At 35.5% G+C, this 144,179-nt stretch overlaps 2 protein-coding genes across 2 annotated transcripts; one reads left to right on the top strand and one right to left on the bottom strand.

Annotated features, from left to right (window-relative positions):
- Positions 1–34,823: 34,823 nt before the first annotated feature.
- Positions 34,824–75,015, bottom strand: LOC308352391 (uncharacterized protein). The gene is made up of 2 exons (XM_080818645.1): positions 74,976–75,015; positions 34,824–37,746 (listed from the first exon to the last, which is right to left on the bottom strand). Exon 2 carries the CDS (start codon positions 36,922–36,924, stop codon positions 36,472–36,474), a length of 453 nt encoding a protein of 150 aa, XP_080674771.1. The 5' UTR covers positions 36,925–37,746; positions 74,976–75,015; the 3' UTR covers positions 34,824–36,471.
- A 1,861-nt stretch (positions 75,016–76,876) lies between these two features.
- On the top strand, positions 76,877–140,478 carry MEOX2 (mesenchyme homeobox 2). Its single transcript, XM_080818301.1, has 3 exons — positions 76,877–77,601; positions 123,982–124,154; positions 138,945–140,478. Exons 1-3 carry the CDS (start codon positions 77,088–77,090, stop codon positions 139,167–139,169), a joined length of 912 nt encoding a protein of 303 aa, XP_080674427.1. The 5' UTR covers positions 76,877–77,087; the 3' UTR covers positions 139,170–140,478.
- Positions 140,479–144,179: the final 3,701 nt, after the last annotated feature.

Here is a 144,179-nt window from a genome sequence, read left to right as displayed (position 1 = left end):
AATGCAAAACCATAAATAAATTGGAGGAAATATGAAAACTCATTTTATAGTTTACTTCTGAAAAAACACTCTTTTTTAGAATCAGTTTCTGGTTCACAGCACAACTGAGCTACCCACACCATAGTTCAGCCTCTCCCACCCAGGTGGTGGCACATTTGTTACAATGGATAAACTTACCTGTTGACACATGAGCCAACGTCCAGACTTAAATTATGGTTTGCTCTTGCTGTTGTATATTCTGTGGGGTTTGACGAATGAATAAAGACATGTATCCCCCCACTATAGTATCACATAGAGTAGTTTCACTGCCCTAAAAATATTTTGTGCTCTGCCTATTCACTCCTCCTCTCCTCAACCCCTGGCAACCTTTGATCTTTTTACTGTCACCACAGTTTTGCCTTTTCTAGTATGTCATATAGTTGGAATCCTACAGTATGCCAACTTTTCAGATTGACTTCTTTCTTCTAATAATGTGCATTTAAGTTTCCTCCATGTTTTTTTTTTTTTCTTATGGCTTGATAGCTCATTTCTGTTTAGCACTGAATGGCATCCCACTATTTGGATATGACAGAGTTTATGTATACATTGACCAGTGAAGAACATCTTGGTTGCCTCCAAGTTTTGACAATTATGAATAGAAACACCCGTGTGCATGTTTGTACCTCATTTCTATGTAAATGAGCATGAATGCTGAATAATATGTTTAGTTTTATATGTTTAGTTTTGTTAAAAAAAAAAAGCTGCCAAACTATCTTCTGAATTGGCATTCCCAGCAGCAATGAAAGAGTTTCTGTTATGATTTTCCCTTATAATGTACAGCAATTATCTTATATATTCATTTGTATATTCTTATTCTGTCTTTCCTTACTAGAATGTCTTGTTTATTACTGTTTTCTTTGAGTACATAAAACAATGTCTTACATAAAACGATGGTTAAATTACGATAAGTTTTCTTAGTGAATATACATCAAATAAATAAATCATTCAGTGTTAACTATCCCAAGTGGAAACTGTAAAGAGAGCCCTGGTAAAACCAAATAGAAAAACAAAAACAACCTAAAGGATGCAAGTGGAGCATATTTTAAAAAGAAGTTAAAATAATATATAAATAGTCAATAAAGGTATGAAAAGAAGTTCAAATGTACTTTTAATAAGAGAAAGACAAATCAAATATATTATGCATAAAATTCAAAACAACTTAATAAATGATATTGTGTCTTGGTATAGTTATGAAATAAGTCATTCTTGGTTAAACTTTGAATTTGTGTTTTGTAGACTATTATAAAATGACCATTTGTAGAACAAAGAGAGGAATAAAAAATATAACTGTTTTTCCAAAAAAGCTACTACTGCTAATCTGTCTTATAAAACTGGTGGTCCAGTTATGTTAAATGTAGTGTGAATCTTTTATAAGACATATGTCTCAGTGAATCATTTCTGTAATTTAAAAAAAATTAAAAATTTAAATGGATAGTTAATTATTCCAATCTTGTATCTGAATGTGCATACCTTACCAAATGGCTCAGTAAGTGCCTTAATTCCAGGGGCTGGTTTAAAAAAAAAAAATTAAAAGACACTATTTTGCCATTGGAGATGTAAGAAACACAATATATATAATATATATAAACATGTATATAACACTATATAACATATATATTATACATATATTCTGTGTGTGTATGCGTGAATTGGAAAGTTCTTCATATTGAACTTTCTGGTATATTGTATAGTAATATATCATTTTACATTAAAAAGTTATCCCTGGATGATAAATTATTTTCTTAAAGAACATGGTCCCTGTGGAGATCAGTTATAGATTTTAAGTGTCTAAATCTTGTTCTTTTTAAGAATTATCTAATGTCATCTGATAAAAGACTTAATTAAGCATGAGAGCACATGCCCCCCCCCATTCTTTCTCTCACTTGTGTGAGGAAATAGGAAATGACAAAGATCACAAAGGGTTTCCCTATCATTCTTCCAAACCAAGTTTCCTTAACTTACCATGCCAGTGTATATTTTGGAAGTTCCTAGAAAGCCCTGTTTCACATATTCCTTTCCATCTCCAGAATGTGATGTATTTATTTCAAACACTGTGGGAAGTTATTCCCTAATGATAGCAATATAGATTTGTTAGTCTTTTTTATTAACAAAGACAATATTTGGGTTATACTGTTACAAAAGGATACAATATGTTTTTTTAATTCACAATTAAGTTATGTAACTGAGAGCAAAGCGGAAAAAGGTCTTAGCAGAAGTCTACAATTCAATTTCTGTTTCTTTTTTTCCAGTAGGTCTAATAAAAGAAAATAATCCAGGGGCTTAACAAAAATTCACATATTTAAATAATGAAATGGCATTGTTCTGAATATATGGTATCTTTACTAAGATAAAAGACAAGGTTATGTCTTTACAGCTATCCAAACAATTCACAAGTGCTCAGTTTTGTTATCCTGTGTTAGCTTCATAACTAAAATAATTTTTGAAATCTGCTTTCTGAGATTAGCAGTGCCCTCTCCCCTAATTTGAACAAAAATAATTGGAAAGGCACATGTACCAGCTTCCAGTTTATACAAGTTCATTTATTTGAAATCCCCTGAGCTCCTCCAATTAAAAAACAAGTTTTTGAGTTAATATCCTTCAATTGTTAAAAACTTGCGTCACTGTGAGAGCACAGTGAAACGTAAAGGTCCCAGCACACTGGCAGTTGATTGTGAGGGGATGTGATTGTTCCACATTTAGACTGGAAAGGGTTAGGAACTCTGCTTCCCAATGTGGTTAATGAATGAAAGGAAAATTGGACCCCTGAGCCAGAGTAAATGACCTAAGGGAGTGAAAAATGTTCACAGGTTAACAAGGGCAACTGTTCCTTGCCATAATTCCCAGAGGAGGCAAACGACAAAGGGGCCAATGAACTTCTGTCTTTGTATTATTTATTAATCCATTTTCTTCCTAGGAAAAATAACTCAGTGTAACTCTGGAAAGACACTGGCATTGAACATCTTAAACTCTATGCTTCTTTCTCCTTGCTCTGACTCACTTATTAATATATTTTGTCTTAATAATTTATTTTGACATATTCAATTCAAATGTACTAAGAGATTAGTCCATCATTCTACACAATTTTTAATATTGAGGATATGATATGCCTTAACATAATAGGCTACGTTGGAATCAAAGCTACTAACTTGATAGCAACATAGTAACAAATTATTTGTTATCTAATTGGTAAAGTGGCTGCGGAGATTTTTTTCCCCTAAAAGTGGGAATTACTTCAAAAAGTTTTTAAAAATATTGTTTTCACTGAACTGAAGGGAGTTTTCGTAACCATAGCCAAGCCACCACCCCTAGTCATGTTCACAGATACAAAACCCCTGATTGGCTGTTGATGAGTCATTCCTGGTGAGGAATCTTATCTTAACACCTGCCTTATCTTTAACATCCTTTTCAACTTCTTCTAGAAAAACAATAACCAAAAAGGAAAAAAATATTTGGGACCAGTCCAGTTTTGAAACACCTGCCTTAGAGATAAAGACTGCAATTTTAGGCATTTGTAATGTCTTTACTTTCGGCCTGGAATTTGTCCTGCCTGTGGGGTGCATCCGCTGACTTTCTCAAACATGTGCTTTGCCTGGGAATTACTTCAGTCTAGTAAATTATAAAATGACAAGATCATCGCTGTTACTATGGAAAATTTGCAGATCAGAAAATCTCTGAAGCTCTGGCTTCATAGTAAATGCATTTTACGAGTTGAAGAAACATTACAACACCAGCTCTAATGAATCAGCCAGTAATATTTTATGACATAATTCCAGTCTGATATTGATAATCTTTAACTTGCAGTTAAAAAGGATATCCCAGGTTTATGTGACCACTGTGAACCAAAATAGAACCATTTAAAAAAAAAATTACAGACAGGAACTACACAGCTGGAAACCAGAAGCACAGGTTTCACTTGAGCTGTTAAGAAAATTCACAGTTAACTAAATAAAAAATATTTATTCTACCTCATTTATTTTCCCCTTGGTATTCAGATGTGCCCCATATCGGTGCCTACGAAGAGGTTATTATAAGGGCATAAATTTGTTTTAAAACCATGAGTTAATTTGCTACATAAACAGCATGAATTACTGAGCAATTACATAATTTATGCTGTTATATTAATTAGTTATATTGATTTTTAAAGAATGTAGTTTTCTCCTCATGCATAAATGCTCTGACATTAGACAGTCCTTACCTAAGGCTCACTTAGCTAAATTCTCTGCAGCCAGAAACTATCTGGAAGGAAACAGTAAGGAGAGTGTCTCAGCCAAAATTAACCGGCTTCAGAGAGCTTGCCTTGCAAAACCAAGTTAACCAAGTGATGGCAAATGTCATAAAATTTTTTTTTAATAAATAAAAAACCCTAAATAACTTCACAAGGTTCCTTTTATATTTTGCTTTCAGGGAGTCAGCTGGCACTACCTTGATGAGAAGGAACGATAGAGAAAGGCAAACAAGTCAGAAAAGAGCAGAGGAAAGAATGTGAGAGGCTGTGGCTGGAACTACGATGGTGGCAAGTGTGCTCAAGAGTTCCTTTACAACGACAAACCTCAAGCACTAATGAGCATTGCTGAAGATGCGAGGAAATTGAATCCCTCATTCATCTCTAATGATCTAACATAGTTCAGCCATTTAAATTTTTATTTTATTATTATTTTTGTTGCTGCAGAAAGATTTACTGTTTCCACTTGGTCCACGGCTTGGAATAGGGCTCCAGGGTGGTTAAGATGCTGCCTTGTGGCTGAAGGGAGAAGCTGAAGCAGAAGCCCTACCACCAGAGGGAGACCAAGGGGACCCTCAAAGGCTGCTGGGCTCCAGAGGCTCCTAGTCATGCACGAAGGCAAGCTTTTCAAAGCAACACCCACCCAACCTGGGGGCTGCCAGCCTCCAGAGTTAGTCAGGTGGTTGCTATCTACCTGATGAGTTCCACCTGCCCATCTAGTTAGAAGTTCTCCAGGAAGTCGCAGAGATGGGCATCTGCGTGGGCAGAACCCAGGGCACGCAGATCCTCAAGGGCCCCAGTCGGATTCTTCCTCAGAACATGGTGACTTTCACGGCATCCCAGGTTTTACCCCATGCATCTTGGGATGGCTTCTGCACATCCTGGAAGAAGGCACAGCCATGGCTCTGGTTTTACAACTTTAAGAGATGCTTGGCTCTTTCTTGCTTTTCCTTAACTAACTTGGGAAGAAGTGACCCATGCCCTCCAGAGACACATGATCATGGTCAAACTAGAAGTCCAGAGAAAGGTAGGTGTAGATGCATGTTGACCAGGTGGTTGACAGTGACTTGCACCTCAGTGGAATAATTCTGATGAATCTGGGAGGTCATGTTAAATCCAAAATATGGTATTGGCTGGTCCCAGAGACAAAGAATGGCTGAGAAGATGGTTCTGACAAGACAGTTGTTGGAGGTTAGAAGAAGGAACATCTCCGGGTCTATTTCATCCCAACACGGTTAAAGCAAGAGACAGATCTCCAGGATCCGTCTAAATGCTAGTTTAGCCATTTTGGAAAAGACTCTGGCAGTTCCTCAAAGGTTTAAAGACAGAATTACCCGAAGACCCATCAATTTCCCCCCCAGGTATATACCTGTTATGAACTGAACAGAAATGAATTTACTGCCACCACAGGCCCAGAAGGGATAGTCCTGAGGAACAAGACTATGTCCTTCTCAGTTACAGAAAGTGAGGCCAACCTCCTTGGTTTCAGCAGGTTGGTTTGTTTCTGACCAAAGTTTTAAGGAGAGGGCCCTTGCCCATGGCTGAGAGGGCATGGTCACCACCTAGAACCAAAGGGATAGGTATGCTTTACTGTGGACTATGACAGTGTGGCCTCACTAGTGGGCCTAGAAGGAGTGACCACCACCCTGGCAGGCACACGGGACGGAACATCTAGCCAGAGAGGATTATTCTGGAGTCCTAACATCTAATGGAATTTGCCTTGTTAGGTTTTAGACTTGTTTGTGGCCTCTCACCTCTTTCAACTTTATAATTTCTCCCTTTTGGAATAGGAGTATCTAGCCTCTGCCTGTCCCTCCTCTGTATTTGGGAAGCATGTAACTTATCTGGTTTTATAGTTCACGGATGGAGAGGAATTTTGCCTCAGGATTATACCTTGATTTTACTTATACTCGAGTTAGATAATATTTAGGTGAGACTTTGGACTTGGCGTTGATGCTGGAGTAGGCTAAGACTTGGGGGGCTGAAGAAATGAGGTAAATGTATTTTGAAAGTAAAAAAGGTATGAATTTGGTGGGAGGCTGGCAGAAGCTGGAACGTTATAGACAGAATTGTGCCCCTTCCAACTACATATATTGAAGCCCTAACCCCCAGTGTGACTCTATTTGGAGACAAGGACTTTAATAAAGTAATTAGGATTAAATGAGTTCATAAAAATGAACCCCTAAACCAATTAAACTGGTGTTTTTATAAAAAGAGTAATAGACACCAGGAGTGTATGTGCACAAAAGGAAGGCCGTGTGAGGACGAGCGAAGAGACAGCTTTCTCCAAGCCAGGAGAGATGTCACTGGAAACCAACCCTGCCAGCCCCTTGATTTTACAATTCTTGCCTCTAGAAATGAGAAATTACGTTGCTGGTTGTTTAAGTGACCCAGTCTGTGGTGTTGTGGCATGGCAGCTTGAGCAGACTAAATACAGTACTCAGAGAGTGAAAAAGATATGTCCACACAAAAATTTGCACATGAATTCTATAGAAGCATAATTCATAGTAGTCAAAATGTGAAAACAACCAAAATCTCCATTGACTGCTAAATGGATAAACAAAATGTGGTGTATTCCTAAAATGGAATATTGCTTGGCAATAAAAAGAAATGATGCCTACTATGGTATAGATGAGCCTGGTAAACATTGAGCTAAACAAAAGTAACTAGTCACAAAACACCACATTTTGTATGGTCCCATTTATATGAAAATCTGGAAAAGGGAAATAAATTAGATTAGTTTAGGTGTAGATGTAGTTGCCTACATCTGGGTGATGAACAAAATGAGTGACTATTTAATGAGTACAGAGATTCTTTTTTAGGATGATGAAATTAATCTAAACTTGGATTGTTGTGATGGCCACACAAAGTCTGTGAGTGTACTGAACATTATCGACTTGTTCATTTAAAATTGGTGAAATTTAAAAAATAAAATAAAAATAAAATTGGTGAAATTTTATGTTACGTGAATTTTATCCAATACAGGGTTTTCTTTTATTTTTAATTGATAAATTAAAAATAAATTGATAAATTAAAAATTAGGGTCACACTAATTAAGGTTCTGATAGGTCTGGTTCACAGATAGTATATCTAATTCAGGTATGAATCACAGATAGTATATCTAATTCAGGTATGAATCTGTCTGAAATGGGAACAGCACCTCTGAGTCTTCCTTCTAGTCCTAAAATGTTATGGCAAAAGCTTCATTTTTTTTTTTTTGTTAGTTCCACTCTTCCCTCCTTCCTTTACCTTCTCTTTGCTTTACCTCTCTTATTGGATAATTTATTCTTAAAAGCATTGGGTGAGGCAGAACAAAGTGAGTATCTATGTCGTGGGAGACATGAGTCTCATAGAGGAGTGTCAGAGGCCAAGTGAACTAAGGAGCGTGCCTGCACAGCAGGGATGCGTTGGAAAGATTGTCTGATTTCTCCTTGGTTAGGAATTTTTCCACGGTCAGCCTTGTATGAGGTGTCAGAGTCTAAACAGGGTGAGTGGGCATCCCTGTAGAAGGGCAACCCCACACAGAATGTCAAAGACTGAGGAGGATGAGGAGGAATGCACACAGAACAACTTTTGATGTGAGGATTCAGAGAAAGAGCCAAGTAAAGAGTGTGTTCTTGAGGAAGACAGCCTGGTGTGAGATATCAGAGGCTGAGAAGGGCAAGAAGGATATCCAGGTAAGTGGGACATTCTGTTGTGGGCAATTAGAATCCAGAAGGTTAAAGAGGGTGTTTATGGAAAAGGACAGCCAAGCATGAGTTGTTGGAGCACAAGTAGATTAAACAGGGTCTATGCAAAAAGGTGGGTGGCCCCGACTGGAGAGTCAGAGCCTGAGCAAGCTAAGGAAGGTGTATAAATGGAAGGGCTCTGTAATGTGGGGTTTTGAAGCCTAAGAAAGTTGACAGGAACATCTACGTGGAGGATGGTGGTAGAGGCATTGGGAATCAAAAAATCAAAGGTGAGGAGGTGTCCCCAAGAATGATGGCAACGGGGATGAAACATTGTTTATATCCAAGGAAAATGATCAAATAAATATATACATTAAAGATAATGGGAGCCGTGTTCTTCAATGTATGAGAAAGGATTTACAAATACCAAAAGGGGAAAAACTAGTATAAACTCTGTTCTGTTACATAGGAATTGGAAGTTTGGGTGTGAACTTATGTTTTTATCTGTATATCATATGGGTATAATAAAGGGTATGCAAGCATATATACAGATTATTTTGCTTCTTAAATTTTAATGTGCTAAGAATCACCTGGCATGATTTTTAAAATGAGGTTCTCAAGCATCATTCCTGGAAATTCAGAGAACAGATCATAAGAAATAGATTTACCTCAGAAATGCAAGGTTGGTTTAACGTTTAAAAGTCAACTTATTTTCTACATAGAAATAAAGACAAAAAGACTGTGATTATCTTGGTAGACACATAACAAACATGGAACTGATAAAAATCAATTTCTTTCATAACTAAAAGCAAATAGAATAAAAAGCATCATCACTAATCTGAGTAATAATATTTATAATCCCCCTTCATTTAGCCTGGCCAAAACTTTCTTAGGATTGAACAGCAGCTTGATATTTTTCTTCAGAAATCATCCTTCCTTCCTCTTTTCCTTCAGAGTATCAGATTTGCGTTGCAGTCTGAAAGCTAGTCCACCTTCTCTGATTCTTCTCTTTCTTTAGTCACTTCCACCAATAAATCTTTTGCACACCTCATCTCATCTTTATATTTGGTTTTCAGAGGATTTTGATTAGGAGCATTTAATTCCACAAAAACACTGCTTATGAATGTTCATGACCACTGTATTCATGAAAGGCTTCTAATGAAAACAACCCTGATTCCTATTAATAGGAGGACTGATAAATTATGTTATATGTGATGGTAGGCAAGATTATTAGTAACCCTTATCCTGAGTTTCCTTATCTATCAAGTGGAGGTATGATAACAATGTTTCCTATGTCATAGGCTTTAAGAAAGATTACATGTGTTTACAAGTGTGAGGTGCTTAATGTAATTCTTAGATTGGTCATTCCAATATGGTCATACGAATTACCAGTTATCATTATGAGTATGATTATTCAGTATTTTTGGCTATTAAAATTTTTAAAATTAATTTTCCTTGAAAGACATATTCATAACTTTTCTTCATGCTTAAAAACTTAGATTGACTTCAGATTTTGATCATGTCAGATTTGAGCTCATTGTTCTTCTGTTACTGAGAATTTATTTGTAGTCAGAGAGCATATTTGTATGATTTTGATCCTTTTAAATTTGTTGAAAAATTGTAAGGGCCTAATATATTATCTATCCTGGAGAATGTTTCACATGCCCCAGAGAGCAATGTGTACCTTGCTGTTGTTAGTCTGTCAATAGGTACCTTTTAAGGTTAGTTGGCTTATATTGTTGTTCATCCTTTTTTTAAATATTCTTTGTAGTTATTCTACCCATTAATTAAAAGTAGGATATTGAAGTATCCAAATATTACTGTCAAATTATTTGTCTCTCCCTTTATTTCTGTTAGTTTTTGTTTCATTTATTTAGGGACTTTGTTTTTTTTTTAATTATTAAAGATTTTATTTTTTTATTTGACATACAGAGATCACAAGTAGGCAGAGAGAGAGGCAGAGAGAGAGGAGGAAACAGGCTCCCTGCTGAGCAGAGAGCACGATGTGGGGCTCAATCCCAGGACCCAGGGATCATGACCTGAGCCGAAAGCAGAGGCTTTAACCCACAGAGCCACCCAGGTGCCCCGGGACGTTGTTCTTAAGTGGATATATGTTCATAACTGTTTTACCATCTTGACGAATTGGCTCTTTTCTCAATATAAAATGTTCTTTGTCTTTTGCAACAATTTTTGTCTTAAAGTATGTTTTGTATAATTTTAGTACAACCACTCAAGCTGCCTATAGTTATTGTTTGAACAGTAAGTATTTTTCCATCATTCTACTTCCAACTACTTCTTTAAATTTAACATATGTATCTTTACACAGCATATAGTTTGATTTTTAAAATCCATTCTGCCAGGAACTGTTTTTTGATTGGAGAGTTTAGCCTATTTACATATAAGACAGGTACCAATAAATATATTTGCACCTGCCATTTTCTTATTTGTTTTCTACATATCTCATGTTGTTATTTATTTTTTGTTGCTGTTATATCTCTATTCCTCCATATGTGCTTTCTTTTGTGTTATGTGTTTTCTAATATACTATTTTAAAATTTTTATTATTATTATTTTACTATTTTTTATTTATTCTCTGAGTGACTGCCCTAGGGACTACAATTAACAACTAAAACAAACTACTTCAGATATATATCTATTTAATTTTAATATTACAAAAGCCTTACTCCAATACAGCTTCATACTCCCCCACACACACTTTGCACTACTATGATCCTTTAAATCACCTCTTTATACATTTTGATTCATCAACATAGACTTACACATTTGTCATTTATACTAAATTGAAGAAAAGATTTACAAACAAAATGATGTGTATATTGTAATTCTTTTAAATTTGTGAAATTATACCCATGTGTTTATTTCTTCATATTGAAGTAAGTTATGATCTAGTGCCCTTTCATTTCAGCCTGAAGGATTCTCCTTAATATTTCTTGTAGGGGAGGTTTGATAAAGTCTTAGTTTTAATATCTGAGAATGAATTAATTTCTTTTTCATTTTGGGAATGTTTTTGTAAGATATAGCATTCTTGGTTAAGTCTTTTTCAGCACTTTGAGAATGCCATCCCATTGCTTTCTGGTCTCCACGATTTCTGGTGAAAAGTCAGCCATTAATATTATTGAGATTTGCCAAGAGTTGTACTGAAGCTCAGGTTTGTGGTTTTTTCCCTTGGCACACAGATTCAGGCCAGGTTTCTGCACTTGCTCACTAGTCCTCTACCAAAACTCGCTCTTGCCACCATAAGGAGCATGCACGAGGATGTGCCACAGGCTGTATGGGTGAGGTGCACAGAACCCTGGAGGTACCTCTCAGTCACTTGGGGTGATCTGCAGGTGAGGCGTCCCCAGTGCTTCAAGGGAAGCTTCTCAATGAAGTCCACAATATGGTTATTAGGATCCACATCCCTTCCCACATACCCACATACCTTCCAAGAGTCCTATCTGCCACTTTCTCAGCCTCGTTGCCTCCCCAACAACCAAGACCAAGGTCTATGTGTCTGTTACTTGACGACAGGTGAGCAAAACTCTTCTCAGATTCCTTGGAATATGGTGCCAGATCCCACAGCTCCCACAGAGGTACTTATGTCTGTGGGTGGATGCCAAATTGTTGTTGTCAAGGTGGGGATACATTGAGTAACATCTTAATCAGACATTTTGCTGACGTCATCCCACATCATCCATTTTTCTCTTAAATAAATGCTCCTACTACTGTTGTATGACTTTGGTCAATTTCCAGAGATCTGAAAAAGTTGATTTAGACTATTTCTATTTTCGATGTTTCTAAGAAAGCAAGGATTTTCAGAAATCCTTCCCTCACTATTCCCAAAGTGCTTCTTCTGTTTTGTTTTTAATATCATTTATGGTCATCCATCATCTAGACTTCAAAATCTAAAACTTAAAATATTTTTTCAGAAGATCTATGCCAATAAGATAAATAAACTTTTAGAAATGTAAACTTGATATAGGTATCCCTTATTATTTAAGCTCTTCAAATTTTCAGGTCAGATCTTCTGAATAGAGAACAAAGATCTTATGACATCTAGCTCTAAATTCACTATTTTCACACCTCCATTGTACCATGTGCATTGCTTTTTAAACCACTATTTACATAGTATGTGATTATTGTTTGCCATCTTTTCCCCCACCACTTTGATGGCTGAGATTACAGAATTCTATGTTTCGAAAAATGCCTGCCACATAGCATGAACTACTTGAATACATACTTGATGAATACTTGGATGAGAGAGTTAAGAATCATAGACAAGGAAGTTTGGAGAAGGAAGATATTAATAGGGGGATCATGGTGCTAGCTGTTTTTAATCAGAGAAAAATATATTTGGATGATTTTCCTTTCTTCCTTCTCCAGCAAATGATAAATGGCTTTTTTTTTTTCCCCTTTTCTTCCTTGGTAAGGCAAATCCCCTTAGCTTAGTAATGTCTCCAAGCGCACTAAGAGTTAATGGTTCAGAGCTCAAAGGAAAAGTCTTGGCATGGGCAGGGATGGGAGGAGAATTATGCAGCCAAAATATTTCTCTTCATTTTTTCCTCCAACTCTGGGAAGGGAGAAAACATAAAACTGAATATTATATTAAGCATTAAACAAGCATAATATTCTCACTCTATGATTAAAAGATAGTGGTGGTATTGTGATGATGTCAATTATGATAAAATAAGTAAATTATGAGAAGTAATCCTGTTTGTAGGAAGTTATACTGGTTGACATGTCATATCTTTTCCATTTGTAGTTTCCCTACGTTTCTGATTTGTTTCCAACAAAAATCAGTGTTGGTAAAATGAATAAAAACCTAAGCATGGGAAGAAGTTGATGGATAGCTTTGTGTGGCGTGCATGGAAAAATCCTCTTCAGGAAAGAATCCAAATTACTAACTGGAAAAGGGTGGGAAGAATAACTCATGTCAGTAAAAAAAAAATTTATGAAAAATCAAAAGGTCAGAACTTTGGATATTTGTAAGTTAAGGTGTATTTTGACTTATCCTGGGGAGATTCAAAAATTACAACTGAGCTGAATTACTTCCAATGAAATTACTTGGCTCCAATAATTTCCTATTTCATTACCTTGCTTGCCATGAGGACAAGTGAAATAGACCAGTGCAACTTGTGAGCCAAATTACACAATATTTTTTGGGAGACCTTGAATCATTACAGTGTAAACTATATTGTGTCCATATTTCTCTTCATGTACAATTATTATAATCAACAATTAACTATTCAATGTAACCAAAACTTAAACTTTTTTATACTTTTTCTTTTATATTTAGAAATGTAGTATAATTTATCGTACAAAGAGAGACACTTATGTGTGACAGAGCAATTCATTAGTTTAAGATCCAGAATTTAAAAAAAAAAAATACAGATAATAAAAGCTGGCTTTTCTATCACTTTATTTGTAATACTTTTAATTGATTAAAAAAATTAATACTAATATAATACTTTGGGTAAGTTATTATCTATCAGTTAGCTTGTATTTAGGAAAACACATGTGTTAAAAACATAAATCTGAAACGTATTACATCCCTCTTTCTTTTGATATCCCAGTTATTATAAATATAATATATAATTATTATATATGATATGATACATTCTTTTTAGTTCAGTTTATTTACTTTGAATGTCATATACATACACATATATACATACATACCTTTTCAATTTGCAACTGTAATATATATTATTAAACATAAATGCTCAATGAAGAATGTATGAAGAAGCTGAAACATGGGGTAATTATTGGTAGCTCTTTTTTTTTTTTAAGATTTCATTTATTTATTTGACACAGAGAGAGAGTTCACAAGTAGGCAGAGAGGCAGGCAGAGAGAGGGGGAAGCAGGTTCCCTGCTGAGCAGAGATCCCGATGCGGGGCTCGATCCCAGGACCCTGGGATCATAACCTGAGCCGAAGGCAGAGGCTTTAACCCACTGAGCCACTCAGGCGCCCTTGGTAGCTCTTTAACAAAAATATGCTTTTATTCTTTTTCCTTTGTGTAGATTATCATGCCAAAATAATTTTATACAAACTTCTTATAACCTTTTATTAACTTAAAGTATTAATAACATTTTTCTAAGTCACTAAATTTTTTATATTACTTTTTTTGTATTTTAATAATTATACTATTTTTATATTATCCTTTTTTGTTCCAGTACTTAAAATATTCTACCTTGTCCCCAGAGGCAAAATTGCTAACCCTTCTCCATATATATGAGAAGTATTACTAGTCCCCCTTTATAGTGAGGAAAGTGAGTTACACAGCCCTTAATTTATTTCCAGGTTCACATAGCTAGCAAGAAGTTAAGCTGAAGTTAGAACACAAGAATGTTTGACTTCATGTTCAGCCTACCTCTTTACTTCCCCTTCCTACACATATTTTTGATCAGGGGTTTAACAATGAGAAGATCCCTTCCCACAAGAAAAGGAAATGACTGTCTCTCACCCCTTAGAGCTTAATGCCTATTGGTCTTCTAATCAAACAATGTACCATGGTTGACTGAAAATAGAGTTATATTTCTCATAACACTATAAAGAAACATAAAGACAAGGACTGTCAGAAAAGGAAATAGCTGTCTTAGGAAGAACTCTTGGCCTGGGGACAGGGCAGGGCATGACAGTTGTCAACTAAGTTATGGAGCAGAAGAACTCTCATAGAGAAAGTCTATGGATTTAAAATAAATAAGGAAATCATAATAGAAGGCAAGTAGTGGTGGAAACAGCAGTCAGCATCAGGACATTGTGGCCAGATGTAAGCTGGGAAATGAACTCAAAAGTAGATTTAGAAAGACAGTTTTTCTAGGACAGATTAATGTTTGGAATAGGTGGGAGTTTAAATCCTTAGGTTACAAGAAGTAGATTAAAAAGGTACTACTCCAGTTGGTTTTAGTTTTAGAAAGGGGAGCAATCAAAGAAAAGACATATTACTGCCCTAGATGGTGGCTACAGTAGTGGCTAAGTTTATAAAAACAACATTAAGACATAAGGGCACGTACCTAGGGTATTATTAGAATGCAAGCAGAGAGAAGCCCCAAGGTACAGCAGGACTGAGTTAACTTTTCTGGTTTATGTCTCCTTATATCATTACTGACCGACCTCAGGACTGGTTCTGTACCCAGGAAATGCCGGAACATACAGATGTCCCCTGAGTCAGCTATATGAAGGGAAGATTATGTATCCAAAAATCAGATAGATCACTACAATAAACAGGAACAACAGAAAAAAATAAAAAAGAAAATTAAGATTTTGAGAAACACCCATGGGGCCTTTCTTCCTTTCTTAAATTTCTGAATGACTAATTTGTCCCTGGCCACCACGAACATCAGTTACTCATTCCAAAACTGCCTAGAACATTTTTTTGAGTTTCTTAAAAACATTTTTCAATCATTAGTCCCAGTTTATATAAGCAGATTTTAGATATAGCTCCTCTGAGCTTTCTTATTTTATGATATACAGGATGCTACATTTTTGAATTGGGTAAATTTCCATTTGCTCTCTATTCAGGCCTCCCAGGATCTTGTTCTGTAATGTTGAAGAAAAGCAACCTGACTCCATAGAGGCTTCATGTACGTTATGGTAAGTTATGGCATTCTCATAAATGTTGACTTGGGCTACCCTAGACAAGAAGCAAAAAGAGATATTCCACAGAATGTCAGCAACTGCGGATATGAAATCTCCAGTTAGATCCAAGAGGGAGAATGTGGCATGTACTACAGCAAAGTGATTTCACTATAGCTGTCATAGTCTGTAGTATATTGTTGCGGCCAAGAGCATAGACTCTCAAAGGTAGGATAACCGGATTTCAACCTCTGCTCTGCTTTTACTAGCTGTGTGCGATCTAGTGAAGTTCCTTAGCTTCTCTGCATCTCTGCTTATTTATTAGAAAAATTAATATATAACTGAAGGACCTTTTTCAAAAGCTATAATGACACTTATAGGAATGAATATATGTAAAGTGCTTTGAACATAACATTGCAATAATTATTACTATAATTATACACTGTATTATATGTTATAAGTATTATGTTATTGTGTTATTATTATAATTGTATATTGTATATATATTGTATATATTATATATATATAATATATATATATAATAATTGTGTTATTATTGTGTTGTTACTTGTGGTTAGTGACATACTACACAGGTTTTGGCAATAAGTAATCCTAGCATGGCCAAACCAGAAGTGTGCCCATTTTCTGCTCCTGTAACTAGAATTTTACAGAAACTCAACTAACTGAGACTCCTTAAACTCACTGACTAGTTTGTACTGAAAATTACTTACAGGTAGAACTGACATTTTGATTAACCTAATACCAGTTTGATTAATACCAGTCTTGAACAGGAGGGCTCTTACTCTGCCTTCTATAATGTAAATGTTCTCCTAACATACCCTCCTTTGCCACATTATGCAAAGTACAGAGTACAGATCCAAAGATATCTCTCATCAAGTTTGATTTAATCAGGGTCAGAATTAGCTTTTGGCTCTTCTTCTCCAGAAATCATATATGACATCAGTTTTTCTCCTGGTTGCATCATCCTTCCACTCATATTGTTTGAATTTAGGATGAACCAAACCCCTATGTTACCTGACTATTTTGTAAGTTTTTGAGTTGATAGGCAAGATGAACACCACTTCTTTGCTTCTCTTACTTAGTGAACTACCTATTTTACTTGTATTGCTTCCAGTTAAAAAGTGACCTCATGCTTGCTGACACATGTTCAGTGATTGTACAAGAAATGTTGATATTTTGTCTTTCGTGCGTCGTCGGTTTCCTTTTCTCACTCTTTCCCACTTCCACCCTCCAATGTCTTTGAAGCCACTGTCCATTTGACATGAAAAATGTACTTACAGTCTTGTGGCTAATTATTTCAAGGAGAGGTGAAAAAAAATCTTGAATATGGCATGATGAACTCCATCTGCTTCAGCTAAAGCAATTGCACACTTGAGAACTTCTTTGCAATGACAACTTTTCAGCATTTTCTTTTGCTAAACATTGTATTCTCTTCCTCCAGTGCTGGACTGATATTTGTCCATCTCTTCAGAGAATTAACCCTATCCCACAGCACATTTTTAAAAATCATAAACTTTTCCTGTGAAATTTTATGGAACTGAAGGTCTTTGTTTGTTTTACCAAATTATTATTACCTCTCACATCATTACTCTGGTCCTTTGCTTACGGCTGTCTCACTCTCCTTCACAAAAGTGAATAATCGCGCAGTGGTTGACTGTCTCATTCAAGAGTTGAGGTGAAGAGCTATAGCTGGGGCTTGAGGCCAGACTGAGAAGAACTACTCATATCATTGGTATATATATGATTATCATCTCTGCTACCCTGCTTCATATCAGGAATGTTTCTCCTCTTGCCATCAGACAGGATTATTTCCAGTAAAACTCTTAAAGAGTTTTGCAACTAACCCCAAGGACTGGATCCTACATGTGCTACCTGGTATTTATATAATCTTAGATAAGTTATTTAGACTCCTTACCCTCAGATTTCTCATGTTAATGAGGATAATTAATATCAGATTATTCCTGGTACGGTTGTTATAAGGATTGATTAAGATAATTTAAAGTGTTCCATATAATGCCTGACACATAGAAATATCAATAAACAATAATTATTATTATTTTTTAAAATAAGCCCTCTTCAAAGGTCTTTGTGAGACTAGTAACTTAGATTAAATTTTCTTGTATTAGGATATTATGAAACATAAAAGAACTAGAATTAGTTGATGTCTAGAAGTAAATAGAAGTTTAAGAATAAATATATGACTTTCCAACCTTTTCTGCTTACACCCTAAAGTTAAAGCACCTGAGGGAAAAAAGACAAAATAGCAATAATATTATTTAATTTTTACTAGGTCTAAGAATTAAAAATATGACAACTGCCCAGGTCAGAATGCATTCACTTCTTGGTGATCTGTTCCACTACATTATCATTGCATTTTCTGAATTTTTATACATATCCTATACCTAATAAGTTAGTAGTAAAGTATTATACTCTTGAGTTTTTTAAATAATTGTTCCACATGTTATTTTTACCTGTGTTAGGTAATATAGCCCCAATGGGATCCTTTGGAAGACAGATGTGTATCTTAAGCTTTAAAACAAGACACCCACACCTCCTCATCTGGTTTGACTCTAGTGGGACCTAAACACCTATATGTGGAGATTATGTAAACTGTTATGGAATGACTCATTCTGGTCATTCTGTAGTCTGAGAATATTGATTACATGGTGGACCTGGATCTCTCTTCAGTGGAAGACTTGTTGCCAGTGTAACTGGGAATGCTGTTGGTGAACAGTGTTTAATTGTCAACCATTGCAGGGATGCTTCAAATACAGAGAATTGCCTTGCCCAAGGTCATGATCCTTGCTAGAGTGGCCTCCCTTCTCTTTGAGGCATCCCTGACCACCCTAACTAAAATTGCAACTTTTTTTTTCCTGTAGCACTAACCATGCTCTTCTGTTTATTTCTCTCTACAGCATTGCTACATGACATCCTTGATATTTTATTTATATGTTATTTGTCTTTCCCCTTTAGAATGGCAGCTCAAAGAATGCAACATTTATAGATTATTTTGTATCCCAAGTTCTCAGAAAAGTACTTGAAACATAATACGTGATCAATAATTGTTTATTAAATAGTTATGAACTGTAGAGTTAATACACTACCCTCTGTTGAGAGAGAAGGGTAAAATAGACAATATTCAATAAAATAAACAAAAGCTGTGCTTTTATTTTGAATTTTCTCCAAGTTCAGATTCAGTAATAAAAGATGCTTGCCTGTAATAATGAAGCTCTAATTTGTTTTCCCCTTGGTCCATGAATGTTTACTTAGTAAAAATCTAGGAGGAGAGAAAATATGTGTGGGAGTCACTATAGCTCCTTTTTTATATGGAGCTGTCCATATCAGCTATCTCTATCATTTAAAAAAATGTGTCTACTTTCTGCTTCCTAAATTAGGCTTCACATCTTTTTATGCATATTTAACTCTTCATCATCTCACAATGTGACTTCATACTCAGAACTCCCTTTTTAAATAAAGGCCAATTTTTTCAATAGGTTTTTCATTCAAAGTCTCCCAAGACACAGCTTTATAAATTCTCCTCTGACTATCAGGCATAGAAAATTATGAGCAAGTGAAACTCTGCCTCTCTGTGCAATCAGGCTTCTAGGTCATTGATCGCAGAATGTACCCAGCAAAGTGTTCCTTGACTTCTGGGAGTGGGAGTTAGTTTAAAATATTCTCGTAAAAAAAATTTATTGGGGTATATTTTACATATAAAATACATCCATTTCAAGTATATGGTATAATTATTACTAATTTACTGAGGGGTGTAACCTTCAACAAAAATCCATTTTAGATGGATTTATAGTCCTCCGGTAAGATCGCTTTTTCCCATTTGTGGTTAATCCCCATTCTTATTTCTAGCTTCAGGCAACCATTTCTGTAAACATTTCTCTAAAATATTTGTCTTTTTCTAGATACTTCCTGAAAATAGAATATACCATCTGTGGTGTCTTGTGCCTGGCTTCTTTCACTCAACATAATGTGTTAAAGTGCATCCATGACATCGTATATGTCAATAATTTCTATTACTGAATAGTATTTCATTGTATGTATATGCCACATTTTGTCTATCCATCTATTTTGTCTATCCAATGGACGGGCAGCTTTTCAACTTTCAGATATGATGAATAAGATAACTATGACCATGTCCTTTTTGGGATATATGTTCTCAGTTCTCTTGCGTAGATATTTAGGAGGGAATTGCTCAATCATATGATAGTTTTATGTTTAACTTCTTGAGAAACTGCCAGACACTGTCCAAAGTGTGCCAGTTCCATCTTCACAGCGTGCTTCTCCACATTCCCATCAACATTTGTTATTGTCTGTATTATTTATTGTAGTCATCCTTGTAGATGTGAAATGATACCTTACTGTGCGTTTAAATTGCATTGTTGTGGACAGGGAGATGAGAGTAAGCCAAGTTAAACATCAAAGACCCTGCTATTTTTACTGACGTTCAGTAGTTTTTTCTAGAATAATCACTTTTCAGGTTGTGAGAAGGCTTTGGTTAATTTCTAGAGTTCTTAAAGCATTGATTTTGCTGATACTGTGTTGCTTTTGTGGAGATTTACAAAGTTCTTACTCCACAATACCACAAGACCTGTCTCAAGTCTAAAATACTGTGATGAGTTTTGACCTTATAAAATCTATTCTTATTTAGAGATTTCTTATTTCTCCCCCATGCATTTTCTCTTTTATATTAAACTTCTCAAAATTTAAATTTCTCTTCATTAGAAATTTATTTTTTTAAGATTTTATTTATTTATTTGACAGACAGAGATCACAAGTAGGCAGAGAGGCAGGCAGAGAGAGAGGGGGAAGCAGGCTCCCTGCTGAGCAGAGAGCCTGATAAAGGGCTTAATCCCAGGACCCTGAGATCATAACCCACTGAGGCACTCAGGCACCCCTAGAAATTTATTTTGATAAAAGTGTTTCCTAGCCAATTGTCTAGCCACTATGTGTTAAATAAGTTCTCTTCTCCACATCCTTGCCATCACTTGTTACCAATATTTTTTATGATATAAATATTTTTCAAGGTTATATTTTTGTTAAAAATGGAGACAAACCATAAAAGACTCAATCTCAAAAAACAGACTGATGGTTGCTGTGGGGAGGGGGAACGGGAGAGGGTGGTGGGGATATGGTCATTGGGGAGGGTATGTGCTATGATGAGTGCTGTGAAATGTGTAAACCCGGCGATTCACAGACCTGTACCCCTGGGGATAAAAATACATTATATGTTTATTAAAATAAATAAATTAATTTTAAAAAATGACACATTTATTTAAACGTCTTTTTAAACAGTAAAGTTAGAAGAGCAAATAATAGCCTACTGAAATGTTGAAGTGCCACACAAGTACTATTATCTGCATACTGCATGACTTATCTATTTCCCTATTTGCTTGTGTTTCTAAAATTTCATTTGGATGTAATTTTTACATGATCCCACTGGCCAGTGAACACATAGACATTCAATAATCACATCAAACCTTTTCAACTTTCTTTATGGGGAAAATGCCATGATGATAATGATAATAGTACTAGAGATAGTAACAAAGACTTACATTGTTTCTATATGTAGCAGGTTCTGTCCTAAATATATATTGACTTATTTAATCTTTATATCCACTCTCTGAAGTAGGAACTACCATGATCTCCATTTTGTAGGCAAAGAAACTGAGGTACAGAAGGGTTAAATAACTTGTCTGTGTCACTTAACTAGAAAATACTGGAGCTGGAGTTTTAGCTCCAGAATCTTTATTGCTTAATGCTATTGATTCCTTGATTACATGAGTTAACTAGGACACAGAGGGGTTGAAAGAGTTGTTCAACCAGTTACTGGTAAAACTGAGAGTTTGGTTTACTCAGATTCTAGAGGTGACAGAGGGTAACTATTGGGCAACCCACATACCTGAGGGTTTAAGATGGTTTTTACTAGGAAGAGAGTTTGGGGAAGAAAAGATTCCTATTGTCCAGATTATCTGGACTAAAGCTATGTTCCAGAGTTTTTTTCCCTGCCTACTTGCCTATAGGGAGGGTGATAGACAGATCAGATATACCCAGCCAGAAGAACATTACTGTAGCAACAGGAGTTTCAATTCCGAGATGAGGTATTAAAACATCTCACCTCAGCCGCAATCTGCCTGTGGCAACATCCTAAGCATAGAGGCAGGACCACACCAAGCATACAGAGAGATGCTGGAAAAGTATCCCTATCAACTACATGCTTGGGCATCTGTGCCTTTCTGGATAAACTGGCAGTCCAGTGTGACTGGTATGATACCCTAGAGTTTAGATACATTGATGACTCTTACATCCTACTAGGTCTATGCATGATGGCAGCGTACACATTGATTATGTCTCTCACAACTATTGGCCAGTTCAGATATACAGACCTTTCTAGATTACCCTAAGTGACCACCCCAAACAAAACACCCCCTTTCACTCCTCAGAACTTAAGAAGTCTTCTGGCCATCCTACCCAGGCAGCACACAAAGCTGAAAGAGGCCCAGTTGAGATCTCTCTAAATTTTCTCTTTTATTAATATTCATCTGCATAAAACTTTTATGTCCATTTCCCTGTACTATGTCTGGCATAGATTTTATGTGATCACTCCAGCCAGTGAATGCTTTGACAGGTGGCAAATAGTGACAGTTTATAAGAATTGTTTATGTTTCTAAACATTTGTTTACTTTAACTATTGAATGTAAGCTTGGGACTTCCTCAACAGGTAATGTTAAACATATGTCACTGTTTTTTGAACTCAATGCAAGGTATTAAAGTATTTAGGAAAATCACATGAAACTCAGAGTATCACAGGAAAATACTTTGGAAGGATCTGCTTATGCCTTCTGTAATATGTACTTAATCAGATAACATTATATATTACTGTTTCAAGAGTTTTATCATTGAGTTTATTTAGTGATAATTACAGAATAAATGTTCTATTATATTTACCATAATATGCATGACTAAGCAAATTAGACATAATTGACACATGCTAGATAATATCACTATTAGAATGATATGTTTTATATATGAGCTAAGTTTGAGGTGACATAAGTTTTTGCCCAGTTATATTTCACTAGACTTCAGAATCTGGTAGCAAACTTTACTGGGGGACTTGGGACTTGGTAACAACAACAGAGTTAAGGAAATTGTTTCCCTTGGCTCATCACCCAAAGTATTCTGTAATATGGTACTAGCCTACACATCCATGTAGGTTCAGTGATGTGGCCATTCCTTCCACTACATTTGTCCGCAGTGACAATTCTTGACAGATCCTTCATGATGATTTGCATTTTGCCTTCTTGTTTATATAGGAGAGTCCAATAGAACATAGTTTCAAGTCTTCTGTTGTGATTCCCATCCAGTAACATAATCAAGTCAGATTTTTAGAAAGGATATAGGCAATGTTTTTCTTTATCTGTTGCAATAACATTAAATAGATCTTCCCAAATATGTCTTCTGTTTTCCAAAGATTATTATAATAAATCATTTTGAGATATTTAATTTCCTAAATCTACAAAAATATTATCTCCCCGTGTTACAGAATTGTTACCTTGTGTATTTGGATTTCCTCATCCATGACTGGGGAGATTCCTAGCCCAGAGTGAAGATTTACCAAAAGATAACTGAGAGAGAAAAAATGATGAATAAATGGGTATCTAGTTATAGGTGTTTGCTTTTGTGGTTGTTTTAATAGTAAAAGAAGTGGCAAATGACAATTCAATGTTAAAGAAGAAGATGTTATAAAAAAGGACAGAAACATTTAAAAATCATAGTGGTCTAAGTTCATTTAAAGCAATGTTTTTCCAAGTGTGGTCCTCAGAACAGCAGTACCATTCAAGGAATTGTTTCACTTCACCTAAGTTATCAAATTTGTGGGCATAGAATTATTTATAATATTCTTTTATTAGCCCTTTAATATCTGATGGAACTGGTAGTAATGGCCCCTGTTTCGTTTCTTATACTAGTAATTTGCATCTTCTGTCTGTCTCTCTCTCTCTCTTTTTGCGTGCGTGTGTGTGTGAGTGTGTGTGTGTGTGTGTGCGTGCCTGGCTAGGTCTATGTATTTTACTGATCTTTTAAAAGAACCAGTTTTTTGCTTCACTGGTTTTATCTAATTTTTTCTGCTTTTAATTTAATTTGTTTCTGCTCTTGTTTTTCTTAGTTCTTATTTTCTGTTTACTTGGATTTAATTTGCCCTTTTCTTCTAGTTTCCTAATGTGGAATCTCAGGTTTCTGAATTTAGAGCTTTCTTCTTTTTTGATACATGCATTCAATGCCATAAATTTCTTTGTGAACATTGTTGTCTCTGGATTGTACAAATTTTGATGTGCTGTATTTTTATTTTCACTTAGTTCAAAATATATTTTAATTTCTCGTGAGATTTCTTATTTGGGTAATGTATTATTTAGTAGTTGTCTAATCTTCAAATATTTGGGGAATTTCCAGCTGTCAGTCTGTTGTTTATCTTTACTTTCATTCTGTTGTGGACTAAGAGCATACTTTCTATGAATTCTCTTCCTTTAAATTTATTACGGTGTGTTACCTGGCCAAGAACATGATCTATATGAGTGAATATTGAGAGCGAATAATGAGCTTGAGAAGAATATGCATTCTGATGCTGTTGGATGAAATATCTTATAAGTGTCAATTAGATCCAATTGATTGGTAGTGCTGTTCAGTTCAACTATATGCTTGCTGATTTTCTGCCTGCTGGAGCGGTCAGTTGCCAATAGAGGGTTGTTGAAGTTTGTAACAAGTAGTAGATGTATCTATTTCTCCTTGATGTTCAATCAGTTTTTGTCTTGAGTATTTTGACATTCTGTTCTCAGGTGCATAAACATTAAAGATTGTAATGCCTTCCTGGAAAATTGATCCCTTTATGCTTACGTAATGTCTTCTTTATCCCTGATGATTTTCCTTGCTCTGAAGTATGCTTTATCTGGACTAAATATCATTACTCTTTCTTTTGCTTAGTACTAGCATGGCATATTTTTCAAAAGCCCCTTGTTTTTAACCTATTTAAGGCTTAAATTCTATGATATTTGTAACCATTTTCTTCCATGGGTCTTGTTCTGATTTTGTTTTGTTTTGTCCCTTACTGGTTTTTACCCCTTTTCTGGTTTAGTTCAGCATTTAATATGACTCCATTTTCTCATTTCTCTTAGCATATTGATTGTATTCCTTGAAAAAAAATTTTAGAGGATGTAGAATGTCAACACACATTTATAAGTAATCGAAGTCCATTTTTGCATAGTGCTATAATGTTTCATGGGTGGTGTAGTTTCCTTGTAACAGCACCACCAATTCATCCCTCTCATCTCTAGCAATATCACTGTCATTCATTTCACTTATCCATAAACTATAAACCACAAACATATTGTTGCTATTATTATTTTAAATAAACTGATGTGTGGTAAAGTAATTAAGAATAGTTAAAAATAAATAAAATGTATTCTGGGGGTGGCTGGGTGGCTCAAACGGTTAATTGCCTGACTCTCGATTTTGGCTCAGGTCATGATCTGAAGGTCATGAGATCGAGCTTAAGATTCTCTCCCTTTCTCCCTCTATCCCTCCAACTGCTTGTACTCATTTTCTCTATCTGAAAAAAAAAAAAAAAAGTGTGTGTGTACACACACACACACACACACACACACATATATATATATATATATATAAAATCTCCTTATTTTGTTCTCTCCTGCTTTTCTCTTTGTTTGGATCTGAGTTTCTGACGTATACTATTTGTTGTATCTCTGAAGAACTTTTAACATGTCTTACAAAATAGGTCTACTGGCAACAAATTCCCTCAATTTTTATTTGTCTCAGAAAGTCTTTATTTCTTCTTCACTTGTGAATGACAATATTGCCGGTGAAGTAGTTTTCTTTGAGGTCAGACCTTTCTTATAAGGGACAGAATACTATAAGCATATTTCCAGTTGGTTATTCCAACCTCCCCCTGCCCCCACAACACGTTTCGGCCAGAAACGTGACAGAATTTTTCTCTGATTTTCACCTTGAGAAACTTGTGGACTTCTGGAGATAAAACACAGAACGTATGGCAGCCCCATTCAGGCTGAGCTCAGGAGTTTTTAATTTCTCAAGGTCATTGAAGATCTATTCCTGGCCAGCGTTTTCTCATTTGGCGTAGTGTAGATTACAGAAGTCTGTGAACTGCTGTGACATTTTTTCCCCTTCCCTCTACTCAGAGTCAGAATAGCAAGAATGATACTTTATTCTTCCTTTTTTTTAAATTTAAATTTAATTAATTAACACATAACGTGTTACTGGTTTCAGAGGTAGAGGTCAGTGATTCATCGGTCTTATATAATACCCAGTGCTCATTGCATCACATCCCCTCCTTAATGCCCATCACCCAGTTACTCTGTCCCCCCACCCCCCTCCCTTCCAGCAACCCTCAGTTTGTTTCCTGTGATTAAGAGTCTCTTGTGGTTTGTCTCCCTCTCTGGTTTTGTCTTGTTTTATTTTTCCTCTCTTCCCCTATGATCCTCTTAACTGAAGTCACTCAGAATTTTAGTCTAACCATTTGGAGACCTTGATATATATGCTCTGAAGTGAGAGAAGAACATGCAAGTGCCTGAGGAATCTCTGAGAGAGAGAGAGAGAGAGATGACATGGCCATCACTATGTCCTGCAATAATAAGTGAATATGATCTGTAATCTACACTATGCCAAATGAAAAAGTGCTGGCCAGGAATAGATTTAAAAAGGACCACTTGCAGGTTTGGTATTACCCCAACCAAATGAGTACACTTTCAGAAATTCAAGGATGAAGGAGGAGCCCGAGTTGGGAGGGGGCAAAGGACAAACAGAAAATGCTATCACCAGAGTAACTGAAAGTACAATAGAACATTCCAAGAGAAAACAGTCAAATTTAAACATTTGCTAAGGCAAAATCATAACAGTACTAGGTAAGTAAAAACATTCCTTCCCCCTTCCTCCCTTTTCTTCCTAAAATTTTTACCCTGAATAGGATAGAAATGTGAGTTAGCAAACTGAGGGTGGGGAATAGACAAGAAAAGAAGCAATGGTTGGAAAATAGAGAAAATGAAGCCCATTCCCTTTTTCACTGCAGGCTCCATGCCTGAACAGGTGCAGCAAGGGAGAGGTAGAGAGAGTGCTGATTCTAAATGAAATTGGGCTTTGACAATTATATTGGTCTGGACATATTAAATACTGAAATAAGACTAGATAAAAACATGATAACTCCCTCTTCAAGTTACTACTATGAATAAAGCTGCTGTGAATATTTGTGTACAGTTTTTAATATGGACATCTGCTTTTTTCCTTTTGGATAAATGCCTAGTTGTTAAATGGCTGGATCATAACACAAGTGTGTGTTTAACATTCTAAGAAATTTCCACACAGTTTTTTCAAGTGGTTGTACAACTTTTGTATTCCTACCTGCTGTGCATGAGAGTCCTTCACTTTCTTACCAATATTTGTTGTTATCTGACCTTTTAATTTTACCCATTCTATAAGTATATAGAGGTATCTCAATGTAGTGTTTATTTCCTTAATGACTCACAGATATTGGGCATCTTTTCATGTGCTTATCTGCTATCAGTTAGAATTACAGGTAATAACCCAAAAAGAATATAGAATGGAATCATAAAAATACCAACCTGAGGGGCACCTGGATGGCTCAGCAGTTAAGCATCTGAGTTAGATCAGGTCATGATCTCAGGGTCCTGGGATCAAACCCTGCCTCAGGCTCCATACTCAGCAAGGAGTTTGCTTGTCCCTCTGCCCCTATCCCTAATTGTTCTCTCTCTCTCCCTCTCTCTCACTGTCTCTCTCTCTCAAATAAATAAATAAAATCATTTAAAAAAATACTAAACCTGAAAGAAGCAAAAAAAAAAAAAAAGGCAAAACAAATAGCAAGGAAGTCATTTAATTAATAATATCAATAATCACATTCAATATAAATGATCTAAACACTCAATTAAAAGACAGAGATTGTTAGGTTGGATAAATACCAATCATCATGACCTAAAAGAAACCCATTTTAAATATAAAGACATTAATGGGTAAAAATTAGTGAGATAGGAGAAGATACCACATTAACTTGGTGAAAAGAATGCTAAACTGGCTATAATAATTTCAGACATAATGGATTTCAAAACTAATAATATTAAAAGGGATAAAGATGGTCATTTCATAATGATAAAGGGAGCCATTTCATCCAGCCCTAGGATACTATATGTATATGTGCAAAGTAGCAGAGCTTCAAAAAACATGGATAATGAACTGATGGTACTACAAGAAAAAATACAGAGAAACCCATACATGTAGGGTCAGATTGCATCCTTCTCTCAATGACTGATAAAACAAATATGTTGTCCTTAAGGATACTAAAAACATGAACAAAGCTACTAATCAACATGAACTAACTGATAATTATGGAACTCTCCATTTAACGCATTCATTTCACGTACACATTTCTTTTTAATGATTGATTTATTTATTTATTTATTTAAAAGAGGGAGACAGAGAGTGTGTATGTGTGCACAGGAGTTTGGGGGAGCGGCAGAGGGAGAAAATCTTTAAGCAGACTCCCTGCTGAGCGTGGAGCCTGATGCAGGGTTCAATCCCACAACCCGTGAGATCATACCAAGAATTAATCACTCAACCAACTAAGCCACCCAAGTGCTCCTCAAGTACACATTTCAAGTATTTAAGAGCATTACTAAGAAAAGCTATATTCTGAGCCTTTTGGCTCAGAAGAAAAGAAGTCTTAAGTTAAAAGGTCTCAAATTAAACAAAGGGTGTTCTCTGACCAAAATGGAATTAAATTAGTAACCAATAACAATGAGATACTGGGAATATCCCTAAATATTTGGAAAATATAAGACAAATTTTTAAATAATCAATGTGTCAAAGAACACAGGAAAAATAAATTAGAAAGTATTCTGTACTGAATAAAAATGAAACACAACATATCAAATTTTTTAGGATATAGTTAAAACTGTACTTAGAAACAAAATTATAAAAAGAAGAAAATTATCAAATTAGTACTTTAATCTTCTATGTTAAGAAACACAAAGTCCTAGGAAATTAATCCCAAAAGAGACAGAAGAACTGACATAATAAATGTGAGAGGTAGAAATAAATGGAAACATAGAAAAACAATATGAAAAAATAAAAATGAAAGGTGTTTCCTTAAGGATACCAATAAAACTGATAAACTTCCAACCTGATTGATAAACAAAATAAGAGACAAAGTTAGGAATGTTATCACTCCAAACTTCATTCACATTCAAAGGGTTAAAAAGGGAGGGGCACCTGGATGGCTGGGTTAATCAAGTTTTCAACTCAAGTCACCATCTCAGGATCCTGAAATTGAGCCCTACATCAGGCTCTGGCCTGGGCATGGAGTCTGCTTAAAATTATCTCTTTCTGGGGTGCCTGGGAGGCTCAGTGGGTTAAGCCTCTGCCTTTGGCTCAGGTCATGATCCCAGGGTCCTGGGATCAAGCCCCGCATTGGGCTCTCTGCTCAGCAGGGAGCCTGCTTCCCCACTTTCTCTCTGCCTACCTCTCTGCCTAGTTGTGATCTCTGTCAAATAAATAAATAAGATCTCTCCCTCTACCTCCAACTCATCCTCTTTCTCTAAAAAAAAATTTTTTTAATTAAAAAATTTTAAAAAACACACCAAGGATAGTAAGGGAATACAATGAATTTTATGCCAATAAATTTGGCAATTCAGATGAAATGGAAAACTTCCTTAAAAGACACAAACCAACAAAATTCACTCAAAAAATAGATCATTTGAATAGCCCTACATCTAAAGAAGTTGAATTATTAGTTAAAGCCTTCCCCTAAAGAAAAATCCAAGATGAGATAGCTTCACTAGAAAATTCTACAGAACATTTAAGGAGAGAATAATACCAATTCTACCAAAAGTCTTCAAGAAAGTTGAGGAGAAAGGAAGTCCTCCCAACTCTAAGCTCATTATGATCCTAATGCCAAAACCAGATCAAAACATTATAAGAAAACTAAAGATAAATATCCTTTATGAACATAGATGTAAAAGTTCCTAACAAAATTTTAGCAAATCAAATCTGAAAATAAACCAAATAGGGCTTATCTTGGGGATGCCTGCTCAGTTTAAGATTTGAAAATTAACCAGTGTAATTCTCCTTATTCACAGCTCAAAAAGGCAAAACCACATGATCATCTAAATTAGTGCAGAAAAAATGTTTAGCAAAATACATCATCCATTTCTGATTAAAAAAAAAAAAGCTTTCAGCAATCTAAGAATAGAAGTGAACTTCAAATGAGATAATGAGTTGGTTTACTACTAGGGATACCTGAATGTCTGGTTTGTGACTTTCAGACCATATTAAGGCATCAGAGAATATTGCATGTTGTTTTTAAGGTCTGAAACTCTTCTGAAGACCTTAATGGTCAGTTGCTTTAGGGATGCTTGCAACTGGCATAACCACCTTGACAAGACTGCTCGACCAATTAAATGGCCAACAAAAGATTCCCAGGGAACTGTCCTGAAGCCAAAATTCCTTGCACGATCAGCTTGTTCAAGATGGAGACATAGGATGGTACATGTGTGGTATATGAATAATGGCCCTGGGGAACTCCCTTGTGGAATGTCCTTCAGACCCCTGCTGCTTGTCTGCAGTCTCTTTTTGCTCTTATACCTTATTCTTTGCCTCTAAGTAATAGTTTCACATCCATGTTCTCTGTGAAGTCTAGTTGAATGCTTTCAAATATCCAGAATGGGAAAAATCTTTGAAACCTGGCAAAGGACATTTATGAAAAACTAGTAGCTTATACTTAATAGTGAAAGACTGAATGCCTTACCTCTAAAATTAAGAACAAAGCAAGGTGGCACATTCTCATTATTTCCATCCAACATTAAACTGGATATTCTAGCCTCTGCACTCAGTAGAAAAAGAAATAAAAGGCAATCATCTTTGTAGGAAACCCTATAAAATCTACAAAGAAAGCTATCAGAACAAGTAAATGAATTTAACAAAAATGCAAGGATACAAGATCAATTTATAAAATTAACTATGTTTTTATTAGCGAACAATCAGAAATTACAATTATGAAAATAATGCCACTTATAATAATGTAAACTATATGAAATATTTAGGTAGAATTTTGACAGAATAGGTGTGAGTTCTATACACTGAAAATTATAAAACCACCTGGGATAAGATATCTGAGAAATGGAGAAATATCTTACATTCATAATTTGGATAACTCAGTATTGTTCAGACACTGATTCTCTGCAAAGTCTTATTCAGATTCAATGTAATCCCAATCCAAATCTCAGTAGACTTTATTTTTGAAATTAATAATTTATTTCTAAAATTTATTTAAAATTATAAAACATTTGATTTTCAAAAGGTACTTACAAAAACAAAATGCAAGAAAAGGACTGGGGAAAGTATTTGCAAGACCTATACCTGAAAAAGAACTTTTTTCTTGACATATAAACAATTAATCTAATTCAATAATTAGAAGCTAATGCAGTTTAAACAGGGGTAAAAGATTTTGACAGACTTTCTTGTTTGATTTTTATCTTTTAATGTGGATGAGCCCTGAGTAGCCTACATTTCTTCGAGCAACCAGCACCAATCTTAGTAAGATGTTTTACATATGTCTAAATCTATTGAGAACAATTTAAATGAAATCTGCTGCCGTAAAATTTGAATTTTTTTCTAGTCTTTATGAAAATTATCAATGGACTAAACTTATGTGAATATTCAGACTACTGAATAACAGCAGTTAAGAAATGTTGTAACATTCTTCCTGTTCAATTTTGGTGCCTTTTTTGTTTGATAGTCTAGACATAGCCTGTGTTTCTTAGACATGTTTATAAATGGATTGGAAAGGTGGTCTAAATAAAGGCATTACTGAAATACAAAGCGTATTTTTGTTATACATTGTTGTTATTAAGAAAAGATTCCAAAAGAGGGCTTCTGGCAATGAGTCATATATTCTGACAGATGTTTTCTACAGATGAGAGTTCAGCTCCACCTTTCCCAAAAATGTAAGTTTTAGGAGAGGTCTTTCTTACAGAGCCTTTGGGAAATAAGTTGTAGTGTAGACTGTGTTTCCTAAAACAACTCCTATCATGTTTGAAATCTAATGGCAAAGGTTTTTTTCTGGTAAATAAATGATTTTGAAACTTTAAAACTTTCAACATATTTTGCTCCTTGATTCTAAACTACAGCCTTAAAGAAAACTTAAAAATAAAGGAATGAGGGAACACTAAGAAAGCTAATTTTACCTTATGAATATGAAACTGAGTGTGAAGACAAAGATTCTTTGTGTCTTAAAACATGGAAGAGGCTTAAGAAATTTCCTGATTAAATCTCCTTTTTTTTCATAGGTAAGGAAACTGAAGCCTGGAGTGGGTAGGTATATGGACCTAGGAGTGGAAACCAAGCCATAATGCTACTTCTAGCTCAGTGTTCTTCCCATTATACTTTCTGGAATAACAGAAGGAAATAATCTCTGACAACATAATTAAGAGGTCAAATAAATTGCCCAAGGTTATAGAGCTAGTAAGTGGCAACGCTGGGATAAGAATCTAGCTATCTGAGAACCCAAAGCCCATTATTTATACTGTATAATTATATTCTTTATATATTGTTATAAAACCAATTGAAATGTGTTTTTGTTAAAATATATTTGAGTTTCATGAGAGAAACTTTCTGGTTTGGCTCATCATTGTATTTGGCATATTATACATGTTCAGTAAATATTGGATATTCATTCATCAATTCACATATATTGATTCTAATGTACATAATGTTTAACCTGATTGCATACAAACTATTCACTTAGAAGACAGTGGACGTTTGTGTTGGCTATAATTTTCTGACACCAAGAATTATCTCCTCTGAAACTCTCTTACAGATACCTTCTTTATGACCCAAAATTATGACTGGTGAAAGAAGTTATCTAGTTGATCTAATTTACACATAGAAAAAAAAAAAGAATGGTATAGTGTCCTATTAATATATGCAGAGAGACCTATTCAACTCTATTTATTGATTTCATTGTCCTAGAGGAATGAAGAGAGACTGGGCTGAAAGAAAGATGAGAAAATGAATGAAGGAAATTTTCCCTGCATAAACACATTTACCTTGATTCACTTAGTAATTCAGGATTTGATCCTTAAGCATCTGTCTCCAGCTATACTTCTCATTTCCTATTTAGTTCTTTAATTCCTCAGTTCTCATTTTTAACAACATGTTCACTGCAATCTGATTATTGCCTATAAACCTAGTCCTAAGCTCCGATTATAATAACTACTATATTTATAACCAATATAAAGTTCTGAAACAATATTTTGTAGGGAGAGAGCATAGTGGATATACTTGTTTATACATGTCTCCCATAAATATGCTAAAAATCAGCTGTGCCTTAAATATATAGCATGTGAAGAACTGTATGAAACAGTATGTCTGGCAAGTATAATCTCAATTTTTAAATTCTTTGTAAGTACTTCAGTTATGTCTGCTAAGTACTGTTAAAATTTCCTTTAACATACTGCAGTGATTAAGAGCAGACAGCAAGGCTGACATATTTTTACATGTTTTTAAAGTCTAGCATGTGTGTGTTGTGAGTTTGTTGTAATATGCACATTTGGATAAATGAAGTCTAATTCTCTACGTAGTCTTTGCTTAATTACAATTCAAAAAAGAAAATCAACTGTAGCTGCTTTAATATATTTTTAATCACTCCAAGAACAATTACTTAAGACATAACGTTTAAAATATATTCAAACAGAAGAATAAATTTAATCTTAATAAATTATACCAAAGTAAAGATGTCAGCAACTTACTAATAAAGAATAGCCCTTAAACATAATATTTAATAAAATCTGTGACATAAAACTTAGTAAATAATTTCCAAAATAATTTAGTACAATTAAGCAAATAAAATGACAAAGGAAATGAAGTTGAAAACTAATATAATAAATGTAAATAGCCATCAAAAATAAAAAGACCCTCATCTTCATTAATTTAACATAATTAAATTTTTTAAACAAGGCTATTTAATTACACTGAAAAGTTAGTAATGTTCAGTGCTGACCAGGGTGTGGTAAAGAGGGCACTGATAAATATTTGGTGTGAGTAGATGTGGGTTTTGAAGGGTAATCCAGGAATATGTATTGAATTTTTAAAGTAGCCTATTCTTTGCACCAATAATTCAACCCCTAAGAATCTATACTTCAGTTATACTCATGATAGCACACATACATACAAATACACACTCCCTTACACTCTCATGCTGAGCCATATTTGTTGCAAACATTACTTGCAGTTTCAGTGTCAGTAAACAATAAAATGAGGGGGAAAAATCATGGTACCTCCATTCAAAGTTTAGTAAAACTACCAAAGAGAATGAGGTATTGACCTTTAAGTCCACACATTATAATTTTTAAGTGGATAAAAACGTCCCAAACACATTTAGCAAAACACATTTAGCAAATTCAGTAGTGGCTACTTATGAGGTATGGATTTAACCAAGTCAAATATGAGAGTGACTTTCCTATGTAAATTAGTAAGAAAAATTGTGAGGTTATTGGTGATTTCCCTTTTTCTGAGTTCCAGTATAAAAAGTAAGAGAAAGGAAAGATGATGGTACACTGGCTATCAATGTACAGATTTATAGCAGTGAATTTCATCTGTTCTATTAAATAAAATCAAGGAATTCTGTATATGTGGGGGAACCAAAGAAAATAAGCAGTTGGACTACAGCCCAGGTAGAATTAGCCCTACTGGAAACTGCTAGTCTCTGGAAATTAGTTAGATATCTAATGATGATATTTCAACAAGACAGGTTATCAGGGTATAGCCTAGTATACTACCAGCTATTGAAATAAGAATAAGGGATGAGAAGACACAGTCCCAAAGAACAAGACCAAGGTAAAGTATAAATTTGATGTTGATATTCTGAGCTACATACTCAGAAGGCCTGCCTAGAACAGAGCAGGTAGATAATGCACTTGAATAAGATCTATCTTACATTTTTCCTCACAATTTGATTTTACCACCAATAAAATATGAATTATTTTCTGTCATCAAAAAATGGACACTTCCATTTTCCTATTGTTCCCACTGGCACCATAATTTTTTAGTCCACTAGTCTCAAAATTTAGAGTCGCCTATAACCTTTTTTCCTCTACCAACTTCTACAAATATTGAAACCATAACTGAAGTCCAATCTTTATTTCATTCTAATTACTAAAAGAGTCTTCTCATTTATCTTTTTTTTTTAAAGATTTTATTTATTTGACAGAGAGATCACAAGTAGGCAGAGAGGCAGGCAGAGAGAGAGAAGAGAAAGCAGGCTCCCCGCCAAGCAGAGAGCCCGATTCGAGACTCGATTCCAGGACCCTGAGATCATGATCTGAGCTGAAGGCAGAAGCTTAACCCACTGAGCCACCCAGGTGCCCTATCTTTTTTTTGGTCAACCTTCCACAGAAGTCAAGAACAATTTTTTCATATTAAATCTTTGTTACAGAGTCTCTATTAGGGTTCCCAAGAATACCAGCTGTGATGAAATGTTGTTTCTCAGAAAGCCACACTCCTTGACTTTCCTTTCTCAGATGGTTTGCATTGCCACAGTCTGAATAATTTTCTACTTCTTTAACTCCAGAAATTGAGACAAGTTTTCCTCTAAGTATAACAAAACAGAGTGGTTGACATCATAGACTCTAAAACAGGACTCAATGGTTTTGCAATTTGCATCTACCACATTTCAGCTATAAAACTAGACATGTGATTTAATCAAGTAAGCCTAAGTTTACTTATCCATATGATAAGCATGATGATATTTTATGAAATTTTTATAATTTGTTATCTTCCATATAATATTTGTTGTTATTGCTTTGGCACATAAATATTAACAATCCTCATTATCATAATTCCTTAAAATGACAACATTTCCTTTTTTTTTTTAACCAATGTATACATGAAGCCTTTTAAAAGTACACAGAATATTTTTGTTCATGGGAAGAATATTTTGATCTATACTATATAAAAAGAAATAACTGACACGAAGTATCAGTAACTTTTAAAATGCCTTCTGGTCTTTAAGTTCTTCTCACTTTTCCTGAATCACATATACCTGTGGTTCTTTCCACAGTCTGGTCTCTTGGGTGAAAATTCTACCTTGGGAACTTGTCCATCCAAGAGTACACCTCTTTTTTAACCAAAAGAAAATCAAAGGACATAGATATCTATCTACTTTCTGGAACTCTATTATTCTTCCTCATTAAGGACAGTGTTATTTTAGTGTTATTTTAGTGAACCCAAACTAGCTAAGTTAAAATGAATGTTTCAAATAGATATTGGGGACTCTCCCCAACTAATTCGAACGGAATTTAGCAAGGACTCCCGGGAACCTGAAAGTCACCAGGATCCTGCCCATGGGTTGCTCCTTCAACTCCAGGCCGTTGAGGCTGTGCTCATCCTACTGAACTCCTTCAAGTGCCAAGGGTTCAGGCGGGGGCTGCAGTGGGCAGCACCGCAGATGCCTCTGCTTGTTCCTAGGACCAAGATTTTCCAACAGTCTGGGACTGAAGGTTGTCCCGTCTCCTCAAGGGTGGCCCTCGCTTCTGCATAGAGTGGTTGGCGCAGGAAAAGTGGGCTTCAGCACATAGTGTGTCGGCTGGCTCACTTCACCTGTTCGGCGGCCTGCGAGCAACGGTAATACTTGTTGTGGGCGATGGAGGTGGACAGACCGCAGTCCTTGTGGTCCCCTTGTTGCGGGTCTGGACACCTTTGTCTGAATGGAAAGGGGGCGTCGTCAGCAAGGACAGCAGCAGGTTCGGACGCTGGTGAGATGCTGTGGGCTGAAGCGGTGGCGGCTGACGGGGGTAGTAGACAGCACGTGGGCTGCCCTCTGCCAGGCCCAGGGGCCACTCCTTCAGTGCTTTCCTTTGAGGCCGTCCCAGGGGCCGCCAAGCCCTGCCCATGAGGGTGAGCAGCCCAGGCCAGCTTCCGGCGGGGGGATTCTCCCCCCCTCCCCACCGCCGCCCCCGCCAACCCAGCAGGCAGCGCGCCAGGCGGAAGTGCCCCCTGAGGTCTCCCGGGACCGTGCCAATCCCGGGCTGTAGGAGCAGTCCACCCCAGCCAAGATGTGGGTGAAGGCGTGTCGAAGCTGCGGCGGGGAGGAGCGTGAGAACTTGCGGGGAGGAGCGTGAGAACTTCTTGTGCTCCAGGTAGGCCTATGGGCTGCTGGTGCGGTCCGTGGTCGTCGGCCAGGGCAAGCAGGCCGCGTGCGGTCACGGAAGCGAGGCAGGCGCCCCGCGGCGACCTGCTCCCACGGATTAGCCCGCTTCCGCCTCCCGGCCGCGGCGACCAGAATCACCCTGGTCATTTTCGCTTATCTCGTAGTCGCACATTCTAGCGTATGCTCATTAAGCCAAACACTTAGTACGTTTAATTTGCAACCAGATTTCTTTTAATTATCAGTTCACACGTTGCTGAAATTGGCCACCAGCCCTCAGAATACGTAGGTTTCAGTGTCCAGCACCCTCTGAATATCACTGGCACATTAGCAGCAATCTCTTTTCCCTTAATCCCCGCTAACCCCAAAATTAATGTCTCAAGCTTCACTAACAAGGCAGTCAGAAGGCACTAAAGTTCTGTCTCTGGTTATTATTAGTGAAATGCTATTATCTCTTCTATTGTTATGTGAAGTGTAGCTCCTTCTCTTTTGTTAATACTAGCAGTATCTTTTTAACATTTAGCATGGATGCAGGACCTATTTCAGATCAGAGAGTTTAGAGCAATGGGAATTTAGTAAGAACATACCAGGAATTAAAGAAAAATTAGGGGAATTGGTTAACTGTTCTATACTCATTTTCTTTGACCACGTGCCTCAGCCTCCTGGAGTGGAGGGAGAGTTTTTCAAAATCAGGGCTGAATAGGGTTCCAGTATATTCTTTTCAAGACGGAGTCACACATTGTTGGTAAAGTATACAATGATTTCTTCTCTTCCAGTTGGTCCTCATAACATAATTGACTAGCCGCATTCCCAAACTAAAACAGAAGGAAAGAATAGTATTTTCAAATGCATCTTTCTTCCCACATTTGACAAGTCAGTATGTATTGAGCATGCAGCATCCCCTGCCCTGGAAGTTGTGTGCGGAAAAGATGTGCAGATCAAATAAAAGGTCAGGCCATTCTGGTATTTCACCTGAAAAAATGAAAAGTAGAGATGGTCAGATCTAGCCACACATTAGAATCAGATGGGAGGTTTATAACCCTCTGTTGACCAAGATCCACCCCTGACCAATTTAATCAGAATCTTTGGTTATGGGTTCACACATTGGTTTTTTTTTTTTTTTAAGTTACCCTGGTGATTCTCGTGTGTAGCCAGGTTTGAGAAGCATAGGCTAGTCCTTAGGGAAATAAAAGTTATTAAGAACACATGGGAAGCGGATTCTAGCCAGCTGGCTATACTTCTCCAACCTTAAAAAAAAATTTTTTTTTCAGGAAAAACCAAGTATTTAAGAAATCATGGAAAAGAGGGCTAAGTGGGCAGCCTGGTTACTTCATAGGTAGGGCTGTCACTCTGTTGTAGTCCCCAGAGCTGTGTTCTTTACCTCAGGCATGGGGCAGAAGCTACTAAATTCAAACTTCACTGTTCTAGATTACACACTTTGTTTAGATAAAAAGAAAAAAAAAACAGAGCATTTTATTCTTACGAGGCTATTTTATGTAGTTAAGTTTTAGTCATAAACTAATGTTACTGAAAGTAAGAATTTTTAGGAACTGCTATCAAGATAAGAAGGGGAAGGAACATTGATAATTGTCATCTGAGTTATAATGCTGTTTTGCTTTGTTTTGTTTTCGAAGAGTGGACTTAGGTCTCTCAAACTACCTCTCAGTTTCCTTGTTTCTAAAGTTGCTGGGTTGATTTTTTTTTTAAATTCTATCATCCAATGAATTCACTTAGTGAACTTATTTTGATCAACAGTCTCTAGTTCAGTGCTAGGGTTGATAAATGGATCAGGTATGCATTCTGATAGAGGGGTTCGAGAGGTCAGGAAAGATTTCTCATAAGAGTGTCATTTTAGTATGTACTAAAAAATGAGTGAGGATGCTCTAAATCTATGAGTTTGGGGGATAGTGGTGTGTGGGGGAGAGAGCGAGAGAGCAAGGAGAGAGAGTGCAAGTGAGCTCAAGATCTTTAAAATACCTGTCATCTATTCAGTGTAGCTGAATTTCAGGTTTGAGGTAGAGAAGCAGGGATATGAAGTCTTGTCATGAGGGAGTATTGTTGAAGACCAGTGTGTATTTTTATGCAGTGGTGGAGAGGTAAACCCCTTAGAAAGATTAATCTGTTAACTGTGGGAAGGATGTATTAAAGAATAGTGAGACTGAGGTTAGGGAGATAGTTAGGGAGGGGAGCCTTACCCAGAGGATAAATTATGGTGGCCTGAATTAAGACCCTTGCTGGTAATAAAAGTCAAATTCTACGCTAGAGAATGAAAAAAATGAACATAGAACCTCCAAAAAATAATACCTACAAAGTGTTTTTTTAATGGCAAATTCAGAGTATAATTAATATATACATATATAAATATTTAGAAATTTGAAGCCAAATTTTCATTATCTTCTCTTAATTGGAGGTGGAAAAATTATATTAACTGGAAAGATTAATTAAGTGGAAAGATTATATTAATGTAAGAATGAATAGACTTAGAGGAAGGTTGACTAATAATACTGGGTTTGAAGATACCCACAAATTTTTAAACAGCTCTATACATCTTTACTTATCTCATCTTTAACATAGCCCTGGGGATTTTCAGAAAAATAGCATGTAATGTCAACTCTGTACTTAAACTGTAAGAATCAAACCCTTGGGAACTATCAAGTTATCAGTCTTTACTACTGAAAACATAACACGGTTTAAGTAGAGCTACTCTAAATGGTTCAGATTACATTTAGGTGATATTTTGAGTGAAATGAAGACAGAGAGATTTTCACCCAAACGACTAGTTTAAATTGCCTACATTTGTGTCCCAGATTGTTTTTTTGTGAAGTCAATCGAGGGTATAAAAAGCTTCCTTTCCCAAAAAGGAAAAGGCCTTTATGTTGCTGAGGTCCGCACAAGTACAAATTGAATACTCTTTCTTGCTAAAAGCAAAAAAAAAAAATTGGAGAATTATTTGTGGGCCTTTAAACTTCTTTATAAAGTTTTTAAAGAAGTAGTCAACCAAATAGAGCTTTAAGATCCAAGAAATATTCTTTTCATTCATTTCATTTGTAATACATAATGGAGATTATATATGAAGAAATACCTTGATTATATATAGGAATACCTTGATTATATATAGGAAGAAATACCTTGAGGCAAATTACAAATTACTAATGTGTACAACTTTTTGTTGTTTATGCTTATAAGGAGATTATCTTTTTTCAATCTTTAGAGTAGATGCAAGTGCCAAAGCTAATTTGATTACCCATGGGGAAGCATTTGTGTTTCATCTTGAAAACATGCTCACCCTTCAGCCTCACAGTTGGGAGTGGTTCTAGAGTTTGCATAGCCTCTTGTGTAGTTAAGAAAGAGACATGTTGGGCCCCAGAAGGACATTTATTTCAAAATGCCCAAATAATTTCTCTGCTTCTGTCAGAAGAGGAGGAGAAAAAGGAAAAAGACGACAAAGAGAGAAGAAAATGAGAATGGAGCCAACTGACTGTTACTTTTGGAAAGAGAAGGTTATATATACCACATACCCATGACAGATTTTAATGTCTTTTAACTGTAGCTAGGACTCCAACACAAAATGTAGCATAGTGTGCTTCCCATTTCACAGGCTCAAAACCAAATGACTGTATGAAAACATCTTGTGATAATGCTTTAATGATTTAGTAATGAGTTTCATTTCACTTATTTTCAAGTATCACAAGAGAAAAAATAAAGACTTCTAGGCCTTTAAAATGTTAAGCTCATATCTATACTAGCACAGAAGATACGATTTTTCTGGACCCTAGAGAAGGCCAATGATACATAAAATGTTCCCTGCATGATATACCATCAGAGTTAGAAAGACATGGACAGACTCTGAGCACACTAGATTGTCCTGGAGAAAATGTTGGTTGTGATGAAAAATAACTGAATTTTCAAATAGTAAATGATCTAGGAAGCTGTATTTTTGTGTGCCATGCAGATTTCTACATTTTCATAGATTATGTGACTATGTATTTTCAACTAATGGAAACCACCTACATTATTTATTATGAGGCCATAGAAAAAATATAAAATGGTGATTTCAAAATAAAATGTTTCATATTAGACACAAGTGCATATTACATTATTTAAGAAATTATTTTGGTTATAGTAAGAGGCCTTCAGAATCTCTTTTTCATTGCAGTTTAAACTGCAACTGATAGATGGCGCTGACAGGGTGTGATTCAGTGTCACAGATGAAAATCCTTCCGTTTTTTTCTCAGAATTTCAAAAGCCAGTTTCATATTAGCAGAATCTGTTAGAGGAATGTTCTTCGGTATTAAACATACTAAGAATCGATTTTCCAGGTAATTCTCAGAAATGTCATTGTATTTTGTGAAGTACTTTTGGTGGGCTGTTGTTCCTGGTAATTAGGATACCTAAATCTGGCATTCCTGACAGACTTTAACTTCTCCAACACTTAAGCATGTTTTCCAATTTTTCCTTTTTTAAGGTTTTTTTGTTTTGTATGTTTTCCTACATCTGGATTTCAGTGGTAGATCATATAGCTGTGGGAAGTAGTCTCTTTAGGAAACATGGCCTTTCTTGCCTGTAAGTCTATTTTGTTCCTAGTACAGCTCTTCCATTACAGAACATCTAAGCCTTTAAAATCATGCAGGGCTAAATATTAATAATAATAAACAACTCTGTGGTACAGCATTCTTTTTTTTATCTCGCCTTTCAGCCACATAACTGCTTAGGACTATCTTGTTCACTTGCTTGAGAGGTTAATAAATAATTTTAAAGTAGAGAATCTGAAGTTTGTGGCAAAAGCAGGTAATTCAGAGAGGGAAAAAAAAAGATGAGGAACAAAACAAGGAAATATATCTTTCAGGTTTAATTTCCTTAGTGGTAGAGTGGTAGAGTCAGTCATTTTTATGGTTCAGTCAACACAAGTTCAAAACATCTGGCCACTGGAAAAATAGGGATTTTCCACATCTGCATATTATGGGTCATTTCATAACAACAACAACAATAACAAAACACTTCTTAGAAGTTTTTTCCGGATATACTGTTAATATAAATTAAGATGTAATTATCTGCAGAAGTTATACCCTGTTGGTTTTTATTCTCTATTTAAAATATAAATTTTAAAATAATGTAAATGTATAATAATTAGTGAAATGTCTTCATTCAAAGGATTACAAAGTTAATAGGGCTCATCGGTCACCTAAGAATGACCATTTTCTAATAAGTATAGCTGAAAAATTTCACAGTCTATCTAAAATGTGTAGTTTTTAGAATGGCATTCTGTATTAAAACAAATAAGGAATATTCTTGAATATAATATCTCTAGCTTCTCTTTTTTTCTATAAATATTACATGGTATTTGATATAGGCTGTGTATAAATTGGGCACCCAAGAAGCATTCCAAATTTGAGGCATTAAAATCTATACCATTTGAATGTAAATTTTAGCATTTTTAATTTAAAAAGTAAGAGTTTAACATCTTGGCTTTTTAAATTTTAAAATTCAGTTCTGGTGGGGCACCTGGGTTGCTCAGTGGGTTAAGCCTCTGCCTTCAGCTTAGGTCATGATCTCAGGGTCTGGGATTGAGCCCCACATTAGGCTCTCTGCTCAGCAGGGAGCCTGCTTCCCCCTCTCTGCCTGCCTCTCTGCCTACCTGTGATCTCTCTCTCTGTCAAATAAATAAAATCTTTTTTTAAAAAATTCAGTTCTGGGAGATTTCTAAGTATTTATTTCTTGCCAAAAATATGAAAATAGAAAAAGGAGTGATGTTTAAAAAAAAGTATTTTAAATATCTAAATATGCCATTAGAATATTTTATTTGTCTCTATAGATTAGTTTAATTTCCAGCTGTAACCCTAACACTCTCAATGCATTGTATCGTGTGGAAGTGTGACACAGTTAAATATGTCCTCTTTAGCATCTGCTACATTGAAAGAAATATTATATGGTGTGAAATAATGGGTCATATTCACTACAGAGAACTGTATGGAAATTAAAATTCCCTTACAGAGGCAAGAATTTGAGAATCCACATATATATTTACATGTGTATTTAGAATATTTAGAGTTATAGAATACCAGATATGTAAATTATTCCAAGACTATTTGAAGATTTGTCATCCTGGTGATGGTATTTGTAAACCATGAACATTGAGAATATCCTGACTATGTCAGCCTCCATGTCACAAACCTGAATGTGCTTTGCTTGTACAATAATGCACATTTTATAAACTTGAGGATTGGGTCTTTTTAAGATAATTTGTCTTTCTAGAAATACTGTTTAAAACTGTAAATATTCTACTTATAGAAAAGAAAATTGGAAGTATCTGAATGAATGAAATTATATGGGAAAATGCAATTGTTTAGAAACTGGTTCTCAAAATAAATATCATTTTCAAGAAAAGAGCCTTACCTTACTTTATGAAAATAGTTAAGATTGGATGATAGTCAGATTATTACTTGGTAAACGATAGGCTGGTATCATATTGTTAAATATCTCCAATTTTGATGATTATTTTGTAGATACAAGTTGTCAAAATAAAAGCCTTTTATGCTCACCTAATGAGTTCAAGAAAATTATATTCTGTAGGACCAAGTGCAATATTACAGATATAAATGTTACATTTTTATTTTTCAATTTTTAAAGAAATTTTATTTATTTCAGAGAGAGAGAGCATGCACACATGCACTAGTGGGGGGAGTGGCAGAGGGAGAGGGAGAAGCAGACTCTCTGGTAAATACAGAACCCAATGTGGGACTTGATTCCAGGACCCTAGGATCATGACCAGAGCCGAAGGCAGACGCTTAACCGACTCAGCCACCACCCAGGTGCCCCTATATAAATGTTACATTTTTAAGGTGTTGTGAGAAATGCCAAACATTTTTAAGCCAAACTCAGTCATATTAAAATATTGTATTTTTGGATATATAAATTTAATGTCAAAACAATTAATTTGAATTTGACAAGAGGTCAGAAATTCAGGTTATTGCTTCCAACTGTGCACTGTGGTTCAACTCTATCATATTATTGTGCCTTAATTCATCCCTTTTCTCTTAAACTCAACCTTTATGAGTGTTTTCAATTAAAATATGCATTGACAAAAATTAAATCTTAGCAGTAGATAACATTAAATATTATAGCATTCTATTTCTGTGGTAGTTTAGAGATTTTGAAATATCATGTGGTATTTTTTATTGATGTGAAAATTAAATTTGTGTGATAGTGGTAAAATGTGTCAACATTTCCCTGTATCTGAAGCTGGACTCACATATAAATTTTTTGGTATAGTGTCATTTTCAAATACAGACTTGGTTTTCTTCAAATTAGGAAGGCATCTTATGAATTTAAAATAAATGTTATGAAAATTGTACAGGAAGAAAGTCCCTTTCAGATCCTGTCATTTTCTATTTATTATTCTTTTGGCAAAAATCTTTCGTACTCTCCAAGTTTATATTCTACTTTGAGGTGTAGGTGTGTTTACCTAAACACACATACTCCCTGTACCTTTATTAGTAAGGAGGTATGTGAGTGTGTCCCCTAATTCTTAAGAAAAATGAAAGGTTCTCCGACTCTATCTCTAAGAAGATATCTTTAGGTGTGAGATATAAGACATATATTAGATACAACATATGTATCAGTTGTAAGATGCAGATATCTATTTCTTTTCTATCTGTATAAGCATGTATCTGTAGAGAGAGCCCTATGTGTATACATAACTGTCTAGGTAGAGACAGAATATTTCATTTGTTTTAATAATTAAGATATAAATTATCTGTTTTGAAAGTAAGAAAACCTTACCCCAGTACATCTAGTTGGATAAGTCATAGTAAGTCAGTAGTGGTAATTAAAAGAATTAAAATTCATTCTTTGCCATTTTATGGGAAGCAAACATCTTATCTGAGTCGAAAAATGAATAACTCTGACATACACAATTTAATCCCACCCATATTCAGATAATCACCAATTTAAGAAACCTGTGGTCCTTTAAGGAACCTTCTATTCTCCTTTGCTTGCAAATTGCAATACATCCTTATAGTGCTTTAATGAATATCTATTGAGCAAATGAATAAAAACAATGTTGTCAGTGTTGGTTGTATTTCTATCCTGACCCACAATTTTTTTTTTTAAGCTCGGTATTGTGCATAAAAAATAACATTGCAAAAAAAATAAACAAAAGGAATATTCAGTCAAAATTTTATATTCAGTGGCCCTGGTAACATCCCAGCCCTGACACTACAATAAGAACAGCCTGCCTGGTTGCAGCATTTGGCGTTCATGAACTCTGAGCTACTGCTGGTGGCACTACATCTAAGGTAAGGGGTCTGGAGGGGCTGGGGAAGAAGTGGAAATGTGGATTGGGGATAAAGGCTCTATGAGGAACACACTTCTCTGTCCAGTGTCCTTTTTGCGTTCCTTCGAGGCATGAATTTGGCTGCATGATTACCCTCTGTTGGCTTTGCCTGTTCCCACCAGATGCTTTAGTTCTGTCTCCTTCCATGAACAGAGTGAAGTCAGCTGTGTCTTTTTTTTTTTCCTTTCTCTTGTTTTTGAAGAACACAGAAACCCACTGATGTTTTAAAAAAATCTTCATACTTACTAGTTAACAAATGGAGAGAAAGGGCTATGTGGGAAGGGCCCCATTTTTATCTTCTATTCTCCCCATTTTTTTCAATTGTCTTACTCATTAAGAATATAGAGATATACAAGCTCATGGAAATAATTATAAAGGGTGCAGAAACTTGGGATGAGGTTTCTGTGGAGGGTCTTGTGTTCTCAGAGGCACTCTGAATGGCAGTGAACCTGATCGCTTCTTTTTGTCTCTTGGAACATTACCTCTGGAGCAAGAATGATGGAATGAGATCCATATTCTCATGGGTATGCTTTTCTCACCTTTATTCTGCCCTTTGTCACTCTCAGTCCTGACATGGTAAATTCTGCCCTTACCCAGAATTAGGAGAAAAAAAATATGTGACCATCCAGAAATTAGATGAAGTGAGAAATGTTACTAGGCAAAAGGAAGCACAATGTAGATACAATAGTTAGTGTGTTTGTGTATAAGTGTATAGATATTCTAGGAAATATCAGAACTTGAGATAAGATAAAAAGCTGTCAAGTATAATAGGGAAGAAAGGTCTGGAAATCCCCTGGAATATTATTTTGGAAGGGGAAAATTTTTTCCAAATCCCTAGGCTGGAATACTGTTCTTTATGACATTTACCTTTGAAGGGACATATTTAAATAGGATTGATACAAATTGAGAATGTCTCCATTTTTAGTTGTGCACTGATTTCCTTTATCAAAATCACCTTTCTTTGTTTTCAGGCATATTAGATCCAAGTATGTTTACAGAAGGTTTCAAAAGTATGTGAACTCCCAAAATAACCCCAAAATTAGAACATAACATGTTATCATAAAACGGTCAATCTGTACATTGACAGAACCATGATATAAAAGGAGTCAAACATTCTGACTTGAAAAGTTAATGATTTTTCCCATGTGACAAATTTGAGTTTTATTTCTAAAAATACTTACTTTCATCTTCATTTCTCCATATGTTTAGCTCTACTCCTGCCACTAAATTCAAAGTGGCTTTAGTAAAAGAAATTTGTCATATAGTTAATCTCAGAAATACAGAATCCCTGTATGCATTGAAAGTGTGAGACTTTTCTTCCCCCTGAATTAAGTTCTGCGTTATAGTTTAAGGAACACACATCCTATATTACCAACTATCCAGTGCATATCAATGTATCTTATATCTAAGAAGTAACATCAGTCCCTTCTAATTTTAGAATGACTGCAGTCCATTTCATTCTCATTGTTACAATTATAATAAATATCATTTTAATGTTATTATTATGATACAATGTAGATGAAAGGAATATTAAGATAACATTATGTGACTTCCAAGTGAAAATTTTTCACAGATCGTCTAATTCTTACTAAAGTTTATACCATACATACACTGTGTGTGTATGTGTGTGTGTGTGTATGTGTAAAATAAAGGCTGGTTCTCCACCTCAGATTTCTCTCATAGTACAATGGCTCCCCTAAGAGGGTTATAATATTCCATTGACTGCTTTGTGGATTCATTTGCTGTGAGTTATTTCTGGCCAGTGGAAAGTACACATTAACTTTTGGGTATTATTCAAGCAGACACTCTACGATTTTACCAGAGATTGTTTCTGTAGGAATAAATCTGTATACTATTTGTCTAGTCAAAAACAGAGCATGCTGACCTGGAATCACTGGGGGACTGGAAAATGGATCAGGGGTGAAAGAGAAAGGGGGAAATCTGCTTATTTTAATAACATACCTAGGATAGAAAAAAGAAAATATGTTCATTTATGCCCACAAACAGGAAAGGTTATTGAAATAATGCATGTGCGTGGAGCTCCATCCACCAGAACTCTAATCAGTAACTTCTCCACATACATATTTAACTCTCTTTTCTATATCACATAAGTTTTTTGTCAGTGATTTTTTGTTCCTCTCATTTCTGGGTATATTTCATCATTTTAAATACTACCTTGTGCTTGATTTAGGAAGATATGTAAATATGCAGTTCTCCAAGTCCTGGAAAAAAATTCTCTACCTCCTCATCACTTACATGGAAAAAGAGCATGTGTATGCACATAGGCATGTATGCATCTGGGCACCCCTACACACACCACACGCACACATACTTTCATCACAGCTTTTGACTTTTCGTCCTAAGAACCCAAAGTGAAAAGCACGTTACTTGCTTATGGAGGAAAAGACATTTAATGTATCACGGTATCAGACGATGACTCTTAATCCTTCACACCACACATCTTTTTATGCTAAATGTGCATTTTTCACATTTAAAGGATAAATGTTTACCTTCTAAGAGAACCTCCTAGCCTTAGAATTTTTTTAGCAGTAATGCCTAAAGTGGTTATACAGAGATTGACATATAAATTATTACAATTAGAGGCTGAATGGGCATACTAGATATTTCTTTTCCATGCTTTTCCTTTCAGGATTTCTGTAAACCAGTGGCTTGGGGTTTTATGCCAACCTAGTTACAGACAACATTTAATTTGTTCAGGTATAGGTGTGATTTCATCTAATAATTACTGATACTACCCAAGTTAATAGTGAAATCACTAGTCACTATTTGTCCAGTAAGATACAATTTTTAAAATGTAATACAGAATGTTTCTTCTAGTTCCTATAAAAGTGTTCTCCTATATATTTGTCTCATGTCTCTATAAAGGACATTCTTTTCATGAACACTGTGGTTGTAATTCTTGATTACTTGGCCTTGATAGCTGTTGCTAATGTTAACTTTGCAATGCGTTTTTAAAAAATAAATGCAATGAAACTTTAAAAGTGTTTATCACAAAAGACAAAGGTCACAAACATTAAAACCTTAATACAATTGAACATCCACGTACAAAAAAATGAATCTAGATACAGACCTTATATACTTCACAAAAATTAACTCAAAGTGGATCACAGACCTAAATCTAAAATGCAAAATTGGATGATGAGCTTGGGTACGGGGTTGGCTTTTTAGCTACAACATTAAAGGCAAAATCCAGGAAAGGAAGGTTTGATAAGCTAGACCTCACAAAAATCAAAAAACAAAAAACTTCTGCTGTGTGAGCAAGTGTTATGAGTATGAGAGGACAAGCCACAGACAGGGAGAAAACATTTATAAAAGACAAATTTGGTCAAGGATCGTTGTCCAGAATATACAAAGAGTTCTTAAAACTCAACAATAAGAAAATAGACTAATGAAAAAATGAGCCAGAGACCTAAACAGATTCCTGACCAAAGAAGATGTAAAGATGGCAAATAAGCATAGGAAAAGATGAAAAGACACTCTTCATCATAAATCATTAGGGAATTAGAAAACCAGCAATGAGATCCCACTGCACACTTACTGGAGTGGCCAAAGTACCAAATGCTGGCAAGAATGCGAAGCAACAGAAACTCTCATTGATCACAAAATGATACAGCCACTTGGGAAGGCAGTTTGGCAGCCTCTTTCAAAACTAAGCATAGATTTACTATATGGTCCAGCAATCACACTTACTGTACTAAGATGAGAATTTATGTCCACACAGAATCTTGCACACAGATGTTTATAGCATTTTTATTCATAACTGCCCAAACTTGGAAGCAACCAAGATGTCCTTCAGAAAATGAACGGTTAAAGTGTGATACATCCAGACAATGGAGTATTATTTTATTCAGTGCTAAAAATAAAAGCGCTATCAAGCCATGGAAAGACATGGAGGGGGGTGCCTGGGTGGCTCAGTGGGTTAAATCCTCTGCTTTCAGCTCGGGTCATGATCCCAGGGTCCTGGGATTGAGCCCCACATCGGGCTCTCTGATCAGCGGGGAGCCTGCTTCCTCCTCTCTCTATCTCTGCCTGCCTCTCTGCCTACTTGTGATCTCTATCTGTCAAATAAATAAGTAAAATCTTAAAAAAAAAAAAAAGAAAAAGAAAAGAAAAGACATGGAGGAACTTTACGTATTACTGAGTCAAAGAAATTGAATCTTAGAAGATTGCATATGGTATAATTCCCCCTGTATGATATTCTATAGAGAAAAGGCAAAACTATGGAGACTGTAAAATCATCAGTGATTGCCAGGGGTTGTGGAGAGGGAGGAATGAACAGGCAGAGCATAGATGATTTTGAGGGCTGTGAAATTGTTCTGTATGATATCAGAATGGTGGATACATGCCACTGTACATTTGTCAAAACCCACAGAATATGCAACACCAAGAGAGGGCCCTAAGGTAAGCTATGGACTTTGGGTGATGACATGTTAATGTAGGTTCCTTATTGTACCAATCTGATGGAGGATGTTGACAGTGGGAGAGGCTGTGTGTATGGAGGTAGGGATTAAGTGGGAACGTTATACTTGCTGCTCAGTTTTCTATGAACCTAAAAAAGAGAGTCTATTTTAAAAAAAGAACAAAACAAAACCATAGTACTGTGTTTTATATAAGGAACCAAGTAAACCTAAATCATTTTTCAAAGGTGATAACCAAGATAGGGCAAATTCTGTTTGATTTGTAATGCTTTCTTTCCCTGTCCCTTCCTTTTCATTTTGGAAACTGCTAATCAACAAGGGAAAAAGGCATAAAGGAAAATAAGTGAGTTTGGAGTTTTCAAAATTAGGCAGTTGGCATTTGGCTGAAATTAGCACAAATTTAAAAGTTGAAAGTTTACAGGCCTCAAAACTGAGACTGAGATACAGGAAATGTATCTGATTTCTAAATGTGGTTGAAGTCCATTAATCTTTTCATAATGATTTTCCGTAACAGGTTTTGAATTTTAAAAATTCACCAGTTGATTTCTTTTGATTCTTTTCCTTTTTTTCTCTTTTTTCCTTTTCTTTCTTTCTCGCTCGCTCTCAGAGTAGAGACAACTATTTAACATATGAACTCTTCTGTATCAGGGAATATCTAATACTGCAACCCTAATCATTAATATCCATTCATAGACTTCCCAAACAGAGTTCAAAGTCCATGAGTAATATAAATGAAACTTGAACAGATGACTAGGCAAACCCCTTCCACCATGAGAAACAATAATGGCAAGTACTCAATACATTTCAGTTAAATTAATATGTGAATGTCCTAGAGGAATTATGAATGGATATTCCCAAAGGATTTCCATAAATTAACCTGAGAATCTTCATTTAACATATAGAGATTTTTAACCCATAAGATGAAAAAATAATGACATTTTATTATTATTAATGGTGAATTTTATGATGGTAAAATTTATATTAATAATACTCAGCATGCAATATTCTAGGAACGATTCCATTTGTAATTCTTTTAAAAATCCCGCTGCTGAATGAAATGGGAACTGTTATAACCACAGTTTTCCTGCAGCACTGCAGTATGAATGGTCTTTTTCTAAGTGGCATTTCCATCACATGGATTGAATTTTAAACTATTTTTTTCAGGGACCAATCAGACATTATAAAATAGTTATGCTACTGACTTGGTATGTGTTCAGCGTCAAGCCACTTTTTCCATTGACAGCTTGAGAAGATTGTAAAACCATTAAAAAAATTTAAACTTGTGGCTCAAAGGGACTTTCTACAGTTAGACTGCTTTTAATTTTCTCATTCTTTTTGGTGAACACCTGTCTTTCCTTGAATTCTGAACCAAAGTAAAACTTACTGGATTCTTCTAGCATTTTATTTTGGAGCTCAGATAAAATAGAAGCTCTTTTACATTTTAAATATTTGTATAAAGAAAAAAGGGAGAACTATTTACAGTTAGACTTTACATATTCATAAAAATAAACACATGAGACCCTATTAAAAATATGCATTCAGTTACTATTATTTAAGGAAGATATGACTTTCCCTAGTCATTGAGAATGTTGGAAGCTCTGGAAGAGTAATTTAAGATGCAGGAACCTGATGCTACTGTCAGTATGCTCACTTTTGAGTACTTCATCGGATAAAAATTCCTCTAAAGATGGACACTGTATTATTTACCTTTGTATACCAACACCTCCTATAGAGTTCAGCAGACAGTAGGCAATTAATAGCTATTGAATTGAAATAACCATCCTTTGAAATAGCCTTTTTCATCAACCAATTTTGAGTACTGACTTTGTATCACTCTTTTCAGGTGCTTAGCATTCAAAGGTGGAAAACAGTCTCACCATCAAAAACACGCGACTTAGTAGAAGAGAAAAATATATAGTAATAGATGTGGCAAGTGATATGCTAGAGGATCCTCAGCCCAGACTTCACATTGGAATCACGTGAGAAATTTAAAAAAGTTCCCTTCTCCAGACTTCATCCCAAACCAACTGAATCTGGATATTTGGGAGTGGTTTCAGGTCATTAGTATTTTGAAGTGCTCTACCAAGTAATCCAGTGTTCAGGAGGTTGAGAAGTACTGTGCTTGAAGTAAGCAAGGTCATAAGAAAGTGTTCCTAATTCAGCCTGGTAGAATCAGGAACATTTATTAAGAAAAGCTGGTGCTTAAGCTAACCTTTAAAGAATGCTATTAGTTAAATGGAGACATGGTGAAGGGTATTCTCGGAAAGGTGAAAATATGGCTAATGGAAAGAAAGAACATGACACATTTAGGAAACGAGGTTGTTTGTCATGATTAGCATTTAGAATATGTGTAGGCAAATCTGGGGCTATGACATGCAAAAATTAGATATGTTACATGAAGGGAATGTATATTAATTCTTCAATATTCATTATATTCTAGGTAGTTATTCCCCATCTATTGGTAAGCCTATAATAGTAGTTTCATTCCTTCTCTAATAATTGGTTCAGGTGTAAGTGGTTGTAAACAGGTCAAAATCAGTGAGAAACGTACTCTAGCTCCATGGGAAAGAAAAACAGTTTTTTTCCAACTGGATACATGGTGGGAATTACGTTCCACATTTACTGCCTGAAGTCTCATGCAACTGTGAAAGGAGCCAGATTGAGAATCATTAGCTGATACAAGGCAGAGTTAAAAACCTGAGAAGCAGAGCTGGAACCCTAGCCAGAGCCCACTGTGTCTCTAAACTGGTATGTGAAATTTAAAATGTTCTTCTTATCAAGTCACTTTGAGTCTGTTTTTTTGTGCCAAGTTCATCCAATTAATTCATCAAGGCCAATGATTTTCGGTTCAAAGACAAAAAGATAATATGCCAGTTTAGGAAGAGAATATTTTTTAAAGATTTTATTTATTTATTTGACAGAGATCACATATAGGTAGAGAGAGAGAGAGAGAGAGAGAGAGGAGGAAGCAGGCTCCTTGCTGAGCAGAGAGCCCCATGTGGGACTTGATCCCAGGACTCTGAGATCATGACCTGAACCGAAGGCAGAGGCTTAATCCACTGAGCCACCCAGGTGCCCTAAGAAGAGAATTTTTAAAGGGGAGGAAAACAACATTGTTTCACTTTAAAATGAAATGGTATTTTTCTGTATATGCCAGGCATTGTGTGTGTGCCTCACACATGCATAAAATTTTACAGATCTGGGTTTTATTCTTTTGACAACAGTACATAGATTGGACTTGATGAGGCATACACTAGAAACAAAAGAACCTAGAAGTTATTTTAGAAACTATGCAGTGTAGATGATTTTCAAGGGAAAGGGAGAGTCCAAACTATTTAGGAGATAGAATTGGTAAGATTTGGCAATTACTAGAACTTTGTGGCTGAGAAATGGAAAAATCTAGAATAAGCTATTTCCTGGGAATACGTGACTATGTCTAAGTGAGAATGGAGTGAACTGAATGTGCAACACTGTCGATTGGCCCTGGTTTTTATCATGAACTTAAGTTGGATAAGGCAAATGCTACAGGAATGAAGTTACTCAAATTTTCTCCTTACTCTGTTGCATAAAGTGAGGGTTAACAGTTATACATTGCAATTCAGAAGATTTCATTTAACAAAGAAAATGCATTTTATACAGACTTCATTGGAATTCCGGGAGACTAGACACGACAGTTTTCCTATTGAGCAGGTATTGTAAATAAAAGTGAAATGCCTAGTACCTATTTTACTTATGTGAACTCTGGTAGTCTTGTTATATCATGTATTACACTTAGAACTTTATTTCAGAGGGTGTAAAACTACTATGTATATTTTTCATTAACCCCAGTCCCTCAGATTTCATTTTTCTTGCACTTTTTGTTTCAATGGGAATTTTCCTTCCATAGGAATTTTTATTGCCTTCAGTTAATGAAGTACAAATAATGTACTTCATTGGTATGTATTGCTTCTTATATGTATGTTTCCATAGCTATAATTATATTCTATATGTTTACATTATACATATCATACATGGTTTAATACCGACTTATTTAGCATTAACAACACAGAGACATTATTTTTTATCAGTATTTTCTATTTAGAAATCTGTCGATATTACTGAATGGCATTTTCGAAATCCAGTCCAGGATCTTGCACCTATCATGTTACTACATTTTTAAAGTTAATACAATTTAAGTACCAGAGCTAAAACAGGTATATCTGAAAGAGTGTGCCTAAAAGCCAAATTATTTTTTGTAATATTTTATATGGATTTTCATCTCTTCAAAAGCCAGAAATCAAAGAGTCCTCAAATTCACTAAAGTAACATTTGGAATATACATTTTTCAATTTAAATTATTTTTCAAGTTAAATTATACTATGACAACACCAAGGCAGCTTTTAAATCAAATCAGGTATTTTAAAGAACTGTTAAAAATGAGAAATTATGGGGCGCCTGGGTGGCTCAGTGGGTTAAGCCTCTGCTTTTGGCCCAGGTCATGATCTCAGGGTCCTGGGATCAAGCCCCGAATCAGGCTCTCTGCTCAGCAGGGAGCCTGCTTCCCCCTCTCTCTCTGCCTGCCTCCCTGCCTATTTGTCATCTCTCTCTCTCAAAAAAAAAAAAAAAAAAGAAAGAAATTATGGGGTGCCTGGGTGGCTCAGTGTGTTGGGCCTCTGCCTTTGGCTCAGGTCATGGTCTTGGGGTCCTGGGATGGAGCCCCACATCAGGCTTTCTGCTTCCCCCTTTCTCTCTGCCTGCCTCTCTGCCTACTTGTGATCTCTCTCTGTCAAATAAATAAATAAATTCTTTTAAAAAAATGAGGAAGTATGCAAATGATGCTTATTGCTTACTTAATGCTTGAGGGTCTACAGGAGGTACAGAACAATGGTTAACAATTATTGAGCACTGACTCTCTGCCCAGTACTGTTCAATTTACCTGAAATTCATTAAATCCTCACTCCAATAATACTTCTCAGGTAATATTATTTTCACTTTGCAGGTGGGGACGTTGAAGTGTAAAGAGATGGAGTAGTTGCCCAAGTTAGAATGCAATAAAGCTGTGCTACAAGTTTAGACTCTTAAGTCCTGTGCTCCCAGATGTATTAATCTGCTGCTTCCCACGGGAATCTAGGGATATAAGACAAGCTTAACTGAAACAGTTAAGGTGAAACTGTTCCATAATATCAATAATAAATGCTGTAAATATATAGAAAAAGTAAAAATTAATGAAGGCTTTGCCGAAGGCATGGATTGCAGTTTGTAAATGTTGGGCGTTACTGTGGTCCTTGACTCCAAACGCTATGTAAACTTGTATGAACTATTAACATCTCATTGATGTGATGATTCAGAAATAACTACTCTATGTTAGAGTTTTCTTTTGTTTGTTTTTTTGAGAAGCAATAGATGAGATATGTAGAAGACTAAGTAATTAACATAAAATTTAGGTTTCTTGGCAAAAGTAAGTTATCAGAGGGGGCCGTTAAGGATTTTGAGAGAAAAAGAAAAAAAAAAAAAAAAGAGGGGGGGAAAGAGTGAAAAGGAATGGATATATTCCTGTATCACCAAGCTGTATCTATCTAGGATGATAGATGCACTCTTGTCTTTAAATGGGGTAAACACAGAAACGTTGCAGAAACTCCATTTATGCTGATTGAAGTATATTGTTAGATTTGTGATAAAAAAGGATATTTATTTTGTTTTTCTGTTGCAAAGCATGCCAGATATTATCTCCTTAAAGATTAAACTTGTTTCTGTGGTGTCAAAAGAAAAGGGGGGAAGGGTTTACTAGGTCAAATAAACATTTCTGAGGGAGCAAGTAAGAAACCGTTTGATTCAGCAGACTGTGCCTGAATAGTCACCATTTGTGCCTGAATATAAGGTCATTTTTGCTATAGAAATTTTTTTTTTTGCTATAGAAAAATACAAAATAAAGATTTTGGCCATTTTGGTTATATGGGCTTTAGGGAATATAGGTGGATAGTCTTATGTCTGTTTATATTATTTAATGTATCAATTTTCAAAAACATTAAATTATGTAGTATATGAAATAATATATGGTTTAGGAATGTTGCTTTTTTCAATTTCTATTTTTTTAAGATTTTATTTATTTATTTGACAGAGGGAGATCACAAGTAGGCAGAGAGGCAGGCAGAGAGAGAGGGGGAAGCAGGCTCCCTGCTGAGCAGAGAGCCCAATGCGGGGCTCGATCCCAGGACCCCAAGACCATGACCTGAGCTGAAGGCAGAGGCTTACCCCACTGAGCCACCCAGGTGCCCCTCCATTTTCTATTTTTATAGAATACTTTTCATTCACTACATTGGATTGGACAGAATTCATGTCTTCCTAGAACCTCAGAATGTGCCGTTATTTGGATATAAGGTATTTACAGATGTCAAAATAAGGTCATATTAGATTAGAGTGGGCTCTAAGTCCAATATAATTTATGTCCTTTTAAGAAAAAAAAAAGACACAGTGAGCAAGGCCAGGTAATGATGGAGGCAGGGATAATGTACCTATAACCAAAGAACTCCAGGGATTGCTGGCAACCACCAGAGGGGAGGGAGAAACAAAAAAGGATCCTTCCCTATAGTTTCACAAGGAGCATGCCTCTGCTATACCTTGATTTTGTACTCTTAGTCTCCAGAACCATGAGAGAATAAATACCTATTGTTTTAAACTGCTCAATTTGGGGCCCCTGGGTGGCTCAGTGGGTTAAAGCCTCTGCCTTTAGCTCAGGTCATGATCCCGGGGTCCTGGGATCGAGCCCCACATGGGGCTCTCTGCTCAGCAGGGAGCCTGCTTCTCCCTCTCTCTGTCTGCCTCTCTGCCTTCTTGTGATCTCTCTCTCTGTCAAATATATAAATAAAATCTTAAAAAAAAATGCTCAATTTGTGCTAATTTGTTATGGCAGTCCAGGAATACATTTGTACAAACACATATACGCTTCACCATTCATGCGCTCTTAGATACTAGAGTACTGTTTTGAGTTTTCCAAGACAGTTTTTAAGAGTACATAATCCAGATTACCTTCAACACTGTTTGAGACACAGAGCTTTTTAAAACTGTGTTAATTCTTTCATACAAAATTTTGTCTTGTTATGTACCATTTGCAAAATAACAAAAGTTTATTTTTCCTGTGTGTATGCTTAATCTCACAACTTAGTTAAATCTTTAAAAGACTTCTTAAAAAAATAAATAAAAGACTTCTTTACAATACCCTAAATTAATTAGACATCTAACACTGGTAATTCCGAGGTCATTTCCTAGGAAAAAAAATTAAAACCTGTGTTTAATTACTTTCCTCCTTTTTTTTTCTTTTTTAATACTGTATTATGGAGAAAATTGTATAAGCATTAACATTTATTATTGTTTGAAGTTCTTTCCGATTAATATGTCTTTCCAAATAGTGGTTTGTAGTTCAAAATAAAGTAATTGAGAGAGTGACCCATATGAGAGTATGCAGGGATTTAAGGATTCAAAATACGATTTCCTATTTCCTGTGGGATAATGTTAGGAATATGTGCTATCTTATATTTAAGCAAACATGAAAGTTGCTTGATGGAACTGGTCAATTTTCAATGAACTCATTCATGGAAAGATGAAGTATGATTTACAGTTGACAAAGCATATACAGAGGTATAGTTTTGTATGAAAGAAAGAATCTTAAAAATTAATAACCAGAGGATGTGAGGGCGTTCTGGCTGCGACATCTGTCACCTCATTGATCGCCAGGGTTGATTCAGCTGATCTGGCTGGCTAGGCAGGTGTCCCCTTCCTCCCTCACAGCTCCATGTGCATCCCTCCCAAAGCTGCGCACTCCATAGAAGAGGACAACTCCCTAGAAGAGGGGAGGACCGTTCCTCGGTCAAGGGTATACAAGTAGCTGTGCTCCCCTACGAGAACCTCCAAACAAGCTCCCAAGGTCCATTTGTAGGAGAACATAGGGTAGTCAAGCTTCGAAGACTCCAGACACATCCAAATGAGGTACTGTATGTGGCAGTTTGCCATTCTTTAAAAAAAAAAAAAAATTAATAACTTTCTTCAAAGCATCTAAAAGTTGCATGCTTGGTAACTTCCTGAGGTCTTTTTAAGTAAAAGATAGAGGGGGAAGGGACAGAGGGAGAGGAAGAGATAGAATCTTAAGCAAGCTCCATGCCCAGTGTAGAGCCCAATGTGGGGCTTGATCTTACAACACTGAGATCATGACTGAGCCAAAATCAAGAGTTAGATGCTTAACAGACTAAGCCACCTGAGTGCCCCAAATTCCTGAGGTGTTGATGAGAGTTACTTCACTGATTTTCTTTACCAAGTTCTTATAGGTCAGAATCTTGATGTCCCTATTTTGATTACACTATTACATCTTATAAAATTAGTAATTGTATTATTTATTATTTATTATAGTATTTATTGTAGACCTCATTGCAAATACTTAAGAAGAATGTTGTATATCAAACACAAGCATCCTAAAATGGTAAGGTTGAGAGGGAAATATACCTGGAAAAGAGAAACTAAGGCCTCTAAATAATATTCCTTATTATTAATAAATTCTTATTTTTCTTTAATACCAAAGTGATACTTTTTTAAAACTCTGCAGTCCCATCCCATTGTGTAGAAAAGATATGGTAACTTTTAATATATGTTTTATAAGTGGCACACTTCTCTTTCCTCATTTAAAGTGAACTCATCACCTAGTCACCTTCTCTGACTTCCAAAAATATTCTTGTTTCCATGATTTTTGCCTTTTCCAACTAATTCTCCATTATCCACTCAATAAATATATGTGCAAAGTGATGGCAACATAATCAGTTTTTCTCTTTAATTTCTTAGAAGTTTATTCTTTCTTGTGGTACATATACACAATGGAATATTATCCAGCCATCAGAAATGATGAATATTGACCATTTGCATTGGCATGGATGGAACTAGAGGAGATTATGTTAAGTAAGTCAGTCAGAGAAAGACAGTTATGTGGTTTCACTCATATGTGGAACATAAGCAATAGCACAAAGGACCATAGGGGAAGGGAGGGAAATCCAAAGAGGGAGAAATGAGACAGGGAGGCAAACCATGAGAGACCCCGAGAAACAATCTAGGGGTTTTAGAGAGGAGGAGGGTGGGGAGGGGTAACAGAGTGATGGCTACTGAGGAGGGCACGTGCTGTGATGAGCACTGGGTGTTATACTTAATTAAAGAGTCACTGAACACTACATCAAAAACTAATTATGTACTATACAGTGGCCAACTGAACATAATTTTAAAAAGTTGCTACTTTCTTAGGAAAAAGCAAACAAAAACACTTCCACTATCTTTGCTTCTCCTTTAGATAACTGCACTTTTTTTTTTTTCTGGCTCGTGTACATATTTTTGAAAAATACTGCATCCATTTCATCTTTTCTTATTGCATTCTAGATCCCCTGCTACTCTGATGAAGCCTCCTCTGTGCTGCTAACCATTATTGCCCTATCTTTCTCTTAGTCTTTTTTTTTTTTTTCAAATATTATCTTCCATAATAGCTCTATTCTGCTTGAAACTATTCATCACCCATTATGGAATTTTTCTCTTCTCTTGGTTTTCAGGATAATGTACTTGTTTGCCACTTGCTTCTCTGGTAATTAATCTGATAAGCCTTTCAAGCCTTCTTTATGGTTTTTAGTCCTTTTCTAAGAATGAGACTACCACAAGGCTGAACTATTATTTTTATATTGTTGCCTTTTATATTACCTTAGAAAGCTCATGCATAATCATAGTTTCAGTGATCACTTGGCAAGCAAGCCTGACTTTTATCCTTACATCTAATGGAAGCTCCAGTACATCTAATAAGGGGATCTTTTCAACAAGCAACCATTAGCTTTTGTTGCATGTATTTAATGTAAAACTTGCCACCTTCTCTAGATGGAATGCTTCTGATTCTGTCAATTTTGACATTCTCCTGGTCCCAAAAGGATGGACACCATACTATCAAATAACAACTTCTTTGATACTAAAATATAATCAGTTGAAAATTCCTGTTTGTCTAACTTGCCACCCCAAATAATGTATAGACATTCCCTCTAAATTTATGCTACTTCATTTTCTTACAAGGGGGCCTTTGCAAGCCTCCCTAATGCATAAAGCCTTTTTTCTTTACATTCACAAATTATAGGAGAATATATTTTTTTATATATCCTTATATTATTCCCTATCTGCTTCATCTGTATAAACCTCATCTTATTAAAAATACAGCATGTTTTCTCAGGACAGAAATCTTTCTATACTTTTTAAACATTACCTTTATGACTGAGCACATCTGTGGAGTTAGATGGAATTTTATTGTATCCTTCTTACTTAAATTATTTGAATCTTAATTTCCTAGCTAAACTCAAAAAGTATTTAGTAATTAAAACTGGAATATTTTGGTACAGAATGAACAATTGTTTATATTTATTTAAAATAAAAGAATAAGATCCAGTGGAAAAAGGTGAAGCTGAAGAATATATCAGTAACAATATTTTTTTTAAAAAACCTAGTTGGTTGTCGTTTTTTTCCAACAAAAGTTAATAACCAAATCTGGCAAATGTAAGAATCTGTGTGTCCTTAAGTGCCTATTGAAGCAAGTATTGATCCCTGTTTTGAAATGTATAGAAATATATTTTTATTTCAGGTTTATTTTTTCTTCTTTTTTAAAGTTATTATTTAAATTCTAGTTAACATTCAGTATAATTATAGGGATTCAGTACTTCTGTACAGTGTTGTCATTTTTTAACCTGAGTTTTTTACTATAGAATCAAATTATTATAATTAACTTGATGGTTTTCATTTGCACTAAACATGGTAATAGGATATATGTGCTTTATATGTACATTATCTCTCGGATGAACTAGTAGTACTTGTGTTCATAAATGTAAAAAATGGTTCTCATTTTATTTCAGTTAACAATTCCTGCTCAGTATTGACATTTGCATTAAAAGTGTAATTTGCTATTTTGGCACATAGTTTATATTGTTTTGCATATTATATAATTGTCAAAATCTGTGATGCTAAGAACACAATAATTGTGGACATTTGTAGTAAACATGTGCTCTTAAAATGAAAATATCACTATAGTTGAATCTGAAGTTCCTGAAATAGAAAAATTATTCTTAATAAGAAACACTTCTAAAATCTTGTACCAGGGGCACCTGGGTGGCTCAGTCAGTCAAATGTCCAGCTCCTAATTTCTGCTCAGGTCATGATGTCAGGGTTATAAGATGGAGCCCTCTGTTGGCCTCTGAGCTGGAGATTAAGGTTCTTCTTAAGATTATTAAGATTCTTTCTCTTCTCCCTTTGCCCATCCACCTCCCTACTTGCTCACTCACTCTGAAAAAAAATAAATAAAATCTTGTAGCAAATACTGTCCAGGTCTTTTATGTGCTCAATCTCATTTAATCCTAACTACAGTGGTTCTATTTACAGAAAAGAAACTAAGGTTCAAAGAAGTTAAGTTACTTCTCCAAGGTCATTTGATAGTAAAAAGTGGAGCAGAAACTCAGTCCTTGTTTTGTCTGATTCTACAGCCCACATAGAACACGTCACACTTGTTCAAATATTCAGTGAAGACCTACTGTCAACATAATGTTAATTTTTAAAAATAAGCAAGTGGATTATATTCATATCCTTGACACCTCCTTTAGAAATGCTGAGCTGATGGCAGATTTTAGTGTGCAAATATATTGCAGTCAACTTTGGACCCAGGCCACATCTGACCTATTAAAATTGAAATATATGGGCTATTTTAGAGCCAGATATTCCCATCATTGTGTCATGTGTATTAAAAACAAAACAAACAAGAACTATTACCATAGGGGTGCCTGGGTGGCTCAAGTGGATTAAGCCGCTGCCTTCGGCTCAGGTCATGATCTCAGGGTCCTGGGATTGAGCCCCGCATCAGGCTCTCTGCTCAGCAGGGAATCTGCTTTCCCCTCTCTCTCTGCCTGACTCTGCCTACTTGTGATCTCTCTCTCTGTCAAATAAATAAATAAAATCTTAAAAAAAAAAAAAACTATTATCATAGCTGTACTTTATCATATATAATAAATTTTTTGAATGGGAACTAAATAAGTCAAAATAAAAAGAGATAAACTACTGACATTTATCAGATAAATAAAATGATGTGTTTTTTTTCTCCATCTGGCACACAGTTTGTAGCTGTGGAATCTTGAACCTCTTCTACTTAAAGCCACAGTTTTTCCCACAAACCTTTCTATTTTGTCATTTTATAATAAATAAATTATATAGCCACAAGATATCATGGAAAAAACTCTTCTTAGTATACAGGTTAATGATGTTTATAAGAAAATTCTTCCTTATATATGATTTGTTTGAACATGAATTAAAACGTTATTTTAAAGTATTAGATGCTTTAATAGATTATAGGACTTTGAGGTAATAATTTATAGCCAATGGAAAATATTTGCTATTAACCTTTCTTAAGTATAAATCATAATAGTTCCTCACTAATATATATTTGCAAGGAGACTTTCATGGACAGATACTTTTAGTTAGCCCTGGTAATACAAAATAAAAGAATAATCTTTTAAAGATTTAAGGGGACAATAAAATGTTAACATTTCATACATATGTTTTGATATGAATTAGGGCAGTCCACTTTTCTCAATCTTCAGATTAGTTCTTTCAATATGTAAACATGTTAGGGGGTGCCTGGATGGTGTCCTCTTGAGGCGTCCTATTCTTGGTTTCTGCTCAAGTGATCTCAGAGTCATGAAGTCAGGCTCTGCAGTCAGCTTGAGTCAGCTTGACTTTCTCTCTCCCTCTCCCTATGCTGCTCCCCACCTGCTCTTTTTCTCTTTTTCTCTTTCTCTCTCTCAAATAAATAGATAAATCTTAAAAAAAAAAAAAAAAAGCTAAACATCTATTAACTGAGACCACTAGAAATTCTGAGTCAAATTATTAACAGCAGAATTAACTTTGTAATTGAATTATATATAAAATAAAATTTTCTTTAAAATTTTCAACTGGGAAAATTGCATTTAAAAATGAGCATTTTTTTCTTTTCTTTTAAAGATTTATTCATTCTAGAGAGAGAGAGGGCACACATAGGGAGAGGGGCAGAAGAAGAGGGAGAGAGAGAATCCTCAAATGGATCCCCCGCCAAGCACAGAGCCCGGTGCTGGCTCAATCCCAAGGCTCTGAGGTCATGACCAGAGCCAAAATTAAGAGTTGGAAGCTTAACTGACTGAGCCACCCAGGTGCCCCCCAAAAATGAGCATTTAAAAATTTTAAAAATGTGTGTGCAGTAAGAGCAGTGGGGTAGAAGACAGTCAATTTGGGGCATTTGTATCAATGCTAATCAAGTGATCTGTTGCAAGGGCTTCAGTAATTACACTTTCATTATTATTTTATTATAAAAATTCCTTTTATATACACATCAGATAGCTTTTGTGGTTTTATACATGCGCCCTTATTTATGAGCTTGATGATGGTGTCAGTAGTAAGTGATGTCACAGTTTGGGTCGGGGGTGTTGCAGAGCCACGTGAGAGTCCTCAGCAAAGGCAAGGAGTTATGTTGCTTTGACAGCCACTTGTGGCGTGGCTGGATACGGGCCTGATGGGATTTGGAGGAAAATTCATGATGAATAATGAACACTTCAGTTGGTAAATTTCTTGTGTTTCTATCTGTACAGTCAAGGCTGGAGAACTATAGTGGATCTGTTACCTTAAATTCCTAAAAAAAATTTTTCATCAAAATATAACCATGCCCACTTTCAAAAATACATGTTATACCTCAGTAGGGAATTTTGGAAAGTAAAGAACTGTGCTAATATTTTCAAGGGACATTCATCTAGATTTTGTGAATTCCTATATTTATGAATGTCATTTATATTCATAGTTCCTCCTTCCGCAGATAACAATATATGTAACTAGAAGTGAGAGAAACCTCTTTAGTTCCTTAATGACACTTAATGAGCTTGAAATGGATAATGAAATAATAGCAAACATCAGTGTTGCTTTGAAATATTTAAGATTTGCTAGCTATATGAGATTTAAATTTTCTAACAGCCCATTAACAAATTACTAATTTAATTTAGAACTTTATGGGTCATTCCTAAGTTGTCAATCATTCATAAGTTGTCAATAATAGTCTTTTTGTATCCTTCTTTAAACAAAGAGACTAGAACTAGATGAGCTCTAAAGTCTCTTCCAGCTTTAAGTTTTGTTTTTAATTTTATGTTTCAGTGCATTTCCACCATGGTTTAATCTTTGATAATGCCAAGGATATTTTGATTTTAAAGATACCAATAGTAGTATGTAAGTCATGTACTAGAGAGAGAGGAGGATAAGGAGGAAGGTGAGCAAGACAGAGAATGTTTCTTTACTGCCAGTAGATGTTAAACTGTGTTTTCTTGTTCGGCATGCTCAGTATCAAGGAAGGAAAGAAAACTTTGGTTATATGTTATAAATTTGAATGTGCTATTTTGCATTGTTAACATACTTCCCAAAATGATATTAACCAGGAGAAATGGTAACATTTTGAACTCTGAAAATCTTAAGACATTGAAACTCTGTAAACTTCTGCTTTAACACTGTAGCAACTCATGCTTCTTGAACTATAGAAAGTGTCATGTGATACCCTGAACTTTTTCTTGTCATACCTTAATATGAGAACACCTTCTGTTCTGACCTTCACTAAAGATTAAACCTTGCCATAACCCCCAGCACCACCACCCCCGCTGCCAAAAAAAGAAAAAAAAAAAAAATCCATCCACCCAATCTACTTTCACACATGGGAGAAGAATCAGTTTCAAATTTACTATAACTCAAACCATTAAGGTTTTTATTTGTCCAAGACAACACCTTAGTTTATACTCCAGATACTGCTAAGCCTCCAGCGGAAACTCTGAGCCTTAGCTGTAATGCACTCCATATGCTTCACCATACTGCATAGGCAGACAATTGGATCGTTCACATTTGAGTTGGTTCAGATAAGTTGCAAATTGGAGATAGCACAATAATAAAAGTTATAGAGCAATGGATGTTACTTACAGAAGAACAGTAGTTTCTAAGGCAGAGATATAGCAAAGATGATCTTTGCATTTGATATAAGCTACTAGCCAATCAATAATTATGGTATGATTATGTCTATACGTAGTGGAATTATTTAACATTTATATGGTTTATTCAAGCCACAAAGGCTTTTTCTACTTCATAGGACACATTTTAATTGTATAGAAATAAAAATGTCATTTTCTTGATTATAAAATTGATACACATTCATTACTCAAAATTACAACACAGCTTAAAGACCAACTGGAAATAACATTAAGCTGTTGTCATTCTGAGTGTATCTTGATGTCACATATGTGGATATCTATAATATACATAAGAAATATATGATATAGACATAACAAGATATATGATGTGATTATATTTGGATCATCTTTTACATATGTTTGCAATCTGTTTTCTTCTTGCATTGTATCATAACTGATTTTCTATACTTTTATTTTAGAACATGATTTTTAATGTATTTATCATAATTTTCCATAAAGAATTTAATCAGTTTTTATTATTTGATATATATTTTCTTTTTTTTAAAATATTTTTTATTTATTTGACAGAGATCACAAGTAGGCGGAGAGGCAGGCAGAGAGAGAGGGGGAAGCAGGCTCTCTGCTGAGCAGAGAGCCCGATGTGGGGCTCGATCCCAGGACCCTGAGACCATGACCTGAGCCGAAGGCAGAGGCTTAACCCACTGAGCCACCCAGGCGCCCCTGATATATATTTTCAATACAATAAATATTTGAGACTTGGTTATACACAAACTTTTTGATATATCTGATTATATATACAAATTTCGAATTAACTTTGAATACATTCATCTGGAAGTGTAGAATCAATAATTAGCCTTTTATGTATTGCTAGTTTCATCTTGGCTGTCTGTTTTAAGTATTCTCTCACCAGGAGTATATGAGGTGTATTATTTCTCTAAATTCTTGTCACCATAGCCAATTTGCTTTTTAAACTTTGTCATTTTGGTAGGTGGAAAATGCTGTCTTCTTTAATGTGTGTTTTCATTGTAAGCAAGCATTATATTTCTTGATCATACGTATTTCTTCCTTGATAATTCAGCAGTGTGTGTCCTTTCTCCTTTTCCTATCTGATAATCTGTTTTTCTAGCACTGAATTCTATAGGGATTAGATCCTTTTAATTTTATTTATTTGTTTGTTTGTTTAAAGTTTTTACCTGAATTCTAGTTAGTTAACATATGGTGTAATACTGGTTTCAGGAGTAGAATTTAGTGATTTATCACTTATATGTAACACCCAGTACTCATCACAAGATCCTTTTCAGATTCTGTTAAATAGCATTGCGCTGTTCAGACTTTATGGAGATGTTTCTCACAGCTATTTTTTTTCTAATTTGGATTCTTAATAAATACAGGATTATAACATTCAAGTATTCTACACTAAAAATATTTCTACACTTATAGTTTTTGGCAATCTAGTCTTACATTGTTTTTTTTTTTTAATTAGAAAAATCTGAAGGAATTGATAATTAGACACTGGAAGACTGAAATAAAAGAAAGTAACATGGCTCAAATATTTGCCCCAGGAATATGCCTCTCAAATGAATTAATTGACCAAGGAAACACAGGTATGGCATTTCAGGGGCCATTTTATTGGACTGATTGTATATATTAAAGATGAGTGGTTTTTCACTTTGTGTCCCTAGAATCCTTTATTTCTTTGTAGGTGCCACACACATACACCTGTGGTAGGTGAAGAGAAAACACCAGACAGGTGGTACCAGGTCTCCTTTACCTGCATTTGTTATAACCGCTGTGCTTTCACTTGTCACTTTACAGAGCTGTATTTCTGTAATGAGTTTCCTTTTTTTAAAAAAGAATTTATTTGATAATTAAGATTTACTGCTCTAGAAAGTTTTCATATCTTTATGTGAAATTATCTTGTTATATCATATAAATCACAAAATCTTTCAGGATCTAGGAAGAGATTCAGTTCTGAAAAAAATGGATTTGGGTCAACATAATAAGAGATAGCATTCATATATATCTACTATGGCTATCTCAGATTATTCAGGTATAGATGATATTGGTGATATAGCAGTATCTGGACGTTACCCATGTAACAACTAGCTTTTAGCATAATTTACATATACCAAATATTTGAATCAAGCATAAGTTAAGTACATAGATATTAAATTTTAAGTTCTAGGTGTTACTTTTTTGAGGGATATTGTTTCATTGCTATTATGTCTTATTGTTTGGAGGTGCGGAAATTATGTATTTTAACAGAATTTGGAGTAGGTTTAATTCAGTTGTTACTATACTACTAAAAATGTCTTATTAAAGAAGTGTTCATTACCTCTGAAACAAATGTTAGATCCAGTAAAGCCTAAAATAAAAGGTGCCAAATAAATTCATTCCAAGGTACTATAATTAAGCAGTGTCATGTAGCCTCTTTCTTATTAATAGTTCTTTTGGCCATAATGAAGAGTCTTTGTCACTCATTCCAGTATAAGTTTTATATGATGAAAAGGGTTTTTTAAAACCATATTTTGAAGGAAATAGAAAAATCAGGTGATAAATGCACAGCCTGAATATATGATCATTATTTACAAAATGTTGAGATAATTAAGGTGTAGTTATCATTAGCACATTTTTAATCTGACAAACACTTATGGAATTTTGTTCTAGGATAAGATGTCATGAGATACTATTAGAGTGTTAATTGGGGGGAAACGGAATGAATGGCTAGATAAAAGTAATACTTCCAAATTTTCTTACAGGGACTTCTTTTTAGTACAAGATCTTCAAGACTGATGATAATGAAAACTGTCACAATAGTATGTTTTTTATAGTTATACTTAATAGACTTAGGTTGATTTGCATGTTTATATCATTTGTCAGTGTGAAACTATAGAAATAAATATCTTTATTTAGAGACAAGGAAACCTAGGTACAAAAAAGTTAATCTTGCCATGATCAAAATGCTATTAAATGACAAAAACAAAACACAACCCAGGGTATCATCTTCAGAGTCTGTGCTGTGAACTATTACATAATGGACAGTATTGATTGAAAATAACAATATCTGATAGTGAATGAATTTCATTTACATAGAGATTTGTGTCACAATATGACTGTAGATATTTGAAGGCAAATCCCCCCGAAGAATTTGAACCATTCTCTTTACATATGGACATGAATGTTCTAATTCCAATGGAAATTAGGAATAGATTGCTGCTCTAGAGCAAAAATCAAAGCAAAAAATACAAAAAGCAAAACTGAAGTTGGGCTGAGCATTTATCAGTTAAATTTTCTTTGCAGTTATAGTACAGATACACTTTTCTGATAGCTTCATGGGTACTAAAGCCTAATGATAAAGTGAAACATGCAGACGTAAGTGCTCTGTTGAGTATAATTATTGAGTGTTTGTGCCAGATATTTTGCTGGAAAGCACCAACACAAGATGCCAAGAAGACTCCAGGAATATATTGTTTAGTGGTGTGAATTAGGCCTATTAGGAACAAATTGAAGTTTGCTGACTCCTGATGCGGAAGAAACATTTACTGCTCACAAAAATGGTCATGTGCTTTAGAATATGTAGCAGGCCCCTTATAAGTGTATCAGGCTTGGTTCTGTCCTACAGGCTATTGACATATATCACATCTCCATCACAGTATGTAAGACCATGGGTATAACCCTCCACATCTCTTTTCCCTTGCCGTGATATTTTGGAGAAACATGCTGAGATGACTAATTCACAAAATTACTTTCTAAATGGAGAGCCAACTGTCTTGTTTCAGAATTTGTAGGAATAAGAACTAAACTCTTGTTAAGGTTTAAGATAGAGAAGTTAACCCATTGTGACCCCATCATCTAGTCCATCATGGATAATACACATGGCTCTTCTTCCTTTGTAAAGATTATTGCTAAATTAACTCTTTCAAGCTTATCAACAGTTAGTTAATAATGATGCTCCTGATGCACAAAGGAATAGCTGAGGGTCTTCAAATAGGATGTTTTGCCACTTCAGGAATTTACTGTGTTTCCTTGAGATTTTGTTTGGGAGGTTTCTATGTGTGGTACCACATTGTGAAACTCCTAATCATGGAGTCAAGAGGATCAACTTACAGAGATATTTCAGATCCTACATCATTTTGATATATAGATATATAATTTGGTACCTATTTGCAAGGGATGAGAGAAAAATTTAAGTGGCATCTTCTAGATCGGTGTTATCCAAGAGAAATACAGTGCAAGCCACATATGTAATTTTAAATGTTCTAGTGGCTATATTTAAAAAGTAGAAAATTAACTTCAGTAACATATTTAGTCCAGTGTACCCAATAGTTAACTGCAATCAGTATAAAAGCCCATTAATTTCAATTCTTTGAAATCGTGTGAATTAATTTCACGTGAAGTCTTTTAAAGCATAACTTAATTTGGATAAGTTACATTTCAAATGCTCAACAGCCACATAATGATGTATTTAACACTGTAGCTCTAGATCATCTAAAATTTATTCCACGTTTTGTTAAGCATTTTGTTAGGTACACTCACAACATTATCATATTTGTTCATTTTAATATTCTTTTACATTAGTAAATAAATGAATGCAGTCATAGAGTTAGAAGATGACAGAGCCAAGGTTAAAACCAGTTCTCCCTCCTGTCTCTGGAACTAGAGCAGTGTGCAGGACAAGTAGGGTAACATGGGGAGTCCTGTGTAATCCAAGCAAGAAGGGTGAGGGCCGCAATTAAAGTAATAGTGTTGGTGATGGAGAGAAGGATGGGGTTAATGAAAATTCAAGTAGAATTGGGACTGTTCTACTTGATGATTGATTGCATATTGGGGAGGGGTAGAGAGGGAGGTACTTGTTGGGGATGGGTCCTTCTAACTTGAGCAACTGATTTGGCAGTGATGCTGTTTATACAGAGGCTGACATGAGCCTTCTAATCTGAAGTAGAATTTAGCAGTTTTTGATCACTGGAAATGCCTGTATACTGCAAGGATCCTTACCCACTTTTTTGTTTTAACCATATCTATATTACGTTTGGTCACAAATGCCAGATGATCATGGCATCTGCTAACTTTTTTTTTTTATGAGTCTAAATAGAGAACTACATATGGATTGCCAAGTCTTTAACATTACAGAAAGAGGAACACCATCATCTAGTTCAACAACCTCAGATATACAGAATGTAACATTTACTAGATTTTGTGTGCTTTTTTATGTCTTAAAAAGGATACTCATTCAGCTTTGTTACCACACATAAAACAGTGGAGATTTTTACAGTTTTCTAATTTTGTGTTTGTCTTTGGGCCTGAAAGAACAATTCCAAGTGTTGTCAGCTGGGCTTCTGCTTTGGCAAAATCTATCGGATGATGATATGCCACGTACTTTGGAAAATCTGATCTTAAAAATCCAAAGGGACTCAGGTTTTTATTCTGACCAAATCATATTTTCACTTGAACAGTATAGGAGACAAGATTTGCCTAAGAACAAAACTTGGAGGTATCCAGGCAATTTATAAACTATTGGCAGGTAATGATGATCCACAGATGAGAACTGCTATGGGAAAAAAATGTAACAATTATCCTGCAAACTCATAATTGTGCCATTTTTATTTCTCTGCATTTACTACATTAGGGAAATAGTAAAGTTGTTTTCAATAAGTAGAGGTGTGACTGTATTTGATTATGGGTGAAATTGATTTAAATTGACTTTGCTATGTCTCCACAGAAACATTAACCTCACTGTAACCAGCACACATCATCATCTGCTGCTGTAGATGACTACAGATGCTCTAAATTAGAGGAAAGAACTGTCAGGTGTCCCATTACTGTGTAGCCTACTTTCAAGATCAGTAGTAGGTTTTCCTGTATTTTATCATAAAGTGTTCCAAGATTGTTTTGACTTTTTTAGTCATAGCTCTGTTTCCCTATTCATTATTTATCCCTCTAGAATCCATCATTAGAAATATGGAGTTGGACCAAGGTAGTTCCTGCCTCTCTGAGATTATTAGGCAAGGGTAATGCAAAATGAATAGGCCAAGTAGGAGGGAAGAATCTTCTGCAGTCACTGTGTTGAAGAAGTTGCATCTAGTATTTTATACATTCTTACCTAATACAGAGAAAGCTTCACTTTGATCATAGGTCTCCTTAGTTGGTGGAAACTACTGTTAGCTGGTGGTATAAATAATTGCCTTATGCTGGGCCGTTGGGCTCAGAACTAATGTTCCTTCTGAGTTCTGGTTAGTGTTTGGTTCTGTTGGAATCCCTTGTACTTTGAAGTGCTCAAAAGATGCAGTTGGCACAATAGTTTTTTTTTTTTCTTTTTTCTCAGCCACTGAAACCTTTTAAAAACTAGTTTATTCTTTTCCCATATTCTGTTACACCAACTTTACAGAAATCATTCTCTGAAAATAAATAGAATTTAGAAAAACAATGGACTACAATGAGTTTCAGGTTACAGATTTGTAAGACAAGAAGGCAGTGATTCAGAATTTCAGACACTCAGCAGCTTGCTCATGTCCAGGCATTGACCCCACCTTACCTAACTTTCACATTATGCAATGTGATTACTTGAAACTATTTCTCAGAATAACAGTATTTTGCTAGTATTTCTTTTATCAAAAACATATATGGCATATATGTACATAAGTATATATATATTAAATATATATATATTTAAACATAAACCTACATGATTACTTTTTTAAAATTCTACTTAAACTAAAACTTGTACCTGGGATCTTTTTACCATTATCATAAGTGTATGTGGCTTGTGAATGACATATTTGTATTATCAAATACAGAATTATTTTTCACATATTTCAGCTTGTCTTATTTCTGTCTTTTCATCTACTAAACACCTTCTTCTGGTTTTTGATTGGCCTGTTTTGTGCTTCTGTCATTTTAATTCCTTAGTAAAGTGAGACATAAGCAGATAGTTGTCATTTAATCATTTTCAATGTCATTTTGATCCATTTTCATGTGGCCATTTCCTTATATAAAGATATTCTGTGTTCTCAAAATCCTTTATAAATCTGAGCTTATCAAGGTACTAATATTAAACCCTTAAAATATTTTATTATAAGAGAGCATGTGTTTTGTCTTAACTTTCTATTTTGTTTGGTACACAAATACACATTTTTCCTTTATTCCTACAAACAAAAGTGTTGATATCAAAGGCAGCTGGTGTTTCTTTGCTGAGTCAGAATCATATAAAACTAGAGTGTGCCATTAAATATTTTGGGAGAGCTATACCAACACAGCTAAAACACAGAGATTTTTTAGCGATTCAAATCATAAACCCAAGCTCAAAACGAAAGAACCACTTTAAGAATAAAATATGCTACAAATTGATGAAGCATGAAAAATAAAAACACATAAGAATAACCTACCATAGTGCCAGAATTACATTAGTCATGTTAAACTCTTCAAGTTGGAAAATTTAAAACAGAAGACTAAGGTTTTACCTATAAGTTTCAATTGAATTTTTTTCCCTCCGAGATTTATGAACTTGTTCTAAACTCGGTCCACTTAAAAGTATAATGTTGCTTTTTATGGCATAGGAGAAATAAATGGTTTATTTCCCTTAAATTGTGGATAGAAATATAATGCTTATGAATTTGATGGTATAGAATATATAATGTAATATATAGCATTTCATTATGGAACTGTCTTACATTAGGGTGCCTATGCTTCTTACAGGTAGATATGTCAGGGGGGCAGTTTGAGATGCATGCATTTATCAACAAAAAGGTGAATGCAAATGAAAATGTAGAAACTGAATGTAATTATTTCCCATGTGCATTATAAGGAAACTTGAAAATTCTGATTTTGAAACAGGTGGACAAAAGGGAGTTCATTTAGAAATTTTTGAAACTTGAGAAGGTAGTCATGTCATTGTCTCTTAATTTTAACACTCCCTACATACACACAAAAGGATAATTAGAATTTCATAAAATGTGTGTGTTAAGGAATTGGAGTAATGAAAGATTGCATGCATTTTGAACTGTTTGTTAAATTTTATAAATTTAATCAGTCAAAATCTGTATTTCATGCTAGATTTCTGAACATTATTTACTATGTGATACTTGAAGAAAATCACCAATTTCTGAAAGAAATCATAAAACTATATGTAGGAGGAGACAGAAGTTAGGAAAACAGTATATTGGGTATTACTTTATACTTTTTTGAAGTAATATGTAACTATTCATTTAGTAATGTAGAAACATAATTAAACTTTATTGTGAAAGCACCAATTAGTGTTATGTAAAAATAGCAACTTATTTTAAAAATCAGTAAAAGTATATAGAATCACCAAATAACATGCACTGGCCATAGCAAAATTGCGCTTGAATTATTACCATGCATAATTCCTGGAGAAAGTCAGTTCCTTAGTTTTAAAATATGGATTGCATCATAAATCACATAAATTACCATTGGCTATTTAGCATTTTTTAATAAATTTCCAAATTTTTTAATTTCAGAAGTATCAACTGAGGGACATAACTTATTTCTTGGAGAAATGTAGCAGAAAAATATTTTTTTGTACAACCTTTGAGAGACAAATCCCAATTTTGGCTTAAGTTTCCATACTTAAATTCGTATATCATGAGTATATGCTACCAAGATAAGTTTGTCTGACTGATAAAATACAAGACAAAGTTTATAATATCTTTAGCTTAAAGATCATATTTAATTTTAAATATTTTTCCCATCATACCTCATGTCACAAATGTACAGAGGAATAGCAGCTCTTGAAAGAAGCATCATGATTCTTAAAATTTAAAGAAATTCTTTAGGTTGCTTAAGTTAGTCCCTTTAAAATAAAATAATCTTAATTTTAAAAAATCTCTGCTTTTACTATTGAATATCATTTTGTTAAGCAAGAGGAATAATAGATGTACACATTTATCAAATTTAATGAGCCTAGCACATACTCAAAATAATTTTATGTTTTCTAGAAAAGACTAGCAGCTTACGTTATTCATATATTCAGGCTCTTGTTATAATGCACTGCTTAGTATCAAAACCCTGCATGAAATATTGGTATTAATGGAATGTTTTTCAGGAAAATAGAAGTATATTACAAATATAGGATAAACACCATTTATAGTTTAAAATGAAAGCTATTAAAAAGTCTGTAATTTTGTAATTTTTAGTATGTTTCATAATAAAATTAGCCATTAAATGTGAAAAGGCATCTCTCACATATTGGGATATTAGATGTGGACACTGGAGTAGCTATGATAGGGAATGTTAGGGCTTTTTCTTGTTAGGACATTTTAAATTCTTTTCCTGTGGCCTAGAAAATAAAATTCAGTATTTTTTTCTTATTTCAAATATCCTAGGAAATGAAAATTTTGAAAAAAAATTTTTGAAAAAAAACTATTATATTTTGAATAATATATATTTGGAAATTCAGAGAAAATGAAGTAATATTTAATTCTGGGATGCATCAAGACCATTTTTGTTTCTTCCTTGAATCGCACTTTTTCAGATAGTGTTTTTCATGTATTATGCATTCTATTAAAAATCTAGACTTCATCATTTTTACTGATACTGTGTATTTTGGGTCTTCAACTAAAAGACCTTTTCTGCTAGCTTTGTTTTAGTTGTGTACTTTTCAAAGAGATTCCTTCTTTTTCTAATCTTTTCTATCTTTTCTTTCCCTGTCTTTTAGCCTCATAGTTCTAGGAGGCTGACTGAGGCAGGTTGTAGAGAAATTTCTGGACATGTTGTTAACATCTGACACAGTAAGTGAGAAAAAACCAGCACAATCACTGGGCAGGTTCAAGGAGAACTGACAGCTCCTGGAGATGAAAAGTTTGTGTTTGCTAGTTGCTAGTTACCTGGTTAAATTCAAATCCATTCATTTCTCAGTTACTTGCTCCCTCTAAACCACTGTAATGCAAACCAAAAGGGAACCTTTATGGATGTTTTGTTGATCTGTGTAGATCGAGTGTATCTTTCGTTAGCCTTGTCTGACATTTTCCACAATGCTTTTAGTAGACAGCATTATATTATGTAAATATTTCTGGTTACTGTTTATGGAGATGGTTGCCTAAATTTCTCTTTGGATAAAGCCTTTAATGCATTCACCCATAATCCCTATAGAGGAGTTACTCAAGTTTGGGAAGTTTAGTGTTGCTCTTTGTACTTCAACTTTTAATATCAGAGCACATATTGAAACCATAAACACAATGAAAATTCAAAAAATATTCCGACCATATTAGAAGAATATACCCCCTCCTTTTTTTATCCTTAAAGAGCCAAGGGCGTGGGGAGTGGCAGGAAGAAACTTTCTTAAGATCTAAGCCCTGGACGCCATCCTGGGAGTGCTTAAAACCCTTAGAAACGTGCAACCTGAAAAACACCCCCTTTCGAAGTCTAAAACAATATTAGATTCCCAAAACGTATCGGCAAAGAAAGTCTTACCGTCAAACGCTTGCAGCAGGTTCCAGCTCAGACCCAGACTGAAAAGCTGAGCAGCTGGTGAACAAAAGTTTTAGCTTTTTTTTTTTTTTTAACGAAGTCTGCAAAACTAATTTCCCTCAAAATAGGGCTCAATTTCCGTTAAAGAAAGCAGCGCTTACAAATCTCAGAATTCCTGATCACCCCCACCCCATCCCACCTCAAAGCAATGGAAGACAATTCAAACTTTCACACGAATGTAAAGGTTTATTGAGAGGCCACTCTCCTGCAGTAGGACTTAACAGACAGGGGAGATAGGCTGAAACCTGAGGGACTGGTTGAGGCAAAGGTTCTGCCTTGGGGAACACTTCTCAAAGATTAATCAATACTTTTTCCTAATTCAAACCAGATGGCTGGCCCAGTTTGCTGTCCTCATTAATCCCATTAACAACTTCAAAGACCTGGTCCCCAACCTCTGGACTCGTGAGACAATGAAAATAACGGGGTTACACTGCTGGTGGCATGTTTGGGGTCCTGGGCAGCATAGGTGAGAGACCCTCTTGTGATACCACATGTCCCAGGCAAGACTTGACTGTTCCTGTAGTTCATTACATGCAGCTTGCTTGCCTTGTGTAAAGGACTCTGCCCCTAGCAGTGTCACCCCTCAAGCAAGTGGCAGTATTAAAACCCAGCCGCTGCTCATACTGATTCACCGGTGGCAAGTTTTCTAACTCATTTTGTATGATGCAAGAGTGTAACCAGGGGGATCTGAAGCAGCACCCATGTTTAGTGAACTTTGAGGGATATTGAAGTGTTAATATTTCCCAGTAAATGGAACCGTGGCGGTAGGTGGAGAGGCAGAAGAGGTGCCATTAGCTGATTTAATTTTGAGCTGAAGAGAGGGTGAATTTCTGAAGGGAGATGAGGGGACATGGGCTGGCTCCTGAGGTTTGGAAAGACTGGAAATGTGCTTGCAGTATACACATCACGTGTGACCAGAAGGATATTGCTTTGGGTTTTCCTGACCGAAAAGTTTTGGGTTGACAAATGGCTAGTTTGACGTGGACCAGGCGAGCAAGGGAAAGGACATTGTGCAAAGCAGGAAGGGCATATTCAGAAAGCCAGAGCAGGAGCCCACCTGACACCACAGGTGAGGATGCCAGTGTCTCTGGACATCTGCAACTGTCGCTGCCCCAGGCTTTTGTCCCACTCACCCCACCAGGTCTGTCCCTTTTGGGCGCAGAGAATGGCCCTTTCCTACCCGCGGGCACTTCCCAGAAACCTCGGATAACAGGTCTGAGCCCGTTAGCAGCCCACCCGGAGAAAACAGCTGCAAAAAGCTAGACGAGCCACTGAGCCCAGGGCACGAGTTGATGTGGAGTTTGAAAAACTTGTCTGAGCGCGCGACAAACTCTGATCTTTTTAACCTTAATCCTACTTCCCCTTTCGTGCACCTCAAAAGCTAGGCGAAACCTTAGCTTTCCTGCAGGTGACAGTGCCCAAGTGGCACTCACAAGACAACTTTCTTAAGAGAAGTGAGCGGGTCGGACACTGGGTGCGGTGTTGGGGCTGGCGTGCACCGAGGAGCACTTTGGCCGACGGGGCCCAGAGAGGAGAGTCGCTGTCCGCCCGGGTGCGGGTTTAGGCGCCAGGCGCGCCGCTTGCAGCCTCAGCTGCTGGCGAGGGCAGGCGGGCGTGGACGCCCTGCGAACGTCCAGCCCGAGATAGGAAGTGGAACTGGGAGCGCGTGGCGCAGACTGAGCGGGAGTTTTGGAGGGAGTTTGCATGTGGTCAGCTCCGGGCTGCTAAGCCAGCCCCCAGCTCACATTACACTCTATTTATAACCTCTCAGAGCCGTTTCCCCCTGAAAGCCGTTCTCTGGGACCACCTTCTTTTGGCTTTAACCTCTCCTACTCATGACATCTGAGTAGCTCGAAGGGAAGCTTCTCCAGGTCCGAGTGTTTATACGTAAAGGAGACTGGCCGCTAGGGCTCAGGACCGGGATTATCCGAGCTCTGCAGAACGGCGGCTATTTGGGAGGGGGAAAACACACGATTTCCAGTGAAAAGTGACAGAGGTTGGTAGCGTTTGGAACCACCGTGAAGTCTTCTGCCTGGAACCCGAGACTCGCATGCTATGGAACACCCGCTCTTTGGCTGCCTGCGCAGCCCTCACGCCACCGCGCAAGGCTTGCACCCGTTTTCCCAGTCCTCTCTCGCCCTCCATGGAAGATCTGACCATATGTCCTACCCTGAGCTCTCCACTTCTTCCTCGTCTTGCATAATCGCGGGATACCCCAACGAGGAGGGCATGTTTGCCAGCCAGCATCACAGGGGGCACCACCATCACCACCATCATCACCACCACCACCACCAGCAGCAGCAGCACCAAGCTCTGCAAACCAACTGGCACCTTCCGCAGATGTCCTCCCCCCCGAGTGCGGCTCGTCACAGCCTCTGCCTCCAGCCGGATTCGGGAGGGCCCCCGGAGCTGGGGAGCAGCCCGCCGGTCCTGTGTTCCAATTCTTCCAGTTTGGGCTCCAGCACCCCGACCGGGGCCGCGTGCGCGCCAGGGGACTACGGCCGCCAGGCGCTGTCACCCGCAGAGGCAGAGAAGAGAAGTGGCGGCAAAAGGAAAAGCGATAGCTCAGGTAAGGGCGCACCGGGTACCGTCGGCGAAAGGGGGCGGGGAGATGACGGAGAAGATTCTCGCACGATAGTGAGGAAGCAGGGAATACGGTATATGTCTTGCCCTCTCTGGCTCCCCGCCGCCAAATTCCGTGGGGCTGCTTTGGTCCTGTTATTTGGGGGCACGTGTTTCTCCAAGGGCAACACTGCAGCCAACAGCGCTAAGCTCTCCAGGGTTCAAACTAGTTTACCAGAGGGTTAAGAAAAAAGGACAAGTGACAGTATGTGAAATCGATTGCGAAGCGTGACCTTCCATCTGAGCGGTGAGGAGGGGAGTGCACCCTGGGATGCAGCGTCCGCTGGGCGTGCGTGCGGGTGCCGCTCCTTGACTTTTCCCTTGCAAGTTCCCGACTCGGAGTGGCTCGATTTTTCCCATCGTTAACTGGATTTCCAAATTATTGCACAATGTTTGGAACTTGCAGTGGAACTTGGCAGAGCGTATGAGAAAAAAAAAAGTTTTACGTTTTTTTAAAAATTATTATTATTATGATTTCGGAGTTCTTTAAATAGCACCCTATTCCAAATGGTAAAAATTTCCCTTTCTTGGGGAGGAAGACAATCTAGGAATTCAGAGGATTTTAAGGAATGTATCAAAGAATGGTAAATAAATACATGTTCAGACTCTTGAAGAAAAACGATTTTTAATGGTAGTTGTATTCGTGTGGTGCTAATCTAAACAGAGAATCTGAGTTTCAGAAGTGGAAAGTAAAATATCCTTCGATTCAGTTTTATTGGAGGCAATATTTGGAAACAAGCAGCAGCCGGGGTAGTGCTGGTTCTCTACGTGCTAAAGGCTGGTATGCGAGGGTGCGCGCAGGAGGCACTGATCTACGTGGGGATAACTTGAGTAGCCACGCAAAAGGGAACCTTACCAAACGCAGAGGCTTGAAAGCCCAGAGTGCCAAGTAAACTGTAGCAATTCCGAGAAACTAGTTTTTCGGGGAGCTCCTTAAAGCCCTAAACAATCTGTATCATCATGACATTGTTAAAAGAAACTTTACAGTTAAGAGAGTTGTGCGTTTGTTTTCTGTAGCTATAGCGTATCCTGCGTTCCGTCTTTTAGGAAAGTGTCATTTTTAAAATACAGTATTTCCGTATTTTTCTTCCTTTGTGGAATTGGTTTAACAGTCCTAGAAGGTAACTACAGAGATTGATGTGAAGGATTGAAAAATGTTTGTTGTTCACAATGCTTTATATAAGAGCCCACATAAATGGCAATGATTGAGCTGCATTGATTCCATGTTCCTTTGCAGCAGTGGTATCAGTTGTTCTTTAGCGTTAGTATGAGATGGATTCTTCTATCACAAATTTAAAGTCTACTTTTACTTTCCAAGGTCAGGGGTGAACTTTTAATGCTCCATCACAAATTAGTTAATATCTAAGAAAGTTACCAAAAGTATCATTCATTTTTAATGGTTTTTACTAACCGTACGTGAAACTCTCTTAAGACAGAGTTGAAAAGTTAACCATAGCCAAAAGGTTTCCATCTTAATTTCTTTAAAAAAAAAAAAAAGTCACTTTTAAAAATACAGTTTTCATTTCCTGGGTTCAGCATTTGATATCAATGTAACTTTTTTGGAAGCAGATCCCAGTTCAGGTTGGTCAGTCCATTTTTGCAACTAACAGAGGCTCTTACTGTTCATTTTACTTTCTGCAGTGAAAAACCTGTGATGGACTATTACTTTTGCTTCTGAACGGAATCAGTGTACCTAAGCTTCTTAGGGTAAACTGAATTTTCATATAGGCACATATTATTTTGGTTCGGGGGAAACAAAAAAAGCGGTATCCAAGAACTGCTTCCCTTAAATTATGTTGATAGCAAGTTTCTTATGGAAACTGGTTATACTAATAGTACTATCGTTTGGTGGGAAATAACCATATAACAAAGTAAGTTTATATTTACATGATGAAACTAACTAGAATACTGGGGCATCAGCTACATATAGTCTTAATCCATTAGATCTTGAGTGGGAAATACAATTAGCCATCACCAAGGATAGAATTACTGGGGAGTTAGATTGAGTGTTTTCTATTCATGATGGGATACTTTGAAAGAACTTTTTGACTAACTAAAAGGAAATATCATAATGGGTTCCAGTTAAATATATGTGTACTCTTAGATATAATTTGGCAACCTCACTATTTGAGTTAATATTGTTAGATCTTTAGATAGATTTAGATTCAAGATCTCTTTCTTCTGTGATGTTTCAGTTGGTCTTCCATACTTATGTTTATACTTATTTCATTTCATAGTATTATAAGGGCAACCTGATCTAGCGGGAACTAAAGCAATGTAGAAAATCATATAATTCCGGCATATTATTAACACATGAATCTCTCCTTGCTTACTGCACTGTTTTAATATTTCAGTATTTCAAAAAAATTACATTAATTTCTGAACTCTCAAAAGTTTAAAATTGTATTTGACAGAAGTCATATCATGCTTAGTAGAGTTTACTTATATTTTGTTAGGAAGTTTATAATTACTATGTACTTATAATTGAAAGTAAATATAATACATAAATCTCAGACAAAGTCAGAACCAGAATTCTTTATCGTTACATATAATACCCAGGTTATCTGTGTATGTGTATATGTGCATGGCCCTGTGAAATTCAGATAGAATTTTAAGCAACAGAAAATATTGAAAAATGTCCCAAATTTTTATCCATGGTAATGATGCTAAAGCTACAATGTATAACATTTTCTAGTATGCCTTTACATGTATTTCTCCTCCCAAAGACACACATATGCAAACTCAAGAAGCCTAAGGGTCTAGAAACAAATATTTATGGACTTTGGGCTTCCATTATAGTTTATTGACAATTGAAAATAGCCAAGTTTAATGGAAAAGCACACTGTTATTTTTATATGTGTTAAACATTTTTGGAACTTTGAACCTGCTATGCTTTCCAGCATTATTAGCAAAGCCAACATCTGCGACATCTTCAAAGGAACTCTTAAAAATCAAAACTTTACAACTGCACTTAAAACAATCTATACAAAGCAGGTGATTCTGAAAAAAATGTCTATAAATAGTGTGAATTACTTGGCTTCAATTACATGTGATTGTTCTTCAAGCAATGTAGTAATAGGTGTAAACTGTCCAGATTTAGCTAAAATAACCAAAACAGATTAGTCAATCTAACTTTAGTTTTTATGCAGGTAAAATACAGTATAAACATGTGAATATTTCTTATTCAAATTAGTTTAATGAATGTAAGTGTACGTTTTATAAAAAAGTCAAAATTACATTAAAAAGGAAGGAAGTAGTTTGGGAATGTGGATTTTACAAGGTTTTGAATAATATTAGATTCTTGTAAAATTACAAATATTTATAGCTACAATATCATAAAATACTTGCAATTATATTTTTCTATATGCTTGGCTATGCAGAATGACAAACAAGTATTACCCTAATAAGCTGGAACTTAAATACAGAGGAATTTCTTCACCGTAACTCTAATATTATATTGTAATTTTTTCTAGATATTTCAATCATCATGTTTTCTGAAAGGAAAAAAATACTTTATTATTCATCTCTGTGTTACTGGATTAGGACTTTTCATCATTTGCTTTAGAATTTAAAAAAAGTACTGGATCTTGATAATTATAGAGGACTACTAAACAAATTAAATGTCTCAAATCTATGGAATAAAAAAAAGTCAGTTAAGTCTTTTTCTTGGAGTGGTCGATCAATTTTAGGTGTGAACATTTTTAAATGGTGACCTGACATAAAAAAAATTCTAAGTACCATTGACCTACATGAGTGTTTTCAAATGATTACACTCAAAAAAGTCAAGAGCAGCAGTCTCTTTAGAATTAAGGCGCTTTATTGTTGAAAGTTAGCAATGAATGGAAGGAAGAATGCAAATAAAAATAGAATTAGTTTTTAAGATCTTTGTAAATGTCTTTATTTATAGTTCCTTTGGAAAGGAAAAGCATTAAATACAAGGCATGGCACGGCTAAAACTTTCATTTTGGTGGAAAACCCCGTAATGAATATTTAAAATTTTAATCTTACTTTATAGTAGCTATCAATGGAAACCATTATGTTGGCACCCCATAAGCTGATCTCTACTAATAAACTGAAAAAAATTTTAAGTATTATCCTGTTTTTCCTCTGTGCGATGTGAAAACATCAATCCTTCATCACAACATTGGTATTTATAATAACATAGTGTTTATTATAAGACCTCTAAGAAATTAATTTTAAACAAAAATGAAATCACAAATGTGGATAAACTTTTTCATCAGATTCAGAGAAAATTGGGAGACTAATTCCATATTTAATAGAAAAATTAACTTTTTTTCATTTGAGAAATAACTTGTGGACGAACTAATAGCTGACTAATGTAAAAATTCACCACATATTAATCTATTTCATATACATGGCCTGGTATTGGTGCCAATTTTATTCATTTGCTATAGTTAAGATATACACACACACACACACACACACACATATATATACACATATATATATATACATACATATATACATATATATACGTGTGTGTGTGTGTGTGTGTGTGTGTGTGTATGCTGGGCAGTTTTATTAACTATATTAAAAATGGCAGCCAGAAACAAAGATGTGAAGACTTTTTAGATTTTCATTTCAAATGGGAAAGACCAATATAATACAAAAATATATTCTGGCTTTTAGGACTTTTTCATTTAAGTAGTTTATTTATAAAATTTCAGACCATATCTCTTTTCTGAGCATTCTATAGTGATTATAAACGTCTACAAATGATATATGCTAAGGATGGGAAATTATTAGAAGACAAAATATTTTCAGGAATTCCTTACTTAATAGTAAGGAATTAATAGTTGTAGGTGATTTATCTCTCTCAGTTTTTTTGTATTTTTGTTATAATGTTTTTTATAATAATAAGACATTTTCTGAGAAAGTATATTAGCACATGAAGTGAGACTATCAGGAATAGCATTTTTTCCACCTTGATTGAAATCATAAAATAAGAAGGATTAATTCTTGAGTGGCCAGTTAAATTACATTTCCTGCTTTATGGTACTGGTGACTGATTCTAGAGGTTAAAATAAAAAGAAAAATTTAAAAGGATGAAATACAAACCAGGACGAAAGTCCACAAATTAGAAATTGAGGTAGGTATGATGTATTTCCTCTTTAATGTATTTAAGAAATAAAACACCTTTTATTGTCACAGCTTATTTTTCTGGATTATGTGTTTTAGTCATTAAGGTGCCTTAGTTATCAATGACAGCCTTTCTTACTGTAAAGAAAATGAAGCACTAACAACTTTCCTATTTTTGTTATGATACTCTTATGATTGTTTGTTGGAACAGCTGTATTAAACTGAAACCTCTAAGTAGGGATGGAGGAACACAGTCAAGAAAAGTTACTTTTAACACTCTATCATAGTCATCGGTGAGGTTCAAAATCCAACTGACGAAAACCTTGCAGAGTATTTTATTGCTCTCATGGAGTAAAACTTACAAGGGTAAAGGTCATTTAGGTCTCAGCCTTCAATTTGCCATTGCAAAAGCAGAATTAATTTAAATCTAATGTCCTTTTCTCTGATGGTTTTCATTTACATTATAAAAGCGTAGGGCAGGGGCGCCTGGGTGGCTCAGTGGTTAAAGCCGCTGCCTTCGGCTCAGGTCATGGTCCCGGCGTCCTGGGATCGAGCCCCGCATCGGGCTCTCTGCTCAGCGGGGAGCCTGCTTCCTCCCTTCTCTCTCTGCCTGCCTCTCTGCCTACTTGTGATCTGTCTGTCAAGTAGATAAATAAAATCTTTAGAAAAAAAAAAAAAAAAAAAAAGCGTAGGGCATTTATTTGCCCATAAGAAGTTGTGTTAGTATTTTAAGATACAAAATAACCAGTAAATTTCAGATATAGTTTTTATATTTCAGAATAAGCATTTCTATTTGAAACCTTTTGACATATTTATTACTAAATTAACAGAAAATTACTTAGTAAGAGTATACATTCATATGTGGTTGAATGGGTCAATTATTAATTTTCCCTGTATTTGGAATTTTAAATATGCAGTAAAAAAGTCTCCCAATTATTTATGAAACTTTCATTTATAATGTTACATTTTCCACAGCAATATAATAGTTCTTAATTTACATGTTACTCTCTGTAAATTGTGTACTGTGTGTTGTGATCCTGGTTCTTGTAGGATTCTGAAAATATTCTAGGATACCTTTTTTGATCTTTTACATGTGCATATGAACAAGACTCATCAGGTGAAATCTGTACTATATGCATACATTCTTGGAAAGAGTTTGTGTGAAAGAGAGGAAGATACTTTCAGTAATAATCAGTTCTCTCTATCCTATATTAAAAATGAACAAATCAGATCTTTAACCTACATGATATTATTGCTATGCTTCTTTAAAAGGTTAGCATCTCCTAAAAGTTTAATGATTCTAAAATATTTGTGTATTTTGGTGACTCAATTCTTACATCCTTGGATTTACTGTAAATATAACGTAAGTTTACAAGGTAGTAAGTCATAGTGGTAAAAACATTAGGGTTTTGTTTAAAGATTTAAATAAAAAATTATTGCTCTTCAAAATGTTATAGAATCAACTCATATTCGAATGTTGCAAATGTATTTAAGCGTTCTCTTTGTTTTCATAAGGTTTCTTTCTGAGAAATTTCAGGTATGTTTCTTGAATTTTGGATAAACTAGATTGGCTGAAATTATGAATATAAGGAGTTTATTCTTCATAGTTTTCAATTCCTACTGCGTTTCAGTAGAGAGGTTAGTGGTGAGAAGAAAATAAGGAGGGAGCTAAATTAACTAGGACATGGCAGCTATTCTTAAAGCATCCTTTAAAATAATCTTTTTCCATAAAGATACATACGCAATACACATTCGGATACACATACGCAATAATAGATAGACTTCCAATCTCTTGATAAAAGGTCATCTGAAGTAGACCATTCACATCAGAGACCTCAATATAACGTTACGTGTTCCGGTGAGAAAATAAAATATTAGGTTTGAAGCATATACAGCTGTGTAGAGAGTCCACCAGGCTGAGGCTGGTAATCAGTGATAGTCATTAAAGTCAAATCTGCCAACTCCCCTGCAGTTTTTGTTTTCTTTTGTTTTTCTCTTCCTCTCGCTCATTATTCTTCACACACTTCGAGAGATCCCATAATGCTCTAAGAGAAGAAAAACCCTCAGCTATCTTACATGACTATGGGCAAGAAAATGATTAAGATGAAGTCATCTCTCTCTCAGGCTCTGCGGAAACGTAGAGGAGGGTCCAGCTTAGGCGGGTGGATGCCAGTAGAATTTTAAAGGCCTGGAATTTTGCTCTTAAAACTTTGCCAGAATTAAACACCCAAACAAAACTTATTTTTGCAAAGTGATAGTTATTTACAAATGTAGTGGTGAAATGTATTCAGTGTCTGTAGAGGCGGCTTCTTATATTGCCTAGACTGCATAGTAAACACGTAGATGATCATTCTTAGCATCCTGAAAAACTAGCAAACTAAATTGAAGTGTATTCTTATTAGTCAAAAAAAAAAAAAAAGAAAGAAAAAAGTACAATGGACAATGGCTCTTATCAAATGAACAGTGAACACCAAGCAAATTTCACAAATTGATTGATTTTATTTTGAGAGCTAAAACATGGAGTTCAGGAAAATAGAATTGTGTCATCAGAAACTTAGTGGGAAGTAAACAGATAAAATGTAGTTTTGATTTTGTAGGATGCCAATAATTTAACAAATGGCTTTCACATTTTGAAAACCATGTAAAGAGAGCTCTACGGTTAACTGGGCAGATTGAAATTAAGTGACATCTCCTTATTTAATATTTTTCAAATGTAAAATGAGCTCTCAGCATGTTTACTGCCTTTAACAATTAAAATCTGTCCAACTACAGGCTACATTCACTTTGGGATTTTTTTTTTTTTTTAATTTGAAACACAAACAGATCTGGATGCGTTAAAGTAGAGAGCATCTAGAAGTAAGCTTTTGAGACAGATTGAAATGACAGGAAAGCCAGAGGTTAGGCGTCCAAATCTGGGGTCCTGCTGCTGCCCACATTTCCAGGATTATCATCTTTTGGATGCTCACCTTCAGAATTCAAGGAATTAAATATATCTTTTCTTCTAGAACTGTTCTTTGCTCCTGGAAGTTGACCTTTACCAAATTCATTCTTGAATACTCAGATATTTGGGAAAATAAAAAGTAACAGAAACACTGTGTGTGTGTAATTGTTTTGCTTACTTAGCCATTAGTTGATAAATCCTAAAGGATCTATCGTATTAATTAGTCATCCTCTCAGACAAGGAAATAGATGTCACCCTCAAAGGGATAACTGAAGATAGAGTTTGATGATGACCATTTGAGGGTGAGCAGTATGTAGGGGAGCAACAGGAAATGGTCAGTCATCCAGGGTCTGCCCACATTTGGAAAACATTAGCTCTTCTAAACCTGAGGCGGCAAATAAAGGGAGCTATTACAAGAATCCAGAATCTAACAAGAGCAGCCGGACAGAAGCCTTCTGGCAAAGTGGGCACCTCAGGTGGAGGATTGCAGCTGATATCAAATAGCATCCAGTAAACTATCTCCGTGCCATCCAGTCTCCTTTTGTTACCTCCCATTGGCCAAATATAATCAGAAGACAGTGAAGAGACCACACTAGTCTTGGTAATTAAATCCATGGAAGTCAAAAAGGAATGCAGGCTACAGGGGAGAAATACTAATAGTAAATCTGGGAGAACCCGATGTCTTGCTAGCTGTGAATCAACTTCCCTGTTTCTTAGTTTCCTAAACATCTAAAGTAAGTTAATAAGCATAAAGCCCTTAGAACAGAGTCTGTGTCAGTAAGTGTTGTTATTTTTATCGTGTATCAGTGTAGGTGCAATTATGTCATGGGTGTGCCCCATCTGAAAACAATCCCTGTCTTACGTTGCCTGTTTATTTGTATTTTACCACTAATATTGCTGTGGGAAGTATTGCTTGCCTAAAACCTTGCTGAAGATTTAAAGTAATATGCCACTGCCACTAGAATTGTTAAGTCCCATGCTGTTTTCCTGAAATGTAGAGTGAGTTCGAGACCAAATAGTGTAGGATACTCAAGTCTCTTTCACTTAATCACCCTTAAGATTCCCATTCCATAGTGTCTTTTGCTTGGGCATCTCCTAACCTCCTTTCTCAGGTGTCTCCTGCCACTTTTCCATCAAACACTTCCTTTCAAGAGGAACATACAAAGGAGCATTTAGTCAAAAGGGAACAGAACTTAAACCAAGGGGATTTGAATATTATAGTGAAATTTCAGGTCTCTGTTTTCAGTTGTTGACTGGGAGAATATAGGTATGACATTTTTTTCTGCCTTGTTATGAAGTTTATTGCTGAGAGAATATACATATTATGTCTCCTTGTTATTTTTGGTGGTTTCATTTGGAGACCTTTAGGAATGGTAAATATGCAGATACCACTAAAAGCTAAGACTGTATTATATCCCTCATAAAATGCATAGAAACAGTTTTATTGGATACTTTTGTTTTTTATAGAAAGAGGCAATATTTTTACTTATTTGCATATTTATTTATATTTAATACATTTTTGAGAATTATAGACTACTTACCTGAGTAACAAGTCCTCGATGATTGGCTGATTTCACTCTGGTAAGCTTAATCACCTCTCCTACACCCACAGTTCAGTGTGAGGAATTCCAGACAAGTACTTTAGGGAAATTTTATTATATTTGATGGTCTGAGGCAGTTGCTTTTGAATAAGTAGTAGAATCAAATACTGTATTGAAATTCTAAATGCCAGAGTTAACACTTCAAAGTTCCTAGATTCAAAGCAATTAAATCCTTAAAATTAGAGAATTCCAAATCACTAGTGATTACTTCTCTGCTCGATAATAAAAGGGCTGGGAGGGAGCAGGGAGAGAGGTAGAGGAAGAAGAACAGAATTATTAAATGTTCCATGCCACACTGCAGTGACAAGTAAGGGCAAATGGCATTGTCTAGTTCATTATTCTTTGGTATTAAGGTAGGCTTGATTGGTCAATTTTCGTAATGAGTTGTGATCTTTAATATTTAAATGGATCATTAGAATCTGAATTATCAAGGCACTGCAAGACTCCCAAGGCATCACCCAGTTCAATGAGTGTGTTTCCTAGATGAGAGAATGTGCCCAGGGAAATTAAGTAACGTCTGTCCATTCAGCCAAGTAGTGGAAGCTGAACTTCCATATCCTGACTTCAGCCTAGTGCCCTTAAAAGGGAAATCTCATAAAATACTTTGAAACCTTAAGTTTTTAGTCTTCCCAATAAAAATAAATTTCAGCATCATTTAAAATGTTGGCTACTGCTTTTGAGTGAATAAAATGGAATTTGACAAAGTGCTTCTCTTGGGTGTAAACTGCCTCTCTCTAAATCTGGTTTTATAGTTACCCTCAGTCGCTTTTCATTCTTGTTTTATGAATATAAACACTGTTATACTTTCTTAGCTTTGGTTTTCTAATGACATAGTTCTTGTTATCAGTTACCACTTTTCCTGTATATTTTTAACACCTCCTACAATAAACCGTAGCATTTTAAAGTTCAGTATTTCGTACGGTGCAGGTGGACTTTGCTGTATTATATCTCTAAATAATAGATATTTATGTAACAGAATCATATTTTGGATAGCCATTTGTGAATTGAAGAATCTGTTTTATTTTAAAATTTTTAATTTAACTCAAGTGAATTTTGCTAAGTTGAGCTTTACTTAAAAAAAGTATTTGTTCTTTTGTGTTCATAGTAATGAATAGCTACGAGTAGACACCAAGCAACTCTCCCTTAAATCATTAACTTTATCTGCATTCTTAGAAAAGTATTGATCTTAGTTTTGATTTGAATGCAGTCTTCTTGTGTAGAAGATACTCAGAAATATTAGTGGTTGGCCACTTAGCTTTGGCTAACGAGCTGTACCTTTCTTGTTTCTCATCCTTTCCTGCCCACACCCGTCTTCCCCACAATCTATGAACACTAGACCCATCTGCTCCTCCCCAAATCCTTGAACCATACAACCTCTGGATCGCTCTGACACCAACCTTTCGAGATGATTCCAGAATCTAAGTTTTTACTGGACCCTTAAAACACAAAATTAAACATCAAAAATATAGTTGGTTCATTCAAGAAGTCCTATTTTCCTTTTTTTCTCTAAACACAACACCATTTTCAAAATAATAAAACATGATCCCTCTTTTATGTAGTTAATTTTAACTTATATTCAGAATGCTTTCACATTAATCACCTCAATTGATAATTTCTTCTTTTCTACTAGACTTATATTCAGGACTCAGTTGTGCAGCCTCTTCCTACGCAGTTTGGCCCAAATCCATTCTATTTCACATTCTTCTGTATTTTTTTTCTTCTCTATTTGTACTTTGATGTCTCTTGCACTTAATTTAGTTTTCTTTCTTGGACTCCTAATATAGCTCACTTCTGAGTATCTATTTTTTTTTTTTTTTGTTAATCTCTTTTCACGTTTCCCTAATGAAATCCTGTATTTGGCATATAGTAATATTTGATTCTCATTCCTCTTCTTGGAACTCTATATTAAACTGAAATTATTTCATACTTATAGTATGAATGTTTAATTATAGGCTTTGATGCATAAGGCACATGGAGTGGCTAATATCCATCAATGATGTACTACTAGATTTAACTTGTAGTGTTTCTTGTGTGCAACCAAATTTTGCTTACTATCATATGTGTATAACATATAATTAGATCTAATATAACATATAATAATATGTCTTAGAATCTCATATGTGTTATACATATAACCACATAGATATTTAAAATAGTGCTTTTCTGACAAAGTGATCTTTTTTTTAAGTCTTTGGAACACAATGCTCAGCATTTGTGTTAGTTTAAAACTGTTCTCATACTCCTTATGTGGGTACCTAAATATATATCATCATAGCTGCATTCAAGAAGTTTTCCACAAATTTTCTGTATCTCCCATTTAGTCAAGAACTCCTCATGATATGCAACGTATTACTTACTGTCTAACTTCCTTTGGTAAGAATTTAGGGCTGTATATTAAGGGGCTTCCAGCTGAAGTCTCCAAACACAGTCATTACAGCCTTTATTGATCAGCTGGGACAGTTTTGTTGTTATTGGTTTTTCTTTTATTTTAACCAATATTTCTTCAGTAAACTTATTTATGCCTACCCCCTTAAAAAAACCTTTATATTTTGAGAAAACTATAAATTCACATGCCTTTTGTAAGAAATAATATAGAGATCTCATTTACCCTTGACCCATTTTCCCCCAGTGGTAATATCTTCCATAGTTATAAGACACTGCCTTAACCAGAAAACTGATACTGGTACATCCACTAATCTTATTCACATTTCACTAGTTTTACATGCACTTATGTGTGTGTGTATTTGTCTCTTTGTTACCTGCCAGGTTTATTTTGCATTTTGATCCCATAGCCTGCAATAGCTTGTATCAATACATACTCATTATTTTCATTAAAAGCTGGCTTATGACACCTTCTCAGGTCACTACCACTTTATGCTAATCATTGCATTTCCCTTACCACATTAATGTCTATCTATTGCATAATAATACCCTTAAATTTTTCCTTGAGGTTCTCTTCGGTATTCCTATTTCACATCTCCAGTCTTGAATTTGAATCGCAGGCACTCCCTAAGAAAAGTCAGTGTCGTCTTTGTCTTTTAGTGTGATATCCAGGATCAGTTTAGGTATGCAGACAGAAGTCCTTGGTAAATCCTATTTGTCGCATAGATAATGCTTCACTAATGAGGAATGAATTATCTGTATTAGGGATTTTTTGGAATTCTTGGCTCCAGGCGTTCAGTAGTAGGGCAACTTTGGAAGATTCTTGGGCAGTCCATAGGAGAGTTTAGTGAATATACCGCCTAAGTAATGATCTGTGTTTGTTTCTGATAGACTTGTATGGATGCTTTCTAAGATCAAAGACCTGTAAGTGTGTGGTATAGAGTTACCACTTGTGAATAAATCAAGACAAAAATAAATATGCATTTATTAAAAACTTTATCATAAATCAGTAAAAGAAAATCCTGCATTTTAAAAGTTAAAGTGTCTATATTTTCAACACTTCAGTGATTGTTAAACCTAACTTCCTGTTAATTAATGTATAGGAATGCCTCATTCCCTTATTTTGGGGTGAAGCATGAGCTTCTACATGACGTTATGCCATGCATTGTTGAGCTTCTGCACATAACAATCAACCAAATAATTCTATTTAACATGTCTGTCCAAGAAAGCCCCCCAAATTAAACTAAACTTGAAATCATTGGGCAGTTGGGAAAATACGGATTATTAATTGATCTGCATTGTTGTGTTTGGTAGTGGCACAAATAGTTGGTGATGTGAGAAAGAAAAATAAGTTATTTTCATATGCCTTTTTATGAGGACATTGTTGCAATGATGCTGATTCAATCCGCAGTGCCTTGGATCCTGCTTTGAACGTGATTGGCTAACCATATTCAAACAGTGCTACGCGATGAGAAAATGTGGATCTAAGACGCTGACAAGTGGCCTGGTTCTCAAGGAAAAAGCAATGATAGTGAGGTGCCAGCAAGTTAAATAACTCATCTCCTTTGTGGTTCTGAGCTTAGTTACATATCATATAAACTAATGAAGGGAAAGTTCGCAATAAGCCTCCCTGTGGAGTGAGTTAGCTTTTATTTCTGTAAAAGAGTTCAAATTAATCCATATTGTGATTCACTTTGATGATTTTTTAAAAATTATGTTATCCATGACCCTGCTATTGATTCTGTTTCAACAATTCCTTCATTTCATAAAGAAAAATAACTTGCAATGTCTCCTTGCTTCTGGCCTTTTTTTTATCAATGTGGAATCATAAGATTACATTATTCAGAACAGTAACTCTACACTGACATTACACTGGAATGACTGGGGCAGTCTTAAAAGAATACTGCTGCTTCATAGAACGTGATTAAGTTAATCTAAAGTAGAGCTGGAATTTTTTACATTTTAAGATAGAAAATTACAACATTTAAAGAATAGAGAAAATCATATAACAAACACTCATGTGTCCACTGTGTTCAATATTTATCAACACATATCAACACATCTCATTTATACCATCCCACTCCTCCTTTGCCTTGTTTTAATTATTACTTTTTAAAGATTTTTTTTATTTATTTGAGAGAGAGTGAGAGAGAGAGAGAGAGAGAGCACAAGTGAAGTGAGGGGCAGAGGGAGAAGCAGACTTCCCACTGAGCAGGGAACTGGATGGGGGGCTTCATCCCAGAGTCCTGAGATCATGACCTGAGCCGAAGGCAGATGCCTAACTGACTGAGCCACCCAGGCACCCTTAATTATTTTGAAACAAATCTCAGATATCTTATTTCATCTGGACATTGGTATTTTTAAAAAATCCCAAGTGATTCTGGATTGAGATGGGGAATTACTGGTTTAGAATATTGTTATTAGGTTGAAAAGTTCTGAGAAGCTTGGACTTTATATTCTAAATCTTATCCTTTTCTGCATATGGAGAGCAATGTTAGACCTGGTTGCCCATTAAATATTATAGATTTACTAAAAATGGCCATTTGTGTGTCTGTATCACCAATAATCATAATACTCTTCTATGCTGTGTAGTGTGGTAATCACTAACCACATATGACTATTTAAATTTTAAATAATCGAAATTATATAAAATTTTATTTTGTATTTTTATTTTTTTAAGATTTTATTTATTTATTTGACAGACAGAGATCACAAGTAGGCAGAGAGGCAGGCAGAGAGAGATGGGGAAGCAAGCTTCCTGCTGAGCAGAGAGCCTGATGAGGGACTCCTTCCCAGGACCCTGAGACCATGACCCGAGCCAAAGACAGAGGCTTTAACCCACTGAGCCACCCAGGTGCCCATAGAATTTTAAAATCAGTTCTCAGTATCACTAAGCGCATTCTACATACTTAGCAGTCATATGTGACTGCTGGCTAATGTATTAACTAGTACAGATACAGAACATTTCCATTTGTTAGAAAGTTCAACTGAACACGGCTCTTAGACAGAAAGACAAACTTCCTTATCTTACTCTTCAGCTACTGAAAGAATCATCAAGGATGGGAATCTCCTCAAGTGGAGAAAGAGATTATGCAAATTTAGTATCACACTAAACTAAATGCAGTTAAAAGTTTAACTGTAGAGTTGAAACATATCTAAAAGTAAAATGTAAAGAGCATTCTTTACTTCAAAGTCTTTTTGGATAAATGCTTGCTTGCTTAGCCAGCCAACTGTTTACTAAAATAAAATACATTCACGATTTTAAAGAGGCCAAAATGTATCATAAAATAATTATTAATTAAATATAATGAATAAGCCTGGGGTTTGGACAGTTACCAACGTAAAAGCAAAGTCAGAGATATTACATGGTTGAGTTATAAATACAGAACTCAAATAAAATAAAACACAATATAACAATGGATGTAAATATTAAAAAAAACACAACGGAATTTTGGAAGAGGGAAGGCAAACAAAGCATATCAAAAATGTAAGGTCAACTAGGGAGATTCTTCTAGGCCTCTTGAGGAATAGGGAGGAGAACATTTTTCTGGGAAAGGGTGGGGAGCATGCCAGGAATTAGGCTAGATTTTCCAGGGGGAAAGTATGAAAACTTAATAGAATCAGACAGTGGCAGTTAATGACAAAGAATTGTTAACTTTTAAAGCCTCTCGGAAGATTTGGTCTTTCACAGTCCCTGGTGTGATTTCCAGAATTTCAAGTCAGGTGGCTGACAGAAGAGCCTACTGAAGGAGATTTTTAACATTTTAAGGAAAAAATGAGGATAAAACATTCACTTTGGCATTAGCAAAGAACAAATGCAATGAAGAGTGGAGTATAGGGAGTATCATGTCTGTACTATGAAACATCTGGGCATGTTTGGCTGGGGCCATACTTTACAGAATTAAGTTGCCACAACTGCATAGTTTTTAATATGTGGGAAGTGGGAGGAGTATTCATCAGTGGATTCATTTTTAGTAGGATTAATTGGTAATTGATGATTGAACTGTTAGCGATTTGTGCAAGAAAAGGCAATACTAACACTACGTGTTAAGCAAAGATATCGCTCAATATTTCATGTTAGAATTTATGAGTTGAGAGAGTACATCCAAGTATGAAAATGTAGAAAAATGTAATGATTCCATACAGGCTATCTTAAGAACACAAAAAACAAATCTACACATTACAGCTCTGGGGCAAGTATAGGCAAATGTCCAGGCAGCCCTCATTGTTTTTAAGATGTTTTGGAACAGAATCAGGACCGATCAACTATAATTTGTAATAAAGTATTATTGTCAGTGTCGCAGAGGAGTAGTGAAGCCATGTTAATAGTTTTCAATGAGTGAAATTTGTAAGTTTGCTTTTATTTTGAAAACTGGTGCCTAAATACATGGATATGGTAATCTGTATTACTTTTTGATTTTAGATGAATTACTTTTTTTATTTTAGATGAATAAATCTTAGTTTTTCCCAATTAAAAAAGAAGTGTCCTTTTTCATGGACACAGTAAACAGAGATGAGAGGGGTTTTTGTGGTGTTGGTTTTTTTTTTTTTAATAAAAAACACTTAGAAGAAATAGTCTCCATATGCAAAGCATTAGTATAAAAATAATCATCACTAATTAAAATATGTTAATTACATGCAATAAAGTAGTTAAATGCATGTTAGTATACAGTAGAAATAGTTGACTTCCAAAGTGAATGATTTTTACCTTGAAAACTCAGAATGTGAGGAAGCCAAACTAAACCAGTAAGAAATTTAAATATGTTATTCAAAGTGGATGGAAAAAAGTGGATCCATAATTTTAACTATGTCCTTAAGAGGTGCTGAACTGAGGTGGGAAGAGCTACTTAACACGAATTATAAGCAGAAATATTATTAGGAGATTTTCTTCATGAGGAGGTTGTGCTGTTCTCAGGTCCTATATAAATACTTCCTCACATTTTCTCTGCTTTTCCTAATATTGGGGGAAAAAAAGCCCTCCTCATTTTAGACTTTCTAATAGAATTTCACTTGACTTTGAATCACCCATTAACTTTAGGAAGGAGCATTAGTATTTTAAATCAAATTGAATTTCTTAAAAATAAGTAGCTCTGAGACGAACTAATTAGATAAATGGTTATGAGTGTCAGATTGTAGCCCACCCTCCCTTTGGCCCCAGACACACGCACCAATGCCATAGGCGTTCCAGTAGAATCCTAATTCACAAACTCATACTTATTACATCAATAAATGCCTGCTATGTGCCAGGATGTGGTTCTGTGCAGTGGGTACACATAGATGAATAGAACACCCTGAGGTTTCTGGAAGGGTCCAGAGCATGATAGTGAAGGCAAAGTTGGAAGCAACTGGATGCAACACTATGATAGAGTATATAATAATGTAGCAAAGGTGATGAAAATATCCAGAGAAATCCAGGAAGATTTTAGGAAATGTATGGCACCTGCCTCAGTTCCTCTCACTTCATACTTTTTACTTTGGAAGTTATGAATGCGTGAAAATCTATTAGACTGCAACTGGATCAAATCACCATTGGTGAAAAGTATAAAGACCCTTGCTGAATCATAAAGATATGAAATAGAGAGTAGGTTTTTGGGTTCCTAGACTCATGCACAAAATGCATTCCTAGGACATTCTTGTTCATATCCTCACTTTTAAGATTTAAGCTTTGTCTTCTGCAAGAAGGTTTGTGGGCAGTAATTGATCATAGACAGCTAAACTTTGCAATTCAAAAACATTATTTCCAGGTTGTCATTTGATAAAATCAGAGTGAAAAGTGAGAGATTTTGCTAGGTAGTTAAGTATCTATGCTGCATCATTTTGGGCATGAAATCAATGTCATCTTGATAAGGCAAGGGATAATTAAGCCCATGGAAGACACTGCAGAATACATTTATCAATGTAACTCTGATATTCTTATCTCTCCCATATTTCAAGGGCTGACTATAGTTGTACATTGTGAAACAAGTGAAATGAATTTTAGTCTTTCCTAGTTTCCCTTTATTCTTCTTGGCATTTCTCTCCATCTTTATCTTGAGAGTTGTTAGGACTTTCCTGCAGGCCATATGCAAGTACCTTTAAAGAATGTTAGAATTGGAGGGATTCTAGATTCATCAAAACCATCTCTTTAATCTTAAAGATGAAAAAATTGAGGCTCAGACAGTGGCATCCTTAAAATAATGTGTGCTAGAACTAATAACTTCCGGTTTAGTATCTTTCTCTTAGTTCTACAATTTGAAATTCTCATTCCATTTATTTATTAAGATGTCAGATCATTGAAATTTTCCTTTTGAGGATTGTGGAACTGATTACTTTCTACAACAGGAATTATGATAGCATATAAATCTACCCTTTTAGACTGGCAGTGTTTTTGTTTGTTTGGTTGGTTTTGGTTTTTTTAGATTTATTTCTTTCTTTGACAGACAGAGATCACAAGTAGGCAGAGAGGCAGGCTCCCCACTGAGCAGAGAGCCCGATGTGGGGCTCGATCCCAGGACCCTGGGATCACGACCTGGGCCAAAGGCAGAGGCTTTAACCCACTGAGCCACCCAGGCGCCCCTAGACTGGACATGTTACGGTTGAGTTAATCACTCTCCATTTGACTGGAATGAATACTGAACATTAGTTAGTTGATTTTTTAAAAATCTGGAAGAGATGGAATTTCCATTGATGAGATCCCAATGTCTGTGTTGTATGACATTTATTTCCTGGTAAAATTGGTCATTCATTGAGAAGCAATAACTTGGGTAATTCTGGAGTTGATGTCTGTTTTTCAGATTTACTCTAAAATTTTACAAAATATTATTGAAAATTAACAAATACTTTATCATTAAATCTGTAATATTGTTACACTTGCAGTTATTTAATGATCTGAGTGTGAGGGTTTTTCTCTGTTGCAAGTACTCTTTCTGAATCCCAGGCATCTTACTTGAATCCTTGTAATTCATGACTCTTTGTTTTAATATTCTGTCGGTGATTTTCCAAAAGATTTCCAGTGTCACCAATTCATCGGGATGTCTTTTTTTCTTTTAATTTAGGATAATAATTTGTTTTCTTTGCCCATTTTTTCTTTTCTGAGTTATTGTGGAAATGTATGTGGAGGAGGTCATATTAATTCACAAATTTGACTGTATTGAATCATGCAGGTTTGACTTGGCAAATACATGACATTGTCTTGAACATTTAGAGTGTGGTTAGAAAGGAACCTGAACTGTAAGAAAAGGTTTTTGTGTGTGTGATGTCCACTTAACTAATAAATCTGTCATCACTGACTGGTCTCCATTTCCTCTGAAATAAACAAATCACTATTAAGTCCTTTGAAGCAAGAGACTGCCAGGAAACACGAAAGTCACTTTTGCTTCATCCTCCAAGATAAAGTATTTAATAAGTGGAAATGAGATGCAGCAGAAGGAGCCGTGGGGTCTTCACACCTGCTCGAAAGTCCAACAGATATTCACAGAGCAGGAATTCAAACAAACCTCAAACCTTGACATTCAGCACAAGTACAGAGACAAAGCCAAGAATGAACTTTTGTAGGGCCCTTGGAAACTTCCTAAGTAGAAAGCCTGAACTGTGGGAACATAGGAAATTTGAAGAGGAAAGGCTGGAAATCTGAAGGCCTACGGCCCTCAACTAAATTGGCCCTATAGTTTTTTATCTTTAGATTATTTCATATTCTACTTTAAATCAAATGGTAATTGATCCGTAAATAACTTTTATTAGAAAGGCAGGGATTTGGTAAAGGAGTAAACATCAGGCATCCATAGTCAAGGGCTTTTTTGTTTGCTTGCTTTTTTAATCTCTGCATTCCAGACATACATTTTGTTTGTTTATCTCAACCAAAATAAAGAGTTATTTTAAAGTAAGTTCACATTCATTCTAACTATTGATTCACTAGGGAAATATAATTTCACATGAGGGGCAGAAGTAAAAAGAGAAGACAAATGCCAAAACTCCTAGAAAGACCAAAAAACAAATAAGATACAAAGGAAATAAACAGTCATTAAAAGAAAAACAACATATATCCCAAAATTAAATTTAAAAGGGGGGATACTTTGCTATTTTTTTTCTAAATTTTGCCTGCATCCTTTATTTATTTATTTATTTTTTAAAGATTTTATTTATTTATTTGATAGACAGAGATTACAAGTAGTCAGAGAGGCAGGCAGGGAGAGAGGAGGAGGCAGGCTACCCGCTGAGCAGAGAGCCCGATGTAGGGCTGGATCCCAGGACCCTGAGACCATGACCCGAGCCAAAGGCAGAGGCTTTAACCCACTGAGCCACCAGGCGCCCCTGCATCCTTTATTTTTGATTAAGGAATTTGTCTCAACAACAGAGCCAACCCTCTCAACCTATGTCTTTTCTTTGTAGTTATTACCTCTTGGAGATATTACTTGTTTCAATAATCATAATATTAAAAACAAATCAAAAAAACAATTGACCCAAGCTGAAGTTTTCATTTGAACTAAAAATTTTCTTTATCTCAAGTTTTGATAAACTTCTTTTTTTTTTTTTTTAAGATTTTATTTATTCATTTGACAGACAGAGATCACAAGCAGGCAGAGAGGCAGGCAGAGGCGGTGGTGGGGGGGGATGGAAAGCAGGCTCCCCGCTGAGCAGAGAGCCCGATGTGGGGCTCGATCCCAGGACCCTGGGATCATGACCTGAGCTGAAGGCAGAGGCTTTAACCCACTAAGCCACCCAGGGGTCCCAAGTTTTGATGAACTTCTTAACTCGTGTGTGTGTGTGTATTTTTTTTTCTTTTTTTTTTTTCCCCCTTCTAATACATGATGTTGATAGGCCTAGGAGTATAATTTGGGAGACCAAAACTGCAAGTTGTTTTGTGTTTTCTAGTAGCTCAGTGACTGGAATGTTGCTATTATACCTATGCTTCTTACTGCCTTCCTTATACTAGTCTGTCCTTATTTTAAGGATGCCTGCACTGTGCAATTATTTATAATAGTTCTGCCTTCCAAAAGCACATTTTTTGTTGTTTTAAAAATAAATTTAGTGCTATGCCATTCAGATATCTTCAGTATTATTTTCTTAGCAACATTCAAATTTGCAATATAGTATTTATTATTGATTCTAGTCATCATGCTGTATATTGCATCCCCATGATTTACTTATTTTATAGTTGGGAGCTTGTACCTCTTGATCACTTTCACTTGTTTTGCCCACCTCACGCTACTCCCACCCGCTGGCAACTAGCAAACTATTCTTTGTATCTATGAGTTGTATTTTGTTTTGTTTGTTCATTGTCTTGTTTTTTAGATTCCAGATACAAGTGAACTCATGTGGTATTTATTTTTCTCTGAGTTATTTAACTTCAGGTAATACCCTCAAGGTCCATCCTTGTTGTCACAGATGGCAAGATTTCATTCCTTTTTATGGCTGAATAGTATTCCATTATATGTGGGTACATTGTATGTACCACGTCTTATCCATCCATTCAATCATTTATACACACCTAGGTTGTTTCCACATCTTGGCTCTTGTAAATAATGCTTACAGTGAACATGGGGGTGCACATATTGTTCTGAATTAGTGTTTTTGTTTTCTTTGGGTAATACCCAGAAGTGGAATTACTGAATCAAATGGTATTCCTACTTCTGGTTTTTATGAAGAACCCCCATACTATTTTCCATAATTGCTGTATCAGTTTACATTTCCAGCAGCACACAAGGGTTTTCTTTTCCCCACAACTTCGCCAGCTTTTATTACATTTTCTTTTTGATAATAGCTATCCTAACAGGCATGAAGTAGGATCTCTTTGTGATTTTGATTTGCATTTCCCTGCTGATTAGTGATCATCATTACTTGGGGATGTAATGTTCAGCATGGTGACAATATTCAATAGCATTGTATTTCAAATATGAAATTTCTAAGAAAAATCTTGAAAGTTCTCATCACAAGTGAAAAAACATGTAGCTTTGTATTGTGACAGATGGTAGCAGCTTACTGTGATGATCATTTTGTAGTGTATACAAAGGTCGAGTCATTATGTATAAATATAGTGTATGTCCTTTATGCTTCAATAAAATATTTTAAAAATATGAGTTACTATAGAAATTTCTCTCACTTGACAGTAACAGATTTGGCCACAGTATGAAAGTTCTTATCTCATTCTGCCTTCCTGAAAATTAAATCATTCCATTCATCACCTTTTCATCAATAGATATATAATTATTTTGGGTTTTAGAGATTCCTGATACTTTTAAACAAAATGCAGTTTGTGGCTGTGAAAAAGTATGTTCTGTGTGACCCTAGTCATTCAGAGCTACAATGGAAAAGTTGATTTTCTCTCCATGGGTATATCTTTGGCTATATACAGATATGGGAATGATCACTATGTTAGTTTATTTGTGGATTGAGTAATGTACATCTCTGAGTTATTTGATAAAAAGGTCCAGAGGACTTTTAGTTCTAGGACTTCTGTTGCTATCACATTGATAATCCAGAACATGAAGAATACATTGTCTTTGAGGTTATTGATTTCTAATTATGGGAAATGTTCATTGATTTATTGGAATGTGTTTTTAAATTTTTTTTTAAGATTTTATTTATTTGTTTGACAGAGAGAGACACAGCAAAAGAGGGAACACAAGCAGGGGGAATGGGAGAGGGAAAAGCAGTCTTCCCACCAAGCCTCCCACCAGGGAGCCCGATGTGGGGCTTTATTCCAGAAGCCTGGGATCAGGACCTGAGCGGAAGGCAGACGCTTAACGACTGAGCCACCCAGGCACCCCTGTTTTTAAATTTTTATATGCACTACATGCAATCATAAATCTTTTGGAGTGGCTTCATTCTTTATAAATATCAAGATGAAATACAAATACATTACCAAAAATATCAGCCACTGCTCTGTGTGAATATTAAAAAGGATTGGAAACTTTTGAAGGAATGGGGGATTGCTCCATTTTTCCAAGCCAAAAATATCAAAATTTGGCTTATAAGACTATGGAAACTAAAAGTCTGCATATTCCTATAGGGGATTAATACATTACTTAACCTTGAAAAATATTATTGCCTGGCAGCTACAAGGTATGTTTAATTTTCTCAGCCCTATCTTTATTCCTTTATTTTGAATCCATTTCATTCAAAAGTTCTGGTCTGGAGGCACCTGGATGGCTCAGTCAATTAAGCATCTGCCTGTGGCTCAGATCATGATCCCAGGATCCTGGGATTGAGCCCTGCATGGTCTCCCTACTCCACGGGAAGCCTGCTTCTCCCTCTCCCTGCTGCTCCCCCTGTTTGTGCTCTCTTTCTCTGTGTCAAATGAATAAATAAAATTAAAAAAAAAAATTCTGTTCTACCAGTAGTAAAAACCTCATTAGAATATTGTACAGCCGATAATCTCCTCATTCTGTAGGAGCCATTTGATATATACACCTCTTTGTTGATTGTAAGTATAGTCAATTTGAGATTTTTTTTCCCAAATATACTTAATTGTTTTTAGTTTAGGAAAATGGAGAACTAAAAAGACACTAAAACCCAAATACTTCCCTAAAGAGAAGTTTTGTAACATTAAGATGGTCGCGTTCTTTGAAGACCTCAAAGCTGCTAAATATAGAACAACTGATTTGCTCTTTATTTATATAGAGTTGATTTTATTTTTTTCTCCGAAGTAATCCAGAAGGCAAATAGCAGTAGCAGTATTGATTTTCTGTTCCAGGTTCCCTTAGTCAACACGCAAAAAGAGAGTACACTATAATGTGGGGGAGCAGTGATCTTGTCCTTTTTAATTCCAGAGCGTAAGGATGGTCTTGCCTAAAATTAAAATGAAATAGTTACCTTTGCATAGCTCTAACCATAAAATTATTTTCATCTTACCTATTTAACTGGACTCTTTTCCATTTCATAAATGTTATCTCATGTGATTAAATACAACTGTGATGGTGGGAGAACCTGTATCTGTTACCTCTGTTACCTCAGCCAGTCATTATTTGTTCCGGAAATTTGTCTGTTAGCTTAAGCCGTTAGAGTGGTGCTAATCATGCCAAAATCATAGGCTTAGGTTTTGTGACATTAGCGTCTTTCAGAGAATGACTTTCCTTCGTGGCTATACAGAGCACTGCCCTAATCACTGCCAGGCGTATAATAAATGCATTCTGTGTTACACAGGGAACTGTGTGTGTTTGCCCAGCCATAAATGGAAAACCCATTTAAGAATGCCAGTTTGAAATAGTTGATCATATTTTTAGGATGATTGATTCATCTCCCCCACTCCTTCAGTCTTTCAATCATTTATAATGTGCATATTGAGTGCCTCTCATTGGCAAAGTGCTGTACTTTTTTCAAAATGTGTGGTTGATTCAAAAAGCAGAAAGTGTCTCAAAGCTCAGGCCCCATATATTATGTAGGTGCCCATTTAACCAAATCAATTTAATGAATGGTAATGCATTCATCAATTAAGAGGAAAATTGAAATAATTTGAATATTCCCCTCTCAAACCATGCTTATTAGCTTAACTCTAAGATCTCAGCTATAGGTCATGACAAGTTGGATAAGGAAAGAAGAAAGCCACTTACAAATAGTAGAATTATTCATGTATTTAGTTACCAAAAACTACCAATTTTCCATTCCGAATCACTTTTTCATATAACCCCATGCCCTAATCTCTTAGTTTAGAATATAGTTTTTCAACTGTATAATTACAAGAGTTTCTCCCCAGCTTATCCCAATGCTTCTTCCTTCCTCATTTTTTTTTAAATGCAGGTGTGACCGTCGATTTAAACATCTTTCATTGACCACTGACTATGCGTCAAGCTTAGTGCTGGAACTCAAAAGGCAGCCTCAGTTATCCTTGAACCAGGAGACATTTGGCAATATCTAGAGACAAATTATTTTCATGTGTGGAATGCTATTGGCAACTAGTGGTTAGGAGCCAAGGATTCTGCTAAATATCTTCCAGTGTACATGACAGTCCCCAGAAGAAAGGATTATTGGGTCTAAAATGTCAGTTGTGCCTGAATTCAGAAAGTCTTGTGAGGAGGTATAAGTGGAAAGGTTCTAAAGAATAAGGTCAGGTTTCGGCTCTTCAGGCACACCCATCTAATCCTACCCTGATTAAAATCGTCAAATTAACATGTTCCATGTTGTTTATAGCCCACACTCTCTTGCCAGTTTTTTTCTCCTAATCTCCAGCCTTTTGCACGTGCTGGCCCTCAATCCAAGAAAAGTATTGCTTTCCAAAGGCAGGGGCTTTCTGTGCCCTTGGGTTTGTAAGACTTTGTTCTTGCTTTTCTCTTTGTCTGGAAAGCCCTTCTTTCTATCTACAGAAATTCATTCTTTAAATCTCACTGCAGATGTCACTTCCTCCTTGAAGCCATCCTTAAGTCACCCTAGCAAAGGTAGTCACTGAAACAAAAAAGAAAATATATTCACTGTCTTCCTCACATAAGTCTTGTAGCTTATCATGCAGCCTTTTATTTTTGAGTGAGTCATTTTGCATTAAAATTAGTTATTAACCCTTATCTCCTAAACTTGATTGAGCAGGGATTGAGTCTTAAGCTCCAAGTACCTATGACAATGTCTTGCAAAAATTTTTTGTTCAAATGTTTGATAAAAGAATGAAATAAGTACCTGAATAGTTGTAGGAGAATGAAGGATCTAAATTGCATGCAACTTTAAAAATAAATATATTTGATCTACTCTACTCTCAAGTGTTTAGGCATTAGGCATCCTTTAACATAAAACAGACATAGAAATGAAATTTGCGTTCTCTGTACACACATGAGAGTGTAAGATCATTTCCTTTTCTCCTACTAATAATCCCTATACTTGTAAATAAACATATAGAGATTGCTTGCTTGCAAAAAAAGACACACTTATGTTTTAAAATAACATTGCATAGTATATAAGTAAGTCGATACATTTTAAGTTTAAGAAGTCGCTTCTTAAACCACAATGGAAATCCCTCTGCATTGGGGGTTTCTGCTTCCAGAAAGATAGAATAAATCCTTCTGGAAAACTTTTCTCAATTCTTTCCACTAAGTACAACTGAAAACACTGGCTATTGTATATAAAATGAACCTAAGAAGATTCTAAAAGTAGACAGGAAAGCAGAATGGGTAGTGATTTTGAGACCCAAGAATGACGTGGTGGTGAATCGCCTGCATTTACTTTGGCCTTATACGTCCCAGACTTGGAGCTGAAGAAGCCAGCCACCTCAAAACACCCAACAAACACAAACATAAAAAGTTCCAACAGAAGTCTGCTATCTTTAGGCAAAGGTCCAGGGAAGGGGTAAGCTTCACAGAGCAAGATACTTGAACACAATACCTGCTCTACTCAAGCAAAACAACCTCTACCCTGTGAAAGACCCTGTTAAGAGGGGCAGCCATTAAAGAGGAAGGAACTGTCCACGAATCTCAGCAACTTAGATGAATCTCCAAAGAATTATGGTCCGTGAGAAGAGCCAATCCCGTATTATTCCATTTACAGAACATTCTTGAAAGGACAAAAATGCTAAAAATAGAAAACAGCATAGTGGCTGCTAGGAATTAAAGAAGCGTTGGGGCCCAGAGGGAATTGGGTGTGGCTATAAAGGAGTAGCATGAGGCTCCCTTACGGTGACGGAAATGTTCTGTATCCTGTCTGTTTCATGGCCAATATCCTGATTGTGATATTGTGCTCTAGTTGAGCTAGATGACTACTGGGAAAACTGAGTAAAAGGTCCCAGGAACCTCCTTGTGTTATTTATGGATTGCATGTGAATCAAGAATTATTTCAAAAAGGTTCATTTAATTAAAAATATGATGGCTTAATATTTCTTTACAATGTCTTTACAGCTACTCTACTACAGTAAAGTTTGTTTAACTCTTTCTGTGGGCCATCATACTATTCATACTCATAGTAGATATTTTCTCTTCCCATGTGGAGATGTTAGTGCTGCTTTCAAATAGGAACAATTTCTTTTGGCTGAGAATAGAAGATCTGCTTACCTGACGTTTACAAAAGATGTCACAACACATGTTGTATGCTTTTATGTCATATATATTTTGTTTAAAATATTATAAATTAATTAATTGAGAGTATTGAGGAAACCTGAGTAATTACATAGTAGTTTTACACTTTGTGACAGGGTTCTAAAGAGGCATCCTAAGAATATCATACTCCCATCTAGTTCACCTTTTCACCTAACATAATTTCTTTTAAGCAGAATAATAATTTAAAAATAACTGCACTTGAAACAAATTTTCAGAAAAGTCAAAAGAAAATGAATTTATTGCTGAGATGCCTGTAATTTCGAAGCAGTTGACACCTAATATCATTATATTCAATAATAATATCACACTTACAGCTGGTATTTCGTAAGCTGTTTCGAACCCTTGTTGGTAGAATCTGGGGCTTAGAAGAAGATGAGTTAAGCATTGGATGAGTTCTAGATTATTCCTTCTTCCCAAGATATGCTTGCTAATGTCCAGTGGTCATATGTTGGAGGAGTGAAATTGCGAAGTAATCATGTAGGACTATTAATGATGTGGTAACCTATGTAATTAAAGAGCTGGAGAATTTTGAAATCATGTATGAATTTAAAGTTTTTCGATTGGGAAGTTACAAACTGTTAACTGTTGTTCACAGAGGTCTTTTCTCCTTATTTTGCATTTCTTTCAGTAGAATGTCTTTTGATACAGGTTCAAAAGGGAGTACTTGGACAAGATTGTCCTGTGCAGTGATTAAGAACACAGACTGACGATTCCTCAGGATTAAAGCCTAGCTAGCTGTGTGTCTTTCTGGCCATGTGACCTTGTATGTGTTACTGATTCTCTCTGTGTTTCAGTTTCCTTATTCCTGAAATGAAAGATTACTTAAGCCATTAAATGTAGATGCTTACAATACAGCTTGGCACATAATAAGAAATACTTAGGGGTTAGCCATCATTATTATTATTATTATGCCAACATTAAGAATCCTGTAGAAATATTATATTTTTAAAGTATATCCTTTTTTTTTTCAGTGATTAGAAATGATACTCCATTGGAACTTCACCAGAGACAATAGCTTATCATCTTTGACCATCAAGATTATGCTAGAATTTATTGATTGGTTTTTGTTCAGTGCCTAATGGTGGTGATATATTAAATGATTCCTGCCTTTAACTTCTCTGGATAGGAGCATGAAGATTTTCATAGCAGCTGAGAGGGAGCATGTATCATACTTTATTTATAGATATCAAAATTAAACATTCAAAACCAATCTTTTACTCCCTGTTTTAAAACCATCAATGGCAGGGACGCCTGGGTGGCTCAGTTGGTTAAGCAGCTGCCTTCGGCTCGGGTCATGATCCCAGCGTCCTAGGATCGAGTCCCGCATCGGGCTCCTTGCTCAGTGGGGAGCCTGCTTCTCCCTCTGCCTCTGCCTGCCACTCTGCCTGCCTGCGCTCGTTTGCTCTCTCTCCCTCTCTCTCTCTCTCTCTCTGACAAATAAATAAATAAAATCTTTAAATAAGTTAAAAAAAAAAAAAGAAAAAAATATAAAACCATCAATGGCAGATGTGATCCACAACTAATGAATCACTAAATTCTGTCCCTGAAACTAATAATACACTATATGCTAACTTGAATTTAAATTTAAAAAATAAATAAATAAAAATAAAACCATCAGTGGTTTTCTGTTATCAAGAGAAAACACCCAGGGGCACCTGGGTGGTTCAGTGGGTTAAGCCTCTGCCTTCAGCTCAGGTCGTGATCTCAGGGTCCTGGGATCAAGCCCCGCATTGGGCTCTCTGCTCAGCGGGGAGCCTGCTTCCCCCCTCTCTCTTCCTTGCCTCTCTGCCTACTTGTGAGCTCTGTCTGTCAAATAAATAATAAAATCTTAAAAAAAAAAAAGAGAGAGAAAACACCCAGCATGGAAATCAAAGGTTCTCATGGGCTTATCCTGGCCTCCTCTCCCATCTTTTCCCACTGCTGATTTCTAGCACTTTGAGGTACTCAGTTTTCCGGGTACATTCCAGGGACTCTCTAAAGTTCTCTGTTCACTTTGGCCTTAATGCAATTCCCACTTTGTCTTTTAGGAAAACTCTTCTCCATGTCCAAATTCTGGCTTGCATTTGCCTTCTGTGGATTTCATCATAACTAAAATCAGACAGATGTACTGCTTCGCTTCTTAAACCACAATGGAAATCCCTCTGCATTATTAGCACCTCCTTCATTGTATTGTCTTATTTTTTTCCAATCTATTTTATTTCGTATTTCATAATTTCTAAGTACAGGAAAGAAGAGAATAATTGGAATCCATTGCGGGATTTTTTTGTCTCTATCTCTTCCTCTTTTTTTTTCTTCTACTCTTTTTCCTCCTCCTCTTTCTTCTTCTCCTTCATCTTCCCGCCCCTCTCCCTCTCCCTTTCTCTCTCGCTTGTCAATGCTATGTGTTCCTCATGGGCAGGGATAATTTCTTACTCCTCTTTTTGTCCCCTCAATATCCTGCACAGTTTTGGCACATAGGAAACGCTCGGTAAACCTTTTATGAATAATTGCATTTGCGGGAGAAGGAATTGGTTTGAGATGTTCTTGAGATACCATAATGAGACCAGCATCATTTGGACATAGGATAGCTTCCTTGATGTAATAGAAGCGTACTTTTTAAAACTAGCATAAGAGCAATTTCAGAAGTACCTAGAAAGCAGGCAAACAAATGTGGATTGGGCTAAGTGATTATTTTAGCAATCTTAGCACAAGATGCTGAACCTGACTCCGGTATTGTTTCCTATCTCAAAGGAAAACAACACAGATCATTGTGACTAATAGGTTGTGGAGGATGGAGACAAGTAGAAAGAATCAAAGTCCTTTAAAGATTAACTTGTACCACTGATAGGTTGGAAAAGGAAGTTAGTTTAGTTTGGGGAATTTAACTCAAAATGGTTGCCCGCAGGGGCTGGCAGGACAAATTTGAGGAATGCCCAGTAGGCGGTTGGAAGGGTGGGGCAGGCAGGACCTCTCCACCCCTTCTTTGTGGTTGATTTTTCAAAACCTTTGATCTTTAGCTACAAACTTTGAGAGGGTAGGATGAATTGTTTTGCAAAATATACAGGCCCATCCCACCCTATAATCTCTATTTTGTGTTCTAAATTTGAAGGCCTTCCATTTTACTTTTCTATAGGTTATCAGGCTCTCTGCTAAACTAGAGCCCTGCCCTGAGAACACTTTTTTTCTGCTCAACAATTTACTAATTCATTCCCTCCATTGGTCTTTCAAGGCATCATAAGGGCTTCAGCCTATCTTTCAGGGATGATCCCGATCATCTCGTCCATATTAACCCTCTTCTGTACCCATTACTCAATCTCTAACCTTAGTGTCCGTATGTCCTGGAAAGCCTTCTAATGCTCTCTCTCATTGTAGCTGCTCTGCCTTTTCTTTCAGAACCATCATAAATGTAATCTCTTCATGAAACATTTCATGACCCCTCAATTTCATGCAGTTTTTTTTTTTTTAATCCTTCTTCGATTTTCCATAGGTGTTTCTCTTTTCTGGCACTAAGCTGTTCTTTGGTATTTTGAGCTATTTTTGAGGTTTGAAAAAAAATCCCTTTCTGGTATCTGTACCACTTGCGTGCGCAGGGACACACACCAGCACACAAGCACACACACATACAAGTACACAATTTTTATAAGCTCCTTAATGAGTTACATGATGTGTTACTTATCAATATGTTTGTACATAGTCAATAAACATTTGTGGAGTGGAATTCATATGGTAATTGCCACCTTGAAAATTGTGAACGGTTTAGTTATGGAAATTCTTTAGAGAAGCACGGCCCTTGGAGAATTCTCCATTTTGAGAGGGAAGGGTAGGGAGAGCAGAGATGGGGCAGCCCAGAGATGGTGACTTGCTTTGGTTATTCAGGGAGTTGTGGGAGGGCCTCCCTGGAACCCAGGTCAACTATGGCTTAGCCAGTGAACAACTTAATTTCATGTAAATCAGCTATATTAATCATTTACAGAGTGAGACATTTCTGCTCCTATTTTATAGCTGTACTGGCAAGTGGGTGCCAGAGGAAAAGGGAATTCCCTGGGTAACTAGACTCCAACCTCAAAGCTCTTTACTTCCTCTGGATGATTAATTATGTTGCAGGGTTCTTAACAAAGGACCCTTGATTCAGATCCCCAAGCACTAGGGTATTAATGCTGCAGCACTTTCGCTGCATCCTAGCTCAGTCAAATTTTTTCTCAAAGCTGGTTCCTATTTCTGGCAGTAACTCTTCAGTTCTGGAACTTCAGTTCCAGCCAAAATAAACTATTGTCTCAGGTCTGTATTTTTCCTGAAGCTCCATGGCATTTTTATGGAATGTGGAGACAGTTTTATGTAAGACTTTAATGGTAACAATAAAGGACCCAGATCCCCTTCTCTGGCTTGCTATCCTTTCCTCTGTATCCCGGCAGTGATCATACAGCTTCCAACAAGAGAGCCATGTTAAAACTTCCAGATGAAATCTGTCATTTATTTACTGTGTGATGTGAGCCTCACTTTCCTTTTTTCCCCTCCCATCCACAACAGCATAAAATCATTTTTTATGTGTAGCTCTATTTTTGAAGAAAAAGAAGGCATTCTCCTATATCATGATTGAATGTTCAAAACTGTCTTGTTGCTCTGTGAAATAATGCTAATAAAGTCTTATCTTTTAAAGTAGCTCTACTTTATCTGTGAACATCTATTATTCGTACTGCTGATAATAAATCAGAGAAGCCAATATAACATTAAATCTTAAAGACTTTTAAAGTTAAAAAAAAAAAGACAAAGCTTGCTTATTCTTGATACTTATTTTCCAATGTGTAGTAATGTAATTTTAAAAGTACATGTCATAAGGATAAATTTGAATGCTGTGGGAATATCACTAGCCCAATAGGCTCAACATGTTAATATTTAGCATTTTGAAGGCCAGATTTTCTCACTTCAATGAGTGAATAAAGGAAATTCTTTTGATATTATTATGTTTCCATTATCTGAGTTTGTCTGATGAGCTCTTCAAAACAGCGTTTGTAAATTGAGGAGTTTAAAGTAAATTTGAGTTCTAAAGTGATATCTTTGTAAGAGGATGAGCTAAAGCATACATGGTAATCCTAGAAAAGGTGAAGTTAATTAATTTTTAAATATCTTATTGTTTTAGTAAATGATTATCTTTCTAAAAATGAGAGATTATGTTCCAGCAATTTAAGGAAATGTACAATAACAACTTTTTGTGACTTCTTGTTGTTGTTGGCTATTATAAATAATTAAAAGTCTCCATTTTGCAGAACTGCCACTAGTACATAAAACCATCCACAGCAGCTTTAGTTTCATGTTCCATAAAATTGAGCTTCCTGTCTTTACATTTTAGAACCTAGATCATGATCCTTGAGATTTTGCTATGTTAATGCATACAATTACTAAGGAAAGGAAATGGTGTAATATGAGAAGACAAAGAAATCAAGCCATCAAAGTAGACTTTTGCATAACAAGCTTGTTGAACTTAGCTATAGAATTTACTAAAACATATCTTTGAGCCATATGTCTGGAAATGTCTTACCATTTTAATGTGGGAAGCACAGAGACCTCACTGAGATAATGTTATAGTGGGCTCATGAGGCAAACCTGGATTATTGGTTAAAAGGAGCATTGACAGTGCTCTTCCTACACTGATTATATGCATGTTTAAGTATCATAGGTTTGTGGGAATTGCATGATGATTTCTTCCTCTCAACAGAAATCTCATTTGATATTTTTAGAGCATAATCACAATCAGAAGACTTTACTTAAGCTATTAAAAACTTTCTTCTCACAGAACTGTTGAAATACCTAAATTAAGGAATTTTTCCAATATTTGAGTCTTATTTATAAATGTTAGGTAAAGTATAAGCTTTAGTTATGGCTTGTTTAATATACAATAAGTTTATTTTTACATTGGTTTCTTGGTGCGTATCCACATGTGTATAAACACAAAATATGTGACTAAATTGCATTTAGTGTGGCAAATATATTTTGACATATGAACAACATTCTCTGTAGTACCTTGAGGATAATGAGCTGGCAATAAAGAGAAAACACTTATTTAAATAAATTATTATCATAGGAAAGATTAACACGGATTCACTAAATCATTATTCTTCCATACTTTGGATATTAATTTTATGTCAGTGTGATTTATTTAAGTGAAAAATACTAGAGCTCTTCTCAAATTGGTGATTAAATATAATTAGGAATTATAGAGCTTTCTCTTTTCATTATGAAAACCTTCTCAAGTACCATGGAGTACTTTTAATAAGACATTGCTTGACAGCCAGCTAAGCACGTGATGGAGATGTTTGTAACATAGTAAGCATTTAAAACCTAATCACTTAAATACAGCATTTCTAGTAGCCCAGATCTTTAATAGCATGGATTTTACTGTTTCATATACTTTATCAAACTGAAGTTCAAAACTTTTCTATGTCGCAAAGGTAGTGTCTTCTTCAGTTGAGAAATGGTATATTCCAGAGTAGAAAGAGGTACATGAGTAGGTATGTGAGAGAGATGGTAATACAAAGCCAATGTCACTTCATCCGAGGTCTGGAGAGGGAAAAAAAATGCAATTATATTGTGAAAACATATCTCGAAGTGCTTTAGAAACTTTATTTCTGGTAAAACTGTTCATTTATGGGGCCGTCTGTGAAGCACTTTCATGTGTATTATCTTACCCGTTTAAGAAATCTTCGAGGCTGGCAGTAAACTGAGGATAAACGGATTACAACTGTTAGGTGGTTAAATAGAGACAGTCCCTGAGGTTTTATGCCACGCCTGTTGCCATTTTCATTTCCACAGCTATCCCCAGAAAGTTTAGTGTTTTAGTATAGATTAATTGACATTTATCGTGGAGCTTCTAACATGGAGCTTAATTATAAACACATACTTTTTCATTTACAATGTTTCATATAAGTACCCATTATAGAAGATTCCCTGATGTAATTCAGTGTAAGCTTAAAAATAGGAAACCTTCCCCTTTAGTCCTGCCACACGTACAGACAGACACACACGCACGCCCTTAAAATGCGTGTGACACAAAACTACTCATACACATTCCTCAGAATACAAGGTTTATGTCTGTTTCCGTGTAATTTTCCTTCTGTTTACTATTTGTAAGCCAACTTCTTCTGAGAGACCAGGTGCTTTGTATTTTTTACTTACTTTGTGTGGTACTTAAAATAGCATGATAGTCCAGAGACCATCTGAGAAATGCTGTTTGCTTTGCTGACAGTCCTGACAATTCGGGTGTTCTCTTGTCTTTTTCCAAATAATTTTTTACATTTTTCTTTGTTTTAAGTTGTAAGTGCCTTAAGTGATTTCAATGTAGAAAAATTTTCAAGAGAAAATAAGTCCAATTTCCATCTTAAAAGGAAAATATTATTGCAGTTGTGGGAAGTTTGGAGTTTCTTTTCACTGGTATGAGACCATGTCTATACTTTTAGTTTCCAGTATTTGGACATTGAAGAGTGGTCCCTTTCTTCTTGATGTATTTTATACTGTGCTTCAGGTTTGGCACAGTTAGTATTTCATTTAAACAACAAAGCACTTAGATGTGGTGATTATTGCTGGATACCCCAATAATCTATGATTGGCCGTGGTTTACTCTGTGTTGCATGAGATTAAAAATAAATCTTCATCACTTATTTAAAGCAACTCCTGGCCTTTCTTTGCCGACAATGGCATGAGCGTGGTCTCTGTGATTTACCCATATTGGTGAATTGATTATCAGATCAACACAACAATAAGGGTTATTAATAAATTGTAGAAAATTGTTAGTTTTGTAGATGAACTTTAGAATACTGCTGTAAATAGTATTGTCTAGTCCTTGAGATTATTTCCAAATTAGCTAAGCATACACTCTTAGCCTGATTGATCTTTCTTTTCTAAGACTTTATTACTATAAACATTGTTATTCATGATTTTATGATAGTGTCTGAATACCAGGATTTAGTTTGTGAAGTAGTAAGGTGTTACTGTTCTGCTGGGGTCATTTAAGTAGGTACTCTTGGAAGTCAGTTGTTAAAATTTGGGGGAAGTTTGAGAACCAGTTGATATCACCTTAACTCAGTGGCTTGAAACTCACGAAGGTGAGAGTATTTACATCATGGGAAGCGGCAACTTGTACAAACCAGAGCGCTTCTCCCTTCCTACCAATAGCAACTGGGTATAATTCATTTCAGATCATTCAAAAAGAAGATTCAAATATTGCACAAGTGATTGAAAATTTTAAAATATACAAATTTTTTTTACAAATGTTTTAAATATGTACCAGAAATGTGCATGAATTTGACTATGTGACTGATAGTGATTGAAGAAAATAAAATATTTTACATGTTTTGAGTATAAGTATATATGTGTATATACTTACATACATACAAACATATACTTTTTATTTGGCTTACTTTGAAAATAAAAGATAGTGCCATTTAATTAGACTCAGAAAAAAGTGTATACTTTAATTTTGAATCCACTTTTTAGTACTAAAGCTGTAAAAAGAAAATATGAAAGAAATAAAATCATACAGACTTGCAAAACCCATTTATTTTTTTAAAAGAAACATAATTAAACCTTGCTGATTGGCCAAAGAAATTATGAGCACAGCTGGGTCTTTTAAAATATGTATTGGTAGAAAGAGCTAAAAAAAATATAATAACCTCCTTTTTAAAATCAATTTCATTTTTACAAAACACATCAAGATGTATTTCACTAAAGGCTAGGTGTGAAAAGACAGTTAAGTGATTCATATAAAATTAAAAGTCTAATGTGATTTAGTAAAAATTTCAGTTAATTAAGTCTGATTTGGGATACATCTTTAGTTTAATAATATTATTAATAATAGTCATATATTATTGCATTGGTTCTACATCTTAGATATACACACACTCTAAATTCCCTAATTTTCCTCTTCGCAACAATCCCATGTGGATTCTGTGAATGGGGAATCTGAATTTCAAAAGACAGCCTCAGAAGACCACACAGTTAGTAAGTAGCAACAGTAGATTTCTAACTCAGTTTGGCTGGCTTCAAAGGTCCTGCTACTTTCCCCCCAAGTCATTCTTCCCTTCCAAATATGTAAAAATTTGAAGCAGCATGTAAAGTTATAAACTTACACAGCTTTAATTATAATCACAATTCTGTTTAATCAAAGCAAAACTTTAAAAAATGTATACTAAGATCTTTTCCATTGATTGAAAATTATTACAAAATAAGCAGAGGATATGCTATCTGTGTGTGTGTGCACATGCATGTGTGTAGGTGTTGGAAAATTACATTTAGGAGCAAACTGTACATGTCTTCTGTACAGCACAGATGTCGACTCACAGGTGTTAAGAACAACAAAAATGTTGATACTTCAAGCCCCTTTCCACTGTGTAGTGGAAGACTAAATGCCATTTAACATCTAAACTTCATAAGCTTTTGAAACATTTCAAAAGTTATAGGCTGTGATCTATGGCGTGTGAAAAAAATCATTAAATTGTGAGTTTTGGTGGAGTGCCTCAATCTGATGTAAAATTCCAAGCCGTAAATTGTCTGCCAAACCTAGATGAAAGCTTCACTCTCTCATTAACTTAAACTTCATACCATTTGTATACTGTCTTGGTAGAGATTAAAAATAGGTGTAGAAGTTTTTTCACATGTAGTACATTATGATAATTTTTACTTTTAAACTTCAGTAAAAGTTACCTTCCTAGTATAATTCTTTTAGTGTACATTCAAGTTAGCTTCTAAAATGTTATGGATATACAGATAATAACTGCACTTAAGTTCTTGAGTTTCTATATCTGCACGTAAGTTCTTGAGTTCATGTATAATTGCATGTTAAGACTTTTAAAAATGTCTCTTAGAAGTTTCCTGTATAGCGATTCTTAAGACTTTATAGAATGTTTCATGTCATGTGTGGGATTAAAGGAAGGCTTCATGGGTACATGGTTAGAATCTGTTATATATGCAAATACATATGTGTGTATCTTTCTATAATTGCCCCCCCCAAATGTAGTAATAGCGATATTATTCAGGTATTTCCCACAAAATGGTCTGACAGAAACACAGGTTATACATCCCCAAACATTAAATTTTAATAAACAGCTGTGGTGATCTTATACCCTTATACTTTAAATTATTTGTGGACTTATCTTTAGCAGCTTTTATTCCCACCTTGATTGTAAGCTACTTTAGGATAGGTATTATGTTGAGTTGATTGGTTTAATAGCACATGACACAATAAATTATTCATGTATGTCTGTAGCACACCACACCTACAGAGTATAGGCTGTGGATACCTGGCTCAAAGATAGATTATAGCACAAGCTGGTATGGAAATGACACTTTATGATTGAGCCTGTCACAGTTCAACAATATTGTCAGTTCCTAATATGCCTTTCTCCATAGACAGGCAGGTTCTGGACCTAAGTATCATTCATACCTTCCTTTGTCCAAGAAATAGAAATCTGGAATTGGTCTCTCTGACCTCAACCTCTTCTTTCATCTCTCAGAATAGTATTTATGAGCTAAATGAAGGCCTCATCTTTTCCTCTCTTACTCATGATCTTTTAGACTCTTGCAACCATTCAGGCTTCACTGGTCTCTGCCACCAGCCGCCTTTGCTTGCATATTCTTTATGGCACAGGCCAGCTGTTCCTCACATTTTATCATCAGAAATCCTTCTTAGTTATCGTTTGATCCCTGTACTCAGATCTCCTGTTTTAGATTTTTTTCCAAGTAAGTTTCAGTGCAGTTTTTCCCAACTCAAAGTATAGATAAGTAGTAAGTAGTAGTAATAATGATGAGGAGAAAAAGGATAATATGATTTGTACATTTTGAGATCCGTCAGCACGTTTGTCATTTTCATAATATACTCAAACATGTTTACATCACACTTACTCTTTATTATTTAGGTAAATTATCAAATCACACAAGCAGCTGATTTAATCACAGAGAAGTGATTGGTTGGTTATTTATGTATTTATGTGATAGAAAGCAAGTGTTCCCTAGTCAGTATGAACAGAATTCTGTTTGTGGAAGGGATTTAAATAGTGTTCCATAAATGTAAGTCCTAAATTCTTACACTTCTTCCAGTTGGGAAAATCCCTTTACAAAAATAATCACAAATTGACTTTAATGCAAATGAGTCACCCCCAGACTGAGTGCTTTCTTGCTGGCAAAGCTGCCATAAATAAATAGATCACAAAACATTTAACTCTACCAACAGTAAGCAGAAGGAAACTAACTGCTGCTCGGTGCCAGGGCCAGAACCATAGTTTGGTTGGGATTTTATGATTGTTTTTATTTTATTTTATTACTTTAATATGTTATTATTTTTAGTTTCTTTTCTTCTATGAAATTAAGGCAAAATCAATTTATAAATTATTTGCCATTAATCTTCTAATATGATTATTTCTGAGGTTAAAAAATAAGTAATTTACTTCTCAAACCTTCTATGTGAGGAAAATTATTAGTAGACAATAGTTCCAAGCAAACAAGTAAGTGCACAGTATTTAAGAGAGTATGTTTATTTGTTTAGTAAATAAGCCTGACCTGATTCTTTTTTAACCCAGTCAGTAGTGTTTGCTAAACATTTTGTATGCTCTAACATCAAAGCAGAATGTGACTCCTACCTACCTCAACTATCTAAATCAATGTAAATAGCTGTCAGGATTCTTTAAAGGAGAAGAAATACACACACACACACACAGCCTGACTCTAGTTTATTGGATTGCCAGTTTTAATTAAGTTTTATCAAATTTTTAAATAGAAACTTTCAGAGAAAACAAAAATCCATACATTGATCCCACAGGACTTATAAACTGTCATTTCAACAGTTTCACTGGAAAATCATAATTAAACCTTAAGCTTAATTTTATTTGTACACTAATCAAAAGTGACACAGATATTTTTAGGGTTTCATTAATTTTCAGTGTAAAATAGAAGTTTGCTAGTTACTGTATAAATTCTGAATTTCTTAGGTTTTAGGTTGAGTTCTGTTTGCAGAATGAAAGTATCCTATAGTTTGACGGTTTACTTATTTATTTATTTGAGAGGAGAGAGCTGGGAGTGGGGGACGGGCAGAGGGAAAGGAGAGAGAAACCCAAGCTGACTCTGCCCAGCGTGGAACCCAGCTAGGAGCTCCATCTCAGGACACTGAGGTCATGACCCGAGGAGAAACCAAGAGTCATACACTTAACTAACTGAGCCACCCAGAGCCCTCACTTTCCTCGGTTTTAAATTTTATAATAGTGACACTGATTTGGTGCTTTTCTATTGAACATATTTGGAGATATCATTATAGATATAAAAATGTAAGTAATATTCCTTGTCCCCATCTGCTATTAATTGGCATATGTGCTTTGAAAAGTTAATATAAAACAATTTTGCTGTGATCCTTTCTCTTGTGTTTAAGGTGAAGGTTATTTGAATTCTGATGATAGAACAAAACCCCTTAGGATTATCACTGGAATCATAATCCACAACCAGAGCATGAAAATCAAAGTTCCAGCAGAAATTCAGAACGAGGTGCTCAATATTGGGAATATGAAGATGAATAAAGTTCATTTTTAAATCTTAAGTTAGCAGGAGTCTAGAGTTCAGAGAAGTAGAGCAGACATGGAGATGAATGATAAGCTCCATACTTTATTATAAGAGTTACTGCTCTAAAAATATATTAGAGTCACTATGGTGACTTGACAAAAAAGGCTCAGAACCATGGCATAAATGCGAGCCTTCACACTCTTAGGAAATGCAGACTTGTCTTCTAGAAGAAAAACAAAACAAAAAACCTTTTAGAAGCTCTCCTGTGACATGCCCAAGGAATTTACCAGGCTGCTAGCAGAACTGATACTGAATTTTTTGGTGCCTCACTGCAAAAGCTGTATGGTGTTTCCTGAAGTCATAAGAGATCAAAATCCTTTTTGCCCTTTGACAGTAAATTAGAAAAGTCACAATTCTTCTGGCACTCCCAAGTTACTTACTGTCCTTACTTCTGAAAAAAGTTTCTTTCCCTCCTTATTCTCTCAGGGACACAGTAACACCATGTAATCCCAAGCCATTTCCTGACATAAGAACTGAATAGGAGGCAAAAGGGGGGTGGGTATTGCCTATGGAAGTTTGCATCCGCTTCATGCCCTTGTCAGTTGCTTCTGCATGTATTGGGATGTAAATGTGAATGCCAGGATTATCTTTGTATTTGCCTCCAACTGCTGAATAGATGAGAACAGTAATATGCATCAAACATTTATATTCTAGTTAAGAAAACAAAGGATCCGTATAGTGACAGAATGTGGTAAACATTGGAAGAAAGGAACGAAGATCATTTGATGAGATCTCAGAGGAAGGGTACATTCTTTAAACTAATAGGATCAGGAAAATGTAATGGAATGCTGCGTGTCAAAAGCTCTTCACTGGGGTTCCATTGGAGTGCAAATGGTGATTATTGTGAAATCCTTTGCTAGCAGGCACAATTCAAACATGTACATGTATGTGTGCCTTCTTTTGATAGACAGATGGTCATGATATTTCTGTAGTTTATGTTTTCTCTCTGGGATATAGCAAGAGGCATAAAGTCAATTCTGGGCATCTGTAACCAGTTTCTAATCCTAGAAGTATGTAGCAAGGTTGAAGAAGTTTACATTTACCCAGAAGACATATGCTGGGTATGTTTTTGTGTTAAATACTTTGAACTTGGTAGTGAGAACTAAAACTATGCTAAATTTGGCTCAAGTAAGTTGCTCTGTATTCCCATTTTGTGTGTCTTTGCCTCTTTTTAAATTTTTAACAAAATTCTATTTTATTAAATATATTTGGAATTGCACAATATTAATTTCATCAGAATATGTTAGTTCTTTGTGTATTTTACTTTGTATTTATGGCACAGAGGAAGAACTATTAGGTTGACATTCTTTCAGTATCAGAAAGAACTACATAGTAAATAAATAATAAGAAGGGCAAGGTAATGGGGCATTTTGGTGGCTCAGTCAGTTGAGCAGCACCTTTGGCTCAGTCATGATCTCAGGGTCCTGGGATCCAGGCTGGCATTGGCACTGGCTCAGGCATGGGCATCAGGCTCCTTGCTGAGCCTGCTTCCTGGGTGAGCCTGCTTCTCCCTCTCCCTCTGCAGCTCCCCCTGCTTGCGATCTCCCGCTGTCTCAAATAAATAAATAAAATCTAAAAAAAAAAAAAGGGCAAGGTAATAAAATTAAAATTAGTTGTTAATATGTCATTCTTTAAAAACAAAGGAACTCCACTAAGAAGAGGCTGTAAGGTAAAAATGGATTCATATATTGATGGCACAAAAAGTAGGGAATTGAAATGAATGATTGACTAATAATCAAAGAGGCAAGGAGCAAGGAAGCTCTACAGAATGACTTTTGCGTGTTGAATATAGCTATTACCATTACTGTTACTATTACTAAACTGAAAAATGGCCTTTGAAATTTGGCTTTGCTTTATAAGAAAAGGGAAACTATTCTTTTTTTTTTTTTTTTTTTTTATTTATTTGACAGACAGAGATCACAGGTAGTCAGAGAGGCAGGCAGAGAGAGAGAGAGGAGGAAGCAGGCTCCCCACCAAGCAGAGAGCCCCATGTGGGACGTGATTCCAGGACCCTGGGATCATGACCTGAGCCAAAGGCAGAGGCTTTAACCCACTAAGCCACCCAGGCGCCCCAAGGGAAACTATTGTTATAGCTGTATGTTTTTCACATCAAAGGTGCAAGATACAGTGGATGTTTTCAGTGCCTATTCCTATTCTAGATTGAGCATAGTGGTTTTCAATCCCGTTTTTCCTGTAACATCTCAGTATATAATGGACTTACTCATTAGTAATAGTAGCTCACTAGTGCTATCGTTCTCAAATCTGGAGAGGGGATCATGGATTGGCAAGAGGATTTACGAACCCCTGGGGGAAGGTTGTTTATTCTGGGAAAAAAAAAAAAATCTGGAGAGGCTGAAATTCCTACTCATTAAGAAACTGGAGGAGTAAGTTGGAAGAATTTCCCATGAGATAGGCTATTTCCCACTTAAATGTGAAAATACTAGCATCAATATGATTATTCTATAAATTTCCCTGCCTCCATTCACAATCCTTATGTTCACATAAAGGTAATTATTAGCTTCCTATACCAACTATTTGTGCAGCTTTGTTAATAATAAAAGAATATCTATCACTTTGAATAGATTACAAAACATTGATACAAGAAGTTGCAAAGGATGAAGACAGACAATGGCTTAGTATTCATTCTTCCTTCAGAGTATGGAATAAATATTCATTGTAGTCTAAGCTATAAAGACATTCCTTTACATTTTGATGCTTTACAGACATAGGTAAATTATGTTCTTCATTTAAACAAGTTAGTAAGCTTACCCAGGGTAGCCAAAAAATATACTCAATAATACTTTAATATTTCTCTTTTGCTAAAAAGCATTGTATACCACTAGTGAACAGACCAAGCCCTTACATTACTTGTCTTCACTGAAACATTATTATCTTTTGGCATCCTCTTGCACTAGGGGAAATAAAGAGTCACATGTGGAGAAGTTCTAAATGCTAGACAGAAATGATCCTTGGAGGGCAATTTTTATCCTCCACGGAAGTATTGCAGACTTCTTCCATTAGCATAGTCCCAGGGAGCAAAAGGTTAGGGAACTGGGACTGCCAACTGTACCTGAACACATAAGTCAACATTTCCTCCAAGCGGCGAGGGAGTGTGAGAGTGCACCCACATGTGCATTAAAGTATCTGAGACGAGAAACAACAATTGTAATATTTTACATTGGAATATACTGTACAGATGGTGACATTTTGTTTGTGGTTGTACGGAAGAAAGTAAGGCAGTTTCCAGATTCCCCCCTCAACACCTACCATTTGGCATAGGGTATGGGAGGTTGAAGAAAACGGAGGGATTTTTGCCTCAGTTGAAACAGCTGGAAAACAGATGGAAGCTGGTGTGCAATTTGCCAAAAGCCTTGTCCAAGTCTCCCACCCATTTTCCACCAAAGAAAAACTAGTCAGGTGATAGCAGTGGAGGCCTTAGGGTCAGCAAATGATGGGCTTCAGGACATGTTTGGAAAAAAAAGAGAAAAATTTAAAAATCCAAGATTATAGGAAATACAAGTCCAGAAATGTAGTTCGAAGGAGCATGTTTTCAATAGGAAAGAAAGAGTGGCAGCAACATGGGTGAAAACCACAGCAGAATCACAGTTACACAGATGAAAGTGTACACAGAATTAATTAACATTGGTGCTACCTCAACTGGATTCGCTTTCTCTCAGGTGATGAATTCAGGAAGCACACACTCACTCTTGGTCAAGTTAGGTTACAATGTAATTATTCCATGTGCAATTATGGTAAGTGTAAGTGTGCGCAGTTCACATCCTTTTAGTCCCTGTGAGCTACTTTGGTTTGCAATTCAGGCATTCAATAAATTGTTTTTGGATTTAGATGTTGAATTATAGCCAGACTTTTGTTTAAATTCAGTCACTGGATATATAAACCTCCTGTTGTATATTTCTGGTTACGATGGGCATGTATATAGATCCACTCCAAGGAACCTTCTTACAAGCATTGGCCCAAGTTTTGTGCGCTTGTGTATTTGTGTGTGTGTGTGGGCACATATTGATTTTGAAATACTTTTGAATACTACAAAAGTTAAAGTATTTCAAAAATAAATATAAAGTAACAGGCTTTCCTCAGTGTGAATTTGTTCATTCACGCTTATATAAGGAACTGTGTTAATCATGAATCATTCAAATTGAATTGCTCATGAGAAAAAATGCTCTGGCTTTGCTGTCAGTTTCCAGAGTTGCTTTACGGAAAGGAAAGGAGTATTGTCCCCATATAAAGAATAATCAGCTGCAGATTTCAGACTGAGCATGGCTCCAAATTGGCAATAATACTGTTGATTCATGTGAGAATATAGATCCTGTGAGAGGTACTTATCTGAGTAATCTAGGCTGTGACTGAGTTTGCAGTCTGCCAGGACAGCCAATGGAAACATTAAATTAAAAAAAATTCAGTCATCAGCAAGGTTCGCTCACACAGAATAGCTAAATGCTGTAAAGATGTAGAGGTTGGCAAATCTGTAGCTAAAAACAGTAAGTGGATGACAAAGGGAGGTTCCACTTTGAGACGGGGAAGTTGGCATTGTGTGAGCACAGCCCGTCTGAGAGCTCACACATCATCTATCACAGAACTTATCTTGTCCTAGTGGCATAGTATCCAGTAAAGCCCGTGTGTGTCATGTCACAAACTACTCTTGCCCTGAATCAAGCCCTGCCTGCTCTGCCAAGGTGGGGAGCCAGTCAGCACAGGGCTAAGTGACAAGCCCAGAAATGTGGTCAGTGAAATCTGAGGAATTTGCGACGGTGCCACTGCATCCGTGAATCCTCCTATGATCCCTCAGAGGGAAAGTAATGGCCTGTGTGCCAAAATTTTGATGTGAACTTTTTGTAGCTGCTGCTGTCGCTAGGCCTACACAACTTTACATCCGGCCAGTAGAGATTTAGTAAGAGTCAGAACAGACTGTTTACATTAGAGTGCCTTGTCTGGTGGATTCCCATTATAGAGGACCCTCTTGACTTCAGTTAGACTTTCCCCGCCAGACAGAAAAGAACACTAATGTGTGTGTGTGTGTGTGTGTGTATACACACTAAATAATATGTATTACCTAGCATATTTAAGCATCACTGGATGAAGAAACCGATGTTGCCCAAAAAGGTCTTTCCTAAAATATACCATATCACATTTGTCAATTTAAAAAAAATTAAAATGTCATTCTTTGGAACCTTTTTTTTAAGAGATGGGGGAGGGGCAGAGGAAGAGAAAGAGAATCTCAAGCAGGCTCCATGCCCAGTACAGGCTCAGTCTCATGACCCTGAGATCATGACCTGAGCCAGAATCAAGAGTCAGATGCTTAACTTAACTGACTGACCCGCCCAGGTGTCCCACACTTTGTAACCTTTGATTACCCATCATTTTTCCTATCGCTTCTCTCATTTGGGCTCATAGAAGACTTCATTGTACTCTTACCTTCTAAAGATGTCACGGTTTGTGTGCACGTGCTCTAAAATAGAGAATTGAAGTAATATTTAAGAGAGCACAAACATATCGCTTACTAGATCAACCTGCATCATGTTGCTATTTCCCTGAAGATAGATTTGATCTGAATTACTAGAGCTGGTATGATTACCTGTTATTGGTTTATGTGGAATTTGTTTTCCATTATAGGCACACGTTCTGTTCTTCAGTATATTAGAATGTCTTATAACCTACATCTCAGGGATATGATAAGGATACATGAAATATTACATGTTAATTATGCCTTAAAAGCATAGGAAGAAAGATGGAACAATATGCTCCAAATTATTATTATTTCTAAATGGCATTATAAGATTTGACATTTGAATACCTTTTGTTAGGCGTTGTTCATCTTTTTTAAAAGATTTATTTACTTATTTTAGAGAAAGAGAGAATGCACACACAGGTGGGGGAGGGGCAGAGGGAAAGAGAGAGAGAATCCTCAAGCAGACTCTGCACTCAGTACAGAGCGGGATGCCAGGCTCAATCCCAGGACCCTGTGATCACCACCCGAGCCAAATTCGAGAGTCTTCAATTTAACTGACTCAGCCACCCAGGCACCCAAGTGTTGTGCATCTCATGTTTTTTTCACATGTAATGAAAAAACATTTTAAAACTTTCCATAGTTTGAGTTCTGCGAACACAATTTCATTTATAGATTCCACACTGGAATGCGTATTGTACAAAGTAAAAGAATAGTATTGCTATTGCCCTCAAAGAGACCAAACTTAAATAGAAATTAAAAGGTCAGCAAATATATATACACGCTTATGTATGCTTTGTCTGAGCTTGAACTGACACTTGTGGTTCGGTTGCCAAACATTCGAATTGCTTAAATATTCATATACTCTGTCAATGCCTTTTTTTTTTAGGAGTTAAAAGTTCAATCATACTTAGATCCCAAGTATACATGTTAAACAACTTATTAAACACAATTTTGTATCTAAAATTGTTTTCCAGAGATGGTTTATTTATTTATCTTTTTATCATATTAAGAGCAGTTTTTTTTTTCCATATTTTGAAAAAATAGTAGACTCTTTGCCACTTAGGCTGTGAGTGACAGGAGAGCAGATTGAAAAAATAAGAAATGTATCTTACCCTGTTGTGTTTTACTATCTTTGCTATCTATTTTTCCCATATCTAACACAGTGTCTAAAAAAATAGTTACTCAGTATGTGTGCCTGGTATGAATGATGGGATTGAAAACATTTGAATGAATGAAGTAAATCTAATTGTCTCACTTTTTTTTTTCTCTTTTCCAGACTCCCAGGAAGGAAATTACAAGTCAGAAGTCAATAGCAAACCCAGGAAGGAAAGGACAGCTTTTACCAAAGAGCAAATCAGAGAACTTGAAGCAGAATTTGCCCATCATAATTATCTGACCAGACTGAGGCGATATGAGATAGCAGTAAATCTGGATCTCACTGAAAGACAGGTAAAGTTGGACATTATTGTGATATGATATTTTTAATTACACTGAGTCAACAGTCTTCTCTCACCATTTTTGAAATATCTAGACCTGTGGCTCTTAAATACCACTGAGAAAACAGGTGTTCTATTCCATGATGAAGTTTTGGCCCAGCAAAATGATACAATTAAGGATAAGATAGCAGTGTTTTAAGGAAAACGACAGTTAGTCAGTTTAAGGAATCATTCTTTATTCTGTAATTATGTCCTTCCTATATATTTTGGTTTAAAAATATTATTTCTTGTATATAATGATGGCATGTAGTGAGCAATTTTGTTTGCTTGTATCTTAAAATCTCCTTATTTTGGTGTGCTAGAAAGCTGGCAACCCCATGTTAGTTTCCTCTTGCTCCAGGACAGGGTTTGCTATGTTACTATAACACATTAACCCCCAGACCTCAATGACATAATAAAAAAGTTCACTGTTTGCTCAGTCTCCATACTAACTTTACAAGTCCAGCATTACAAGCAATCACTCACGGACCCAATCTGACTCTCTGGCATCTCGACATGTGGTGTCCTTGGTAACCACAGGAGGTAAGAAAGAGTTGGAGGTTCATGCATTGACCTTTAAATGTTTTCACCTGGAAATGACCCATGTCACTTCCATTTATACTCTAAGGTCCGGAAATCATCAGTGGTGCCACTTAAGTTCAAGGGGGCTGGGAAATCATGGGAGTAAGGGAACATAGATCATTGGTAAATATTTCCCAAATATTTTTGAAATTATGTTGGTCTCAAAAATTAAAAATTCTGGCATTGATTCATTTAGAGAACACTTAGAAATTAATGATCTGTGGACCCCAGTTGATAAAACCTAGAAAATGCTTTTTTAATTAATTATATTTTAGGTCCTTTCTTGGATTTTATTTGCTCCAGTAGTGCTCCCAGTGCATTCTTTTTATGGATTCTGATTTGCCCTGGGAGAATCTAGCCTACTGATGGTTAACAGTTGCTAATCTTTAGAAAAACATTCCTGAAAGGCAAATCCAAACATCTTTATGGACAGTGCAGTTATGATTGGCACTCCTAGGACTAGAGTCTCATTTCCTCTTTCACTGTATACACCTCCTCCAGGAATCCCATCGGCACCAAAGAAATACCAACAGGGTGTGGACAAATGAATACTGTCTTAGGAAAGCAAATTATTTTATCCAATTTCTTAAATCATCTTTTTTCCTCTGTTGATTTCTCGATTTCAGCTTTTGGAAGGATATTTCTGGGTAGTGGGAATATATTGAGAAACACTTTTATGTGGTTTTATTTATTGGCAGTTTATGTTTTATTAAATGTTATAACTAGTGCCTAAGTTGTGAAGCACAACATTTTCCTTCCCTTGAACTTTACATACAAAGTTCCCTCCGTAAGGGTACAACATTTGGCATGCTGGAAATGTTGGAGAATCTGAAGTCTGCATTATTGGACACCTGTTTTATTTTCATTAAAAAAAAAAAAAACTGGGAGCAGATAAAAAAAAAGAAGGGAGGGGAGGCATTACACATTAATGTCCTTGTGTATAGACTGTGAATTCTAAGAAATGCAATCATGTTTTATATGATACATAAAGGAAACAAACCAGGATTTGCTTCCAACCTATGGAAATAATGGCTTGCAGTACTGCACTCTTAGTCAAGAGAAAAGTGAAGATTCTGTGCTTGCTGTTCGGGGGTGGCTTTGGTTACCTGTGATTATCTGATTATAAGGCAGAGGTTTCACTTTTGGTTTAAAATAATTTATTTTTAGAAGCAATTCTATAAATTTGGTCTGGAAATTTATTAGGTATTTTGGATATGTCTTTTTCTTCCTGAGTTGCCATTTATGGAGAAGAATGATGTGCAGTTTTAAGCAAAATTATACACACACACACACACACACACACACACACACACACACACCAATTTTAATTTTAATCTTTGTTTTTTGTTTTTTTTTAAGGTCCCTTTTCAGTTTTGTATCAGTTAGCCTTTCTTATGTAATAAACCATTCAGAAATCTTAGTGGTTTCAACCAATAACCAATGTTCAGTTTGCTCACAATTTTGTGGGTCAGGGATTTTGACTGAGCTCATTGGATAGTTAGACTGCTGGCCTTACTTAAATGCCTCATACACAGAGCTGCAGTCACCGGTGGGTTTGAAGAGCTGGTTGGTCTAGATAATCTCAGCTGGGACACTTGTCTCTGTTGTGTGTGGTTTCAACTTCTTCTAATAGGCTCTCTGGGACTTTTCAAATGGGGGTAAAAGCATTGCCAAAAGTAGAAGAAAAACTCCAGTGTACAAGGGCTTTCAAAGACTCTGCTTACCACATATTTACTACTGTGCCTCATTGCCTAAAGCAAGTCATATGACCAAGCACATTGTCTATGTACAAGGGGACCATCTAAAGGAATGGGTACAAGGAAGGAAAGTAACATTTGTCAGAGGCCATTACTGAAACAATCTAACTATAGGATCATAGGGGAAAAAACAAAAACACCTTTTGAGATATAATTGGATTTTCAAAGAATTGAAATTTTGTATTGTGCAGAAGATTTTATATCCTGTAAATCTTTATTTCCAGTTTTGCAAGTTCATATGAAAAGGAGATGTATGCATGTGGAATCCAAATTCCCAATCAAAATTAAGTCTTTAGAGGGCCACTATGTGTTGGTAAGAAGAAACTGAATTATTTTGATAGAAGTTTGAACAAAACAACTAGATTTTCCAATTGAAATTGTGTATTCTTAGGCCAGTAAAAATCTCCCTAAGGCACAAAATGGAAATTAAAACTACCTTCTCTTGCTTCTACTCAGGTTTATATGTCATAATGGATATGAAAGAATTTCTGGCATAAACTATAAAACACAATTGTCAACAAAGGGGGGTGGGAATCTTTGCCTTTCAAGGCATAGTGAATTATTTTGTAACACAAATATTTGTTGAGCGAGATGCTAGAAATAAAATCTCCCTAAAATAAATTAGACGAGTCTCTGCTAGAACATGGAAGAGGGAAAGATTGAACAAGGACTACCAATTATGATGAGTGTTTAATGTCACAAGAGAGGAATGACAAAGTTGTATGGGAAAATGTTCCTGATTATGCCAGATTTCATTTTACTCCTAGACTTCTGTGTACACTCAGTATCTTAAATTGAGAATCTGAAGGCTTTATTTATGTTTTCTGGGATGAATTTTACTATGCTAAATTTATCAGAAAAATACTGTATGCTGTCAGTCATCAATTTTATTATTCTTAAAGGTCTAAAAGCAGATTCCTCCAACATGCCAGAGCTCTTGTCCCAGTGAGACATTTCAATTTATTTTCTCAAGCTTGGGCTTTTAAAGTTATAAATGTAGAGTTATAAACTGAACCCATTTCATTCATCTTCTTTTAATTGTGACACAGCAATTCCATTACTTTGATTTTGCATTAGTGCTATACCTGCTTATCTATGTAATCTATATCCCAACCCTACGTATTCTTAAATAACACCCCTCTTATAGGATTTCCAGATGTAAAATATTCTAATTATAGACATGTACTTTTTTTATATCCATTCTGCAAGATTTATCTTGCCATACTTTAAAATAACCTGAGACTTACATCTAACTCCATATTGTACAGTGTTTTCCTTAACTTTAATAGGATTTTCAATCTCCTAAAATATTTCTTCTTGACTTTGTAAAAGCTTTTCAAGACTCAAATGCTAAGGTAGAACTTATATATGTATAATGTAGAGAGAAAAAAATCAGTATTAAATAATCTATAACAATTTATGGCAGAATTGTTTTACAGAAATAACTTTCTCCTAAATGAAAACATGATTTATAATGAGAAGTAGTCTTTAGATGTACTTTCATCTAGGAATCTTATATAATTGCCTATGAAATGTGCTTGTGTATAACTGATATGTTATTTGTATTTACCCCTACTTTGTTTGTATCACTAATCAACATATTTGCTGCATTTTTAAAAAAGATTTTATTTATTTATTTGACAGAGAGAGAGATCACAAATAGGCAGGCAGAGAGAGGGGGGTAAATAGGCTTTCTGCTGAGCAGAGAGCCCAATGTGGGGCTCGATCCCAGGACCCTGAGACCATGACCTGAGCTGAAGGCAGAGGCTTAACCCACTGAGCCACTCAGGTGCCCTACTTGCTGCATTTTATTATAGGCCCCGTACTTGTCATTATAAAGACTTACTATAAAAAACAGATTTACTAAGATGATTAGGTTTCCTTTAAGGAAAAAAGTAAGTTATATTAAATCCTTAAATACCACTCAGGACCTGAATTTTCAAATCCCTACCTGAAGAACAGTTTCTGCAATTTTACAAAGAAGTCAGATTCTTAATGCTTGTGTCTCCCATAATGCAATACCTTAATAGGTCAGAGAAGTTTATAATCCCACTTGAACTACATCTGGTCAAAGAAGAAGAAGAAGAAAAAGAGGCTCATTCTGCAAAGTAATTCCACATTAGCACATAGGTATTAAAGAAAATTATTTTATGTTAAATAAAAATGGAGATACCAGAACACAGTTGAGCTTCAAATATTTTTAATTATATACTGCTGTTGTGTGGAAGTTACCACTCTAGTATCTCCCAGCTTCTAACTTAGAGTTTCCATTTTACAACATACTCATATACCCTTCTCAATCAACAGCTAATAAGCCTCAATTGGCAGAGCCACTTGGAATATTATGAAGAGCCCATCAGTCCAAAGGCCCTCCTGTCCCAAGGTATTTTTACATTTGACATGCTTATTCTGGCCTTTTCATCTGTCCAGACACACTTGGAGAAAGCTGCTGCCAATTTTTTAATACCTCACTGTGGGAAGAAGAGAGAAGGCGGCTGCATGAAACTATAACAGGAGTGACAAAATGGACATTTTTATACAGTTAAAGATGCCAAATATAGAAAGAATGGGAGACCCTTTCATTTCACAAAGCTAATAAAGGTGCAGTGTTGCAGATTTGTAAACTAGCAAAGATTACTGTAATAAACAGACCAAATGCATGATACCTCTGCCAAGATAAATGGAAAATCCCACCTACTTGGATCATATTCCATTATTGGAAATGAGAGGGATTATGCTTTGTTTGTTACTTCTAAATCATTAAATGGCTCAGTGCCACGTATTTTCAAAATAGGCGTCCAGTTTTTTGGATCACTATGAAGAAGAATTTTCCATGTGCCAAATTAACAGCAGTTTTGTTGTTTGCACATCAATTTACATAATCCCTGTCCTTTGAAAGTTTATTTCTATAAATTCATATGAATGCTTTTAGCTATTTAGCTAATAAATTATTCTCCATGACCAGACATATTGTCTGTTTAATTCAAGACTACCTGCAAAGCCAATGATGTTAGAATATTTCCTTATTTCTTTAGAAGAGTATTTAACAGTCACCTGAAGTAACAATAAGTTGTTTTTTTGCTTAAATCATGGTGTGTCTGCTATTTTAAAAGATTAAACATGAGGGGTGCCTGGGTGGCTCGGTCAGTTGGGCATTGATTTTTGGTTTTGGCAAAGCTCCTGATCTCAGGGTAGTGGGTTAGAGTCCCTCCTGGCCTTGGGCTCTGTGTTCACTGGGGAGCCTGCTTGAGATTCTCTTGCTCTCCCTCTGCCCCAACCCCTGCTCGTTCTCTCTTTCTCTCAAACAGATGAATAAAATCTTTTAAAAAAGTAAAAATTAAAAAAATAATAGACTAAACATGAGTTAACCCCTAGTAGAAAAATGGTGGTTAACATAAGGTAGAGGAGTTGATGATGGAATGTGATGGAATCTTCATTTGTAATGGAAAGAAGTATTGCCTGAGTACTGCTGTTTTTTTTTTTTTTAAGGAATGCATATGAACAATGTATAATCTTTACTTTTTAAAATATTTATTTATTTATTTTAGAGCGCGAGTGAGAGCAGGGGCAGAGGGAGAGGGGGAGAGAGAGAGAGAGGAGCAGGGAGCCTGACTTGGGGGTCGATCCCACAACATTGAGACCACCACCCCAGGCAAAATCAACAGTCGGAGCCTTAACAAACTGAGCCATCCAGGCACCCCGGCACAATGTACAATCTAAAAGGCAGATTCAGAACTATCTTACATACTACAAAACAAAGACCAGGAAATAAGAAGAGTAATGTAAGACAATCAATTATAAAGCAAGATCTATAAAGAAAGTTCAATGATTTAACCCTGTCCTAAATCAATTTTTAGAAATGTTACCTGTATAATGTAGAAGGCTGAGAAATAAGCAATTGACTGATCTCTAATAATTTATAAATATACATATCTAAACAGGAAATAATGTAGAAAAAATTCTCAGAAAAATCAGGCCCTAACCTTATTGAAACAGTCTTGAGCATATATAACAAATCAATTTTTTAAATGTTAGATGGATCGAAATATCAATGTACAGATATGTCTCTATATGTATGTATATATATATACATACACATATATGCATGTATATATACTTATAGATATATATTTATATTGCTATCTTTCTATATTATATATATTTACACACAACTATAAAATGCTCTTTATTTTAAAAACTTTATTAAAATTTGCTCTACACATTCTTGCTATGAACATTCATCACTCTGGTATAATGATAAAGATAATTCTTTTTAATCTCAGAATTGCCACATTTTATTTCCCAATTTCTTCAATAAAGAAATAAATATATTAATTTATACTTAATCAGTAAATCAACAACATTCTGAAACATAATATGCATTGCATCGCAGGATCACCATCTTATTTTATTTTATTTTTTAAAAGATTTTATTCATTTATTTGTTAGAGAGAGAGCACAACCAGGAGGGCTGTCAGGCAGAGGGAGAAGCAGGCTCTCTGCTGAGCAGGGAGCCTGATGCAGGGCTCAATCCTAGGACCCAGGGTCATGACCTGAGCCAAAGGTAGATACTTAACCAACTGAGCCACCCAGGTGTCCCTGGGATCACCATTTTAAAGTATAATGCTAAAGAAAGAAATTTCTGCTATGAAAGATTATTCCTTTCCCACACTGTCCTTGCATACCTGTGATTTTTTTTTTTTTTTGTCATTTGAAGAATTCTAAAACTAAGAAGCTTCCAGAAATTTTGAGGAGCCAGTTTTGTGTTAGACACCTTCAGTTCTAAAGACCTGTTCTATTATTTACATAAGTCTATGCATCAGTATATGTATATGGTCTGTGACATCCATAAAATGATAAATACAGACCTTAAGAGAACAATTTGTAGAGAATCTGGCTGTAAAAGACTTTCTGCCAATTGGTTGTCATAGTCACATCACTCTTCATGAAAACCTCAGAATGCATTAATTTGAAATAGATTTTTAGCTTCAAATCTATTATTTCTCATTTTTAATGATGGACTTTTTTTTCTAAGATTTTATTTATTTTATTTGAGAGAGAGTGAGTGTGAGAGAAAGAACCCAAATGGGGGCAGGGACACACGGAGATGGAGAAGCATACTCTCCACTGAGCAGGCAGCCTGCTGTGGGGCTCAATCCCAGGACCTTGGGATCTTGACCTGAACCAAAGGCAGACACTTAAAGGACTGAGCCAGCCAGGTGCCCCTGGACAGTTATTTTTTTTTTAATTTTTGAACTTTTCCCAGATATTTAGGTTATAGACTATTTTCTGTAGTCAGGGCATTTGAATATGATAGTAATAATTATTATTATACTTTTTAAAAATAATCTTAGGATGTGATTCCTAAATCCCTAAATAAATGAAATGATGAGTGTGGTGAAGACTCATATATATTATAATGAACTTAAACTTGTCTGGAAATAATCAGATATTAATCTCATTAGATTGAACCATAGAAAGTTGCCTTTTTCTACTGTGCTGATAAAAATAGTGTGTTCTGGAGCGCCTGGCTGGCTCAGTTGGTTGAGTGACTGCCTTCGGCTCAGGTCATGATCCTGGAGTCCTGGGATCGAGTCCAGCATCGGGCTCCCAGGTCCATGTGGAGTCTGCTTCTCCCTCTGACCTTCTCCCCTCTCAGGCTCTCTCTCAAACAAATAAATAAAATCTTTTAAAAAGTTATAAAAAAGAGAGAGAAAGTGTGTTCCTATGTTTCAACCACATATTTATATTTGATGGGTTTCACTTAATTAGATCATGACTAGAAGAGTCTGTTAGTCAAAATGGTATATATTGACTGTGATATGCTGCTAACTCTTGTTAAACTTCATCCCAGAGATTAGGAAAATGTTGTGAACAGAGGCCATCATTCTAGTTGATCTCAGGGGTGTGAACAAATAAGTATGGGTAGCGGCTCAGAATACACAATTTTATGTATTAAAGATTTGCTAGTCAGGAATTTTTTAACACAATAAAGGATAAAGTTTCCTAATTTAGTTTTGGTATTTCCACACAAATTTACTGAAGTCATGTGTTCACACCATGCTTAGGTAAACAGTATTTCACTTAAAATAATTAAAAGGCATACCTATTTTTTAATTTTGTAAAAAATAGGATTAGGAATAATGCATTTCCCTGTAAATATTATTGAAATAGGCCATTCGAGTTGAATTTCCTCAAGTATGACAGAAAGAGGTATTGTTGTTAGCATCTTACTACTGTACTAATGTACTCTACTACATTTCTAAAAAGTCAGTTAAAAGGAATCACTCCTCTGAGAATTTTGCCCATCATGTGAATGACTACTACTTTGGTTGCATTTTTGGAAAGGAGAAATGTGCCATTGGCTTGTAATAACACCCATAACATATAATTTATTATGGATAATTTCATTTGTTGCCTCAAAAAAGGGTTTTTTGAATATATAACTTGCCTACTGCTCCCGGTAGCTAATGTGTATTCACTTTGTTTAAAAATATGCAAGAAAGTAAATATTTTATGATGACACTGGTGAGCCTAATTCTCAAGCATTCTAAATAGGCAGGGGGGAAGAGGCTTCAAAACTGAAAATTACAGAGGCGAGAACGATTCATTGGTCTTAAACATTGTGCTAAAATAGGGGATACTCATGACAGGCAGCCCTCTAAACAAGAACTCAGGCTGTAGTCATGGAATGTGTCCTAGCACCCTTCATCCTCCTACCCGCCCACACTGTATCACCCAACCACAAGTTGTAAGGCATTAGAAACAGCCCAGTCAATTGGTTGCTTCCGTGTACTCCTTGAAACAGCTGAGGGATTCCTCCTCTTAATCAGATATAAATCAGTTCAGGCAGGAGGAGTATTTCTTTTCATACTTTACATCCTTACCTTATGGAGCATTCTTGGTTCTAATTCTTCAGTTCAGCTGCTGACTTTGCCACTGAATTACTTGGGTAAGTCTTTCTAGGGTTTGTTTACCTTGGCTTACTAGATCAGCTGCTGTGACCAAATTTAATCTCAGGGCATGTGATTAGATCTGAAAAATTGTACTTATAAAATTATTCTCTGCATGTTTTCATGTGGTAAAGATGTGAATAAATATTTGTTAGATAATATCTACAGTATTTCAAGTGCCCAGATACAAATGAAAACAGAGTATTAAATCTACAAATTCCAGATGTTTAGAAACCTCTAGATATGTCACTGAAATATTCAGTTTTCATCCAGATGTTTGGTGTTAACGTTTGTTTCTTCAAAAGACAGACATTTATGGTGTTATATAAATATGGGTTACAGCCTTATGTAGCCCAGCATCCTATCAATCTATTTGCCTCTGGCCATCTTAGGAAATTGTGTGGCAGTTGCAGGTGCATATTTCACTTGTATTCTCCTGTGATATATTGTGAGCCCTGAAAGGACAGGTATTTACAGAGTTTTATATAGAGGGCTGTAATGTGAATGACTAAATAAATTAAATAAAAAGGTAAAACGAATGTTTAGCCAATGGCAGCTATGATTCTCACAGGACAAGATATGATTTCTAAATTCTGAAATACGTCATTCAAACAAATTAATCACAGCAAAAATCTTTTGACTGCTTTCTTTAGTAAAAACAGTCAAGATGTGAATAAATGATTTTCTGTTTATTTAAACAGTAGTTTGATCATCCAGGAAATGTATACTAAGGGATAACGAGTGAAACTTCTTAATAAGCAAATGTTCTGAGAAGTAAGGTGTATAACTGAGCACTTTAAATATTCACTACTATAATACAGCAGGCTATTATATGTTTGTTACTTTTTAATATGAATATTTTTTGAAAGCTGTCTGTATGCATAGATATTAGGGGTTTGTAAGGTTTGATTCATATTGCTTTAATTTCATGAATAATAGTATTTTTTCGTAACTCAGATTCTTTGGATAAAGAATTTATTTTTATATGAGTTGTTAATCATACTATGTAACAAAACAAAATGTACTTTATATGGAATCTTGCCTTAGATTCAAGCTTGAAAAAGGAAGTATTTGAAAAAACAAAAACAAAAACCTCATTTATCTAGCACTTTCCAGAGAAATTATATACTAGAAGATAAAATTGGCTTTAGGACTCCCACAATGATGAAAGTTCACAAAGTTTATTTATTATGTGCCCAGATGGACAGATTTGTTTTAATTATATGCAAAATGTTTGATGATCCAATTTCTTAGAACCTATGGTATGGCTCTAGGTTGCTAGGATAAAAAATTCTCATGTCAATAATATCAAGAGCATGAGATTCCCAGAGGAAAGAAACAATTTGCTATAATAATTATGTGGCAGCGTAGCCATGTGGAATAGTGACTGTGGCGGTAGAGTTCTTTACTCTATCATGGGCCATTGGGTGAATCTCTTAGTAATGGATTAGCAACGATACCAACTAGAACGACAGTTTAAGGATATTCTATAAAATATGAAGCTAATCTTTATATCAAAGGCTTTCATATACAGTCAATAAACTATTACTTGGGGTGCCTGGTAGCTCAGTGGGTTAAAGCCTCTGCCTTCGGCTCAAGTCGTGATCCCAGTGTCCTGGGATCAAGCCCTACATCAGGCTCTCTGCTCAACGGGGAGCCTGCTTCCTCCTCTCTCTCTGCCTACTTGTGATCTCTCTCTCTGTCAAATAAATAAAATCTTAAAAAAAAAAAAGAACTATTACTTATATGTCTTTTTTATTGACTCTGAATGTCTTGAGGGCAGGAACTTTGTCTTATTTATTTGTACATTTCTCCCTCTAACCTTTTCTGTTTTTGATCTAACACAGTAGCTGTTGCTAGACATTCACTAATGTCAACTATATAAATGAATAAATGGAGCTTGAAATTCACTAAGGAAATGTGAGATTAATTTTGCTCTGTCTAGTTTATAAAAATGCAGATTATTAAACTGATAAGAATGGATACTACACTTGGTCTTAACCAAAGGCCAAGAAGCAATTATATAAAACGCACATGTAAAGTTTAATGAAAATAAATAGCATATCTATTTTTTTAAAAATGAAGTGTCAGGCATTTGCATGATTATACTTAGCTAACTAGAAACAAAATAAAACAGAAACTTTTTTTTCAATTTAACCAATGAAGTTGGATTATAAAGTGATATGAAATTAAACTATATTTATTTATAAAACTTCAGTATTAATATTCTAGTGGAAATATTGCTTTATAATCTGGGATTACTTTTATAAATTTATTTTTAATACTGTTATCCTAGTGGAAAAACATGTTTTCTCATTTCAATTCACCTCAAAATTTTATAGAATATTTGAAAATAAATCCAGACACACTGACTTTTGATATTTTGCATTCTTCCTTTCCATTTTCATAAGATGGACCCATCATGTATTTATTTGTTGCTGGTTTTTTTTTCTGTTATTAATTTCGTGGACTTCTAGTATCAAATATGTAATTTAATCTCTAAAGAAAAATAGTATATAATTACTGTATAATTACCAAATGCTTTCACATACATTTACATGTATGTGTCTTTATGTATTCATACATCCATACATGTATGTATGCACATATATCTACCATTGAAAACTATGAAAGTCTTTTTTCAGTCTGTTTAAAAAAAAGTGAAATGGCAAATTTTCACATGGTTACAGAAAACAACACAAAATAGCCTATATGACTTCTAAAATCAATACCATATTCTTACATTTTTCTCATTTAGAATTACACATAACAGGTTTTATACTGTTATTATGGAACTACTGTACCGCTTCTCCCAGAAAAGGAAATAAATGTAGATTTTAAAAGAAATCTATTCCTCCCATTTTCTGCCAAGATTATTTTGACTGAATGTTTCAGCTCTTGGTGACAATGATGATGATGTGTTTCTTCCATCTGGAATTGTCCGCGGAGAAAATGTCCCTATGGAGAATCTTGAAAGGCTCATTATTCCAATATTACAAATATGAAAATTGGGGTAGAGAGAAGTATAATTTTCTCAAATTCACACAGAAACTTAGAAGTGAAGCCAGGAGTAGAACCCAACTCATGTGGAAAAGATCTAATGTAACATGTGATGTCAAGCTTGCAAAGGTAATTAAATTGAGTAGTATAATTACCTAAATTATAGTACAGGAAATAGTGTCATATTTACGAACCTAATTATATAGAGTAGGAGAATTGCATGAATGATAGTAATCATATGGATGGAGTTCACATACTTTATATGTTTTACTTTTCTATTCTAAATACTTAAAAAGTAAGAATTTGAAATAAAACAGGAACAACAACAACAAAAGCCCAGTCTGAAGCCAAACCACCCCCAGGTTTAAATTCTGGCATCCTGTATTACCCGCTGTGTCATCTTAGGCAAGTTACTTAACCTTTGAGTCTCAACTTCCTCATCTATAAAATTGGAATAATGTTAAAGATCTGGAAAAAATTGTGACTATTAGAATATATAGTTTATATCTAGAATATGTATTCTATATCTATATATATTTAGAATATATAATATAGTTGCCTAGCTTTAAATAGGTATATAATAAAAGGAGGTATATAATAAAGGGTAACTACTGATCGTTAGGTTATTAAGTAACAGTAACACATGAACACCCATCAGCAAGTTTTTTTGTTGGTGTTTTTAAGGTTTTTTTTTTTTTTTAGTAATCTCTACACCCAGTATGGGGCTTGATCAATAACAAGTCTTACACACTGGACTCCACGTGTTTATGTGGGGGGTAAGTTGATACAACTTTGGACAACAGTTTTTCCATATTACCATGTTACTTTGAATGTTCATATATTCTGTGACCCAGTGATGCAATCCCTGAATGATACACTCAGAGAAGTTCTGTCGTATATTTATCAGAACACAAATGTGAGAATGTTTATAGCGGTATCATTTATAAACGGGGGGAAAAAAAGAAAAAAATTCAAGTGCCCATGGACAGCAGAATGGATAAACTGTGGTATATTCACACAATGGAATAGTATACAGTCATAAAGATTGCAGTCTCTTGAATCAACATGGGTAGGTCAAGAAGGCTGTAGTTAGAAACATCCTGTTTTGATAAATGTAAAAGACAAGCAAAATTAAACAGTACTTTTTCAGGTCACTTGTTATTCACAAACTGTTGTTTATTTTGGTTGGTTGTTTTATATAAAGGCTTAGAGATGATAAGCACAAAATTCAGGTGTGTGGTAACTTTGATTGGAGTAGACAGATCAATGTAATGTAAAAGGACCACTTAGCTTAATGAGAAATGCAACATGAACATAAAGTTCCTCCAAAACAAGAAGATGAAATGATGCCAATATTATTCTGGTTCTGAAAATAAGTGGTAATTTAATGCATATTTATTTATATTTTTTATTTTATAACATATATACTTTAATGTATTGGGCAAATTCAGTTAAATTTTAGAAGAAATCTTATGTCTACAAAGCTTATATGAAATATATATATGGTTCAAAATATATAGTTTTTTTAAAAATATTTACTTTATTTATTTGACAGAGAAAGAGATCACAAGTGGGCAGAGTGGCAAGCAGAGAGAGAAGGGGAAGCAGGCTCCCTGCGAAGCAGGGATCCCGATGTGGGGCTTAATCCAGGGTCCTGAGATCATGACCTGAGCTGAAGGCAGAGGCTTAATCCACTGAGCCATCCAGACGCCCCACAAAATATATAGTTTCTAAGATGAACTTATGCTGAGGTGGAATGGTCACGTAAAGCTTTGTGAATGCAGTGGCACAGAATGGTCCTTCGAGATGTAGCTTTCCCAGTAGCTCTCTGAGTATGTTTGAAATTGGTTCAGGAATTGACAGCTAAATATCAAGTCAAAGAACTTGGAAGAAAAAAATGTTTGACCAGGATAATTATTAAAATGTTAGCTGATAGTCATAGAAACTCTTTATAAAGCCAAGTACCTTTGAGCAACCCCAAATGATGGTTTTCTGCCATTTGTTCTTTTTTTTTTTTTAAAGATTTAATTTATTTATTTGACAGACAGAGATTGCAAGTAGGCAGAGAGGCAAGCAGAGAGAGAGAGAGGTGGGGGAAGCAGGCTCCCTGCTGAGCAGAGAGCCCGATGCAGCTCTCGATCCCAAGACCTTGGGATCATGACCTGAGCTGAAGGCAGAGGCTTAACCCACTGAGCCACCCAGGTGCCCCCCATTTGTTCTTCTTATACAGCATGTTGTAAAATATGAAATAAAGTATTTTATATGCATCTTCTGAACGCTTAGATCACCATCATAAATATGTTATGTGGTTAAATTCAGTGCTGGTTTATTTTCATATTCACTCCTTCACAGTGTCCTTGTCTAAGTCTCTGAGGGGCTATTTTTACGTTGACGACCCAAAAGGAGGAAAAAATGCCATTTCGTTTTCTTTCTCTTTTTCTTTCTTTCATTTGTTCCTTTTCTTCATTAAAGGTCAAAGTCTGGTTCCAGAACAGGCGAATGAAATGGAAGAGAGTAAAAGGAGGACAGCAGGGAGCTGCTGCTCGAGAAAAGGAACTGGTGAATGTGAAAAAAGGAACACTTCTCCCTTCAGAGCTCTCGGGGATCGGTGCAGCCACCCTCCAGCAGACAGGGGACTCTCTAGTAAATGAAGACAGCCATGACAGTGACCACAGCTCAGAGCACGCACACTTATGATACACAGAGAGGATCAGCTCCCTTCTCAGGAAAGAAATGTTGTGATGGCAAGCCTTACTCAAACATCGTTTACACAGACAGATGACGATGACAGTGATTTTTTAATATTATTAAAGTCAGGCATCTCCAGTCTTTTTTTCATTTTCTGATCTATAGAGGGTTTACACTAAGTGCCGCTTATGAAAGATGCTTCCTCAGTGAAGATGGAGATGAACTTGCTTTGACTATTCCAGATATGTTGGTCGTGTGTGTGACAGTAAGCAGGTATGTTTGCTTTTGCTTGCACTGAAAATTAAATTGCTATCAAGAGCAAACTATGAGACATTTTAATTCAAGAAGCCTCCAAAGTGAAGATGCAGAAGATGAACTTGCTTTAAACATTCCAGATGTACGAGGTCACGCGTATGACAGTGGGCAGGTATTTGCTTTCGCTTGCACTGACAATTAAATTGCTATCGAGAATAAACCATGAAACATTTTATCCTGAATAGCCGCAGTGCCTGAAATCACTCTTAAGTGGATAAAAAATGTATTTTAACTCTGTATATATTACCCTTAAGTCATTTTCCTGTCTTCACTAAGTTTAGCGATGCATTCATATTAGCTGATGAAAACAGGCACTCACGATGACAACCAGAACCAGCTTCCTGTCTGTTTATACACTTTGTCATCCCAGAAACAATCAGCACGTGCTTACTTGTGTTCAAGTAGAGGAAAATACGTTAGTGTCTGATAGGACATATTCTTGTACCACAGACAAAACAAACCTTATGTTGCATTCTCTATCAACTGCTGCTAATACATTATTATAAAACTTAACCTAGCTCCTCAATTCTTCCTATCTTATAGCTTGACAAAAAATTTAGGATCATAGGCAAATCAGTTAACTTACAGAAAGAGCTTTGTTTGACAGACTTTGTCTGATTTTATTTCTTTAAAATGCTATCTGTTATATGATTTAATTAACAAGGAAAAGGTTTCCCCTTGATTGGTGATGGCATTAGACAAGTTGCAAAGCAAAATTGATTCCTCAAGTTGGTAGAAGATAAAATTCTGAATGTCTTCAAATGAGATTCAGTAAAAACATTATTTTTTTCATATATGATGTATTCATGCAGAACAACAATCTTTGTATTTTGTAAAAAAAAAAAAAAAAGTGTTTAATAAATGATTCTTTGTAAATAATTTTGGTCTCCCTACTGTGATTTCCTAAATTTTTACAGGTTTTAATGTAAATACTCAAAGTCCTAAATTCATCTGCACTTGTGTACATCCAGATGATCATAATAAATGAATCATCTACATTTTTTCCTCTGGTTTCTGTATTTTTTAACTGTGCAAAACAAATAAATCATTGGATAATCAAAGAACATTTAAGAATACATATGTATTAAATCACTTACCTGATTTGAAGAATATACCAAATGGACTTTTGTGTGTATTTTATGAAATTGAAGATAAAAGGGGAAAAAAGTACTGTTATTTGTCACAATGAGGTAAAAAGAACAGTTACCCTTTTTTTTTCTTTAAAGATTTTATTTATTTATTTGACAGACAGAGATCACAAGTAGGCAGAGAGGCAGGCAGAGAGAGAGGGGGAAGCAGGCTCCCTGCTGAGCAGAGAGCCCGATGATGTGATGATGATGGTGGTGCGGGGCTCAAAGCTCCATCCCAGAACCCTGAGATCATGACCTGAGCTGAAAGCAGAGGCTTAACCCTCTGAGCCACCCAGGCGCCCCCAGTTACACATTTTGAAACTTACATATAATAGATATGAATCCATTGCTTGTTCCTAAGTTAAAACATCCAGAGTTTTTGATGTGAAAATAAGCTAAATAGGCTAATCCAAATGCTCATTAAATGTCTATTAATCCTAATAGACATTACCAATGTAAGAAGTTAAGGATTTACTAACATATTTTGTTTTGTGCATGGTTGCATATGCATTAGATACCTAAGTCCTACTAATAACTTTATAATACTTTTTCATTTGTTCCCTATTGTAACCTAAAATGTTTAGAAATACCCAGAAACTCTCTCTTCCCGCAAAGTAATTCAAAATAGAAATAGAGAAAACTAATCAGTAAAAATTTCCAAAACCTCATTATTTAATTTCATTTGCTTTAGAATGGTGAGACTGAAAAAAAAAACGTGAATGATCTCAGTTTACTTACTCTAGCATGATATATGGAGAGTATTCAAGAAATTTTTTAAAAATTACATTGTTTATATCACGTTTTCCTTTGTGTAATAAATGTTATCACAGCAGTTAGCAATATTTCTAAATTAACTGGGGGCGAAGACCATTTACATTGACACCTTCCAGGCGTAAAACAAACACTCTTCTATCAATCACTTGAATGAATACAAAGTGTATTTGTACTGATGACATCTACTTGGGTGGACTGACTTTCTTTATTGTAAGATTTAAATTCAAAACATCTTGACAAATGGGAGAAGTGGGAAGATATAAATCGAATTGAGTTCAATAGGGACAAAGTGGAGGATAATTCACCGCGGCAGGAAAATAATTTCCAGAAATAAGAGGAAAAGACTGCTTAGGAGTAGCTAAAGAGAGAGCTGACGGTTGTGGCCAAAGAAAGATATAAGAATTACAATTTTGTGTGATAAATGAAGTAGGAAAAAGTGATTCTGAATAGATAATGACAGTTAGGAAATGTGAGACATTTGTATTGTGGACTTTTTTAGAGTTGTGAGCTCTTCTAAAATGATGTAATGAAATTTGACTCCCGAGACCAAGAAGAATCACTTGGCAGGAAGGACCGCTGGCTGACCAAAAGGGGGCATCATTTTATTCATTATAGATTAAAATGATCACCATATAAGATGCGGGAACATGTTCGCACAATGACAACACATCGACAAGTAAACAAGCAGGCTAGATTAATTTTAAGTAGAACTTGTTGTCTTTCTGGAGTATTTTTGTATTCGATCTTTAAAGTGGTACAAAGGTTTGCTAGATAATACCTCAACATCATTCTAGAATTAAAATCCTCTGAGGAAATTTAAGATATTCTTATGTACTATCAGGTTTAATTTACTCCAGAAATGGCAAAATCTGAAAGAACGCTACTTGTTTTTATTCTACACTAGGATCCTGGCTTTCCATGGTATCTGTTCACACAATGCCCTTTTCATGTAATTCTGTCTCAGAACTTGTAGCTCTGTGGAAATTTATAATAGCATGAAAGTACCTTTCTCTGAAAATAGTATGGAATCATGCTTACAACGATTTTTCCAGCAGGATTCAGAGGTACGAACACTACAAAGTTTTTCCAAAAGCTGATCCACATATTTTTAACCCATTATTAACATGACCCCAATTACCCCTTACTTCCCGTATTTACCAAGGGTTGTCAGCCCATATTGTCCCTTTCAGGGACCTAAGACCTGAGTACCACTCTCCCCCTTTTTTTTTTTTTTTAATTTTATTTATTTATTTGACAGACAGAGATCAGGAGTAGGCAGAGAGGCAGGCAGAGAGAGCGGGGAGGCAGGCTCCCTGCTGAGCAGAGAGCCGGATGTGGGGCTCGATCCCAAGACCCTGAGATCATGACCTGAGCCGAAGGCAGAGGCTTTAATCCACTGAGCCACCCAGACGCCCCACTCTCCCCTTTTTTAAAAGAACTACCTGCACTTAAAATAACATCAAGACATTTTAATACACTCTTGAAATACTCTCTAATACACTCTTTTAGTACTACTGGTTTCCAATAACCTTTCAAAAAATTACTAGCATAATTCTCTCTCTGACAAATATATAAATTTAAAAAATCTAAAAAAAATAAAAATAAAAAAATTACTAGCATAATTATAATGGCAAATGCTGATTTTCTTTTTACGAAAGTTTAGAGGAAACTATGGAACTAAAAATCAGTTGCAAGACAGTAGAGTATTAAGTTAGTGATTAGAAATATTTACTATAATATGTTTTCACCTAAATTTCTAAATATAGTTAAGCTGATGATTTTTAAGAACAGGTCACTTATGCCATGACTTATTTTCTAATAAAATGTCATTAAGAAAATTTAATTAATATTTGAGGTGAGTGGTATGGAGATTACAATGCTATCAAGCACGAATACTTAATTGGTGTGGTTCTTTGAACCATTTAGGGGATATTGTAATTATATTTTCTTGGCAGCTCCTTTTGTTTTATTTTTTCCAGTAAATTGCAATCTATAAATAAAAATAAATTCATAGCTACTTAGAACTTAACATTTAGTTTGATATTCAAAACATTCCAAGTAATACACATATTAGGAATCTGCAGCATTGATTTGCAAGAACAAAGTGTTATAAAAGTATTTTTAGAAGTGTTATAAAAGTGGGGTTTCTTGTTATGTTTTCCTATTTCCTATCTACAGCTGACCAGAATACTGAAGAACAGCCCTTCCCATGGATGCCTCAACATTTCTGCTTTCAGTTCTTGCAAAACAATGCTAGAAGTAGTAGACAAAGGGATAAAATGACTCCAGAAAAAAAGATCTGCAAACCTATAAATACATATTTCAGGATTTAAATACAGCTTTTTTTAAATTTTCTTATCATATATTTTTACAATATTCTCATCTTGACATTTAAAATGGTTAAATATTTTAAGGGTACATTTCAGAGGGTAAACAGTTTTTCTTTTATATCTTATTTTTCTCCTCAGTAGCTCTTATTCAAATCCAGCTTCAAACCATGGTCAAGAAAACATTGTATTACAAGAAAACCATCATTGTAATACAATGCATTACAATGTATTCAACTAGTTCGGTAAATTTCCATTAAAATTGTTAAAGATGGCTTCCAGGGGCACTTGGGTGGCTCAGTTGGTTAAGCTTCCAATCTTGATTTCCACTCAGGTCAGGGTTTTAGGGTCCTGAAATTGAGCACCATATCCCGCTCCCCACTCAGCAGAAGTCTGCTTGAGATTCTCTCTTTCCCTCTGCCCCTCCCCCCGCTCCTATGCACGCACGTGCTCACTCTCTTTCAAATAAATAC

The sequence above is a fragment of the Martes martes genome (genome assembly GCF_963455335.1).
Source record: "Martes martes genome assembly, chromosome: 11".
NCBI lineage: Eukaryota > Metazoa > Chordata > Mammalia > Carnivora > Mustelidae > Martes > Martes martes.
This window is presented reverse-complemented; position numbering and strand designations above follow the sequence as displayed.

Excerpts from the sequence above, each read along its gene's own strand:
- LOC308352391 (XM_080818645.1), bottom strand. The coding sequence starts at position 36,924 with ATGACCAGGGTGATTCTGGTCGCCGCGGCCGGGAGGCGGAAGCGGGCT.
- MEOX2 (XM_080818301.1), top strand. The coding sequence starts at position 77,088 with ATGGAACACCCGCTCTTTGGCTGCCTGCGCAGCCCTCACGCCACCGCG. Across the intron at positions 77,602-123,981 it reads AAGGAAAAGCGATAGCTCAG|ACTCCCAGGAAGGAAATTAC; the intron begins GTAAGGGCGCAC and ends TCTCTTTTCCAG. Across the intron at positions 124,155-138,944 it reads TGGATCTCACTGAAAGACAG|GTCAAAGTCTGGTTCCAGAA; the intron begins GTAAAGTTGGAC and ends TCTTCATTAAAG.